The 133,581-nt window shown below is 52.1% G+C and overlaps 11 protein-coding genes, 1 non-coding gene and 2 pseudogenes across 20 annotated transcripts in view; 4 read left to right on the forward strand and 10 right to left on the reverse strand.

The window, feature by feature from the left end:
• The window catches only part of Atf6b (activating transcription factor 6 beta), an 11,849-nt gene extending 111 nt beyond the window's left edge, over positions 1-11,738 (reverse strand). Inside the window, exons 1-18 of one of the 3 annotated variants that reach the window (XM_045157526.1) lie at positions 11,634-11,738; positions 11,242-11,321; positions 11,012-11,090; positions 10,388-10,479; positions 8,905-9,040; positions 4,296-4,381; positions 4,061-4,196; positions 3,832-3,963; positions 3,549-3,682; positions 2,941-3,126; positions 2,746-2,837; positions 2,484-2,663; positions 2,217-2,324; positions 1,953-2,034; positions 1,685-1,752; positions 1,427-1,538; positions 1,225-1,309; positions 1-551 (exon numbers count right to left, since the gene is read on the reverse strand). The exon at positions 1-551 is cut by the window's left edge and continues 111 nt beyond it. In XM_045157526.1, the coding sequence (XP_045013461.1) occupies positions 322-551; positions 1,225-1,309; positions 1,427-1,538; positions 1,685-1,752; positions 1,953-2,034; positions 2,217-2,324; positions 2,484-2,663; positions 2,746-2,837; positions 2,941-3,126; positions 3,549-3,682; positions 3,832-3,963; positions 4,061-4,196; positions 4,296-4,381; positions 8,905-9,040; positions 10,388-10,479; positions 11,012-11,090; positions 11,242-11,321; positions 11,634-11,715 (2,100 nt within the window). In that variant the 5' untranslated portion in view covers positions 11,716-11,738 and the 3' untranslated portion in view covers positions 1-321. Of the gene's footprint in view, positions 552-1,204; positions 1,310-1,426; positions 1,539-1,684; positions 1,756-1,952; positions 2,035-2,216; positions 2,325-2,483; positions 2,664-2,745; positions 2,838-2,940; positions 3,127-3,548; positions 3,683-3,831; positions 3,964-4,060; positions 4,197-4,295; positions 4,382-8,904; positions 9,041-10,387; positions 10,480-11,011; positions 11,091-11,241; positions 11,322-11,633 lie in introns of all 3 variants that reach the window. The other 2 variants (XM_004671934.2, XM_045157527.1) reach the window with 2 other exon arrangements.
• A 938-nt stretch (positions 11,739-12,676) lies between these two features.
• On the reverse strand, positions 12,677-14,365 carry Fkbpl (FKBP prolyl isomerase like). Its single transcript, XM_045156978.1, has 2 exons — positions 14,188-14,365; positions 12,677-13,802 (listed from the first exon to the last, which is right to left on the reverse strand). Exon 2 carries the CDS (start codon positions 13,726-13,728, stop codon positions 12,694-12,696), a length of 1,035 nt encoding a protein of 344 aa, XP_045012913.1. The 5' UTR covers positions 13,729-13,802; positions 14,188-14,365; the 3' UTR covers positions 12,677-12,693.
• A 5,672-nt stretch (positions 14,366-20,037) lies between these two features.
• Positions 20,038-20,142, reverse strand: LOC123463086. Its single transcript, XR_006638698.1, has one exon. It is a non-coding gene; the product is annotated as a U6 spliceosomal RNA (small nuclear RNA).
• Positions 20,143-26,987: 6,845 nt separating this feature from the next.
• Ppt2 (palmitoyl-protein thioesterase 2) lies at positions 26,988-54,109 on the forward strand. Of its 4 annotated transcripts, XM_045157142.1 has the most exons (10): positions 36,693-37,012; positions 37,373-37,872; positions 38,977-39,158; positions 39,588-39,741; positions 40,140-40,235; positions 40,324-40,431; positions 41,779-41,862; positions 41,962-42,046; positions 53,092-53,146; positions 53,304-54,109. In XM_045157142.1, exons 3-10 carry the CDS (start codon positions 38,985-38,987, stop codon positions 53,445-53,447), a joined length of 900 nt encoding a protein of 299 aa, XP_045013077.1. In that variant the 5' UTR covers positions 36,693-37,012; positions 37,373-37,872; positions 38,977-38,984; the 3' UTR covers positions 53,448-54,109. The 4 variants fall into 4 exon arrangements, with proteins under 4 accessions (XP_045013076.1, XP_045013077.1, XP_045013075.1 ...); XM_045157141.1 differs by lacking the exons at positions 36,693-37,012; positions 37,373-37,872 and adding an exon at positions 26,988-27,054; XM_045157140.1 differs by lacking the exons at positions 36,693-37,012; positions 37,373-37,872 and adding an exon at positions 38,385-38,680.
• Positions 33,215-36,680, reverse strand: Prrt1 (proline rich transmembrane protein 1). The gene is made up of 4 exons (XM_004671937.2): positions 36,372-36,680; positions 34,901-35,439; positions 33,747-33,932; positions 33,215-33,516 (listed from the first exon to the last, which is right to left on the reverse strand). The coding sequence occupies exons 1-4, from the start codon at positions 36,388-36,390 to the stop codon at positions 33,340-33,342; spliced, it is 921 nt and encodes a 306-aa protein (XP_004671994.1). The 5' UTR covers positions 36,391-36,680; the 3' UTR covers positions 33,215-33,339.
• Positions 54,110-55,015: 906 nt separating the features above from the next.
• Egfl8 (EGF like domain multiple 8) lies at positions 55,016-57,746 on the forward strand. Its single transcript, XM_045156159.1, has 9 exons — positions 55,016-55,066; positions 55,802-55,917; positions 56,103-56,225; positions 56,311-56,420; positions 56,539-56,634; positions 56,726-56,896; positions 56,979-57,055; positions 57,146-57,299; positions 57,456-57,746. The coding sequence occupies exons 2-9, from the start codon at positions 55,817-55,819 to the stop codon at positions 57,506-57,508; spliced, it is 885 nt and encodes a 294-aa protein (XP_045012094.1). The 5' UTR covers positions 55,016-55,066; positions 55,802-55,816; the 3' UTR covers positions 57,509-57,746.
• On the reverse strand, positions 57,678-68,882 carry Agpat1 (1-acylglycerol-3-phosphate O-acyltransferase 1). Of its 2 annotated transcripts, none has more exons than XM_045156157.1 (7): positions 68,680-68,882; positions 60,375-60,577; positions 60,033-60,166; positions 59,595-59,770; positions 59,363-59,458; positions 59,182-59,254; positions 57,678-58,794 (listed from the first exon to the last, which is right to left on the reverse strand). In XM_045156157.1, exons 2-7 carry the CDS (start codon positions 60,566-60,568, stop codon positions 58,610-58,612), a joined length of 858 nt encoding a protein of 285 aa, XP_045012092.1. In that variant the 5' UTR covers positions 60,569-60,577; positions 68,680-68,882; the 3' UTR covers positions 57,678-58,609. The 2 variants fall into 2 exon arrangements, with proteins under 2 accessions (XP_045012092.1, XP_045012091.1); XM_045156156.1 differs by lacking the exon at positions 68,680-68,882 and adding an exon at positions 66,486-66,729.
• A 674-nt stretch (positions 68,883-69,556) lies between these two features.
• On the forward strand, positions 69,557-71,845 carry Rnf5 (ring finger protein 5). The gene is made up of 6 exons (XM_004671939.2): positions 69,557-69,845; positions 70,572-70,590; positions 70,681-70,793; positions 70,895-70,949; positions 71,025-71,142; positions 71,269-71,845. The coding sequence occupies exons 1-6, from the start codon at positions 69,706-69,708 to the stop codon at positions 71,364-71,366; spliced, it is 543 nt and encodes a 180-aa protein (XP_004671996.1). The 5' UTR covers positions 69,557-69,705; the 3' UTR covers positions 71,367-71,845.
• Positions 71,846-72,020: 175 nt separating this feature from the next.
• Ager (advanced glycosylation end-product specific receptor) lies at positions 72,021-75,054 on the reverse strand. The gene is made up of 11 exons (XM_004671941.2): positions 74,767-75,054; positions 74,470-74,576; positions 74,181-74,373; positions 73,944-74,008; positions 73,750-73,837; positions 73,452-73,634; positions 73,197-73,312; positions 72,887-73,028; positions 72,569-72,595; positions 72,327-72,453; positions 72,021-72,229 (listed from the first exon to the last, which is right to left on the reverse strand). The coding sequence occupies exons 1-11, from the start codon at positions 74,816-74,818 to the stop codon at positions 72,133-72,135; spliced, it is 1,197 nt and encodes a 398-aa protein (XP_004671998.1). The 5' UTR covers positions 74,819-75,054; the 3' UTR covers positions 72,021-72,132.
• A 264-nt stretch (positions 75,055-75,318) lies between these two features.
• Positions 75,319-80,292, reverse strand: Pbx2 (PBX homeobox 2). Its single transcript, XM_004673258.2, has 9 exons — positions 80,069-80,292; positions 78,973-79,046; positions 78,518-78,765; positions 78,232-78,422; positions 77,968-78,103; positions 77,722-77,875; positions 77,275-77,363; positions 77,064-77,150; positions 75,319-76,931 (listed from the first exon to the last, which is right to left on the reverse strand). Exons 1-9 carry the CDS (start codon positions 80,290-80,292, stop codon positions 76,839-76,841), a joined length of 1,296 nt encoding a protein of 431 aa, XP_004673315.2. The 3' UTR covers positions 75,319-76,838.
• Positions 80,293-81,060: 768 nt separating this feature from the next.
• Positions 81,061-83,102, reverse strand: Gpsm3 (G protein signaling modulator 3). The gene is made up of 4 exons (XM_004671945.2): positions 82,704-83,102; positions 82,426-82,537; positions 82,038-82,237; positions 81,061-81,711 (listed from the first exon to the last, which is right to left on the reverse strand). Exons 1-4 carry the CDS (start codon positions 83,100-83,102, stop codon positions 81,574-81,576), a joined length of 849 nt encoding a protein of 282 aa, XP_004672002.2. The 3' UTR covers positions 81,061-81,573.
• A 99-nt stretch (positions 83,103-83,201) lies between these two features.
• Notch4 (notch receptor 4) lies at positions 83,202-112,858 on the reverse strand. 3 transcript variants are annotated; one of them, XM_045156393.1, is made up of 31 exons: positions 112,684-112,858; positions 111,902-111,983; positions 111,503-111,798; positions 109,699-110,046; positions 109,493-109,615; positions 109,172-109,408; positions 108,912-109,067; positions 107,222-107,416; positions 106,186-106,299; positions 104,748-104,861; positions 104,556-104,678; positions 100,523-100,682; positions 99,511-99,656; positions 98,515-98,667; positions 98,225-98,342; positions 97,956-98,043; positions 96,640-96,793; positions 96,080-96,264; positions 93,130-93,382; positions 92,784-92,896; positions 90,861-91,384; positions 89,901-90,284; positions 89,617-89,792; positions 89,003-89,222; positions 87,907-87,979; positions 87,678-87,816; positions 86,978-87,273; positions 86,607-86,754; positions 86,066-86,163; positions 85,329-85,925; positions 83,202-83,385 (listed from the first exon to the last, which is right to left on the reverse strand). In XM_045156393.1, the coding sequence occupies exons 1-31, from the start codon at positions 112,739-112,741 to the stop codon at positions 83,215-83,217; spliced, it is 6,042 nt and encodes a 2,013-aa protein (XP_045012328.1). In that variant the 5' UTR covers positions 112,742-112,858; the 3' UTR covers positions 83,202-83,214. The 3 variants fall into 3 exon arrangements, with proteins under 3 accessions (XP_045012328.1, XP_045012330.1, XP_045012329.1); XM_045156395.1 differs by lacking the exon at positions 83,202-83,385 and adding an exon at positions 83,887-84,517; XM_045156394.1 differs by lacking the exon at positions 83,202-83,385 and having other exon boundaries at positions 84,684-85,925.
• A 7,223-nt stretch (positions 112,859-120,081) lies between these two features.
• Positions 120,082-121,009, forward strand: LOC101600318 (annotated as a pseudogene).
• A 12,081-nt stretch (positions 121,010-133,090) lies between these two features.
• LOC101600617 overlaps positions 133,091-133,581 on the reverse strand; it is a 3,908-nt pseudogene continuing 3,417 nt past the window's right edge.

Below are 133,581 nucleotides of genomic sequence, written 5' to 3' on the forward strand. Positions count from 1 at the left end.
GTTCCTTGTCCCACCTGGGGACTAAATTCCCACCTCTACCCTCAAACAGAAACAAAGGAATAAAGAGGATGTGGGAGACTCTACCCTAACGCTGAGCCTCATTCCACACTCTGAGAAAAAGAACAGGACAGGCTTACAGGGGCGCGAAAGGCCCTGTATTCTGAAGAGGTGGACCACCCACCCTGCTTTAGTAAGTGCTTAACCCAACACCCTGCTTTTCCTTTACCAATTGCCCAAGCCCAGGGATCAGGGAAGTTTGACACAGTTCCACTTGGTCACTCGGCACCCCCCACCCAGGTTTAAGCTGCTGTGAGCTGCAGGTCAGGGATGGTTGAGGTAGAGGGGTTGATGGGAGGCTGGGTGGGCTTGGCTGGCGGCAGAAGCTGACAAGGGGCCACCTGTGGTATTGCCTGGGGATGGGGACGGCTGCTTCCGGAGTGAGGGGGGCACCGTGGAGGTCTTGATGTGAATCACCCTGGTGTCCATGACCTCACATTCAATCTGCATCATCTCCTCGTAGTCCCCCGGGGCACCCCGGCCTGACAGGGTCTCTGTGAGAAGAAGACAGTTAGAGACGGGGAGAGGGCAAATGGAGATGATGTCAGAAAGTGGTGGTGAGTAGGGAGGACAGAAGCAAGCAGGGAGGCCCACGGGGAGTTAAGTGGACACAGGAGTAGAGTTCAGAGCAGGGGAAGACAGGATTAAGACATCGATAACAGAGGAGGCAAAAAAGAAAAGGGAAGTAAGTAGTTATGCCCTCTCTCTGCCCAGCCACTTCTAGTACCTACACCTGCAGGTTTTTGTTTTGTTTTGTTTTTCGAGGTAGGGTCTCACCCTAGTTCAGGCTGACCTGGAATTTACTCTGTAATCTCAGAGTGGTTGCGAACTCCTACCTCTGCCTCCCAGGAGCTGGGATTAAAGGTGTGCACCACCATGTCCGGCTCTTGTTTTTGGTTTTGAGACAAGGACTCAGTATGTAGTCCAGGTTGGCTTCAAACCATCCATCTTCCTGTCATAGACTCCTGAGCCCTCAGTGCTGGGTTTCTGGTGTTAGCCACTTCTCAAACACTCATCCCGCCCCCTTCCACACACACATAGTTTCCCCTCCCTTCCCAGCTTGGTGGTGCCACTGAGCCTCCTCTCTCTAGCGCCCCCTGCCGGATCCACCGATGGGAACTTCACCCTTCAGTGTGAGAACCCTCACCAAGGCAGAGGAAGAGTTACCATTGGGGGCCATGGCCGGCATCACTAGGGACATCTTGGGCCGGGAGGTCTTGTTGTGGCTGATGGCAGGGAGCAGCAAGTGGTCCTGGGGAGCAGAGGGACCTCAGGGTGGAGGGAAAGATACCCGCAGGCCCTGCGGCCCCACTCTGCCTACCACCGACGAGGCTAACAGTGACAGGGAGGCCCAGGAGGAAGAACTCACCCTTCGGAAAGAGACAACATAAAATGTGTCTTCCCGACGGTCGATTGCATCCAGAAACTCGGGTTGGGACCGGTCTGGGTGGCGGTACAGCTGTAGTTGGCCCACAGAATCCCTACGCAGGCGGAGCACAGGATTTGGAAGGAGCTAAGCAAGCCCAAGGCCCAGTTCCCAGTGAGAGGAGAGACAGGTTGGATGGGGGAGAAGTTCCTGGGGCACAGCTCCTTAGAGACCTCCCGTAATAAATAATCCAACACTCACTTTTCAGGGAGTCCTGGGGGTTGGGTGGGGACGGCCTTCACTGGAGGTGACTTCTTCCATAGCAGAGACTTCTAGAAGGAGAAGTATCTAAGGCTTTGGGGTGGGTGAAGGGAAAAGGCAAAGAGAAGGCAGTCCCTGGAAGCTGGTGACATCTCACACCCACTCCATGCCCCAGTCCCTGAAACCACCACCCTCTACCCACCTAAAGTCCCCAGGGTATTGGCCCTGTCTCCAGATCGCTTCCTTGAGCCAGCCCCATGGCTCCTACCTGTCTCTCCTGGGACTTCTGAGGTATCTTCCGCCGGCCCCTCTGGTGACGCTGAACCCAGCCACTTAGCTCATCAGCAAGCCTGGGGAAGCAGAGGAGGGTCACCATCCCAAGGACAGGCCAAAATGCTTCCCTGCCTGTGTGCCGCAGTGAGGAGAAAAGGCAGGAGAGCTGCACTTCAGCCAACAGGGGCAGCCAGGCTGTCTGTGGAAGACCTTGGAGGGCGAGGGCAGGGGCAGGGGCCCAGCCTTGACCCCAACGTACCTCAGAGACTCAGTTCTGTTGAAGTGCCGGCAGTCAGAGGAGAGGAAGAGCTGATCTAGGTCTCTCAGTAGTAGTTCCTTGGCATCCCCAGGAAAGGCAGTCAGGTTCCTGAGTGAGGCAGGAGGGGGCAAAAGTCAGAGGCTACCATCACTGGCATTACAAAGAAGGCACCATCAGCAAGAGCAGCTATGGCTCTGCTCTCAGGGGCCACTTTCAAGAAGATGACCTGCTCGTATCTCCAAGGAGAAGGACCCATTTACCCCTCACCTGAAACTGGGCTGGCCTGTTGGACTGGGTTGTGGCTCCTCGGAGCCCTGGGCGGCCCCTTGGAGGGGTTCGACCCCGTGATCAGGCTCTGGCTCTGAGAACTCCAGCAAGTGTCTCCGGGGTCGGGGCTCCTCCCTGCTCATCCGTGGAGAGACGGGGGCTGGAGGCGGCTCGCTGATGCTGGGGAGAAGCACAGGCAAGATGAAGCAGCCAGCTTTTCAGGTGTCTAGGAAGAAAGAGCAAGGGCTCCGGAGGGCCTCACCTGACAGGTCCAAAATTGAAGGCAATGAAGAGAAGGAAGACCACGATGCAGACCACCTTCCTGTTTCCAGACCCTAGCTTGAGCTCACTGTTCTAAGGTGCAGAGGAAGAGGAAGAGGAAGAGGAAGGGGAAGAGGCCGGGTGTCACACCCCGAGAAGCCTGTTCCCAGCCTTTCCAAGGACAGCCGGGCCCTACCTCGGCCAGCAGGGCCTCCAGCCGCCGGCGGAGGGCAGCGTTCTCCCTGCGCAGCTGCTGGTTGTCGGCCAGCACTGCCTGCAGCCTCGCCTCCAGCCCCTGCAGGTACTCCTTCTTCTTCCGGCGGGACTGGCAGGCCGACTCCCGGTTCTTGATCATTCGCTGCTGCCGCTTCAGCAGCTTTGCCTGGCCAGGACCAGAGGGTGAGAGACAGCTGGAGCCACCAAGCCAGGGGTCAGCTACCAAGCTCCCTTCCGACCAGGCCTGGTCCTGCTTTCAGAACCCAAGTTTAACCTTGCTGTAACGACGAACAATTTACCTGGCTTTTCCCCTACCCTTGACTTCCTGAGACCACCTTCCTCCATGGCAGTGAAAGAAAACCTAAGGCCCAAAGACCATGCTAGAATCAGGTCTATCCCTACTCTAGGGTCATCCCACAGGCCCTAGACTACACTATAGAACAGGATCTACCTTTGCCCTAGGGCTGTCCCTCAGTTCCTGTCCTCACTTCTTGTTCCTTGATCCCAAGTCCCTCTTCATCCCACAGCTGTCTCTATAATGGCCTTTTCTCCCCCGCATCAGGAGCTCTAACCCTCTTCTACACATACATCCACTTCAGGTGGGCAGGAGTTCCCAGGCATTGGAGCTGGAACGATGCTCTTCCTCTCAGGCCGTGGAACAGTGGGGGCTGGACCGTCAGGCTGGACCCGAATAGCACCTTGGATGAGGACCACTGGGGACACTGGAGCAGCAAGCAGAAGGAGGGCAGAGAGCTGTGTCAAGAGGGGTCCTGTGTTCATACTCACACCCAGGCACGCAAGGCTGGGGCTTCAGTGGCTGTGAGCTCACTGACGAGGACTGCAGCCCAGTCTTCCGCTCCCTCTTCTGTACCTGCAGGCTGCTGGACAAGGGGCTGCAGGAGGACGGTGGTGCTGGGAGGCACAGTTCTGGGGGGCATCTGGACAGTGGTTAGCACCACAGGTTTGGGCTGCAGTGGTGGCTTCCGCGTGGCTGAGGCTTTGCCTAAAGGAAGGAGAGGAAGGTGCAGAGGGAGAGAGGGAGGAATTTTGGAACTACAGCCCTCTTGCTAGGGAACCCAGGGGTTAGGAGGACCCATTACCTGAGGAATTGTCAGGGGATGGACCCATGCTGATCTGGACAGTCCCAAGGGAAGGGGTTGGGACATCCCACAGGAGGCATCCTGGAGGCGACGGGGACTCTGTCTTCACTTCCAGGACCTCTTCTCCTATAAAAGCCTACCCAGGGCAGTAGAGATGTTAGGAATGTCCAGTGAGGAGGAGGAGCTGACAAGACAGGGAGGAAGGGCTGGGGCACCAGAAGGGAAGACTGCTCACCTGGCTGGGGGAGTCGGCTGAGAGCAGAGATGCCTCAGAGTTGATAGAGGATGACGGAGAGACGGGTTCCACCTTGGTCTGGATGTCTGTGGGGTGGCGGGCAGAAAACAAGAGCCAAAATGAGGCACACACTGAAGAGGGCAAGCGCATCCAGAGGAAGAAAGGGGTCACTTTCCTTGCACCTGGACACAAAAGCACTGTGGCACAGGAGGCTGTGAGTTGTTGGTGTGTGAGCCTCCCACCGCTTGCCCTGGGACGGCACTGCTCTCAGTGCTCCGCACACTCAGCACAAGCCACTGCGCCTCCTCGAGGCTGCCCTGCCCTTCCGCTGCTCTTACTTCCTTCCCTCAGATCGTGCCCAGTGACCCAGAGGAGGCCTGAGCACAGGACTCGGCATCCATACCACCAAGTGTCATCTTGCTGGACTTATACCCCTGGCTGGCCCAACACACTTCCACGCTGACAACCACCAGGCCTACATCTCCGTGAAACTGGCCTGCCCCTCCTGACTCCCAACCCGCTTGCTGTCACCGCCGTTCTCATGGCCTCCATACACCAAACTCTGCTGGCCTAAGAGGGCTCACTGCTTCTCTTTCACACAGCTTCCCTTCTGATAGACATCAGCCAGCCTTCCAGGGCCACATCAAAAGGTTTCAGTCACCTCACAGAAACAAATGCTGGGCCCATACAAGTGCAACAAAACCCATCTGAGGCCAGGCATTGTGGCACACACCTTTAATTCCAGCACTCAGGAATCTGAGGTAGGAGGATTGCTGATTTGTGGCCAGTCTGAGACTATATAGTGAATTCCAAGTCAGCCTGGGCTAGAGTGAGACCCTACCTCAAAAAACCAAAAAACATCTGAGAGCTAGATTCAGTATAAAGAACAGTCCAAAAACCATCTGTTTGGATACTTAATTATATGATCACTAACATTGCTATTTTAAACACCAATCTGAGCTGGGCATGGTGGTGCACACCTTTAATCCTAGCACTTGTGAGGCAGAGGTAGGAGGATCACTGTGAGTGTGAGGCTACCCTGAGACTACAGAGTGAATTCCAAGTCAGCCTGAGCTAGAGTCAGACCCTACCTCAAAAAAAAAAAAAAAAAAAAAAGTAAACACCAATATGAGTCTGGCATGGTGGTACATGCCTTTAATGCCAGCACTAGGGAGGCAGAGGTAAGAGGAAAAGACAGAAGGATTGCTGTGAGTTCAAGGCCACCCTGAGACCACAAAGTAAATTCTAGGTCAGCCTGGGCTAGCCAGAGTGAGTGAGGCCCTACCTCCCAAAAAAAAAAAAAAAAATGGAACTGCAAATCTGGTTTCTGCTTGGGCTTGGGAAAGGCTGAGTCAGGACGCAAGTTCCAGAGGACAAAGGGAACCAGTGACACACGGTCACGCACAGCGCCTCCCTGGCTCTGATCACCAGCACTACTTGAGCACAAGGTACTGAAAAGCCACACGAAGCTCTGAGAGCAGGCCTTCATGCAGTATTGAAAAATAGAAGAGAACCACGGTTTAATAGCACTGCCCTTCACAAAGGCACCAGTAATCTTGCTGCCAAAGTGTTGCAATTTTCACTGTGTCCCCTTTGTAGCATCTGATTGTCTACTAGAAATGTTGATGTCTTCCACCCCCAACAGCCGCTCTTCACCCTTTCCTGCTAAGATTTGATAGTTAACTTCCCATCTTCCCTGTGGACTGGAGTTAAACAGAAATACACCTCTGGGTGTGTCTATGAGAGGGTTACGGAGGAGGAAGGACCATCCTGAATGTGGGTGGCACCATCCCATGGGGTAGGGTCTTGGACGGAGTAAAAAGGGGAAGCAGGCTGAATGCCAGCATCCATCTCCTGCTTCCTTACTGAGGATGAGCTGTGACCAGCTGCCTCATGTCCTGCTGCCATGGTGGACTGTACCTCCAAACTGTGCACCCTCCCTTCATTGAGTTGCTTTGATATGCCCTGCAGAGACCCAAGGAGAAAGCCTAGCTGGAAATCAGTGGGCTCCTGAGTAATCTGGCTTCTAGCGACTTCCACCAGTGACAGAGACACTTTGAAATCAACAAACATCATGCCCAACATTTAGCTTATCACCTCTCCTGACCAGAAATCTGCTTTTGCAGTGTCCAACCCATAAAAAGCAGCTGCCCTGGCCAGTAACCCTCACATCCTGTCTCCGAGTTCTCCTTGGCCTGGGAGGCCCTGTGCCTTTCTACGTTAGCTTAATTCTTTCTCAAGACCGTCTTCTCTGCACATGAGGGCTTCCCCTTAATGTCCTTTTGGCCTTATCAGTACTGCCTTTCTACAATCTATTCTTATTTTCTTTTTTTGGTTTTTTTTTTTTTTTTTTGTTTTTAATTTATTTGAGAGCGACAGACACAGAAAGACAGATAGAGGGAGAGAGAGAGATTAGGCGCGCCAGGGCCTCCAGCCTCTGCAAACGAACTCCAGACGCGTGCGCCCCCTTGTGCATCTGGCTAACGTGGGACCTGGGGAACCGAGCCTCGAACCGAGATCCTTAGGCTTCACAGGCAAGCACTTAACCGCTAAGCCATCTCTCCAGCCCGTCTTTTTTTGGTTTTTCAAGGTAGGGTCTCATTCTATCCCAGGCTTACCTGGGATTCATTACGTAGTCTCAGAGTGGCCTCAAACTCACAGTGATCTGCCTATCTCTGCCTCCTGAGTGCTGGGAGAAAAGGCTTGCTACACCACACCCAGCCTTTTTTTTTATTTTGAGGGAGGGTCTCTAGCCCAGGCTGACCTGGAATTCACTATGTAATGTCAGGGTGGCCTCAAACTCAGTGATCCTCCTACCTCTGCCTCCTGAGTGCTGGGATTAAAGGCCTGTGCCACCACGCCCAGACTGCTTAATTCTTTGAAGGTCCCAGCTGCCTCCAACTATGGAACAGAAGCTAGAAGGCCCAGTGCAGGGCCTGCCTGGCCAGACTCTAGTCTCTAATGTCTCACCATTCCCCACCTGCCTCACATCCACTCTGAAGAAATGCAAGGGCCTTGTCTACTTGCAGGTCACCCATCCCATACCCTCTCAGCTCAGCAGAGCAAGGTGGTGTATACACCTGTAACCCAGTACTCAGGAGGCAGTGGCCAAAGGATTGCTGCAAGTTCCAAGCCTGCTTCATCTGTACAGTGAGCGCCAGTCCAGCCAGAGCTCCACAGCAATACCCTATCACTACAAAAATAAAATCTGCCGTGTTTCCAACATATGTGAGTGACAGTGTTCCAGAAAATGGAAGTGATTATTACACAATGCGTACACATTACTGAATTATAATGCACACTTCATAACATATAGAAATCATAACCTTGACTTTAGAAATGCTCCTCCCTGGCTGGGCATGGTGGCACATGCTTTTAATCTCAGCACTTGAGAGGCAGAGATAGGAGGATCACCATGAGTTCAAGGCCAGCCTGAGACTACATAGTGAATTCCAGGCTAGTCAGAGCTAGAGTGAAACACCACCTCGAAAATCCAAAAGAAAAAAAAAAGAAATGCTTCTCCCTAGAACGAGTACCAGGTCCAGCCCAGCTCCAGGTGAGCTCCCGCTCTCGGGAGCTTTCCTAGCACTGTCAAATGAACCCTTTTGTCACATCTTTTCAGACAGGGTCTCACATACTTCAAGTTGGCCTCCTAACTTACCATGTAGCAAGGATGACCTTGAAAACCTGATCCTCCAGCCTCCACCTCCTGCGCATGGGGATTACAAGTGTGTACAACCATGACTGGCACCATCTAACAGAATGACCACACCCCTGTTCACTGGCACTGCTGCCTTTCTCCCTACATCCACACAGAAAGCTCAGCTTGGAGGTCACTTTCCATTCATCTTGCATTCCCAGCACCCTCTTTGGTAGCTGGCATGGAGTAGTGGGTCAATAAATAAATACTTGCTTTTTTTTTTTTCCGAAGCAGGGTCTCGCTGTAGCCCAAGCTGACCTGGAATTCACTATGTAGTCTCAAGGTGGCCTCAAACACACGGTGATCCACCTACCTCTGCCTCTCAAGTACTGGGATTAAAGGTGTGTGCCATCATACTCGGCTAATAATTATCTTTTGAATAAACATATGATCAAATAAACCCAAGAGCACAAAAAGAACACATATGGTATGAATCTTCTGTGGTATTCCAACCTTTCAGCATATGTGAAAAATTTTATAATAAAAATCAAAGCTGAGGCCAGGTGTGGTGGAGCATGCCTTTAATCCCAGCACTTGGGAGGCAGAGGTAGGAGGATCACTGTGAGTTCAAGGCCAGCTTGGAACTAGAGTGAGTTCCAGGTCAGCCTGGGAAAGAGTGAGACAAAAGGAAAGGTGTGTGTGGTAGAAAGGAAAGCACTAACAAATACGTCCTAAATTGTCCACAAGGGTTTCCTTATGCAAATGCTGAATGACACAGACGAACACCAGGAATAAGGGAGCCTCCTACTCCTTCGTGCTGCCTTTGCTTCAGTGCTAAGCTTCCTCCTTCCCAGCTTCTTCTCTGGCTGCCAGCACTGCATCCTCCCACCTCACCCTGCCTGTCCTCCACCTGCACAGAGACACTCTGCATTGGCCAAGCCCAAGAGGACAGGGCCAGGCTGTTATTACCTGAGGGCTCATCACAGGCAGGGCCCACAGTGATGTGGACAGTTTCAAATGGGGATGCTGGGTCATCTCCCAGGAGGCAGAGCGGAGGTGCTAAGGACTCTGTCTTCACAGGCAGCGCATCCCCTACTCCAGGAGCCTGGTGGGAGTGAGGGTGGGGCAGGGAAATAGGAAGGAGGAAGAAGACAAGGAGGAGATGCTGAGCACAGCAGCTGAGGGGCTCGCAGACCATCAGTTCCTGAGTTGAGGTCTCAGTGGTCCAAGCATCTCCCTGTTGTCCCTCTGGTCCCATTCTTTATCTCTACTCTACCCCTGGGAGAGCTCGCAAAGTGTCAGGGTCTCAAGTACCAACTTACACTGGGCAAAAACAGCTCCAGAATCCTCAGCAGTTAACAACTCCCTTCTTTCCAGCCCTACTGCTGCCACCTCTCTCCGTATAATAGAAAGACTTCATCTTGTATATCAGTCGGTAGGTAGACTGCTTGCCTAACAGGCATGCAGCCCTGGCTAAATCTCCAGAACCACATAAACCAGACATGGTGCAAATGGCTGGAAACCCAGTGCTTGGAAGATAAAGGCAAGAAGATCACAAGTTCAAGGTCATTCTAAGCTATATAGCTAGTTTCAGGCCAGCTTGAACTATATGATATGGTGCCTCAAAAAAAAGGGCTAGAAAACAGGGCATGATGGTGCACGCCTTTATTCCCAGCACTTGGGAGGCAGAGGTAGGAGGATCTCCATGAGTTTGAGGCCACTCTGAGACTACATAGTGAATTCCAGGTCAGCCTGGACCAGAGAGAGACCCTACCTCAAAAAGGGGGGGGGGGGGGGCTAGGGAGATGGCTTAGTGGCTATGGCACTTGCCTGCAAAGCCAAGGACCCAGGTTTGATTCCCCAGGACCTATGTAAGCCAGATGAAGAAGATAGTGAATGCATCATTCATTTGCAGTGGCTACAGGCCCTGGCACACCCATCCCCTCTCCTTCCCCCTCCCCCCAGATAAAATAAATAAATAGCCAGGTGTGGTGTCACACCTGGCAATTAATTAATTAAACCCAGAACTTGGGAGGCAAAGGTAGTAGGACCACTGTGAGTTTGAGGCCACCCTGAGCTAGAGTGAGACCCTACCTCAAAGAAAAAAAAAAAAAAAAGCCAGGTGTAGTGGTACACGCCTTTAATCCCAATACTCAGGAGGCTGAGGTAGGAGGATCACTGTGAGTTGAGTTGATTACATAGGGAATTCCAGGTTAGCCTGGCCTAAGACCCTACTTGGAAAAACAAAAGCAAAAGAGCTAAAAAAAAATCCAAAGGACCCATCTTCACTTGTAAGTGGCCAGAGAAGCATGGAAAGTGAGGGTATTATGGCAAAGGCAGAAACAGCCTCCACCTCATGACTCACAGCAGCAAATCCTTTCTTCAGTGTTTATGAGGAAGAGGATGGAGCAGAGCCCCCACCACGCAGCGCTGGAGGGAGAGGAGTGCTCACCTGGCTGGAGGGCTCTGCAGAAAGTTGTGATGATTCTGAGCTGAAAGAGGAGGACGAGCAGGGGGAGGACGGTTCAGATTTCACCTGAAGATCTGGAGGGGAGAAAAGTTGGAAAACACCCAGGAAGGGCATATTTAACTCCATGGTAAAGCACTGGCCTTGTATACATTAGGCCCTGGGTTCAACTACCAAGCCCTACAAAAACAACCAGGGAGGGCTGGAGAGAGCGCTTAGCCATGGCCCTTGCCTCCGAAGCCTAAGGACCTAAGTTCGACTCCCAAGAACCCACTTTAGGCCAGATGCACATGGTAGCACATGCATCTGGAGTTCGCCTGCAGTGGCAGGAGGCCCGAGTGCATCCCTTCTAAAAGGTAAATAAGAATATATTTTTTTTAAAGTAGCCAGGAAACACAGCCTGAAGAAGAGTCTAAAATGCATCTTGAGAAGGGTTCCCACCAGAATTAGGGATTGGAGGAGAAAACCACACTTCAGGGATGGAGTCGAGGGGTGCACAAACGTGTCCGCAGCGTGCATATGAGGACTCAGGTAAGGACAACAGATTCTAGGAGACAGGAGAAGGTAAGGGCTTCTGGAAAGACGAGGGAAACACAAAGGCTATCTTACCTGGGAAGATAGGCAGAGGGTCCCATGGCGGCTCGGGGGGACTGACATCCATCCCCACATCCAGAGAGCTGCTGTCAAACTAAACAGTGGAGGGTATGTCAAGAGGGCAGAAGTGAGAGAAGGCAGAAGTGAATCTCCGACGAGCTCGCGCTCGGCAATGAGTGCAGGCTTGGGGACCACCCGCACCCACGCATGGCCAAGGGGACCGCGACGGGGGCGGGTTACTGTACCGGGACATCGTGCTCCACGCAACGGAAGAGCTGCGTCGGCTCGTCGGACACCTCCTCCAGGCCCGCGTACAAGGTGCAGTCTGCGGGGCGGGCGGGCGGGCGGGGGCGGTCAGGAGGCCGCGGCCCGTCCCTCATTGGCTCGGCTCGGGCGGACCCACCGCCCGCCCACTCGAACCGCGAGGCTCCCGAAGAAACTGCCTCCCTCCCTCCCTCCCGACCCCGGAACTGCTCGGAGCTGGGGCCGGGAGCCCAGGTCTGCCGCAGAGCCGCGGCCGCCGGCCCGGCACCCCGAGCGAGCCATCGTCGGCACCCTGGGCCCGGCGACGCCAGGGCGCCGTGGCCGCCGCCGCCCCGGGGCCTCGTCCGCCCCGCACACCCCGCCCCGCACGCACCCCAGTCCTCCGGGCCGAGCAGGTTGTCGGTGAAGAACCGCGTCGGGTCGGCGATCTCGCTCAGGAGCATCAGCTCCGCCATCTTCCCCCCACCCCCTGACCCGCACGCCGCTCCCCGCCCCGCCCCGTCCGCCCGCAGCCAATCCGCGCGCCCCTCAAGGGAAAGAGAGCGTCCCGGAAGTGCCGGCCACCAGTCACGGACCTGGGTGCCGGGCACGCCGCCGCGGAAGAAATGACTGTACCGGAAGAGACCAATGAGAGTGCGGCGGCCGCGGGACTGCGCATGTGTCTAACAGCCCCATCGCCACCACCGCGCAAAGGAGCCTGGGAGATGTAGTTCGCAGGATTTGGAGGCCCGACATCTGCCCCAAGAGCTCCCGTTCCAGAAGATAGATAAACTCCCTTGAAAAGTGGCACGTGGAGGGGCTGGAGAGACGGCTCAGCGGTTAAAGGTGCTTCCTTACAAAGCCTAACGGCCTGGGTTCTATTCTGCAGTATCCATGTAAAGCCGGATGCACAAAGTGACCCATGCATCTGATGTTCCCTTACAGTGGCGGGAAGGCGTGGTGCACCCATACTCACTGGATCTATCCCAAATAAATAGGTAAATAAAAGTATTTAAAAGAAGGTGGGCGTAGTGGCCCCCGCCTTTAGTTCCACTACTCGGTAAGCAGAGTTAAGAGGATCACCAGGGACTACAGAATGAGAACCTACCTTGGAAAAAACACTTTTAAGTGGTACATTGAGTGCTGGACAGATGGTTTAGGGGTTAAAGCATCTGACCGCAACGTCTAACGACCCCAGTTTGACTCCCCAGTACCCACACAGATGCAGATGCACAAAGAGGTGCATGCATTTGGAGTTTGTTTGCAGCGGCTGGAGGCCCTGGTGTGCCCATTCTCACTGCTTGCCTCTCTTCTATCTCTCCTCATATATAGATAGATAGATAGATAGATCTATATTCTATGTGCACATATGGGCTGAAAACTTCTCTTTGGGTCCCTAAAAACCTCACGGCACAGACTACAATTCACAAGTTCCTGTCTCTTTTATGGTTTAATCATCTAAACATCTTGCGCAGACCCTGGGCCAGCCCTGCATCTTGTTTCTTCCCCTGAATGATCACCTTCCCCAACTCCTCCTGAGCTGCGCGGTTTTTGGGGTCTACCGCCAGGACCTTCTTGAAGTCAGCAGTGGCCTTTTCTAGGTTCCCAAGGGCAGCCTGGGCAACACCCCTCCGGTATAAGGCTTTCAAATGGCCAGGCTCCCGCTCCAGTACCCGATCACAGCTTTGGGCTGCCAGCTGGGGCTGCCCTAGCAGCAACTGGCAAGCTGCGAGGTTGGCGTGAAGGACGGCTCGCTCTGGAGGACCAGGCGGGGGTAGAGTCAGTAACAGTCTGAGAGCCCTTCCGTAGGAGCGGGCAGCCCCTTCGGGGTTTCCAGCTCGAAACAGCTCTGTGCCCCTGGCCTGTTCTTCCCTGGCCAGGGCTACCTTCTCACTCACCTCCAGCTCCCAGGAATCCCGACCCTGAGTAAATGAACTCAGCCTGACCCTGAATGGAGGTCCACTATGCCCAGGGACCCGAATCTCTGCTTCCTCCCCTTCACACATGGACTCCAAGCATTTTTCTAAGACTTCCCCCCAGGTCTCCTCTCTCCATGGACCTAAACCTATAGTGACTTCGGTGTTGCCCTCTGGCAGTCCGGAACCAAAAGGAAACCCCAAAGCCTGCACTTGGCAGCGAGAACCCAGCTTGGGTTTGTCCAGGCCATGGCCATAGGTGATAATCTTTTTGACAAAGCTGCCGTCTGGACAGTACCAGAGGTCAGAGGCCTCCAGAGTCTCCTCTGCCTCACTGGTTAACTCTTGAGATTGATCAGAGTCTCCTTCGAGTTCACCCAACAGTTTTTCAGGCCCTTGAGAAGTCCCTAGAATCTGACTGGCAGGGTCTGGCCTGGCTCCCAGCTCCGGGGCTGCAGCAAGAAGGCCATGGGGCTGCTGCCCACGCTGAGCCATCGGACCCAGGTTCTTTTCGCCTGGTGGTGCTTGCAAGGCAGCCTTCTCTGTCACTTGACTGGCAGGTGCCGTATCCATTTGGCTGCCTGGCCCCTCTCACCCAAGGAGATGGAACAGGGTTGGAAAGTGATTGATCAGGTTTAAGTCCACATCTGGAAAGAAAACAACAACGACAAAAAAAAAAAAATCATGCTAATCGCAGGATTCTTATTTAAGACTCCTACTGCTTCCCCATCCTTCTGAAACCCAGTCCTCTATAGTCCTGAAAACCTCTTTGTTATTTTCCTCCCCAAATTGGTCTACCTCCAAGTCTCGGTTCCACCCAGACCTAGTTTAAAACTATATATAGCCGGGCGTGGTGGCGCACGCCTTAAATCCCAGCACTCGGGAGGCAGAGGTAGGAGGATCACCACGAGTTCGAGGCCACCCTGAGACAACATAGTGAATTCCAGGTCAGCCTGGGCTAGACCAAGACCCTACCTTGAAAAGAAACCAAAACCCGAACAACTACAGACACCCGATGGAGTAAAAAAGTACCTGATAGACCAAAGAGGCTAGCATGGCGGCATCCATCACGTCTCGCCGAGGGCGAAGAACTCACTGAGTCTGGTCCCTGGTCTAAAAGAACCGCCACGGAGTCGGGAGAGACCGAGGAGATACTGACAACCGTCCCGGAGCCCGAGAACTGCGAAGAGCACCGAAAACCTGGCAGCCAATCGCGAGCAGGGAGCATCCTTTTGGCTCGCCTACTTTGCGTGATGTCATTTCCTCAGCAACCTTGACGCTCCGGGCCCTAGCAACCAAGCCAGGCCAGAGCAACAGACCTCCGAATCGAACCCAACCAGCCATGGCCGGACGGGTTTCAACGTGGGAAGTTCAGGACTGAGAAACCAAGGCCAATGAAGGCAGGGTGGTGGAGATGGAGCCCTTGCCTGGCATGCGTACAAGCCACGAGTTCGACCCTCAACACCAAATAAAACAAACAAACAGAAGCCTGGGGTGGCTGTAGCACCCTGGAGGTGGAGGCAGGTGGATCAAGGGTTGGTTCATGGTCAGGGCCTGGAAAGATGGCTCAGTGGTTAAGGCGCTGGCTTGCCAACAAAGACTAACGACCCGGGTTCGGTTACCTAGTACCCACGTTAAGCCAGATGCACACAGTGGCGCATGCATCTGAAGTACGCAGCCTCTAGAGACCTGGTGCGCCCATTTTCTCTCGTTCTCTCTGATTGCAAATAAATATTTGTTTATTTGAGAGAATGGGCGCACCAGGGCCTCTAGTGGTTGCAAACGAATTCCAGACACATGCACCACCATGTGCACCCGACTTACAAGGGTTCTGGGGAAATCTAACCTGGGTCCTTAGAATTTGCAGGCAAGTTCCTTAACTGCTAAGCCATCTCTCCAGGTTCACATTGCTGGTAGAAATCACACAACCAAGAGCAGCTTGTGGGAAAAAGAGGTTTATTTTGGCTTACAGACTCGAGGGGAAGCTCCATGATGGCAGGGGAAGATGGTGGCATGAGCAGAGGGTGGACATCACCCACTGGCCAACATCAGGTGGACCATAGCAACAGGAGAGCGAGCCAAACACTGGCAAGGGAAAACTGCTATAACATCCATAAGCTCGTACCCAACAATACACTAGCCTCCAGGAGGCGTTAATTCCCAAATCTCTATCACTGTGACCCTAACATTCAGAAAGTCTAAGATTATGGGGGACACCTGAATCAAACCACCACTACATATATTCAAGAAGAGAGCATAGGCTCTCTAGGGCCTTTGCCAATGCAAATGAACTCCAGATGCATGTACCACATTGTGCACCTGGCTTGTGTGGCATCTACCTGGGAATCTAACCCGGACCATCAGACTTTGCAAGCAAGTGCCTGTGGTCACTGACCCATCTCTCCAGCTCCCACTCTGATTATTTAATCCAAGGTTCCAAGAAAAACCCTTAGGATTTTTTCTCTCCAGCTGTCCTTTGAGGCCTCCTTCATCCAGATATCTTAGTGTTGTCTAAACTTTAATGTGCATACCGATCACCTGAATTTGGAAGGTGTGAGGTGGAGTCTGCGGCTTTGCATTCGGCAGTTTCTAGAACATGGCCTGTGCACCATACTGAGCCATGAGCCCTCACACACTGATTTACTAGTACAGCCGGCCCTGCTGGGTAAGGCTCCTCCCACAGGGTGGAGGTCTGTTTTCGTGGGTCAGCATTACAAGCTGGGCCAGGACTATTCTTGGGTGGGTGAAGGGTCTCTAAAGCAGGATAGAAAAGGCAGAAAAAATGATGGACACACGGAGAGAAGAAGGAGCCACAGGCTGGAGAGATGGTTTAGCGGTTAAGCCTGTGAAGCCTAAGGACCCCGGTTCGAGGGTCGATTCCCCAGAACCCACGTTAGCCAGATGCACATGGGGGCACTCGCGTCTACAGTGGCTGGAAGCCCTGGCACGCCCATTCTCTCTGTCTACCTTCCTATTTCTGTATCTCTCTCTCAAATAAATAAATAAAAATAAAAATATTTTAAAATATATATTTATCGAAAAAACTGAATACAAAGTGCTGTATCTGGTGTTCATTTGCATTGTTAAGAGACTGGTGATAAAAGAGAGACTGAGCGGGCGTGGAGGCGCACACCTTTAATCCCAGCACTCAGGAGGCAGAGGTAGGAGGATCGCCGTGAGTTCGAGGCCACCCTGAGACTACATAGTGAATTCCAGGTCAGCCTGAGCTACAGTGAGACCCTACCTCGAAAAACCATAAAAAAAAAAAAAAAAAAAAAAAAAGAGAGAGAGAGAGACTGATTGAGAAGGGGAGGATGATGGAGAATGGAGTTTCAGAGGGGAAAATGGGGGGAGGGAGAGCATTACCATGGGATATTGTTTACAATCATGGAAATTGTTGATAAAAAATAATAATAATAAAAGAGAGACTGGTGGGCCCATGTTCACGCATGCATGCATGCACGCATACATATAAATAGATTTTTTTTTAAGTTTCAGAAAAGGACTCGGACATCCCAGTAAGATATCTGTAGTCCACAGAGCCTCCCAGGCGTCCAGGCTTCAACTAAGAAAAGGCCACCACGTGAAGATGCAGAAACGGCTAAAGCTGAGGTATGTCATGAATGTTGACTGACTCCTATCACTTTCTCTCTTCCAGTTCCCTGTCCCTCGAGTTTCATTATGACAGCATTAAGGTTTCTGAGGTTGTCACTATGGAATCTGGACGAAGTAAAGAAATAAACTAAGTGGCTTGACATGGTGGCGCACACCTTTAATCCCAGCACTTGGTAGGTAGAGGTAGGAGAATTGCCATGAGTTCAATGCCACCCTGAGACTACATAGTGATTTCCAGGTCAGCCTGAGCTAGAGACCCAACCTTGAAAAACCAAAAAGAGAAAATAAGCAGGGGGGTGAGTAGGGGGGAAGAAAAGGAAATAAACCAAGTGAGTTTTATTCCTGAGTCTGGCTATATAATGTGGAAGCTGAGGACAACATAAAATATACAGCTGCTAGGCATGGTGGCTTGTGACTTAAATCCCAGCACTTTGGAGGCAGAGGCAGGAGGATCCCTGTGAGTAAGACCACCCTGAGACTACATGGTGAATTCCAGGTCAGCTGGGGCTAGAGTGAGAGACTCTACAATGAAAAACCAAAAAAAGAATTTTTAATTAAAAAGATTCAAGTGAAAAAAAAAAAACACTTGCCTATTGGGTGGAGGCTGGGCTGGGGAGTGGGGACACAAGAATGTACTCTGGTCTTTACCCTAAAGATCTGATAGTGTGGGGGGTTTGATCATGTGTACATGCAATCCCTGCTACTGGGGAGACAGGAGGTGTGGAGCCATGGCTTGAGTGCAGTAGCAAAATCTTATATTTCTGTTAAACATTTTGTGTATTTATTTAATCCCAGCATTCAGGAGGCAGAGGTAGGAGGACTGCTGTGAATTCAAGGCCAGCGTGAGACTACATAGTGAATTCTAGACCAGTTGAGCTAGAGTGTGACCCTTCCTTGGGGAGGAGGGGACCGAGCTACATTCCCAGTCCATAGACTTCTTTTCCTTTCTTTTCTTTTCTTTTCCTTATTTAAGGCAGAGAATGAAGCCAGGTATAGAAAGAGGCATATATATGTATGTATGTATGTATGTATGTATATATATATATATATATATATATATATATATATATATATATATATGGAGAGAGCGAGAGAGAGAGAAAGAGAGAGAGGGAAAATGGGCATGCTATGGCCTTTGGCCACTGTAAATGAACTCCAGATGCATGCACTACCTTGTGCATCTGGCTTATGTGGGTCCTGGGGAATCGAACCTGGGTCCTTTGGCTTTGCAGGCAAACGCCTTAACTGCTAAGCCAGCTCTCCAACCCTAGACTTTTCTTTTTTTCAATTATTTTTTTGACAACTTTCATAATTCTAAACAATATCCCATGGTAATTCCCTCCCTTCCCACCTCTCCCCTTTGAAAGTCCACTCTTCATCATATCCCCTCCCCCTCTCAATCCGTCTCTTTTGTTTTGATGTCATCATCTTTTCCTCCTATTATGATGGTCTTGTGTAGGTAGTGGCAGGTGCTGTGAGGTCAAGGATGTCCAGGCCATTTTGTGTCTGGAGGAGCACGTTGTACAGAGTCCTACTCTTCCTTTGGCTCTTACATTCTTTCTGCCACCTCGTCTGCAATAGATCCTGAGCCATGGAAGATATAGACTTCTTTTCTTATTCAGTGAATAATTCTTACTGAAGGCTGTGATGTACCTAACTGGTAGAGCATGTACTTAGTACGCAGCATGTGCTTATGAGGCAATCTCCAGTTCCCAGAATATCCTTAGTGAGTGTTCTGAGTTCATCAATGAAATATGAGGACAAATGCATCTCTACCAAAGAAAGGTAAAGTGTCACGTTACTAAATGCTTCCAATGTGAAGGAAAATGGGACCAGGGACATTATTTCCAACAAAGTATGGTCTGCAAAGGCTTCATGGATGGAAGGGTTTGGAGACTTGAACCTGGAAAGATGGCTGTTGTTTTCACACACAGAGACGCACATGTTTATTGCAGGGGGAGGAGTAAATTGCGCAGGCGGTTGAGGAGAAGAGAGGAAGCCTCCTTCTCACCCTGCGTGATGTCACTCACCTCCACTGTCAAGCCCAGCTGCCCCCTACCCCCCGAGGTACGGTCTCGCTCTAGCCCAGGCTGCCCTGAAATTCACTCTGTAGTCTCAGAGTGGCGTCGAACTCACAGCAATCCTCCATCCTCTGCCTCCAGAGTGCCAGGATTAAGGGTGTGCCCCACCATGCCCAGCTGATCCCAGCTTTTCCTGGTTCTCCCGCCATCAGTTCGTCCCACTCTGTCACAAGGCTTGAAGCCAGCTGGAGGTTTTCAGTGTCACATTCCGCTGCATGCCACGCTCACCGCGTGCAACCATGTGCCGCACTTTGCTCAGCCATGTGGCACCAGCACAAGACAGAAATTCTAGCATTGCAAAGGTTAAGCAGATGCCCCCTTCTGTTTCCTTTTGGTGGTTTCTGTGGTTTTCAGTTCTGCTAGAATCAGTGTTAAAATTGTTTCTCCTCCTGCCTTGCTCCCAAAGCATCTTGGCTGTGCTTCCCTTGCAGGCAGGGTTTCCCGGCAGTATCAGGCGGCAAAGGGTTCGGTAAGAGGTGCTCTTTAGGGCTGGAGAGATGGCTTAGCGGTTAAGCACTTGCCTGTGAAGCCTAAGGACCCTGGTTCGAGGCCCTGGCATGCCCATTATCTCTCTTTCTCTCTCTCTCTCCCTCTTTCTCTCTCTGTCTGTTGCTCTCAAATAAATAAATAAAAATTAAAAAAAATATTAAAAAAAAAGAGGTGCTCTTTAGCAAGCTTTTCTACAATGTGACTGCGACACCCTGCATCATGCTAAGGCTCTCACGTGCATCATCTCATTTGTCCTCACACAACTGTGAGGTATTTATTCAATTGTTTTTTTTCCCCTTGTGGTGCTGGGATCAAACTCAGCGGTTTGCATACACTAGGCATGCTCTCTACCACGAGGCCACACGCCCAGCCTCTGTTCAACTATTAATGGATGACATCTTTTGTGCCAAGCACGGTGCTAGGACCAGGGAATAAAGCAGTGAGGGGAGGGGCTTATCTCTCTCTCTCTCTCTCTCTCTCTCTCTCTCTCTTTGTTTATTTGTTTTGTTTTTCAAGGTAGGGTCACAGCTCTAGCCCAGGCTGACCTGGAACTCACTATGTAGTCCCAAAATGGCCTTGAACTCACAACAATCCTCCTACCTCTGCCTCATGCCTAGCAATAATATTTTAAAAAACAAAAGACAGGTTAATAAGAAAAGAGCATGACATTTTTTAAAAATGTACATTTCTTTAATTTAAAACTATGAAACGCTTCACGAACTTGCATGTCATCCTTGCACAGGGGCCATGCTAATCTTCTCTGTATTGTTCCAGTTTTAGTATATGTGCTGCTGAAGTGAACATGGCATTTTTTTTATATTGACAACTTCCATGATAGTAAACAATATCCCACAGCAATTCCCTCCCTCCCTGCCCTTTCCCCTTTGAAATTCCACTCTCCATCATATGCCCTCCCCTCTCAATCAGTCTCTTTTGTTTTGATGTCATGATCTTTTCCTCCTATTATGAGGGTCTTGTGTAGGTAGTGTCAGGCACTGTGAGGTCATGGATATCCAGGCCATTTTGTATCTGGAGGAGCACGTTGTAAGGAGTCCTACCCTTCTTTGGCTCTTACATTCTTCCTGCCACCTTGCCTGCAATGGACCCTAAGCCTTGCCAGGTGTGATTGAGATATTTCAGTGCTGAGCACTTCTGTCACTTTTTTTTCTCAATTTTTATTAACATTTTCCATGATTATAAAAAATATCCCATGGTAATACCCTCCTTCTGTCACTTTTTTTTTAGCACCATGGTGCTTTTGAGTCATCCCAAGGGCACTGCTATCTGAAAAGAGAAGCTTCTCTAACCAAAAGCGAAAGTAGCATTAATATATGGGTATGAACATGAAGAGAAGTGCTTACTGGGAAGTTTGGTGAGCATAGTACATACATTTAGCCAGACAGCAGCAGACATTACACCCCCAGGGCTCATGACTAGCCCTGCAGTAGGTTGTTTTTTAATTTGTTCATTTTTATTTATTTATTTGAGAGTGACAGACAGAGAGAGAAAGAGGCAAAGAGAGAGAGAGAGAGAAAATGGTCATGCCAGGGTTCCAGGCACTGCAAATGAACTCCAGATGTGTGCGCCCTCTTGTGCATCTGGCTAACGTGGGTCCTGGGCAATCAAGCCTCCAACCGGGGTTCTTTAGGCTTCACAGGCAAGTGCTTAACCTCTAAGCCATCTCTCCAGCCCTGTTGTAGGTTTTCAGTATCAGGAATGTATTCCCTCCCATAGAGCGGGCCTCCAGTCAAATTAGAGGGCAGCTGGTTTCCCCCATAATAGATGTGGCACTATTACACCCATTGGCTCATTTGTCCTGGCTGGCCAAATATAAAGCTTTCAGTGTCCACTGTTGAGTATATTCACTGGTGATTTCTCTCTCCCATTGAACTGCATGCAGTGTGGCATTATCCAGCTTTCTGTCAGCTGGTCTACATGAAGGAGGTTTTCAGCTCAGTTCCAGAAGGATTTCTCAGTGACTTTGCAGCCCAAGTACAGCATGACATTTATTTAATCAAAGTTTTCCTTGACACTGGAGTCTTCAGAAATTAAGGCCCTAGCCAGACCTGGTGGTGCACACCTTTAATCCTAGCACTCAGGAGGCAGAGGTAGGAGAATCACTGTGAGTTCAAGGCTACCCTGAGACTACACAGTGAGTTCCAGGTCAGCCTGAGCTAGAGTGAAACCGTACCTCAAAAAAAAAAAAAAAAAAAAAGAGGGCTGGAGAGATGGCTTAGGGGTTAATGTGTTTGCCTGCAAAGCCAAAAGACCCAGGTTCCATTCCCCAGGACCCACGTTAGCCAGATGCACAAGAGGGCACACGCAGCTGGAGTTTGTTTGCAGTGGCTAGAGGCCCTGGCATGACCATTTTCTCTCTCTCCCACTTTCTCTGTCAAATAAGTAAATAAAAATAAAATATTTACAAATAATAATAATAAAAGAAATGAAGGCCCAAAGACCAGAGGGAAATGTCTATTTGTCTGCTGAGGTCCCATGAAGAAAGAGCAGCAGGAGAAAATGTGAGTGGGTGTGCTTTAGGGGAACCAGATGGGCGGGGGGGGGGGCGGTGCTTGTCAAGGCACTGTTTGCATGGCCGTCCTTTCTCCCTCCTGGTATAGAGCAAGAACTCTTTTGTAATGAGATCTTGTGATCTGCTACCAGACACAAGGTACATCAGAGGATTTCTTGATGACAAAACCGTTCTTATGGCTCTGGGAAAGGATAATTCTAGTCTCTATAGTGTGGCTTGCAAGAGAATGGAGAGAAAGAAAGGGATTGGGGTATAGTGAAGTGTATAGAATGCCAGTCTGGTATGCACAAGGCCCTGGGTTTGATCCCAGTAACCAGGGAGCCAGGAGAAAAGCAGAAAAAAGGCCAGGAAGCTCTTGCTTCCTTGTGATGCCTGTAACCCTAACACGTGGGAGCCAGAGAAAGAAGATCGGGAATTCAGGGCCAGCCTTGGTGACATAGGAAGTATGGGGCCAACCTGGGCTCTGTAAGACCCTGTCTAAATTTAAAAAAAAAAAAAAATTAAAAGATCTTGCTTGAGTCAGGTGTGTTGGCACACACCTTTAATCTCAGGCAAAGGTAGGAATTTGAGACCATCTTGAGACTACAGAGTGAATTCCAGGTCAGCTTGGGCTAAAGTAAGATACTACCTTGAAAAAAAACAAACAAAAATAACAAATCAATAAAAGATCTTGCTTCAAAACTCCTTTCTTCCAGTTCAAAGTATACAAGCATGTCAGGGCATTCTAATCTGGGCTATTGTGTCTAAGCTGTATGCTTTTGAACAAGTGAATGATGTCATTGATAATTTTTTTTTCCCCCCCGAGGTAGGGTCTCACTGTAGCTCAGGCTGACATGGAATTCACTATGGAGTCTCAGGGTGTCCTCAAACTCATGGCGATTCTCCCACCTCTGCCTCCTGAGTGCTGGGATTAAAGGCGTGCATCACCTCGCCCGGCTCATCTGACACATTTTTAAAAATCCCTCTGGGGCTGGGGATACAGCTTAGTTGGCAGAGAACTTATCTGGCAGGCATGAGAGCCTGAGTTCAATCATCAGTACTGGAAAAAAAAAAAAACAACTTCTGGTTTCTACTTTTTTCTTAATTATTTAAGAGAAATAGAGAAAGAGGCATGGCAAACGAACTCCAGAAGCATGCACCACCTTGTGCAGCTGGCTCATGTGGGTCCTAGGGAATCGAACCTGGGTCCGTAGGTTTCGGAGGCAAGTACCTTAATTGCTAAACCATTTTTCTAGCCCTCTTCTGGTTTTTACATACTGGATAAACAATATCAGTCAAAAACAGGGGCAGGGGGTATGGTGGAACATGCCTTTAATCCCAGAACTTGGGAGACAGAGGTAGGAAGACAGCTGTGAGTTCAAAGCCACTCTGAGACTACATAATAAGTTCCAGGTTAGCCTGGGCTAGAGTGAGATCCTACCTTTGCAAACCACAAAAAAGGGCCGAGAGATGGCTTAGCGGTTAAGGCACATGCCTGCGAAGCCTAAGGATCCAGGTTAGATTCTCCAGGTCCCATGTAAGCCAGATGCACATGGTGGTGCATGCATCTGGAGTTTGCAGTGGCTAGAGGCCATGGCATGCCCATTTTCACTTTCTCTCTGTCTCTAATAAATAAAATAAATCTTAAAAAAATAAATTAGGGGCTGGGGAGATGGCTTAGTGGTTAAGCGCTTGCCTGTGAAGCCTAAGGACCCCAGTTCGAGGCTTGATTCCCCCGGACCCACATTAGCCAGATGCACAAGGGGGCGCATGCATCTGGAGTTTATTTGCAGTGGCTAGAGGACCTGGTGTGCCCATTTTCTCTCTCTCTGTCTGTCTCTCTCAAATAAACAAATAAAGCCGGGCGTGGTGGCGCACGCCTTTAATCCCAGCACTTGGGAGGCAGAGGTAGGAGGATCGCCGTGTGTTCGAGGCCACCCTGAGACTACTACACAGTGAATTCCAGGTCAGCCTGAGCCAGAGTGAGACCCTACCTCGAAAAACCAAAAATAAATAAATAAATAAATAAACAAATAAAAATGAAAATAAAATAAATAAATATATTAGGTTGGAGGGGTGGATTAGTGGTTAAAGCATTTGCCTGCAAAGCCAAAGGACCCAGATTTGATTCCCCAGGACCCACATTAGCCAGATGTACAAAGGGGCACATGCATCTGAAGTTCGTTTGCAGTGGCTGGAGGCTCTGGTATACCAATTCTCTCTCTCTCTCAAATAAATTAATAAAAATAAAAGAAGATAAATAAATTATTTTTAAAAACACAAAAAAGAAAGAAAGCAAGAAAAAGAAAATATTTGAGGGGCTGGAGAGATAGCTCAGCAATTAAGGTGCTTGCTTGCAAAGCCTTAAAACCTATGTTTTATTCCCTGTACCATGTAAAGCCAGAACAAAGTGGTGCATGCATCTGGAGTTTTTGTTTGCAGTGGCTGGAGGCCCTGGTGCACCCATTCTCTCTGTCTCTATCCTCTCACTCTTAAATAAATAAGTAAATAAATAAATAAAAATCTGTCAATAACTATTAAAAAAATTAAAATACCTCCCCCACAAAAGTACCTCACATAACTGGGTGAAGTGGAGCACACCTTTAACTCCAGCAGTCAGGAAGCAGAGGTAAAATATTGCCATGAGTTCAAGGCCAGTCTGGGACTACAGGCAAGCTCAAAAAAATAACAATAAATAAATAAATAAGAAGTTCAGCCTGGAGTAGGCCATGCTTGTGATTCTAGCACTTGGGAGGTAGAGGCAGAAGGATTGTGAGTTCAAAGGCAGCCTCAGCTACATAGAAGATTTGAGGTGACCAGTCTAGGCTACCTGAACCCTGTCTCGAGGAAAAAGGGTGGGGCGAAGGTGCTGAGCAGTTAAGTGCACTTCCTGGACACACATGAGGGCCTGAGACCCCAATTTGAAATCTGCAGATCCGTCCTAAAACAGCTGGGCATGGCCACAAGCCTTTTCCAGTCCTGCGGAGGAGCAGGGGCCGGAGCCTCCAGAGCCCTGGCAAGCTCCAGAATCAGTCAAAACAGAGTCTGACTCAAAACAAGGTCAGGCAGAGAGCAATGGGACAGAACTGCCGACATCCCACTGTGGCCACCACCCCTGCAGGTGAGTGACCCACACCACCGGAGCACCTATGAGGTGCCACAAGGGTACATACAGGTGCATGCCACACCCACCCACACCCACGGGCAAAAATAAAGTAATAATAAACAAAAAAGTCAAGTCTTTGGCAGAGCTGGGCATAGCAGCACAGACCTGTATTCAAGCACTTTGGAAGCTGAGGCAGGAGGATCAGGAGTTAAAGGCCAACGTGTGCTCTATAGCGAGGCCTTGTCTCAGAAGAGGAAGAGGAAGAGCATGAACCGCAGCAAGGCTGGCACTGTGTCTTTCTTTCTTTTTTTTTCGGGGGGGGGGGGTTCGAGGTCGGGTTTCACTCTAGCCCAGGCTGACCTGGAATTCACTCTGTATTTTCAGGGTGGCCTCGAACTCACGGTGATCCTCCTACCCCTGCCTCCCAAGTGCTGGAATTAAAGGCGTGCACCACCATGCCCGGCTAGGCACTGTGTCTTGATGAGAGTAATTGCTCAGCCCACGCACAGCCGGGGTTTGATTCCTTTTTCCTGTCAGAAGCAATCAGCACTCCCTTGCAGCTGCACACTAGGTAAGATTGAAAGTGTCCTGCTTGTACCACAGAGGTGGGTAGAAAGGAGGGCTTTTCTTTCCTTCTTATTTTATTTTAAAACTGTTTATTTGTTTATTTTATTTTATTTTTATTTTATTTATTTATTTATTTTTTGGTTTTTCGAGGTAGGGTCTCACTCTGGTCCAGGCTGACCTGGAATTAACTCTGTCATCTCAGGGTGGCCTTGAACTCATGGCAATCCTCCTACCTCTGCCTCCCGAGTGCTGGGATTAAAGGCGTGCGCCACCACGCCCAGCTTGTTTATTATTTTAATCTTTGTTTATTTTTATTTATTTGAGAATGACAGACAGACAGAGAAAGGGGCAGAGAGATAGAAAGAGAGAATGGGAGCATCAGGGCCAGATGTATATGCCACCTTGTGCATCTGGCTAACGTGGGTACTGGGGAATCTAGCCCCCAGCCTGGGTCCTTAGGCTTCACAGGCAAGCGCTAGCTGCTAAGCCATCTCTCCAGCCTTAGCAAGCAGAGAGAGGGATAGAGAGAAGAGAGAGAATTGGCATGCCAGGGTCTCTAGCCACTGCAAATGAATTCTAAACACAAGTGCCCCTGTGCATCTGGCTTACTTGGGTCTTGGGGAATTGAACCTGGGTCCTTTGGCTTTGCAGGCAAATGCCTTAACCGTTGAACCATATCTCCAGCCCCTTATTTTATTATTTATTAGAGACAGAGAAAGGCAGATATAGAGAGAATGGGCCTTCAGCCACTGCAAACAAATTCCAGACACATGTGCTACCTTGTGCAGCTGGCTTATATGGGTCCTGGGGAATTGAACCTGAGACCTTTGACTTTACAGGCAAGTGCCTTAACCTCTAAGCCATTTCTCCAGTTCCCCCTGCCTTTTTATTTCTTTCTTTTTTTTACATTTTCAAAGATAAGAGCCAGGTGGGTGGCACATGTCTTTAATACCAGCACTTGGGAGGCTGAGGTGGAAGCTCTCTGAGAGTTCAAGGCCAGCTTGGGGCTACAGTGAGATCCAGGTCAGCCTGGGTTAGGAACACAAGAACAACAAACAAGATAAGCTTTTTATCATGGTTGGCATGCTCTGTGAAGTGAGGGGGAGACAAGCATGGGGGTTCTGGCCCTGAGCAGGTGTCACGTTGTGGACTCCGGAGCACAGATGGGCCGGGCTGGAAGTGGCCAGCCTTCGTCCCCAGCAGGCTGGTGGGCCAGGAAACCACAAGGAAGGTCTCTCAACGGTTTTGTTTTCTCTATGACCTGGGAGGAATGTTGTCATCTTTTGAAATTGTGGTCACAGAGCAGGGAAGTTCAATCAGCTAGCGAAATTTGGGGTGGCAGGCCACACCTAGGGCTCCTAGGAAGTGGGCCCTTCACTATGACTGTGCATTTCCCATAGACGTGCCAGGGTGCTGGGTGCAGCGTAGGCAGAGTGGGACTGTGTGGAAAGCAGAGGGGCCAAGAGCTAGTGTGAGGGTTATGAGGCGCTCACAACAGTCAACTTCAGAAGCCAAATGGTTGAAGGAGGAAGGTAAGCTTCTCTTTTCTTTTTATTATTTATTTATTTATTTTGGTTTTTCAAGGCAGGGTCTTACTCTGGTCCAAGCTGACCTGGAATTCACTCTGTAGTCTCAGGGTGGCCTTGAACTCATGGTGATCCTCCTACCTCTGCCTCCCAAGTGCTGGGATTAAAGGTGTGCGCCACCACGCCGGCTTCTTTTCTTTTCTTTAAATTTTTTTTAAGGTAGGGTTTCCTTCTAGCCCTGGCTGACCTGGAATTCACTAAGCAGTCTCAGGCCAGCCTCAAGCTCGCAGTGATCCTCCTACCTCTGCCTCGCGAGTGCTGGTACTAAAGGCGTGTGTCACCACGCTCGGCTTCTTTTTCTTGTTTCTTTTTTGGTTTTTCGAGGTTGGGGCTCTAGCTCAGGTTGACCTGGAATTCACTATGCAGTCTCAGGGTGGCCTTGGACTCTCGGTGATCCTCCTACCTCTGTGTCCCGAGTGCTGGGATTAGGGTCTTGAGCTGAATCCCCAACACTACATAAAACTGGGTATGGTGGCACATATATCTGGAGTTCATTTGCAGTGGCAGGTGGCCCTGGATCACCTATAACCCATAAATTCTCCCTGTCTCTATTTTTCAAATAAATAAAAATATTAAAAAAAAAAAAAAGCAGAGAAGGCAGACCTACGAGGACCATCACGAGTTCAAGGCCACCCTGAGACTCCATAGTGAATCCCAGGTCAGCCTGGGCCAGAGCGAGACCCTATGTCAAAAACAAACAAAAAGCTGGGCATGGTGGTGTATGCCTTTAATCCCAGCACTCAGGAGGCAGAGGTAGGAGGATCACCATGAGTTCAAGGCCACCGTGAGACTACATAGTGAATTCCAGGTCAGCCTGTGCTAGAGTGAAACCCTACCTTGAAAAACCTAAAAAACAGAAAACAAAAATCACCTCCCCCCAGACACAAAAAGGCCTGGATATCCATGACCTCACAGTGCCTGACACTGCCTACACAAGACCATCATAATGGGAAGAAAAGATGATGACATCAAAATAAAAGAGAGACTGATTGAGAGGGGGAGGGGATATGATGGAGAATGGAGTTTCAAAGGGGAAAGGGGGGGGAGGGAGGACATTACCATAGGATATTTTTTATACTCATGGAAGTTGTTAATAAAAAAAACTTGAAAAGAAAAAAAAAAGCCCTGAAAAGCAAAAAACCCCACAAAGCAGTGTGGCTGGCATAAGCCTTTAATACAAGTTGACACACGCATCTGGAGTTCTTTTGCAGTGGCTGGAGGCCCTGGGGCACCCACTTTTTCTCTCTCTACCTGCCTCTTCCTCTCTCTCAGATAAACAAATAAATAAAATATGTAATCTCAGCTCTTGGGAGGCAGATGCTTTGAGTTAGAGGACACCTGGGACTACATAGTGAATTCCAGGTCAGCCTGGGCTAGAGTGAGACCCTACCTCGAAAAACCAAAACCACAGAGAAGCTAGGTGTGGCTTGGTCTCCAAGTAGCTCCCAGGGGAGGTGTGTATAGGAGAGGACAGGTGGGAAGGGGCAGGGGTGCAAGCGGGTGGGCTGCAGACCCGGATGTTTTTGCTAAAGAAAGTTGTCCTGATGGACACCACCTTTTGGCCTCTCCCGTCTTGGGTTGTCCCCGAGGTGACGCAAAGCCTGTGATTCCCTGCCGTGGCCACTCTTTGGAACCAACTAGGGATGCAACAAAACTTTGATGCCAGAGTTCCACCCCAGAGGTTCTAATTTAATTGGTTTAAAATATTTTTATTTCTTTATTTGCAAGCAGAGAGCAGAGACTGCGAGAGATAGAGAATGGGTGTACCGCTTGAACAAACTCCAAATGCAAATGCATGCACCAAGTGCATCTGGATTTATGGGGGTACTGGGGAATTGAACCTGGGTCTTCAGGCTTTTGCAGACAAGCTCCTTAACCACTGAGCAATCTCTCTAGTCCCCAATTTAATTGGCTTAGAGATGCAACCTGGGTCTTGGGATTTTAAATGTTCCCCAAGGACCTAGTGAGAAGTAGCCAGTGATGAGAGCCATTGCTCCAAGGAATGTCTAGGTTGTTTAGAAACCCACTGTTGTAACCCAACACAAAGGATGGAGAAAAAGTGAGCTTTTCATGGTGAGAATTGAATTGAGACAGGTGGAAGTTTTAGAAATGAGCAATCTTAAAAGCCCCTCCCCCAGATCTTTTCCCACCTGAGGTAGGGTCTCACTCTAGCCCAGGCTAACCTGGAATTTACTCTGCAGTCTCAAGCTGCCCTTGAACTTACAGTGATCCTCCTACCTCAGCCTCCCGAGTGCTGGGATTAAAGGCCTGGCCTGAAGAGTTTTTGAGTGTAAGAACTGGGTCTGTGGAGAGTATCTGGCAGCAGTGTAAGTGAGGCTTGGTGTAGGGAGAGTTAGGAGGTCTGGAGACCTGCTAGGGAAGCTGTTGCAATAATTCTAGTTGTGGTAATGGTTCTGGAAAGGCCTGGGGAAAGTTGCAGGCTCAAAACATTGTTGTGAAGCCAGGCATGGTGGTGCATCACAGAGAGTTGGGGGCAGAGGTAGGAGGATTGCCATGAGTTCAAGGCTACCCTGAGACTACATAGTGAATTCCAGGTCAGCCTGGGCTAGAGTGAGACTCTACCTCAAAAAAACAAAACAACAACAACAACAACAAAAAAGTTAAAAAAAAAAATAAGGGCTGGAGAGATGGCTTAGCAGTTAAGGTGCATACTTGCAAAGCCAAAAGACCACGTTTTGAGTCCCTAGGGCCCACGTAAGCCAGATGCACAAGGTGGTGCATGCATCTGGAGTTTGTTTACAGTGGCTGGAGGCCCAGGAGCATCCATTCTCTCTCCCTCTCTTTCTTTTTCTCTCTCTCTGCCTGTATCTTTCTCTCTCTCAAATAAATAAATAAAAATAAAATAAAATAAAAGAAGCCAGCCATGGTGGCTCATGCCTTTAATCCCAGCATTTAGGAGGCAGAAGTAGGAGGATTGCTATGAGTTCAAGGCCAGCCCAAGATTAAATAGTGAATTCCAGACCAACCTGAGCTACAGCGAGACTCTACCTCAAAAAAGAAAAAAAGAAAAAAGCCGGGCGTGGTGGCACGCACCTTTAATCCCAGCACTGGGGAGGCAGTGGTAGGAGGATTGCTGTGAGTTCGAGGCCACCCTAAAATACAGAGTGAATTCCAGGTCAGTCTGGACTAGAGTGAGACCTTACCTCGGAAAACCAAACAAACAAACAAACAAAAAAAACAAGAAAATGAATAGTAAATAAGGGAGGGGCACACAGGCAGACACAGACAAAATAGGCAACAGAGAGTTCAGAAGCGGAGTACTATGAAAATGCCACTGAGGTCATCTCTGGCCATTTGAGTGGTTTCAGCCATGTAGGGGATAATTTTAAGGAGTCAAAAAATAATTCAGCTGGAGAAATGGCTCAGTGGTTGCCTGCATGGTCTAACAACCCGAGTTCAATTTCCCAATACCCATGTAAATCCAGTTGCAAAAAAGAAAAAATGAAGTCAATTGCACAAAGAGGCACATGAAACTGGAATTTGTTTGCAGAGGCTGAAGGCCCTGGCGTGCCCATTCTCTCTTCTCTCTCTGCTTGCAAATAAATAAAAATGTTTAAACTAATAATAATAAAAAAGAAATAGTGGGCAAGAGGTACAGCCTAGTTGGTGGAGTGTCTGCCCAGTGTGTAATACACAGAGCCCAGCCCTGCGTGAACCGGGTGTGGTGCGTGCCTGTACTCTCAGGAGGCAGAGGCAGGAGGCTCAGAGGTCATCCCCCTAAACAACCAGTTCAAGGGCAGCCAGGCTACCTGATACATGTTAGGTGTCTGGGTTTCTAATGGAGGACCAAGTCCTTTTCTTTCTTTTCTTCCTGCCTCCCTCCTTCCTTCCTTCTTTCTTTTTTTAAAATTTTGTTTACTTTTATTTATTTATTTGAGAGTGACAGACAGAGGGAGAAAAAGGCAGAGAGAGACAGAGAGAGAATTGGTGCACCAGGGCCTCCAGCCACTGCAAATGAACTCCAGATGTGTGAGCCCTCTTGTGCATCTGGCTACCTTGGGTCCTGGGGAATCAAGCCTCGAACTGGAGCCCTTAGGCTTCACAGGCAAGCACTCTGCAGCCCTGTTTTTCCATACCCCCCCCCCAGGTTTATTTATTTATTTGAGAGAAAGAGAGCGAAGCAACGAGAAGGCACGCACCAGGCCTTCAGCCCTGCACACGAACTCCAGACGTATGTGCCACCTTGTGCATCTGGTTTATGTGGGTCCTGGGGATCGAACCTAGGTCCTTTGACTTCACAGGCAAGCACCTTAACCAGTAATTCATCTCTCCACACACACCCCTCTTTTTTTTTTTTTTTGAGGTAGGGTCTCACTCTGGCCCAGGCTGACCTGGAAGTCACTATGTAGTCTCAGAATGGCTTCGAACTCATGGCAATTACCTCTGCCTCCCGAGTGTTGGGATTAAAGGCATGCACCACCATGCCTATATTTTGTCTTTCTCTACTGGTCTGGGCATCTGTCTCCTTGCATTTTTCCTTTGTAAGCGCTGTCCCACTCCCTTGGAGGTCTAGGGGCTGCAGTCTTTGCAATTGTGGGTAATAAATGCGCTAGGTGCCAGGCGTGGTGGCACACACCTTTAATCCCAGCACTCGGGAGGCAGAGGTAGGAGGATCGCTGTGAGTTCAAGGCCACCCTGAGACTACAGAGTTAATTCCAGGTCAGCCTGGACCAGAGTGAGACCCTACCTCGAAAAACCAAAAAAAAAAAAAAAAAAAAAAAGCACTAGGTTTCAGTTTGTTTTTTTTTTAATTTTATTTTTTATTTGAGAGAGAGGGAAAGAGGCAGACACACACACACAGAGAATAGGTCTCTAGCCACTGTAAACAAACTCCAGATGCATGTGCCACCTTGTGCATCTGGCTTACGTGGGTCTTGGGGAATTGAACCTAGGTCCTTTGGCTTTGCAGGCAAATGCCTTAACCCAGCCCTTTTTAAAAATTATTATTTATTTATTTATTACAGACAGAGAGAAGGAGAAGAAGAGAGAGAGAGAGAAGGGGGGGGAGAGAGAATATGGGCACACTAGGGCCTCCAGCCACTGCAAATGAACTCCAGACACTTGTGCCACCTTGTGCACCTGGCTTACATGGGACCTGGAGAATTGACCTGGGTCCTTAGACTTCATAGGCAAGTGCCTTAACCGCTAAATCATCTCTCCTGCCCACCCCCCTTTTTAATTTGAGAGAAAGAGAAAGGGCACACCAGGGCCTTCAGTTGCTGCAAACAAACGCCAGACACGTGCGCCCCTCGTGCGTATGTGTGACATTGCACGCTTGTGTCACTGCGTCTGGCTGGTGGGACTTGGAGATTTGAACATGAGTTATTAGGCTTCACAGGCAAACGACTTAACCACTAAGCCATCTCTCCAGCCCTGCCCTAGTTCTCTTTAATGTCCTCTTTCAGAAGTACACACACACACACACACACACACACACACACACACACACACACGTATGCAGATCAGAACTAGGCTGGGACTTCCAAGGTGAGCGGGCTCCCTCTTAGGACTGGGGAGGTCTTCTATCCGCGGATTCCCTTTTGCCTAGGGGTTGGGACAGGTGGAAAGGGGTATTTACAGAGCACGGGACCCGTTTTCTTATTCCAGGGCGACAGAAACCTCCCAGCTCTCATACCATAAATAACAAAATGGGAGGTCTGTAGTTTGCAAGAAAGTAGGCAGAGACCCGGGTGGAGAAAGACGAAACAATACTGGCAAAAACCCGAGCGAGCGTGGGGGCCGGGAGGGTGTGGATACTCGGGGAGACAGGGGAAGAGTCTGTGGGTCTGGATGCCAGGGGGCTCAGCCACAAACCCAACAGAAGGCGGAGCCTGCCGACCTGGAGGCGGGGCTGGTGAGGGAAGGGATGTGGGCGTGGTCTTGAGGGGCGGGGCTTCAGGGCCGAGGGTCCCCCGGGGGCGCTGCGCAGTGACGGGGGAAGGGGATCCGAGCCAGTGAGGGCCTGGCTTTTGGCTTGGACCCCGGAAGCGGTGTCCCTGGGGATGAAGGTTTTGGAGGGGATCCCCGAGGAACCGCATTCGGAGGAGTGAGCTCGTCGGGCGAGAGGTTCCGCGGGGCGGAGCTTAGGATGCCTGCGAGTCCAGCGGCGCCAGAGGCGGGCGTGCGAAGCGCCCACGGGGTCAGCATCAGGACCGCAGGACGCGCCCGCGAGGTCCAGGGGCGCAGAGAGGGCCCGGGCCCGGGGCGATTTTAGGGATCCCAGTAATTCTCGTGGTGTTGCGCAGCGATGATGATGACGACGGTGAGGATGGTACAGAGCACCATGGCCGCGATGCCCACGGCCAGGGAGATGAAGGAGAAGTTCCGGGCCTCGCGTGAAGCGATCTCGGCGGACACCATGTCTCCGCGGGCCAAGGCCGTGCGCACCTGCCCGAGAGAGGGTGGCGGGGAGGAGGATTGGGGGGTGGGGTCAGAGCATGGGGACCTGTTTTCTTATTCCAGGGCCAGAAACCACCCAAACAAATCTCATCCCATAAATAACAAAATGGAGTGTGTGTGTAAGGGGGGGGGTCGCTTGTCTCAGCCTCCCCCTAAACATGCCTAGAACTCCCGGGCGTGGGGAAACCTTGCCCAGCCTGAACTCTTGCACCTCACACCTGCACTGCCTTGAAGATGGCGATGATGCCCGTAGGCCAAAAGCAGCAGATGGTAGTCAGCACTGCGATGGGCATGTAGTCGTGCGGCGGGCGCCTCGGCTCCAGCAGGGCCAGGCCTGGGCCCTGGGGCGGCGGGGGAAGAGTGGAGGGCACTCCCGGCCCCCCGGGGGTCCCGCCTGCATAAGGCTGTGAAAGGAAGGTGGAGGGGAGGGATGTTATCCTGACACTCTGGGATCTACAGGTGGTCTACTCCATGACAGCAAGGTTTTAAAAGCGTGATTATTTGCTTGTCAGAGGAACCGATAACCCACCATTCTACCCAGACACATTTAAATTAGTCCTAGGCCTTAAATATTTATTTGAGAGAGAGAATACGAATGGGCACGCCAGGGCGTCCGGCTACTTCGTACATCTGGCTTATTTGGGTACTGGGGAATAGAACCTGAGATATCAGACTTTGCAAGCAAGCGCCTTTAACCACAGAGCCATCTCCCCGGCCTAACTCCCACATTCTTTAGAATGTTTTTTTTTTTAATTTTTTTTTATTTTTGGGGTAGGGTCTCACCGGAGCCTAGGCTGACCTGGAGGTCACCAGCTTCTACATTCTTAAATGCGCCCACATTTTCCCACAGGGTACAGCCCCACCATTGTCCTCCCTTGCTACTTCCCTTTAGACACCTCCCTGGCAGCCAATACTGACCCGGGCCCAGGGTTTGGCTCCCTCCTACCCCTTGCTTACGAGGGGTTCCTTCCTCTCCCTCCAGGCAGTCTCCTTTCACACCTCAGGACCCTCCTCACATGGGCTGACCTCTGACACCTACTCCACCCCACAACTTTGTCTTGGTATTTCTCTTCTCCACTCTTCATATGTTTTTGTTTTTTGAGGTAGGGTCTCACTGTAGCCCAGGCTGACCTGGAATTCACTATGGCGTCTCAGGGTGGCCTTGAACTCACTGCAGTCCTCCTACCTCTGCCTCCCAAGTGCTGGGATTAAAGGCGTGCACCACCACGCCCGGCTCCTCTCCGCTCTTTTTTCCACTAGAGCACACTGCCTGGTCCCCTGGCCCAGTTACTCCTAGACCCCAGCCTCCAGGGCGTCTTCCTGTCAAATGCGGTTCCACCGTGCCCCCCTCCTCCGAGGTCCTTGCACTCACCGTGCCCACCGGGTAGACCGGCACGTAAGCAGTGCAGGGCTGCAACTGCAAGGGGTATCCTGGTGCCACGTAGCCTCCCAGCGGCAGAGTGCCCACGGTCCCCGCGTGCGTGGGTACCACGAAGCCTGGGGCCTGAGCCGCCGGGGCAGGCGCCGGTGGGGGTGGGGCGGCGGCTGCGGGCGGCGGTGGGGGCAGCGGGCCCTCGAAGCGGGTCTCCTGCAGGTAAGGGTCGGGTGGCATGCGGGGCAAGGTAGCGCAGCCGGGTGGGGGCCCCCCAGCAGCGGGGCCCGGCGGGGCGTGATGGGGAGGTCGTGGTAGTGTAGCGGAGGATGAGGGGCCACGCTGAGCTGCGGCCCCGGCAGAGGCCAGGCCGCCCGCCCCTAAGCGTGGGAGGGTGGCGGTGCCAGACTGGTGGTAGTGGTGGTGATGGTGATGGTGCAAGGAGGGGGCTGCCTGTGGGGGCGGGACCGGGGGCTCGGCGGGGGGCTGGGGGGCATTGTAGGGAGGCGGGGAAGTATGAGGAACTGAGTCTGCAAGGCCTGGGGCCCCATGACAATCGAGGAGAGGTAAGGGGAGAGAGGAGAGAGACAGGCAGCAAAAGATCAGAGACCAGACAGGGATGGAGAAGTAAACCGAGGTTGAGAAGCCAACTCTCATTTTGGGGGCAGGAGAGGGGATGTATCTAGGCCACCTGTCCCCCTCCTTTCACTCTAGTTTTGAGGCCACAACCCTCCCCGGCGCTCTTCCTTCTTTTTCTGCAGTCGGCCGCCCAACTCTGAGACCCAACACCCTATCTCACCAAGGCTGCCTTGGGGCCCTGTCTGAGCCACTCTTCGGGGTGTACATGTGGACATGCGGCACAGTTGATGTGCGTTCAGCTCAGCCGTGTTTGCGCCCACCCATGTGGGATGGCCACTCCACTGTTTCCCCTTCAGTGGGGCAGGGTGCCATGGCTTCTTCCACAGCCCATAATTATGCCTGTAACCCCAGCCCTTAGGAAGCAGAGGCAGGAGGTTGGGACCTAGCCAGACCCTGTCTCAAAACAAACAAACAAACAAAAAACCAACAAGAGCCTTCTGGATCTTACTTCCTTGACAACCCCCATCTGATCATGGCTCCATGTTTCCCTGCTGGGCGTCTCCATGCGAATGAGCCAGTAACTGTCCATCTGTCACCCCCCCAGGGATGTCCCTGGGGTACCTGGTGGTGCCTCTCTCTTGCCTTCTCAGCCGACCACCTCCCCACCATGTGGTTGGCAAGGGGTAGAGGCCAGTGGGGGTGGGGAGGAAGATAAGGGTGGGATGTAGAACGAGGAGGGAACGAGGGCAGTGACAGCCAGAGAGAGTAGGGGACTGGAACCGAACTACCTGCTTACCCAAGGAGGGTTAAGGAAGAAGGTTAGGGCCAGTGGAGGGGTGGGGAAGGAGTCCAGAAATGGTGGAGGGAGGGGGAGGTTTGTTATTGTTTTTACCTGACTTTTCCGAAGACATGCCTGCAGTCTTGATGGGACAGGGTCCCTGAAACCCGAGGTTAGGGGCCCCTAGCTGGCTTGGAAGTCTGGGTCCGGGATGGCGCAGCCGGCAGCGGCACAGAGATGGAGATGAAGACAGTGGGGGGGGGGGTGGAGAGAGGGGGGGAGCTTAAAGGGGCCGAGACGAAGGAGGGGGGGAGCTTCAGATGCCCCCCCCACTAGTCCGTCTCTCTTTGCTTTTGGACCACCTCTCTCCTCCTCTCACCCTGGCATTCAAGCCCCCAGTTTAGGCTCCCTTGGAGTTGTCATGGAAACAGGGAGGCAAGACCAGGCTAGGCGGGTGGGACTAAGAGAAGGAAGGAGGGAGAGAGAACTCTCTAGAGTCTCCCCTCTGTGACTCGCTGTAGCGATTATGTTGTGGGAGGGAGCCAGCAGGTGCTCAATGGATTCAGTAACCCCACTTCCCTCCAGACAAGGTTCGCCCACCCAGGTCTTTCTCTTTGCTCAGTTCTCAGAGTTCCTGCAAGGTACAGGGATCTCCCAAACCTGTGGCTCTAGGTTTCTCCCCTTTAGGAGAGACAACCAGGTGGGCGAGAATGCTGCAAAACGGACAGCTTGGAGGGTCTGAAGAGCCCCTCAGGGTACGTAGCCTGGGCCCACGAGCCTGACAGTCAGGCTGGACGCTGGGGTCTCATTTGAAGGTGGGCGAGGGAAGGGAGTGTGCTTGTGGGGTTACGCAGCCTGGCTTAACTGCTCACTTGTGGCAGGTGAGTAGGGAAATGCCTGCTAGCTGGGCGGCCGATTTGTTGGCGGGTCAGTATTCAGATCCATTCTCTCAGCCCCCCCCCCCACCTCCACCCCCGGAGTCAAACCGAGGCCCAGCGACTATGGCTGTTCTTTTATTTGCCTTCCACATCTCGGAAGGGCGTGGGTGGGAAGGTGGGGTGAGGATAGGCAATCTACAGAGATTACACCAGTTGGGCTTTTTTTTTCTTTTGCAGAAATACTGCCAGGGAATCGGTTACCCCCTCCCCCTCTGCTTCAGTAGTTCCCAACCCTCGCCGGAGGCTGTCGCTGTAGGGGGCCGAGTCCCTCCGGGTGGCGTCCTGAAAGAAAGCCGTCTGCAGGCCTTCGCTTGAGCCAGTCCTAGGCTTGAGACATTTTCCACCTCCATCACGGCCTGGTACCGGTGCTTCTAGTTTTTCAAGCATTCTCGTGATCCCTAAATCCATTCCAACCACAACATCCTCATTACACGCTTCTGGTTTTACTGGGAGAGGCCAGTTTAGACCGAGTAAAGACCCGGTGAACCGAGGGACTGAGGCTCAGGCATGCCCGGAAATTCTTTTTCTTGAATTGCTAAGTGAAAGCCCGGGTAGGTAGAGGCCTGCCCGGGGCACTCGGACAAGCGCCTGGAACTCGAAGTTTGGCTGCGGTCGCGGAGCGTGGGGACGGGATAGCCAGGGCCGCTCAGGTAGAAAGGCAGGTGCAAACCCCGCAGGTGAGTCAGCACAGCCCCGCGGGCCTCGGGCTCCAGTACGGTGGGTCAGGTGTGGGTAGGGCCAGAGAAACTGGGCCAAAGCAGCACTTCACTCGAGGGGCCTGGAGGGCTCTCGGCGTCTCCGGAGACACGGGTATGACACGCACTTCACCGTGGAGAGGTGTAAACCGCGCACGGGGCGGGAGGCCAGGCCGCGGCGGGCAGAGGGGCGCCCCGGCGGTCGCTCACCCGGCCACTTGCAGAGCCTGCCTTCCCCGTCCCCCTCCCCCCTCGGCCCCCGGGAACCCAGGCTTTCTTGTCCTGCTGGGAACGCCGAACCGCCTGGGTTGGAAAGTGCGGCGAAATCCAGGCGGAGAGGAAGTGGGACCCTCGGGTGGCTGCACGCGACGGAGTCCAGAGAAGGCTTCCTGAAGTTTCCCAGGAGCTTGTGTGTACATATATATATATACATATATATATATATATATATATATATATATATATAATTTTCGCGGCTGCCTCTCCCCGTCCGGCCGAATGTATCGCTCCGCCCGCTCCTCCCCAGCTCCTGGGGCACAATGGAATGTTCCATCGCCCCTCCGGTGCGCCGCGCGCGTTGCTGGGGACGCTGGCACGGTTACCAGGGAAAGCCCCGGACGTGACGGCTTCGCGCGACCCCAGCAATCCGTCCCCTCCGGCCCGCTCCCGTCCGTCATTCCCCTGCGCTGCCGGCTCACTCCTTCGCCTCCTCCCCCCCCACGCCGGGGCCTCCGGGCTGGGGAGAAGTCTGGGCACCGCGGGCCAAGCCAGGCCTCCGCACCCGGGCCAGGTGGGAGCTCAGGGGCTGCTGCCCCCGCCCCGGCTCTGCAGAACCTCGGGTTTGTGCTCAGCCGGGGTGACACTTAAGAAAGGCCTAGGGGACCAAAGTCCCTTGTGCGCCAAGTTGGAGGCGGGACTTAGGGAGGAGCGCGGTCGGAGCGTTGGAGAGGGTAGGGGGTGTGTTTGTAGGGAAGACTGCGCTGCTGGAGCAAGTGAAAAGTTGGGCTGCACTTGTGACAAGCAGGCCTGGTCGCAAGGGCCGGAGCCTGAGGGTTTGTGTTGTCCTCCTCACTGCCCCCTTCTCAGGTGGGAGCATGCAGGTGCTGAGGGTGCCGAGGGTCCCCTGCGCGTGGGTCTTGCTCCTGCCCTTCCTGCTGCTGATCGCTACCCCTGCAGCCCACGGGGCTTCCTACAAGCCGGTCATCGTGGTGCACGGGCTCTTTGACAGTTCATACAGCTTCCGCCACCTGCTGGAATACATCAATGAGGTCTGTCAGGGGCCGAGGGGTGGGGTCGGAGGGGCTGGGGAGGAAGCCTGGGCAGCTGAAAGTCACTTCTTAGCCCAGTTCCTTAGGCGGAGCTGTTATGAGCATGGGGAAGAGTTGGGATATGTAGTTCTGGGTGTTTTTCTTTTTTAAATTTGTGTTTTTGTTGTTGTTTGTTTGCTTGTTTTTCGAGGTAGGGTCTCACTCTGGCCCAGGCTGACCTGGAATTCACAATGGAGTCTCAGGGTGGCCTCAAACTCATGGCGATCCTCCTACCTCTGCCTCCCGAGTGCTGGGATTAAAGGCGTGCGCCACCACGCCGCCCCCCCCCCCCCGTGAGCTCTGGGTTTTAGCACTGCAGGCATGTGGACCCCTGAACCCACGGTGAGCTCCATATCCAACCGCAGTGTTTGCATTGCTCCCTTCCCACAGACACACCCCGGGACCGTGGTGACAGTGCTGGATCTCTTCGATGGCAGAGAGAGCTTGCGGCCCCTATGGGAACAGGTGCAAGGCTTCCAAGAGGCTGTGAAACCCATCATGGAGAAGGCCCCACAAGGGGTGCACCTCTTATGCTACTCTCAGGGTAGGCATTGCCTCCCTCTGAACTCCAAAGCCCTGCCTGAGCTAGATCCAGCCTGAGTCCTGGTTCTGCTCGTTTCCTCTGCGCCTGGGTCCTCTTCTTGTGTGTTGCTTGGGAGGGAGGCTCGCGGCACTGTTCTGTCCCCACCCCACCCCCATTTTCCCTCGTTACCTGTGATTCCTACAGGTAGGGATTTACGGAGCAGTTAAAAGCATCTCAGAGTTAGTCAGAGGCCTAGACGCTAATTCTGGCTCTGTCGCTTACATGACATCAGCTGTGGGTTTGTCTGCGTCCTCTGAGCCTCCAGGCTTCCTAGGCAGTGTCACGAGGGCTGTGAGCCCGGCTGTCGACCTGGCTGGCTGTCCTAAAGGCTCTTCCCAGTGTTGGTGTTCTGCCTACAGGGGGCCTCGTGTGCCGGGCTCTGCTCTCCGTCATGGAGGAGCACAACGTGGATTCATTCATCTCCCTCTCCTCTCCACAGATGGGGCAGTATGGAGGTGAGTGGGCACTGTGGGCTCCGTAGAAAGCCCCGAGTCTTGGGGCATAGCAGTTTTTGGCCACTTGCCACTGCCATTCTCTTGCCAGACACAGACTATTTGAAGTGGCTGTTTCCCACCTCCATGCGTTCAAACCTCTATCGGATCTGCTATAGTCCATGGGGCCAGGAATTCTCCATCTGCAACTACTGGCATGGTGAGTGGAAGATGCTGAGCTGGGCTTCCAGGACCCGGGCTCTGTGGAGGGCGGGGGTGGAGGGCCGGATCTGCTGCTCCCACCTCTTCGGGCAGGAAGTTCCGAGGACCACAGCCATGGGCCTCACTGAGTGCGGGCCCTTCCAGTGGGCGCAGTTCAGAAGGCTCCATGAAGCCTCTCTGTGAAGGGCTAGGTAGTAAATATTACAAGCTTTGTAGGCCATTCTCTCACAACTCCTCCCCTCTGCTGCTAAATTTTAAAAGCGTCATAGACCATGTAGAAATGAATGTTTGTGTTCCAATAAAATTTTATTTACAAAAACTGGAGATGGCCCGAGTCATCATTGGCCAACCTTTAGCATAGTGTAGTGTGTAACACCCGGATGCTGGGGTGGCTACTTGGGTTTAAAACCTGACCTTGCTGAGTAAGTTTAGGCAAGTTACTTTTAGGTTTTCTGAGATTCTTTTCCTCACCTATAAAGTAATTTTATTATTATTATTATTATTTGTCTATTGAGGTAAGGTCTTGCTGTAGCCTAGGCTGACCTGGAATTCACTATGTAGTCCTAGACTGGCCTTGAACAACTCACAGCAATTCTCATACCTCTGCCTCCCAAGTGCTGGCATTAAAGGTGTATGCCACTACACCCGGCTACATAATGTACTTAAAAAAAAAAAAAAATTTAAAGCCGGGCGTGGTGGCGCACGCCTTTAATCCCAGCACTTGGGAGGCAGAGGTAGGAGGATCACTGTGAGTTCGAGGCCACCCTGAGACTACATAGTGAATTCCAGGTCAGCCTGGGCCAGAGTGAGACCCTACCTCAAAAAATAAACCAAAAAAAAAAAAAAAATTTAGCCCAGGCTCACCTGGAACTCATTCTGTAGCTTCAGGAGGCTGGTCTTGAACTCATTCATGGCTATCCTACCTCTGCCTGAGATTAAAGGCATGTGCCACCACACCAGGCTGTAATATACTTTTAACATTACCTGGCTCCTATTGGGTGCTATATAGCAGTAGTTTCTTTTTTAACTATTTATTATTATTTGGGAGAGGGTAAGTATGAGTGTGCCAGGGCCTCCTGCAAATGAACTCCAGACCCCTGCACCTTTCACATGGGCACTGGGGAATTGAACACAGGCCATCAGTCTTTGCAAGCAAGCTGCCTTTGACCTCTGAGCCATCTCTCCAGCCTGGCAACTGCTTTCTCCCTTGGGTTTGGTGGTTGTTAGTGCCACTGTCCTCCTGCTGTCTCCTTGATGACTGCTGTAGCCTCCTGGCTGGAGCGGCCTCTCGTCCTCCTCCCGCTCTGCTCCCCTGACTGTCTGTCTCACTGCTCTTTGTGTGCAGACCCCCACCATGACGACTTGTACCTCAATGCCAGCAGCTTCCTGGCCTTGATCAACGGGGAAAGAGACCACCCCAACGCTACGGGTAAGACCCCCAACCCCGACCTGGGCCCCATTGCCTGCTCCCTCTCTAACCTGGCCCCTCCCCTTTGGCTGACCCCGTCTCTCTTCACCCATGCCGCAGCATGGCGGAAGAACTTTCTTCGGGTGGGCCATCTGGTGCTGATTGGGGGTCCTGATGACGGCGTGATTACACCCTGGCAGTCCAGGTAAATACGGGACTGGGTAGACAGCCCAAGTCCCCACCAGTCCTATCTCCTGCCTAGAACTGGCTTGGTTTTCTCAGGCACAGTTAGTGTCCCTCACACCTGCCCGTCACCTTGTCACTGTCCCCAAGAGGGAGATCTGCAGTCATAATTCCTGCAGCTGTTCACTCCCTCAGTCCTGCAGGCTCTCCTTTTTATCTGTCAGTCCCACTTTGTAGAAAAAAATTTGGGGGGGGTGAGTTTGGTTTTTTGTAGGGTTTCACTCTAGCTCAGGCTGGCTGACCTGGAATTCACTATGTATTCTCAGGGTGGACTCGAACTTACGGTGATCCTCCTACCTTTGCCTCCCAAGTGCTGGGATTAATGGTGTGCACCCTCACGCCTGGCTTTTTTTTTTTTTTTGAGGTAGAGTCCCACTCTAGCCCAGGCTGACCTGCAATTCACTTTTTAGTGTCAGACTGGCCTCAAACTCATGGTGATATTCCTACCTCTGCTTCCTGAGTGCTGGGACTAAAGGCAAGCACTATCATGCCTGGCATAAATAATTTTTTGCGGGGTGGGGTTTTTGAGGTAGGTCTCACTATAGGCCAGGCTGACCTGGAACTCACTCTGTAGTCTCAGGCTAGCCTCAAACTCAGCATTCCCTCTGCCACCCAATAAGTCATGATAATTCTCTCCTCCACCCCATTCTCCTTCTCTCAAACCCACCCTCCATTGAATCCCTTCTTTTCTTTTTTCTCTTTCTTGTTTTTATTTTTTTATTACAAATTTTTATTAGCATTTTCCATTATTATAAAAAAATCCCATGGAAATTCCCTCCCTCCCCCACACTTTCCCCTTTGAAATTCCATTCTCCATCGTATTACCTCCCCACCACAATCATTGTACTTATATATATACAATATCAACCTATTAAGTACCCTCCTCCCTTCCTTTCTCTTCCCTTTATGTCTCCTTTTTAACTTACTGGCCTCTGCTACCAAGTATTTTCCTTCTCATGCAGAAGCCCAATCATCTGTAGCTAGGATCCACATATGAGAGAGAACATGTGGCACTTGGCTTTCTGGGCCTGGGTTACCTCACTTAGTATAATCCTTTCCAGGTCCATCCATTTTTCTGCAAATTTCATAACTTCATTTTCTTTACCGCTGAGTAGAACTCCATTGTATAAATGTGCCACATCTTCATTATCCACTCATCAGTTGAGGGACATCTAGGCTGGTTCCATTTCCCAGCTATTATAAATTGAGCAGCAATAAACATGGTTGAGCACGTACTTCTAAGGAAATGAGTCCTTCAGATATATGCCTAGGAGTGTTATAGCTGGGTCATATGGTAGATCAATCTTTAGCTGTTTTAGGAACCTCCACACCGATTTCCACAATGGCTGGACCAGATTGCATTCCCACCAGCAGTGTAGAAGGGTTCCTCTTTTTCCACATCCCCACCAACATTTATGATCATTTGTTTTCATTGATGGTGGCCAATCTGACAGGAGTGAGATGGAATCTCAATGTAGTTTTAATCTGCATTTCCCTGATGGCTAATGACGTAGAACATTTTTTTAGATGCTTATATGCCATTTGTATTTCTTCCTTTGAGAATGCTCTATTTAGCTCCATAGCCCATATTTTGATTGGCTTGTTTGATTCCTTATTATTTAACTTTTTGAGTTCTTTGTATATCCTAGATATTAATCCTCTATCAGATATATATATAGCTGGTGAAGATTTTTTCCCATTCTGTAGGTTGCCTCTTTGCTTTAAAAAAATATTTTTAAAAAATTTTTGTTTATTTATTTATTTGAGAGCAACAGACACAGAGAGAAAGAGGCAGATAGAGAGAGAGAGAGAGAGAGAGAGAGAATGGGCGCACAGAGGCCTCCAGGCACTGCAAACGAACTCCAGACGCGTGCGCCCCTTGTGCATCTGGCTAACATGGGTCCTGGGGAATCGAGCCTCGAACCGGGGTCCTTCTGCTTCACAGGTTAAGCACTTAACTGCTACGCCATCTCTCCAGCCCAAGATTGGTATTTTCACAATATTGATTCTTCTGATCCAAGAACAAGGGATGTTTTTTCCATTTCCTAGTGTCTTCTGCAATTTCTCACTTGAGTGTTTAAAAGTTCGCATTGTAGAGATCATTCATTTCCTTGGGTAGGTTTTTCCAAGCTACTTTTTTTTTTGATGCAATTATAAATGGGAGTGATTCTCTGATTTCACCCTCTATGTGTTTGTTGTTAGCATATAGGAAGGCTACTGGTTTCTGTGTGTTTATGTGTATCCTGCTCCATGGCTGTAGGTGTTGATCAGCTCTCACAGTTTGCTGCTGGAGTCTTTAGAGTCCTTTATGCATAGAACCATATCATCTGCAAATAATAACTTAATAGCTTCCTTTCCAATTTGTATCCCTTTTATGTGTGTCTCTTGCCTTATTGCTATGGCTAAGTCTTCCAGTACTATATTAAATAAAAGTGGGGATAGTGGACACCCTTGTCTTGTTCCCAATTTTAGTGGAAAAGCTTCCAGTTTTTCCCCATTTAGTAATATGTTGGCTGTAGGCTTGTCATAAGTAGCCTTTATTATGTTGAAATATGTTCCTTCTATTCCCAGTCTCCATAGGACTTTTATCATGAAGGGATGTTGGATTTTGTCAAATGCTTTCTCTGCATCTAATGAGATGATCTTTGATTTTTGTCCTTCAGTCCATTTATATATTACATTTATCTATTTGTGTATGTTGAACCATCCCTGCATCTCTGTGATAAAGCCTACTTGGCTGGGGTGAATGATCTTTCTGATATATTCTTTTTTTTTTTTTAAATCTTTTTTTTTTTTTGGTTCATTTTTAATTTATTTATTTGAGAGCGACAGACATAGAGAGAAAGACACATAGAGGGAAAGAGAGAGAATGGGCGAGCCAGGGCTTCCAGCCACTGCAAACGAACTCCAGACGCGTGCACCCCCTTGTGCATCTGGCTAATGTGGGACCTGGGGAACCGAGCCTCGAACTGGGGTCCTTAGGCTTCACAGGCAAGCGCTTAACCACTAAGCCATCTCTCCAGCCCTCTGATATATTCTTGTATTCTGTTTGCCAATATTTTGTTGAGGAGGGCGGGGAGAGGGTATTGATATCGGATATTTTTTATAATCATGGAAATTGTTAATAAAATTTTGAAAAAAAGAAAAAATAATAACTCTACATCTTTGGTATATAGTCTACCTGGGTCTGCTACTATAAAATATCACCAATAAGTGGCTTCAATAATAAAAATTTGTTTTCTCAAGCTGGGCGTGGTGGCGCACGCCATTAATCCCAGCACTCGGGAGGCAGAGGTAGGAGGATCGCCGTGAGTTCGAGGCCACCCTGAGACTACATAGTGAATTCCAGGTCAGCCTGAGCCAGAGTGAGACCCTACCTCGAAAAACCAAAAAAAAAAAAAAATTTTTTTTTGTTTTCTCATAGTTTTGGAGGCTGAAAGTCTAAGGCCATGGTGCCAACAATTTAACATTTGTGGTGAGGACTCTTCATAGTTTACAAAAACTATGTTTTTGCAAAAAACAAGTTTCCCTTCTAAGTCCTCACATGGCCTTTCTTCCTTGTGCGTGCACATGCATATACATGGAAAAGAGAGCTCCACTATGTCTCCCTCTTCTCATGCGAGTATTAAAGTTCATGTCCCACCTTGATAATCTCATTTACTCTAGTTATCACTGTGAAGGGTCAAAATAAGCCGGATGTGGTGGTACACGCCTTTAATTCCAGCACTCAGGAGGCAGATTTAGGAGGATTGCCATGAGTTCAAGGCCACCCTGAGACTACAGAGTGAATTCCAGGTCAGCCTGGACCAGAGTGAGACCCTACCTCGAAAAAGCAAAAAAAAAAAAAAAAAAAAAAAACACAAAAAACAAAAATTGTATAGTGAGGGTTAGGGATTCAATTTATGAACTGTGGAGGGGGGGTACAACTCAGTTCCTAACATGTTGAGATATATATGGCATGCTTTTATGAAAAACTTATATTTTCCAAAAGAAAGAAATAAATCTAAAAAAAAATGAATAATATGGCAAGGAGAGGTTCTTTCCAGGTTTTGTCTGGTTGGTGTCCTAAAGAATTCCTGTATCTGCATTGGTTTGGGGGAAGTTTTCTTCTATAATTTTGTTGAAAACACGTATTATGCCTTTGGTGTGAAATTCTTCTCCTTCTACTATACCCTGAATTCTTACGTTTGATCTTTACATTGTGTCCCAAATATCTTTAAATTCCCATTCATACTTTCCTATTAGTCTTTTTTTGTTGTACTGTATTAGATCTGCCATCTGGTCTTCTAGTTTAGATATTCTGTCCTCTCCTTCATACATTCTACTGGTTAGGTTTTCTACAGAGTTTTTTTAATTTCATTAACTGTGTTCTTCATTGCTAATAATTCTGATTGGTTTTTCTTTGTTCTATTTCCTTATTTATGTCTTGTATTGACCTCTTTATTTCATTAAATTGGCTTCCTGTGTCTTCTTTGATTCCTTTGATTTCCTCTTTCCTTTGATTTAGTCTTTGACTTCTTTGAACATATTTACAGTCATTCTTTTGAAATCTTTCTCAGGCATTTCCTCTAACTCATTCTCACTGGAGGTTATTTCTGATGCATTAATACTTTTTGGTGGATTTATATTGTCTTGATTTTTGGTGTTTCTTGTGTTATCATGTATATATTTTTGCATGTTGGATTAAGTTAATGCTTAGATTTTCTAGTTAGTTGGGTATTATTAGATGTATCAATCAATCTGATGTTATAAATCTTCAGGGTAGGAGCTTAAGGTGCTAGGTGTGGCTCTTAAGACTCACAGAGTATCTACAAAAGTGACCCTAGGTATTAGGTTTGTCTGCTATGAGAATATTCAAGTAGACTGAATGAAACGAAATACAAACAGATTCTAAAATTTAACTAAACAATGTACACATTCGATGAAAAACAGCACAGAATATTTATGCAAGAGTAGGTATTGCGACAACCAGATCCTCTAACAAAGTCACTGTCCCTTAGGGTGTGTGTTGCCCTACACCCTTAATCCTGTCAACAAGGAGGTTAAGATTTTTGGTCTGTTGAGGGCTCCAAGTCAGCTTGTGACCAAGTGAGACCCTTCCCTGGTGTAATCCCACTTACCTTTTGGGATGATTTTGTTCTCAGTTATGCTACGCTCCTGCTTGGGTCCCTCTTTGGGGCACTGTGGATTCAAGTTGACTGGCTGGGTTGTTGGATCACTGCTCTGGTCCTGGTGCTGGGTGCTGTGATCTCCCTTTCTCAGGTCTCTGGTTCTTGCTGGCTCTTGGCTGGCGGTGGGGGAGGGGAGGCTGTGGATGGTGGCTCTAGTTCTCCCGCTGGTCCACGTGATCCTCTACCTCATGATCTGCTCCTCTGTTGCTCGCTGCTGTTTTCTCATCGCATTTCTTGAGTTTGCGAAGAGCTCCGGTGTGAGCGGTGAATGGTGTGAGTGGAACATCCCCTCACCTGGCTTCTCCTGCGGCTCAAGCTGAGCCTGGCAGCTGTGGTCCTGTGGACCTGCTGCCACCGCTGCTGGAGCCGCTTCTGCCAGCCTGGGTGGGCTCTGGATGCTCTGGGTCTCTCCGATTTCTCTGCTGCTGTTGGTACTTTCGTACATACCTCACTTTTTGGTAAAAGGGTGGTTTTTTTTTTTGGTTTTTTCTCCCTAGGCTGCTTTGGCGTGGTTCCTACACTGCCATCTTAACTGGAAGTCAAAAGCTTTTTTAAAAATTTTTTTAAAAATTTTATTAAGGGGCTGGAAAGATGGCTTAGCGGTTAAGCGCTTGCCTGTGAAGCCTAAGGACCCCGGTTCGAGGCTCGGTTCCCCAGGTCCCACGTTAGCCAGATGCACAACGGGGCGCACGCGTCTGGAGTTCGTTTGCAGAGGCTGGAAGCCCTGGCGCGCCCATTCTCTCTCTCTCCCTCTATCTGTCTTTCTCTCTGTGTCTGTCGCTCTCAAATAAATAAATAAATAAAATTAAAAAAAAAATTTTATTAAGGTTAGAGAGATGGCTTAGCCATTAAGGCACTTGCCTGTGAAGCCTAAGGACCCATGTTCGACTCTCCAGGTTCCACATAAGCCAGATACACAAAGTGACCCAAGTGTGTAGGGTCGCATATGTGGCACAAGATGGTGCATGTGTAGATTTGATTGTAGTGACTGGAGGCCCTGGTATGCCATCTTGCTCGCTTACTCACATCCTTGCATAAAACAACAACGAAAATAGCCAGTCTGTTGGATTTACCTCAAAAAAAAAAAAAAAAAGATTTTTATTTTGCAATAATCCTTGATTCATAAGTGGTTGCAAAGGTGCTTGTTCAGTTTCCCCATGGTTACATCTTACAGAATTAGAGCACACCTCAAAACCAGGGTCTCACTCTAGCCCAGGCTGACCTGGAATTCACTGTGTAGTCTCACAGTGGCCTTGAACTCATGGTGCTCCTACTTCTGCCTCCCGAGTGCTGGAGTCCTGCGTGTTGTAGTTGGGGAGAAGATAATGAACTATGTATACATATGTCAGGTTGCAATCAAAAAGGTGGGGAGGAATCAGGGAGTGGAGCTTTTTTTGTTGTTGTTGTTTTGGTATTTCAAGGTAGGGTCTCACTTTAGCACAGGCTGACCTGGAATTCACTATGTAGTCTCAGGGTAGCCAGGCCTCTGCCTTCTGAGTGCTGGGATTAAAGGCATGCACCATCATGGCTGGCTTGTTTTTCAGTTTTTTTTAATTTTTGTTTATTTATTTATTTGAGAGAGAGAGAGGGGCAGATACGTGTGTGTGAGAGAGAAAGAGAGAATGGGCATGCCAGGGCCTCCAGCCGCTGCAAACGAACTCCAGATGCATGTGCCATTTTCTGCATCTGGCTTACGTGGGTCTTGGGGAATTGAACCGTGTCCTTTGGCTCTGCAGGCAAATACCTTAACCACTAAGCCACTTCTCCAGCCCTGTTTTTCAGTTTTTTGAGGTAGGGTCTTGTCTAACCCTTTCTGACCTAGAATTCACCATGTAGTATTAGGCTGGCCTTGAGCTCACAGCAATCATCCTACCTCTGCCTCCTGAGTGCTGGGATTAAAGGTGTACACCACCACACTGGGCTAAAATATTATTTATTTATATGAGAGAGAGAGAGAGAGAATGGGCATGCCAGGGCCTCTTGCCACTGCAGAGGAACTCCAGATGCACGTATCACTTTGTGAATCTGGCTCTATGTGGGCTCTGGAGAATCAAACCATCAGGCTTTGCAACCAAGTGCTTTAACTGTTGAGCCATTTCTCTAGCCCTATTTTATTTTATTTTATTTTTTTTTTAGATTTTTATTTTTTTTATTTATTTGAGAGTGACAGAGAGAGAAAGAGGCAGATAGAGAATGAGAGAGAGAATGGGCGCGCCAGGGCTTCCAGCCACTGCAAACGAACTCCAGACGCGTGCGCCCCCTTGTGCATCTGGCTAACGTGGGTCCTGGGGAATTGAGCCTCGAACCGGGGCCCTTAGGCTTCACAGGTAAGCGCTTAACCGCTACGCCATCTCTCCAGCCCGCCCTATTTTATTTTTTTAACTGCCTTGAAATATATATGTATATGTATATGTATATTAAAGAGAAGGGAGAATTGGTGTTCCAGGTCCTCTTGTCACTGCAAACTCCAGATACATGTGCCATTTACTGCATCTGGCTTTATGTAGGTACTGGGGAATTGAATCCAGGTTGGTAGGCTTTGCAAGCAAGTGCCTTAAACCACTGAGCCACCTTGCCAGCCCCATGGAGCTATTCTACATAGTGGTCAGAGAAATCTTCCTGGAAGAGCTGTCATTTGTGCCAGACTGAAGGCAGTAAGGGAAGGAGTTGTGCCATAGTCCAGAGGAAGAAAACCAAGGAGTTCTTGCCGTGCCCTGTGGCCAGGGAGAGAGAAGACGCTGGGGGAGGGGGCAGAAAGAATGGCCAAGAGGTGGCAGGGGAGCAGCGACAGCTAACTGAACCTTTGCAGGCCAGAGTCGTGCCCTTCAGCCTTTGCTGGGTTTGTTGTTGTTGTTTATGGTTTTTTGAGGTAGGGTCTTGCTCTGGCCCAAGCTGGCCTGGAATTCAGTATGTAGTGTTACGATGCCCTCGAACTCACAGTGATCCTCCTACCTCTGCCTCCCAAGTGCTGGGATTAAAGGTGTGCGCCACTATGCCTGGTGCTGTTTTTGTTTTTTTTTTAAACATTTTATTTATTTCTTTCAGAGGGTGAGACAGAGAGAGAGAATGGGCACACCAGGGCCTCTAGCCACTGCAAACAAACTCCAGACACAGGCACCACCATGTGCATCTGGCTTACTTACCTGGAGAATCAAACCTGGGTCCTTAGGTTTCGCAGACAAGTGCCTTAACCACTAAGCCATCTCTCCAGTTCAGCTTCTGCTTTTGTATGGTGATAAACTGTAGCTGGGTGGAGCATGCTGTAATCCCAGCACCTGGGGGACAGAGGTAGAAGGATCTTAAATTTGAGGCCAGCCATGGCTATATATAGAGACCCTGTCTCAAAAAAGAAAAAAAAAAAAAAAAAAAAGAAAGAAAGAAAAAAAAAAAAAGGCTGGAGAGATGGCTTAGTGGTTAAGGTATTTGCCTTCAAAGTCAAAAGACCTAGGTTCCCCAGGACCTACATAAGCCAGATGCACAAGGTGGCATATGCATCTGGAGTTTGCAGTGTCTGAGGCCCTAGAGCACCCATTCTCTCTCTGTCTCACTCTGTCTACTTATCATCTATCTACCTACCTACCTTTCTTTCTCACTCAAATAAATAAAGTTAAAAAAATAAAAATAAGGGTCGGGTGTGGTGGCACATGCCTTTAATTTCAACATTTGGGAGGCAGAGGTAGGAGGATCACTGAATTCAAGGCCAGCCTGAGTCTACATAGTGAGATCCAGGTCAGCCTGGGCTAGAGTGAAACCCTACCTCAGAAAAACTAAAAAAAAGAAAGAAAGAAAAGAAAAGAAAGAGATGGGCCTGGGTGTAACTCAGTAGAGAATCTAGCATGGTATCCTAGGTTTGATCCCCAGCACCAGGGAAAACCCTATACATATATGTTACATAACAAAAAATATAATTCTAGGCTGGGCATGATGGCACACACCTTTAATCTCAGCATTCAGGAGTCAGCGGTAGGAGGACTGCTATGAGTTGAAGGCCACCCTGAGACTACATAGTGAATTCTGGGTCAGCCTGGCAAGAGGGAGTTTCTACCTCAAAGCAGCAACAACAACAACAAAAAAAAAACCAAACAAAAACAACAACAACAAAACCTAGCTAGGTGTTATGGCACACACCTTTAGTCCTAGCACTCAGGAGACAGAGGTAGGTTCACCGTGAGTTTAAGGCCACCCAGAGACTCCACAGTGAATTCCAGGTCAGCTTGGACTAGAATAAAACCCTACCTTGAAAAATCAAAACAAACAAACAACCAACCCAACAAAATCCTTGGGCTGGAGAGATAGATGGCTTAGCATGCTTAAGGCACTTGTCTGCAAAGCCCAAGGACCTCGGTTTGATTCCCCAGGACCCACATAAGCCAGATGTAAAAGGTGGCATATGCAGCTGGAGTTTGTTTGCAGTGGCTGGAAGCCCTGTAGTGCCCATTCTCATTTTTTCTTTCAAAAAAAAACAAAACACACACACACACTCTAGTGAGGGTTAGAGAGATGGTTTAGTGGTTAAGGTGTTTGCCTGCAAAGCCAAAGGACCCAGGTTCAATTCCCCATGACCCACATAATCCAGATGCACAAGGTGGAGCATATGTCTGGAGTTCATTAGCAATGGCTAGAGGCCCTGGTTTGCCCATTCTCTCTCTGTCTTCTTCTTTCCAAATAAATAAAAAGAAAAGAAAAGAAAAAGAAAACCCCAAACCTCTCCCTCCGTGTAAGTTCCTTCTTTTTTTTTTTTTCAAGGTAGGGTCTCACTATAGCCCAGGCTGACCTGGAATTCATTTTGTAGTCTCAGGGTGGCCTGGAACTCTTGGCGATCCTCCTTCCTCTGCCTCCAGAGTGCTGGGATTAAAGGCGTGCACCACCACACCTGGCTTGTTCCTGTCTTTTTAATTTCTCTATTTTGAGACAGGGTCTCACATAGCCCTGGCTGGCCTTGAACTCGCTGTGTGGTCAAGGCTGATCCTGAACTTCTGATCCTCCTGCCTCCACCTCTCAAGTGATAGGTTTACAGGTATTTGCCACCATGACCATTTTTTTTAAAAAAATACAGATTAAAAAAAAATGTTTATTTGAAGCCAGGTATGGTGGCACATGCTTTTAATCCCAGCACTCAGGAGACAGAGGTAGGAGGATCACTGTGAGTTCGAGGTCACCCTGAGACTACATAGTGAATTCCAGGTCAGCCTGGACTACAGTGAGACCCTACCTTGAAAAAACAAAACAAACAAATATATATTTATTTATTTGCAAGCAGAGAGAATAAAGAATGGGTGTGCCAAGGCTTCCTATTGCAAATGAACTCCAGACACATGTGCCACAGTGTGCATCTGGCTTTATGTGCATGCTGGGAAATTAAATACAGGCCCTCTGGCTTTGCAAGCAAGTGCTTTTAACCACTGAGCCATCTCCCCAGCCCCAACCAATTTTATTTTAGTCAGGAGTTGTTCATCAGCCTTTGTCCATGACATTGATTTTGAAGCACATAGCCTAGCTTTTTTTTTTTTTTTTTTTTTTGAGACAAGGTCTCATAGTGTAGACCAGGCTGACCTAAAAGTCGTGATCCTTTTTCTTCTGTGTCCTGAGGGCTGGATCACAAATGTCTGCCCCCTGCTTGGACCAGCTGCTTGGTAGACTTCCTTTCAGCTTGGGCTTGCTGGCTGTTTTCTTATGACAAGGTCCAGTCTGTTATCCTGGTGTCTCTTCCTGAGGCATGTTATGGTCACCTGCCTAGTCTGCACATCCCACCATGGGAGTTCCTGAGGCCCTGGCCATAACTCACTTTGATTCCCCTGGCCCTCCCAGTAAGCCCCCTCCCCCATTCTCTTTGTAGCTTTTTTGGTTTCTATGATGCCAACGAGACAGTCCTGGAGATGGAGGAACAGCTGGTAAGCCCCTGGGAATTATTCCCCCTCATTCTGGAGCCCATTCTACCATTGAGCTCCAAGCTGAAGGGTCCGCCCTGTGGGTGAGGGGCTTGGACATCAAACACCAACTCACTTTGTCTCTCTGTCTTTCTTCCATGCCCCACTGCCCATCGCAAAGGTTTACCTGCGAGACTCTTTCGGATTGAAGACACTCTTGGCCCGAGGGGCCATCGTGAGGTGTCCAATGGCTGGGATCTCCCATACCAACTGGCACTCAAACCGCACCCTCTATGACACTTGCATCGAACCTTGGCTCTCCTGAGGACGCTCTTAGGGGTCACAGGGACGTTCCCAGCCCAGAGACCAAGTGGTGGCCTTGGAAAACAGGTGCCAGGTTGTGGCATGCCTGTGACCACCTCATTGCTCCCACACTGCCCCCCCCCACCAACCAGGGCTCCCAGAACCCCTTTGGCTCCGTGAATGATAGGTCCTGGCTCCCCTACCTCACATCCTCCTTTGGGGGTGGCTCCATGCCCTCCCTTTCTTCCGAGGCTGAGGTCAAGAGGTGAGGACCAGGTTTGTAACTGGCTTCTCTGCTGCTGCTGCTCCATGTCTGGCTGTGCTGGAGGAGAATCCAGCTCCCGCCCATCACAGGGATCTCCTTGCAGGCCACTCAGGACATTTTTAGCTTCTCTTCCCTCTTCCTCAACTTCCCTGTCCCTCAGTTCTCCCTATCCCCAAGAGGGACACCCATGAGAGTGGGGTTCCAGGCTCCCCTATGGGGACAGTTCCGTTTTTGAAGCGTCAGCGTTGGGGAAATATCTGTGGCCCGTGAGGCCCATCTCAGGTTTGGGGACCCCCCAGTCCCTATGATCAGTATTGGGGTAACCCTGGGAGCCTAGTTTCTATGAGGCCCCAGCCCCTCTTTTAACTGCCCTTGAATGGGTGTTCCCTGTATTTATGAAATAAAGTTCCATTTCCTCAGTGTAGCTTGGATTACTTCCAGGTGAAGGGGACCCCGGGCTCCCCAAGGAGGGGTGGGATGGAGGGCCAGGGTGCCCGGATGCTTGGTCTGGGGTGGGGACCCCCTTGGTGCTTCCGTCTTCTCAATGCCCATTCTGTGTGGGTTCCTGGTTCTCTGCGGGCTCTTTCCTGCTGAAGACAATTCTCTTCCTGTCCTAGCCCAGCATTCGGGGAGAGCGCAGGCTCCGTGGTTTGGGCCTCAGCCTCATGGGTGGGATTGGCCTGCAACCCCCAGGCTAGACGAGGGGGCTGAGGGTCAGCTCAGGGCGCGCATGTATCATACCCCATATTGACTCTGTAGGCTGGAGCTGGGTGAGGGGCTGTACAATGAGCCTCCTTCTGCCTGAAAGGAGGAATTCTGACTGAAACAATAGAGCCCTGTCTGCTGGGCATGGGGGCTGACTCAACTTGGTGCCCCCCAAGCCCTAACAAATGTCACCAAGAGATGAGAGCACTTTCCCCTGGTGCCTAGGGCTGTCCCCCTGCCCTTTCGTGACGACTTGCTTGTCTTTCTTTCCTCAGCGGATCTTGCCTCTTCTGCCATGACCTGACCCTTGCTTTGTTCCCCACCACCCAGGGCACTCTCCCAGCCCCTCATTCTCCCACAGACTGTCTACGGTTGAGGGGGGCCAGTATGCTGGCTGCTGTTACAGCCAGGAAATTGTGTTCGTTTGGGGGCCGTGTTTTGGGGGTGCACAGAGGGTTGGGAATATTCTAGGCAGAGCTTGCCTGGAGAGGGGTTGAGAGGAGTGTGGCCACGGAGCCCACTGAGCTAGGACTGAGGAGGAAGGTTGTGGGAGGGGGCAGGAATGGGAGGCCTCTGTGTGGCCCGCCCCGCAGCTGGCCCACCAACTAGTGTGAGCCACTGCCGCTGAGGCTGGACTGGCCAAAGCCTTCCTGGATAGAAAGGGAAGCCAGGTGAGTGAACAGGGTGGGGGGAGAGAAAGTCAATGGGGAAAGACATGCAGGGCTTTTGGGTGTGTGAGGTGGGCAGTTGAGGAGGGTGCATGTGTGGGGTGTACATGCTGTTGTGGGAATGTGGGGGTACTATACACATGTATAAAATGCTTGTAAGTTGTGAGGGTGTCTGTCTAGGGTTTTGAAGGTGTAAAGATGAAGTTATGGGAGGGTATGTTAAAGGTTGCATTGGTCAGCAGTGGTGGTACACACCTTTAATCCCGGTGCTCAGAAGGCTGAGGCGGGAGGATCACTTCCTGAGTTCGAGGCCAGCTGGGACTACAGGGTAAGTTCCAGGTCAGCCTGATCTAGGGTGAGACCAAAAAAAAAAAAAAAAAAAAAACCAACCAAAAAACCTACAAAAATCAAAAAGGAGCACAGCACATGCCCACCCTGACCCTCAGCCCCTGCCAAGCCTGAGGGTGCTAGGGTGAGCAGACCCCTTTCCAGGTTGAGAGGGGAGTGGTGTGGGGTGAGTGTGCAGGGACGAGCCTGGATGGTAACAAATGGATGTTGACATGCTAACACCATGGGACAGGGCCCGTTCAGTGGACACCCAGCTGCAGACTGTTCTACGTTGTGCATAAAAGTGGATGCCCTCACCCTCTGGTGGTACAGGTAGATTGCTACAGGAGGGTTCATGCTGGGGAAGTGCTGGAAGAGGGAAAGACTTGCATTATTTCTTCTTGCCTGCAGCCCGGAGTGGAAGTCATGTGGTCCAGGGTTAAGCTGGGCATCTTCCTAAACAGACTTTCACTCCTTCTGCTACTGATGGCAGCGGAGGAGGCCAAAGCTGGATCCCTCAAAGAGAGGTGACCACAGAAGGGGTGGGACCAGGGTGAAGTCTGTGGGGAGGGTGAGGGGGCTTCAGACATATTTTAGAATGAGGTGAGAGGCTGTGATCTGGTCCTCAATAGCTGCCTGAGGGAGGAGGGATTCGGGGTCCCCCAGGGCCTGGCACACTCAACATCTCCCACCTCCTCTGGCCTGGTCGCAGTCAGGGGGTCTGCTCCAAGCAGACGCTGCTGGTCCCGCTTCGCTACAACGAGTCCTACAGTCAGCCAGTTTACAAGCCCTATTTGACCCTGTGCGCTGGGAGGCGCACCTGCAGCACCTACAGGTGAGACGGGGGAGCCTCTCAAAGGGATCCCAGGAACTGGGAGTGCGAAACTGAGCCCAGAACCCTGGGCCTGGCGCTGTTCCAGGACCACGTACCGCGTGGCGTGGCGTGAGGTGAGGCGGGAAGTGCTGCAGACCCACACCGTATGCTGCCAGGGCTGGAAGAAGCGACACCCCGGGGCGCTCACCTGTGAAGGTGAGGCTGGGCATTCTAGGCCTTTCCGTAGGCGTGCCTGGTGACGCTGGGGAGCTGGGCCTTGTGTCTGGGTCTGAACCCGCTCTTCCTCTCCACCACGCTCGCACATGTCCCCCAGCCATCTGCTCCAAGCCTTGTCTCCACCGAGGCGTCTGCATTGGGCCCGAGCAGTGCCAGTGCGCCCCTGGCTGGGGGGGGAAGCGCTGCCACGTGGGTGAGTTGGCTGTCCTCGTCCGGGGCGCGGGCTGGGCTGGGGCGCCCCCCGCCACCCTCCCGCAGCACCCCCTCTTCTTCCCGCTAACTAGACGTGGATGAGTGCAGGACCAGCGCTCCCCTCTGCTCCCACCTCTGCCTCAACACTGCGGGCAGCTTCGCCTGCCGCTGCCCCCGTGGCCTGCAGCTGGGAGCCGACGGGCGCACGTGCGCCGAGGGGTCCTCGGAGCCCCCGACCGGCGCCGGCGTGCTCAGCGTGGCGGGTGGGTACGGGCGGCCCGTGGGGAGGCCGGGGAGGAGGGAGGGCCGCAGGGCGGAGCGGTCACCCTGTGGCTTCGGTCCTAGTTCGGGAAGCGGAGCCCGCGCGCGCTCTGCGGCGGGACGTGGAGGAGCTGCGCGCGCGCCTGGAGCGGCTGGAGCAGGCGAGCGGGCCGGCGCCGCGGCGGGGCGGGCGGGCGGGCGGGCGGGGCGGCCCAGAGGGCGGCGGCGCTGAGCTCCCGCTGCCTCCGCAGTGGGCCGCGCGGGCCGGGGCCTGGGTGCGAGCCGTGCTGCCCGTCCCGCCCGAGGAGCTGCAGCCCGAGCAGGTGGCGGAGCTGTGGGGTCGCGGGGACAGGATCGAGTCGCTCAGCGAGCAGGTGCTGCTGCTGGAGGAAAGGCTGGGCGCCTGTGAGTCTGGCCCGGCCCCTCGCGAGGACCCCTCCGCGGCCCTCCCCGGAAGCCCGCCCCCAGCACCCCCGGCCGCGCTCAGAGGTGGGTGAGCGGCGGCGCCGCCCCCGGGGCCCCGTCCGACCTCGCCCGCTCTGCCTGCCCGTCCCCGACCAGGTTCCCGGGAGGACAACCGCCTGGGCGCCGGCCTCGCCCGCCCCTTCCCCTAAATTATACACGAGCCCCGGGGCCGGCCCGCTGGAAGCCGCCCCGAGCGAGGACGAGGACCGTGGAGACCCGAGGCCGGGGGTGGGGGCTGCGGCCCGCCCGGTACTGCGGCCGGATGAGCAGCCCTGGCGACGGACTGTCTTCGGCCCACGACACAAAAACGCACCCACATCTCTCTTTCTCTTTATTCTCATTTGTTTGCTGATATCCAGGTAATTAATAAAAACCAACCACACGAAACTGGTCCCACTCTCCTGCTCCCAGCCCACACCCCACGTGGAAGGAATGGGTCTGGAGTGGGAGGCAGGGGGCCGGCAATGCCACTGGAGGAAATGAAAATCGGCTGAGGGCGGGCGGCACCTCAAAATCAAGAGAAATAAATTAAGAGCCCCGCCTCCGGCCGGGGTGGAGCTCCTCTCCCCCAGGTCCGGGGAGCTGCGGGGCTGCTGCTCCGGTCTGCTTGGATGGCGAGGGCCTGGAGGGCAGGACCACAAAGAACTGAACCAGGGACCGGGGAAGCAGACGTTGGCATCTGGAGTGTGCTGGGCCCTGGGCAAGGGCAGGGATGAGACCTCTGAGTTAGAAGTTGCCCACCCGCCGAGGGCCTGGGAAAGGGCGAGGTGCCCAGGCAAGCTCGCAGAGGAGCCCAGGAGTGTTCGCACTCCGCTTCCAGCCACAGGATGAGGAGTCCTTGCAAACGGATGAGCCCACAAAATCTGCGGACGTGGGGCAGGGGGAGGTGGATTGTTCCACAGAACGGATGAGTCCACTGGCCAATGTGGGGTGGAGAGGGAGAGAAGACTGGAAAGGAAAAGCCCGCGGGGGCTGTGTCCCCCACGCTCCTGCGGGATGGGAGGCAACTGTCCCACAGACAAGACAGCGGGCGGGGATGGGAGTGGACACTGCACCCACGCAGGAGAGTCCATGGGTGGGGGGCGGAAAAGGGCAAGGAGCGAGCGACGCTGTATCCACATTCACTTCAGAAGTTGAAGATTCCAAAGGGGAGAGTAGGTGGGGATGGGGACTTAGGGAGAGGGCGTGGCTCTGCTTCAGGGCCACTGGGTTGGTAGGAATGGAGAGGAAGATGGGGTGGCTGGGAGAGCTCAGAGCCGGGCCTCGCCCACCCCCCCAGGCTTCTTCACAAAGTCACCACCACCCAGGCCATCGGTGGAGATCTCCCGGAAGACGGTGAGCATGGAGTGCCGGACTCTGTCAGCTAGAGCAGGGACATCGTCTGGTGTCAGGCCTTCTGTGGACACTGGGGGCAGCACCCTCACCTGACATCGCCCTGGTGGGGTGAGGAACAGTGTCAAGGCGCCGCTCTCAGCTCGGCCCAGCGCAGACCTCTCAACCTTAGGGATGCTCCCCTGAGCCTGGGTGACCATGCCTCTGCCTGTCTGCTGCCAACCACAGTCCACCCCAAACCCCAGTCCAGATCAGTCCCGGGACAGTATTAACTGGCCTCAGCTTTCTTGCCCACTGAAGAGCCCAGGGACCACCCACCTGGCAGTGTCCAGTGTGTGCTTAAGAGGTACCCAGGGTCTGACAGGGGGTGTGGATCATGTGCATGTCTCAGGGCTCTGGCATGGAAAGGTCCCCCTGCCTCACAGGACCTCTCTCAGCCTCCCAGGGGCTTTCTGGTCACTCTTTCCCCAGACCTGCTCAGAGCCCTCACCCGAGGTGAAGCGGCGCTCCTTCTTGCAGTAGAAGTCTTGATAGGAGGACATGACTATGGGGACGATGGGGACCTGGGAGAGAGGCAGACAACATCAGTCTACAGGACCCCTTGGAGGGAGGCTTCGGCCCAGGTGGGAGGGAGGCCCAGGCCCGTCAGCACAAGGGTGAGCACTGATCACCTGGGCCTGTACTGCGAGATGGAAGGCGCCGCGTTTAAAGGGCAGCATGGAGCCATTGTGGTTTCTTGTTCCCTCAGGAAAAACCCAGACTCTCACCTGTGGGAAAAGGAGGTTGGGAAGACACACACAGAGGGGACAGAGTGAGGCTCGCAAGCTCTGGGTATTGGTTCATTTGCAGCTGGCCCACTCCCTAGCTCCCAAGTCCCCATCTCATCTTTGTAGAGTGACTCACATCTTGGGTGAGCAGGGTCTGGGCCACTTCAGACATGACACTGATGGCATCCCCCGTGCGCTTCCGGTCAATGAAGATGACGCCTGCCAGCCAGCAAGCCAGTCCTGCCGAGCCGGCCCACAGCAGCTCACGCTTGGCAATGGGCACACAGCGGCTAGGCAGCACCTCCATCATCCCTTGAGCAGGGGTGGGGGTGGGGAATGATCAGGGTACAGTGTGGCAGCAGACTGCCCACCCAACACAGGTCAGCACTCACGCAAACGTACTGGGGACTGGCAGTAAGTGGAGGTGACTGGGGTGGAGAAGGGCAGGTGGACCCCAGGGAAAGAGGGCCTTGGTGGGGTGGGGGGAGCCAAGGCCTTTATGGGAGCAGGTTCTGGGAAGAAGCTGTAAGGGCAGGCTAGCGGAAGGTGCATGCCCTGGGGGGGGGGGGCTCACCAAGCAGGTCGAGGGAGCTCTGGTGGTTGGAGACCACGACGTAGGGCTGCACGGGAGGGAAGTGGTGAGTGCCTCGTACCTCCACTCGGATCCCGTACAGGTATTTGAGGTGCAGCAGCATCAGCCGTAAGATCCTGCGGGGCGGTCACAGAAAGGGGGCCCAGTAGGACCCACTGATGTCCACCTGCATTCCTCAGAGCCCCCTCCCTCCTGACTTCCTGTCCATCTTTCCAGTCCTTTCTCCTCTGCCCGGGTTTGCTTGGTGTCTTCCACTCCCTAGCGCAGCTACGCTCCCTTCTCGCCCTGGCATTCCCTCGCCATCCGCCACCCCTCGCCCCTCACTTCATGTTCTCAACGTTGCGTCCTCGCACGGCACACACGGGGATGGCAAGCACAGCCAGGAAGAGGATCCAGCCATTGTAGAAGGCCATCTTGAAGAAGTACTTGGCACTGGGACTGCAGACCCACAGGGTGGGCAGGAGCAGCAGCAGCAGCAGCAGCAGCACAGCCGTCCAGGCCCCAGGCCACAGCTCCATTCTGGCCACCTGCAGGGGACAGGCAAAGGACCTGGTTTCTGAAGAGGAGGCGGCCAGGGAGCAAGGCACAGAAGGTGGGACCTGGAGGTGGTCTACGGACATAGGAAGGGTGGGGACTGAGCTCCCCTGAAGCCCCCAGGAAGCCTGTGTAGGACCTGGAGCTCAGAACCCAGGTCCCCCACAACCCCAAGGGCTCTGGGTACACTCAGGCAGACAAGAGCCTCAAGACATGGGAAAATCAGTGACAATACCAAGTAGTAACGCTGACAGCTGCCGAGGGCCCTGAGACCATTCACACCTGCGCCGCCCACACAGCAGCCACTCATGGCTGCTGACCACTGGAAACGTGGCAGTCTGAGTTGAGAGGTGCTGGACATATTAAATATACATCTGACTCTGAAGATTTTGGGTAAAAAACAAAAATGAAAAAATATCCTATTGTTGTTTCTTCCTCAGAGCTGGTGGCAAGTGAACCACATCCTCAGTCCAATAATCTTTGTTTTTCTTTTTAATTTAAATTTATTTTCACTTATTCATTTGAGAGGGACAGAAAGAGGCAGATATATATAGAGAGAATGGGTACACTAGGATCTTTGGCTGCTACAAACGTACAGACACAAGTGCCACCTTGTGTATCTGGTTTACATGGATCCTAGGGAATCAAACTGGGGTTCTTTGGCTTTGTAGGCAAGTGCCTTAATCACTAAGTCATCTCTCCAGCCCTTGTTTTTTTTTTTTTTTTAAATTTTATTTATTTATTTACTTATTTGAGAGCGACAGACACAGAGAGAAAGACAGATAGAGGGAGAGAGAGAGAATGGGCGCGCCAGGGCTTCCAGCCTCTGCAAACGAACTCCAGACGCCTGCGCCCCCTTGTGCATCTGGCTAACGTGGGACCTGGGGAACCGAGCCTGTTTTTTGAGGCAGGTGTCCATCTAGCCCAGGCTGACCTGTAATTCACTACATAGTCTGAGCATAACCTTGAACTCACAGTGACTCCTACCTCAGCATCCCAGTGTGCCACCATGCCAGGCCGATGCATTAAAAAAAAGTTCAGGGGGGCTGGAGAGATGGCTTAGCGGTTAAGCACTTGCCTGTGAAGCCTAAGGACCCCGGTTCAAGGCTCAGTTCCCCAGGACCCACATTAGCCAGATGCACAAGGGGGCGCACGCATCTGGAGTTTGTTTGCAGTGGCTGGAGGCCCTGGCGCGCCCACTCTCCTCTCTCTCTCTCTGCCTCTTTCTCTCTCTGTCTGTGACTCTCAAATAAATAAGTAAAAAAAAAAAAAAAAAAAGTTCAGGGGGGCTGGAGAGATGGCTTTAGCAGTTAAGACATTTGCCTGCAAAGCCAAAGGACCTTGGATGGATCCCCCAAGATGAAAGTAAGCCAGGTACACAAGGTGGCACATACTTCTGGAGATCATTTGCAGCGGCTGGAGGCCCTGGGGTGCCCTCCTTCCCTCTCTCTCTGTCCTCCTCTTTCCCTCTCAAATAAATAAATTAAAAAATAAAAATAAATAACTTTCAGGGGCTGGGGAGATTGCTCAGTGGTTAAGGTGCTTGCTTGCAAAGTCTGATGATCCTGGTTCAATTCTCCAGCACTCACATAAAGCCAGATCCACACACAGAGTTCATTTGCAGTGGCAGGAGGCCCTGCCACATCCATCTCTGTCTCTTTCTGTATCTCTCACAAATAAATAAATAAATAATAAATAAATAAATAAAAACTAATTTCAGTTTCATGTCATCTTTCTTACTGTGGTTATCAGAAAACTAAAAATGATACACAGGTCTCCACTATATAGATATATTTGTTATAATTTTATACTCCATTATATTTTTGTTTGACAGTGCTGATCTCTACAATACATTAAGCCCTTACATGAACCACATAGCCAAGCACAGGGGCTCACTCTTGTAATCCCACCACTCAGGAAGGTGAGGTAGGAGGAGTGCTGTGAATTTGAGGCTACAGAGTGAGCTCCAGATTAGCCTGCACTAGAGAGAGCCTCTGCTCAGGAAAAACAAAACAGAGGCCGGTGTGGTGGTGCACGCCTTTGATCCCAGGCAGAAGTAGGAGGATCACTGTGAGTCTGAGGCCACCCTGAGACTATAGAGTGAATTTTAAGTCAGCGTGGACTAGAGTGAGACCCTACCTCGAAAAGCCAGAACAAAACAAAAACCCAGAAAACAAACAGAAAAACACAAGCCACCTAAGGTACAAAGCACCATTATTATTTACAGGCTATAGGAAATAAATGCAGGGAGGTTAAAGCGCTTACCTTAGCTCACAGCTCCTTAGCGGCAGTTTCTAAATTAACTCTCTACGCCCATGCTCCTGAATACTCAGTTACACTGTCATCGTATGTGTACACACACGCATACGCGTGCAGACAGGTGACAGTGAGTGACAAACACCACAATCACTGTGGGGCAAGACTAAAGGCTCATGTCACTGAAGCAGAAAAGTCACAAAGGCTGACATGTTCACACACATACACAACTTTACACCTAGTGACATAAAGGAATGGAAACGTATGCCTAGAAAGATCTCTTCTCCGGGGCAGCCTCTATCTCCAGATACACCCAACATACCAATGCTGCTTCCACAAACAGGCAAACAAGTGCCATTACCGGCTTCCCTCGTCGGGCCACATGGAGGCAATATGGGAGGCAGGGGCTACGAAGGCCACAGCAGAGAACAAGAGGTCTCATGCCACCTGCCCCAGGAGAGGAAGGGGCTCAAACACAAGGGTACAGGCATGTAGAACCTGTCCTCTAGGTCCTTCCTCCTTCCTGCACTCTGCCCGGTGTCCTAGTTGGCAAGGAGAGTGTTCAGATACCTGTTACTCCCTGCAGGCCAAAGGCACACCCTTCCTAGAACAGGAAGGACTGTGCTGGAGACCACGGAAACAAGGACGCTGCCACAAAGCTGGAAGCAGTGAACTCAGGCTGCATCCAATGCTCCCCCCCCCCCCACCCGGAGTTCAGACCCACCTCTCTTCTCCCCTGGCCCATCTGCTGCAGGCTGTGAATGCTCCTCCTCCACTCATCTTCCACAGCCTGAGAAGCTGCCCCAGCACAGCCACGGTTTTCCCTGTCTTGCCTCAAGACCCTTTGTGACAGCTGACTTCCACTTGCTTCTGTGACCACTCCCACACAGCATTATTATGATTGCTGCAAACTAGCTCCCTCCATTTCCTTTCCTCAGGTGCTGCAGGGTCTTTCAGCTCCATGCCTTGAACATGCCACTCCCCTTGGCAGGGATGCCATCTCCTCTAGTCTCACATTGCCCAGTGCCACCTTCTGAACCTTCTAGGCCTGTGCTTTCTTTTGCTTTTTTTTTTTTTTTTGTTTTGTTTTTTCAAGATAGGGTCTTACTCTAGCTTAGGCTGACCTGGAATTCACTTTGTAGTCTCAGGGTGGCCTTGAACTCACAGTGATCCTCCTACCTCTGCCTCCCAAGTACTGGGATTAAAGGTGAGCGCCACCACACCTGGCAAGGCCTGTGTTTTCGTAATAGCATATATATTTTCTTGGTCAGTTTTTTGTTTAAGACAGGGTCTTGCATTCACTTGTGGCAATCGTTTGGGCGCTGGGATTAAAGGTGTATGTCAGAATGCCTGGTTCTCAAAGTGTCGAAATACACACTGTTGGGCCTCACCCCAGATACCATGAATCCGGGGCACTGGGCCAATGTAGAGTTTGATGTGTCTCAGGTGGGTCTGATGTGCATTGTCTAGAAAACCACTGATGATTAATTACGCTACAGTGTGTAAGCATTCACTGGCATTTTCTTTCCTTTTTGGGGCAGTGTATTTTTTTGTTTGTTTGTTTTTGAGGTAGGGTCTCACTCTAGCTCAGGCTAACCTAGAACTATGTAGTCTCAGGGTGGCCTCGGACTCAAGGCAATCCTCCTCCTCCCTCTGCCTCCCAAGCGCTGGGATTAAAGAAGTGAGCCACCACGCCTGGCTTGGGTGGGGGTGTATTATTTTTGGAGGCAGTGTCTCACTCTAACCCAGGCTGACCTGGTACTCACTGTAACCCCAGGCTGTCCTTGAGCTCACCATGATCCTCCTACCTCTGCCTCCTGAGTGCTGGGATTAGAGGCATGCGACACTGTGACTGGCTTTTGATATTTTCTTTTGCCTCCTAGATCATTAGAAACTTGAAGACAGGGGCTCTGTTATCTCCAATGCCAAAACAGAAGGGGGCACAGTGGGTGCTCAAGACATACTTGCTGAAGAGATTGTAAGGCCGTACATGCGTGCACAATTAGACATATATGAGGAGGTTCTTGTCCTTTCTTTTTGCAAGTGCTGGGGACAGAGCCCAGGGATTTGCACATGCTAGGTAGGAGCTCACTACTGAAACACACCTCCAGTCCAAGCCTGTGCTCTGACACATACCTACTCTCGCAGGAAAAATCTGCTATGGAAAGTCACCAAAACTTTTGAACCAAGACAAGCTAGCTGAACAACCACCTAATTCAAATACACATGTACAGTCTGAAGCGAGACCATGCTGAGTGCACCTAGCTCATCTAAATACTCATGGGCAGCACCATGCTCGACTGAAGGCAGAGTCACTTCCATGAGGATGTCGTCTATGGGGCTCACAGCACGGCAGACTCAAACACACATTCAGCCCATGGCCGACTATATACACAGCTAACAGAGAGGTGATGGATGTGAAGAGACAGGCCAGAGAGGTCGGCAAGGGCACAGTGACCGCCTGTAACTCAGCATTCATGAGGTGGAGGGAGGAGGATCAGTTCCAGACCAGCCTCAGCTGCACACAGTTCAAGGCCAGCCTGGGCTATATATAAGATCCTGATGCCCCCAAACCCCCCAAAACACAAAAGAATGTACCTTTGGAGACCAAGAAAGCTGTAATACTTGTCATGATCATCTCTAGACAGAAATGTCCAAAGACTTTATGACACCTCGGGACACAGCTCACAAATCACACCGACAAGGAACTGAGGAACGTAGGCATGAAGCGGAGGCGCACACCGTGGAGTGAGTGCCCCTGGGAGCGCCCCAGAAAGGGGCGTGTCCAGGTGTGAGCGCCACATCTCAGGAAGCAGACTCCTCTGGTGGCAACCTGAGTGTGTGCTACTCTGCAAAGCCCGACGAGCTCATGCATGAAGACCCCTGTCCAGGGCAGGACCGGCGGCCTAGCCTGTGCGCCCACACAAAACAAGGTATGCAACCTTCCCATGCTAAACATGCAAAAACATGAGACAAGTAGGTCACAGGAAACCACCTAATAGGTGCAGTATACAAAAGCCTCACACACATGTGCTACCTGAACACGTCATAGGGATGAGGCATGGACACAAAATAGGAGAGGGCCATTCTGCTGGAAAACCAAGCATTTCCCTACGGCCTATGGAGCACAGGGACAAGCCAGCTGCACACACGTCGAAGTAGGAGCAGGGTCGCGGAAGTGCGGCCCCCACACTGCACGGTCAGCAGGGGTCTAGCACAGTGTGGAAGCCCACGGGGGGGGGGGAGAGGGAACGGGGCTCTGCAGGGAAACCCACCTCAGTGAACCCTAGGAAGCAACCTTCCTGGACTCCTCACTCCCCCCAAGTCATGTGGGGCCCAGAAGCAGGAAGAGGAATTGGGGAACCTGAAGGGAATTCCCTCTCCAAGACTCCCTGTCCACACCCCTGTCCCAAATCCAGAGTTCTCATCTCTCCTCCCACCCACCTCTTCATTCTCGCAAGCGAGCGCTCAAGCCCCAGCCCCGAGCCGGCTTCCCCGCCGGGCCTGGTCCCTGGCATTCTTCCGCTCAGGCCTCTCTCCTCTCCCCAGCAACCCTCTCCCCAGGCGGCCCTCCCGCCCCCCATCTCTCCTCGTCCCGATCCTGGCGCCCCCCTCCTCCTCCTCCCAGCCCTTTCCCGCCCACACCTCAATGGGGCGGGGGGCCTGGGGGACGGGCCCCCTCCCCAGCCAGGCTGCGGCAGCGGTGGTGGCGGCTTGGCAGTGTCTCTGTCTCGGTGTCGGTGCCAAGGGGGGGCGACGGGATATGGGGGGGTTGTCCTAGCCCCGGCCGATGGAGGGGTGGTGGGAGTGGGAGGTTGGGCCCATAGCGGTCGGAATGGTGGGGGGTGGTCCCCCCGACACCCTCCCTCCCGCCCAGCTGTCTCGGAGGGCTGGGCTGCCGCCGCCGCTATCTCCCCCACCCCTCCCCACGCCCGCCGGTTTCCGGGGCCGGCCAGGAAGTGTGGGGCGGTGACGGGCGGCGGCCTTTGCCAATCCCTTCACCGGAGACCCGGGCATCTCCTCTTCCCCGCGAGCTCCGCCCCCGGGGCGCTCCGGGCCGGCCCAGGCCGTCCGCAAGCTCTGCTCCGCTCCCGTGGCACCCTGGCTCCGCAATCCTCCCCCACCCGCTCCTGACACCCCCTACTTGGTCTCTTTCTACATGCCCCCACCACTGGAATTAAAACTCCAATATCTGTGCCTGGCCTTTTTTTTTCTTTTTGGTTTATAGAGGCAGGGTCTCCCTCTACCCCAGGCTGACCTGGAATTCACTAGGTAGTCTCAGGTGAGCCTCGAACTCATGACAATCTTCCTACCTCTGCTGGAATTAAAAGGCATGCGCCATCACGCCTGGCCTGGTTCCTTTTAATTCATAATCCTCCTAAAGACCTATCCCCTGACCACCCTTCGAGTACAAACGTTTATCAAGCACCTACTATATTCCAAGCACTAAATTCACCTTTTTCTCCTCAGGGCTCCATGTACCTTTACCTAGCTCTCCAGCTTTTTTTTTTTTTTTTTTTTGGTACTTTCTTACCCGCACGCCCCCTCCTCCGTTCCTTTCCTTTTTTGAGGCAGTCTGCCCTGGAACCCACTACAGGCTGGCCTCGAACTCGTAAGAATCCTCCTACCTCAGCTTGCAGAATGCTGGGGTTACAGACTTGAGTCACCACACCCGACTAGGCCTTCAGCTTTCTACTTGCCCTTTGTGCCCCCTCTCCCAACAGTCCAGCTCCCTCCTCCACCCTCTCTCTTTGGCCTTTCAAGGGTCCACTGCTCTTCCATGCATGTTTGCCTCAGCACTTCTAGTTCCTCCTTACTCACCCACGCTGAGCCAGCCTCTCGCAGCAACATAGGATGTAAGTGCAGAGAGGTGGCGCACGCTTATAACACCAGCACACGGTTGGCTGTGGCCGGATAATCTCGATTCGAGACCAGCCTAAGCTACACAGTGAATTCCAGGTTAGTGTGGACTAGAGTGAAAGCTTGTTAAAAAAAACCCAAACAAACAAACACCACCAAACCCACAGTATCTGGATGCGGTCTTTCTTCCGCTGGCATTTGGGCATTAAGGCACTGCTAAGAGAGTGGAGGGGGCGAAGAAGAATTCGTGTTCCCCGGGACGAGCCGCTACCGTAATCCTGCAGTTTGGTGGCCCTTCCCGCTTCCTCATTCAGAATACTCCATCACTCCACCCTCCACGTTCTCCACCTGTCCATTATCTTTTTTTTTGGGGGGGGGAATCAAAGTAGGTGCCACTCTAGCCCAGGCTGACCTGGAATTTACCCTGTAGTCGTCTCAGGCTGGCCTCGAACTCACGGCGATCCTCCTACCTCTGCCTCCCGAGAGCTGGGATGAAAGGCGGGCGCCACCACGCCGGCTTGCCCATTACCTCCTCCCCTTAACCGCCCGAACCCTTCTTTCCCCGACTTCTCTCACTTTTCCTTATGCCCGGGGTCATGGGGCCTTTTCATCGCCACGTGTGAGCCTCCCGCCCGCAGACACACCTTCGCCCCGCATGGTGAGGAGGCCGAGGGGCAAGGGTGGCCGGGATGACTGTGAGCTAACTCTGCACCGAGGGCCACGGGGAGGGACACCGACTGCGACCTGTCAGGAGCCCCGGGTCACCGGCAGTTCAGCCAAGACGACTCCCAGGTCTGCAGGGCACATGAGATGGCAGGGGCGGGCCCGTCCGCACGCGGCGGCGGCGGAGGAAGCGCCCTGCCCTGCCCTGCCCTGCCCTGCCCTGCGCTAGGTGTCAGGGGAGTCGGCCCTGTCCATCATTCACATGACCCAGGGCCCGCTGGGCCTGGGCTCGGGTCCGCTCGCTGCGGCGAGTCACCTAGAGCGGGGCGGCCTGAGTCTTCCAGCCGAGGGAGTTGGGTCAACACCAGCAGCGCGGGCCGAGGTTCGCACCATGCAAACGACGGGCAAACCCCACTTCTGCGCCCTTCTTCGCTGAGACGGAGGGGTGGACCCAGCTCCTGCCTCCTACGTCACCCAGCGGGGGCGAAGCCATCTTGAACCCTGCGACCCTACTATGTTGTGTTTTTTTTTTTTTGGCCCTGCTTTCGGAGCTCCGGCGCAGTCTTTCCCGGACTCAGCCAATCAGCGGCGGAACAAGCGGTCCAATCACGGGCCGAGGCCGTCCAAATCCCGCCCTCTCCAAGGCCCCGGATGTTGAGGCCGCATCAAAGCCTTTGAACTGTGAACCGCGCCAATGGCAGAGCGGTCACCATGACAACAATATGGAGAGGTGAAGGGGCGGGACTAGAGCCCGCACAGCCTTCCGCCTGCTGCGTAATGCGCAGGCGCGTTTCACTTAGCCCACCATTTTTCTGTGGCCTTCCAGCCAGCCACTTGCTTCAGAACCAGAGTCTAATGAGAACCCGGACGTTCTTCGAAAGAGGAAGTGGAGGAAAAAAAGAGGCTTATACTGGGCACGTTCTATGGAGCCGAACCAATTGCTTCTGGCCTCTGGTTATGACTGGCAGCCACTCAACGAATAAAACCCTCGCTGGCGGGGCGACAACACTAGGTCTAGCAAGTTGTTTCCAATCCCTTGGCAGCGCATAGCAATGCGAGCGCATCAGCCAATCACCTTCGCGCAAGGGCAGGACCGCGGAAACCTTTTCCCGCCTCCAACCCTATGGGCCAATCCCTTCCTTCGAATCCTCTGTGATTGGCAGGCACCTAGACCAATAGCGATTAGAAAACCTTGAAACCTGCCCAACGATCGTAGGCAGGAGGCGGTTTCTTGTTTGTTGGGGCGTGAGTAATTGAGTGTGTGTGTGTGTGTGTTTGTGTGTGTGTCTGTGTATTTGAAGGTACTGAAGGGGTCCGTGGGGGGCGCGAAACAGAATCGACCATGGCAGCAGCGGAAGAAGAGGACGGGGGCCCCGAAGGGCCAAACCGCGAGCGGGGCGGGGCGGGCGCGACCTTCGAATGTAATATATGCCTGGAGACCGCTCGGGAGGCTGTGGTCAGTGTGTGTGGCCACCTGTATTGGTGAGAATCTGAGTCCCGGGAGAAGGGGGCAGGGCTCACCTTTGTGCTGCGCGGGTCGGGAGCTGGGGACCATACAGTCACACAGATGTTGGGAGGGCACTTCCCATAGGTGGGGCCTCTGGGTGGGAGGGCCGCGGAGAGGAAGAGGAATGGGGGAGCGCTGCACATCTGTACAGGTGAGCCTCGAGCCACCGTACCCTTTATAGTTGTCCAGGGAGACACGGATCAGACTAAGGTTCTGGGAGGCACACATTAGTTGAATAGGTAAATACTCAGGGAAGATGGGCCCTTATTCAGGTGAACTGTGGGAAGGGGTAGTGTGACAAACACGGGGACAAGGGCATTGTGGAGGGGCAGGGTTAAGAGGTTCAAGGGTCGTGTAGATAAGGACTTTAATGAGGTTGGAGTGAGAAGAAACCGAGCACGGTATGGGGGGGGCGTGGATGTGTTAGTGAAGAGGGTCTGGAGGGATGGGGGCAAGAAGTGTTGGGGCTGAAAGGAAACCTGCAGAAGGATGTGCTGAAAGAATTGGAAATTAAGTAGAAAGGCATAGCCGCCGGTTGAGGCGGCAGGGAGGATGGGTCTGCTTGTGCTGAGGATGGAAGGAGGTTTAGGTTTAGGAAGATGTGATAAGCTGGAAAGCCGAGTTAGCTGGCATGGTAGAGACTGCAGAAAATATGTGTTTGATTTTTTTTTTTTTTAACTTTTTTCCCCTTCCCTATCCAGTTGGCCCTGTCTCCATCAGGTGCGTACTCACGAGGTGAACAGGGAAATGGGGAGGGCCAAAATTGCTCAAAGACTCTGTGTACCTGAAGCCATTATTTTTTCTCCACAGTGGCTAGAGACCCGACCAGACCGACAAGAGTGTCCAGTTTGCAAAGCTGGCATTAGCAGAGAGAAGGTTGTCCCTCTTTATGGGCGAGGGAGTCAGAAGCCCCAGGATCCCAGGTGAGAGACCAGGGTGGTGCTGAGGGAAGGTTGGAGGGTTCTGTACTGGAAGAAAGGTGCAAGAGCAGAGTTCTCCCTGTTCAACCTCTTCTCCCTCTCAGATTGAAAACTCCACCCCGCCCCCAGGGCCAGCGACCAGCTCCTGAGAGCCGAGGGGTGAGTCTTTGTCCCACTATGTCTGTCCCCTGTCAAAGATGTGTGGATTCCCCTTGACTTCTTCTGTCTTCTTAGGGGTTCCAGCCGTTTGGTGACACCGGGGGCTTTCACTTCTCCTTTGGCGTCGGTGCCTTTCCCTTTGGTTTTTTCACGACTGTCTTCAATACCCATGAGCCTTTGCGCAGGGGCGCAGGTAAGAGATTTCCCTTGGCTCCTGTCAGGGTACTCATTCCCCAAAGACACCTTTCAGTCCGCTCAGACGCCATCCCCTCTCCCCACACCTACAAGCATGCTTTTTCAGTTTTCCTTTCTCCTGCAGGTGTGGATCTGGGACAGGGTCACCCGGCCTCCAGCTGGCAAGATTCCCTCTTCCTCTTCCTCGCCATCTTTTTCTTTTTCTGGCTGCTCAGTATTTGAGCTGTGTCTCTTTCCTGCCCACCTCCAGCCAGAGGAGAATCAGTATTGGGGGTCTCTGATGACCCTTCCCTACTTCTGGACTTGCCCCTCCACAATACCTCCATTTCTGTTGGCTAAGCCAGCCCTGCCACCCCTCCGGAGGGAGGGTGTGGGGGAGGAGTGACAACTGTGCTTAGTACTGCCCTGCTCAGTACTGCTTGCTCCATACCATGTTAACTCCCAGTCCTAGGAGAGATGGGTAGAGTGAAGACAAATGATGTCCCCTTCTCCTTTCTCCCTGTTTTCCCTGCGTTTCTTGATTTGATGTTGAAAGGTGGGCTAGGCTCCCTCTGACTCTTCCCTTACTCCTTTGTTGATTTAATTTAATTTTTCTCTCCCCAGTGTCTAATATGAATTCTGACTTTAAATGCTCCCCATCCACCCCTCACTACCTCCTTTATTACAAACTCAATAAAAAAGGTGAAGTATACTGATGGTAAGTCTTCCCAGGCTCCTCTTCCTTCTGTCCAGGGTGGGAGCCTCTTCTGCCTGCTGTGGTGTGGGAAGCGTGCGGTCAAGCCCTCTTGGCTCTTGGCAGCGTAGGAGTGAGGTTACATCTCACACGCACACAGACAACGCGCACAGGCAACATGTGTCAAGTATTTACTCAGCACAGTTCGTGGGGGGGGCACTGATTGTGGAAGAAGGTGTGGCGAGATGGGAAAGAGATTGTATAGGGGTGAGTACAGCTCAAGGGAGCTGACGGATGGGGTCTGTCCAAAGTCCCTTAAGGCCCTCCTGCGCTGTTCTCTGCTGCCTCAGGCTCCTCTGACTGATTCAGCTCTGCGTGCTCCTCCTCATCCTCCTGGTTTTCTGGTACCTTCCTGAGGAGGAGAATTCTAGACACTATTGTCCTACCTCAACAGCCCTTATGTGCTGCTTACACTCCCCATGTCAGTCAGGTGTCTGCCCTTGACTCACCTCTCCTCTCCTCTGTGTTGTCGTCTTCGCCACATTAAGACTCCAATGAGAAGGGCGGCTACACCCAGGCCTCCTAGTATTCCCAGGGTCAGGGCTAGGGTTCCCAGCCCTGACCCACTCACAGAGCCTGTAGAGACATAGGGGGCAATGAGGGTACAGCCCCCACACACCTTCCTTGTTGACTACCCCCTGTCACACATGGTGAGGCCATCTGCTTCTCTTTGATTAGTCCAGTCCCTCACCTGCAGTTGACCCCTCTTCGCCTGTTTCTGGAAGACAAAGTCATAGCAAGTCAGAAGGGAAGACTTCAGAGCAAGGACTGCTGGGTGGGACACCAGTGGACAGGCTGGACTGCTCTGGTTAGGGTTTGTGTGAGGCTGAAGGTACTTGGGTTGGGTGCATTGAGGGAGGGATGGGATAGCTCCTGGGAGATCATACCAAAATTGGGGAGCAAGTTGGAGTCTGCTGGGTGCCCCTGGCCCCAGCCCTGGCATTTGGGAGGGAGTTGGAGTCTGCTGGGTGCCCCTGGCCCCAGCCCTAGCAATTGGGTGTCGTCTCACCTGTGATACTGATGCTGACGGCTCGGCTTTCCTGAGTCCCGTGGCTGGGGTGGGTGACAACACAGCGGTAGGTACCTTCATCCTGAGGACCTACTTCAGGGAGGTGTAGCACCGGGCTTGGGGGGAAGGGCAGGGGCATGCCCTGGTGGGACAAGGGCCAGGAAGCTCTTATGAAACCACTTGTCTGCATATCCCGTACCCTTGTCTTCATTTCCACATTTTCCGTCTTGGATCCTAGCCTGCCTCTCTCCACAGCCCTCTGCCCTACTAACAGGTGCCTGGAATGGTCCCCTGCCCCCAGGTCACTCACATCCTTTATCCAGTGAATATGAGGAAGGGGCTGGGCAGAGACTTCACAGGTCATGGTCACAGTCCCGCCAGTAGCTACTGCTCCACCTTCTGGCTCTACCACCAACTGGACACCCTCTGGGTGGGGACAGGTGTAAGGTTAACAGTACCACTGGGAGTGAGCCCAGTAGCCGTGGGCCTGACCTCACCTCCCAGAGCGTTGTACTTTGGGAATGTGTTCATCAGAGTGGGGTGCCCTCCCCACCTCTGTGCTCACCCCTGACGGTGGGCTGGATGGGGGCTGTGTTCAAGGCTCGGCGCCTGGGAAGGCTTGCGCTGAAGCTACAGGAGAAGGTGGGATGGGCAGGTCCGCCCTGGGCCGGGGTCACGGTCAGCTCCGACTGGAGTGTAAAGAGCCCTGTCCCAGGGTGTCTCCTGCTCTCTTCCTTTACAGTTGCTCCTATGAGGTGGTGTGTATGTGTGGGGCGGGGGGGGGGGAGGCGGGGAGGGAGGACAAAGTCAGACACCCAGATGGGTGTGAGAGTAGTGTGGCTGGGGGACACCCTGGGACTCGCCTTTTCCATCAGGAATCAGGGGTTTCCCATCCAAGTGCCAGCTAAGGGTCCCTGCAGGATAGCCTCCTTCAGACACACATGTCCCCACCTGGGGAAAAGAGTGGTGTGACCTCACCCTCTGAATACACAGAAACTGTAAGAGCACCCAGCTACACTCAAGGAACCCTTTCTGCTGTCCCACTTGCTTCTGTTACCTTACTGGGGACACCAACTGTGAGTTCAGAGGCAGGATCCACAATTTCTGGCTTCCCAGGAAATTCTGGGGGAGAAAAACAAGCTGCAGCTCTGAAGTGTGGGAGCAAGAGGGACAGCAGCGGAAGTCAGAGGTCCTCACGCACTAGGGCCAAGGGTCAAGAGCTAGGGCACAGGCTTAGGAAGGAAGGCTTTCTCAGATGAAAGGCGGGCCTTGGCCGACGCCCTGGATCCCTTACGGTAGACGCGGACTCGGTAGTTGGACTTGACTTCCTTTCCATGCCTGTTTGTTGCCCGGCACCGGAAAGTCCCCTCATCTTGGATCCCAATAGTGGGAAGCAGGAGGGAGCCGTTGGGGAGGATTCGAGCCACACTGTCCCAGGGGTCTCCCTGGGGAGACAGGACCTTCCAAGCTTCAGTTCGGCCTGTGTTCTAGAAACAGACGGTCTGAGGGCAGTGCAGGTCCTGTGGGAAGGACTGACAGGGTGGGGTGGTGGAGGTGGGCTACCGGACAAGCGCACTGCTTACCAGCTTCCATTCCAGCTGCTGCAGTGGTTTCTTGGGAGCCCCCTTACAGCTCAGCATCAGTGGCTCCCCGATCCGGGCTGTGATATTTTGGCCACCTACTACTGCCCCTGAGAGACAGTGTGTGGTAGAGGGGCAGTAGGAGAAAGTGGGACTTGTGGCCTTAGAATAGGGTGGGTGGGGAGCCTGCAAAGTGGGGCCCAGGTTCTAGTTAGATTTAAGGGAGGACGGGGTGCCCAGGGAGATGGAGGCAGAGTGCTTTTCTGCAGGGGAGGGCTAATAGGGCGGGGAGTGGCTCACCCCACAAAATGAGGACCAGCACCCAGGCTCCAGCTGCTGTCTCTGCTGCCATCCTGCCTCCTTCCCGGGCTCCTGGCTCTGTCTGCCCCCTTCCCTGCTGTGGCCACGGCCCTAGGTGGGGCTTGCACACTCTCCCCTGCCCCCATCTCCATCACAGAGAATGCCAAGAATTCATGCTCCCTTGGACAAGAGTCCTTCAGGTGCTCCAAGCAGCAGCCTCACCCCAACCCTGGGCACTGCCAGCCTCTGGACATAACCTGTTCCCTGGGGGTGGGGAGCACACCTCCTAGGGTGGCATTCCCTCTAGCCCCCTGCCATATCCCATCAGCCCCACACTGAGGGCTGCCTGGACCTCCATCTTGACTAGGCAGGGTTGCTAGGCAACAGGGTTCAGGCTGATCTGTTGTCACCAGAGGTGGACATGGGGGTCTTTGTTTTGAGATCAAGGCTGGGGACAGGGCAGAAACCTGTTGGGGTTTTGTGAGAGACATTCCTTTCTAGGTAGAGCTTTTTATATTTTATGGGGGAAAAAAATCTCAACTAAACCCAGGGAAAGAAGAAATTTCTTTATTTAAAATTGATTTTTTTTTTTTTCCGTGAAACTACAAGTTTACAAGTGAGGAGAGAACTGCCCTTGGCCCACCTCCCACCACCCACACCCATCATACCCCCGACCTGCCCCAGTCCTGCCCAGGTCTTTGATGGGAGGGGTTCCCACTCAGTCTTGTAATATCCTGAGGATGTTTTAGGGGATCAGAAGGGTTCAGGGCTGAGGATGGAACAGTGTCATTACTTTTCCCCCAAACCTGGCTTTTTGTGATCTCCCTCCTCACCTCACCCCGATTTTGGCATGAGGAGAAAAAGATACCTTATTTCTGGGGACACTGAGGGAGATACATATCAAAGCCCTCGGCCCGTATTTGGCAAGAACCCCTCATCATTCTTCTCCAATCTGCAAACTTTTTAAAATTAACATGTCACACATGGTAGCATCTTTGATTCTCTCAAAATTATCAAGGGTGGTGTGAATTGTTCAAGAGTTGAGGGGAGAGGGGATCAGACATGAGGTCAGCAAGGCAAGCCCCTCAGGCCTCCATGTCAAATACAGCAGACACTTGGTTGCACAAGATAAGAAACCCAAGCAACTCTGAGGGGGGAGGGCTTGGCACCCCACAAAATTCACTTCCCAATGGGCAGGCCTACAGCCAGGTGCCCTTCACCTGTTCGGTTTGTCCCATTCTCTTACCAGGACCCCTTTGGCCATCACCTCTAACATGGGACAGCCAAGAAATAAAAGAAGAAACCTGTATGCTTACTTAAAAAATAAAAACAACCCACCTACTTCCCAAAACTAAATTAAAAGTTGGGAACCAACAACAAAATCCCCCAAAATACAGATGGGTCCCAGGGTTTCTGTTCTTTAAAAAAAAAAAAAAAAAAAAAAGTTAAACCCTAAAACCCAGTCAACAATTCCCTAAAGTAGCAGAAACTCCCTCCGAGGTAGATATCTGAGTCAGACACTCTCGTCCACCGAGCAATTCTATTGGTTTAAGATGAGCTGCGTATGAGGTAATAAAGCCGTCTGGAGGGGCGGGGAGTGGGGATGCACAGGGGCGTGGCCCATGTCCTCTGTCCAGGAGTCCCCATTTTTGGCATCTCTGGGTCGGGCAGGGCTGACGTCTCCAGATTCCAGAGCATATAAGTGGGGTGGGGAAGGGAAAGTTGGGGGAGGGCAGGGAGCCCAGAGAGACAAACAGAATAGTTGTATGTGGGTGTGTATATGAGAGAGGAAGAGAGGATTCTAAAATAGTTATCTTCTGTGTAAGACAAGGGAGAAGAGAAAGACCGGAAAAAGGAAAGTAAAGGGGAGACAGACCCCACTCTTCCCTTAGGAGCCCCATTCTCCCTGCCACGTAGTCAGCACCCCAGCACTGCAGTCTAGTCAGGGAGGGCACAACCCCATTTGCCCTTCTGTTTTGTGCTTCTGTTTGGGGTTTGTCCTCTAGATGCCTGTGTCCTCTTCAAGAGTGGTCTTGTGGGAGCGCCCACTCCTAAGACCCTGAGGGGTGGTATTAGTTGGAGGTGTCAGAATGAACACTTCCTGGTCCCTCTGTTGGGGATGTCACTGAGGATGGGGTCACAGCTTCCTGCCAGCCACCATTGGCCTGGAAAAAGAGAGGGACAGTGGAATTAGGGGGCAATGAAACCCTGTGTCGGGACCACAGTGCCAGGACGGAGCCCTGCAGTTCTGGTGAGAGCTGGAGACAAGGGCCAGACGCATATGCCAATCCACTCACCCGCATCTCCCGAGGACTGTACATCTGGCCTCCCCCAAGGCTATCCCCGTAGCTCCCCGGCCCCATGGAGTGTCGGAGTGATTCCACCTGTAGGCCGCAGAGGAAGGTGTGACACAGTGAGGAAGTCTCAGGAAAGGAGGTTTTATATGCTAAGAGTTGGGGGTGTGTGTGGCTGGGGTAAGCCCTATGCAAGAGGATGTGGGATCCTGACCTGGGAAGTAGAATAGGAGTCTCCATTGAGGCCAGGCATTCCCAGAAACATGTCTCCGGATCCTGAGAGATTGAAAGAGCCGCCAGAGCCTTGAGAGAGCACAGAGGGAATTAGGGAAAAATACAAGGGGCCCTGAGATGGCAGATAAGAGAAGCTCCAGAAAGCCCTCTAAGCTAGTTCTCTGGGGACGTACATGGATTACATACAAACTACCCACAGAACAGTCCCACCCTGGGAAAGAGCAGTTTATTCCCGAGCCTGCCCTAGCCACTCACTGGCAGGCAGAGCAACTTGGAGAGCCCTCAATCCCTGACATCATCACCCCCATCTTAGCTTGGTCCCTTTCACCCCTAAAAGTTCTCTCTGCCATAATCCTGCCTAGACAGGAAGTGGGAACAAAAGCAGGAAGCGTGAAAAACAGTTAGCCAGGGTGGCAGTCGGCTCCACCTGCAGAGGAAGGGGGTGTAGGGGAACTGGTGCGGCTGTGGCCTCCCTGGGCGACTGACACGGCCGTCTTCACAGCATAGATATTTGCCTCCTCCTGGAACTTTCCAATGTTTTTCTTATAGCGAATCCGCTTGTTGCCAAACCAGTTGGAGACCTGTGGGCAGAGAGGGTCACCCCTGGAGTCCCTCACCCAGCATCACTGGAGAGCACTTGAACCCCAAATTCCTTGTCCCCAGGCCCAGGTACCTGAGAGACGGTGATGCCACACTTCTTGGCGAGCTCTTCCTTAGCCTCCTCACTGGGGTATGGGTTACTCAGGTGGGAGTAGAAATATTCGTTCAGGACCTCAGTGGCCTGTTTGCTGAAGTTCCGGCGTTTCCGTCTAAGAGGGAGAAAGGTGTTGAGGGTGCTCTGTTAATTCCAGGTGCCCCATGGTGCAACAGGATGGCCCAGGGTCTTGGAGAGGAATGGGAAGGAACTGGGGGTGTGGTCTGGGTCCCCAAACCCCACCTGGCATCCAGGAAGCGGGAGCGCAGGATCATGACAGCCTCGCAGGTGCTCTGCTTGAGCTGCATCTGGATGGCGCTGAACTTGCGATGGATGATGCTCACCATTCGCTCCATCTCCTTGGGGGCCACGGGCCTGGTGCGGCTCTGCTCCCTCAGCAGGTTCATGACATGGGTTGTGAACTCGTTACATGCCTGTCGTTGGGGCAAGGTGGGCTGCCTGAGGGGCCCTGTGGGCTGGGGATTCCCTCCACACAGCCTCTCTGCTCGCCTCCACCTCCCAGTCTCACCTGCTCATACTTCTCCAGCTCCGAGTGGTAGATGTGGCGGATCTGGGCAAGCTTGCTGCGGTAGTCCGAGTGTTCAATGGAGTTGTCAGGGGACACGCCACCCCCAGAGGCTGCAGCGGCTGCAGCTGCTGCTGCGGAGCCCCCCCCTTTTTCAGGCCCAGCCACACCCTCTGCCAGAAGCATGTTGTCCAAGCGCATCAGCTGCGGGTCCACCGGCTCCTCCTCCTGGGAGCTTCGAATGCTGAGGCCTAGCATGCAGGCAAGTGGACTTAGGGCCCCAGGGACCCCTCACCCAGTGCTCCGATCTCCTGGTGCCTCCTGAAGACCCAAGTTTCCAGACTTTGGTTCCTTCCCCAGTCCCTCTTAGCAACCCTTCCCCCTCCCACTTTCCTCAGGGCCTCAAGTTGCCAAACTCTTAGCCCTAGAGCTGAGGAATCAGAGGGGGACCCACATACCGGTTTTCTCTTTGATTTCACACAGGACACTAAAGAGAGCAGGCTTCATTCGGTGGCAGTTTAGAGCATGTTTCCTTGGGAGGAATGGGAATGGGGAAAGAAAAGTTCAGGGAAGCCGGGCGTGGTGGCACAACGCCTTTTAATCCCAGCAGAAGTAAGAGGATCGCCATGAGTTCAAGGCCACCCAGTGACCACATAATGCAGCCTGTGCTAGAGTGAGACTATTTAAAAAAAAAAAAAAGTTCAGGGGCCAGGGGCTACATACAGAAACACAAGTAAGGGTGGGGGGAATGTCAGGAGGGTGTGAGAAGGGAGCCTGGAAACAAAGAGGGGGAAAGCACGGATATGGGTAGGCAGAGGCTGGGGGTGTTCTTAGGAACTGATCTGCTCCCATCACGTGAGGAAGCTGCTTGGCTCTAGGAAGCAGAAGGAAGGGGCCGGGGGCAGGCTACAGCTCCATGGGTGGGCTGGGCCTTTGGGAGATGGTCCAGAAAAGGGATGGAGGAAAGATCTGGGGTGACTGGAGGATGAGGGCGACTAGGTAGATCTCAGAAGAGAGGTGGAGGCTGACATGGAGGAAACTCCAGGAGTTTGAGGTGTCAGAGAGCCTGGGGATGCAGGGCTAAGTAGGGAGTTCGGTACAGTGTGTGAGTGGTGAGACCGAGCCGTGGGAAGGGTGTGCGGGGACCCCTGGAGGCCCGGGGCTTTGGTAGCAAAGTAGTGCGAGAAGCTCTGGGCAGGGGTGTGGTGGAGACCCCGACCTGCAGAGAATGCGGTGGTGGGCTGGGAGGAGAGTCAGGGAAGACGGCACCCTCCAAGAACAGTTTCTAAGTCCGGAAGCCAGACGGGAGCTCAGGAGATGGGGCCGGCCCAGGAAAGTGTAGGGGTCAGCAAAAGGTTAGAAGGGGAGCGAGACCATCTGGGGTTCCCCTCGGTGGAGGCTTCAGGGCCTGGGGGAGTGAAGGGAGATTTGAGAGGGGACCACTACCGCTAAGGAGAGAGAGTTGTAGGATCTCGAGAGGGCCCTGGAGGAGGGAGGGGGCCTTCCAGAGGACTCAAGAGCTTGTGAGCGGGGTCCCGGGGCGGGGGCACTCACTTGGCCTGGGCCTCATCCAGGCTCTGGTCGGTGATGGTCATTATCTGCTGTAGAATGTCCCCGATGTCTTGCTTCCCTCGGCCCCCCGGGACCCCCCCGTTTCCCCCACCGGGGTCTCCTCCGCCACCGGGAGGCTCTCCAGGTCCCCCCGGCTCGCCACCCACCAACCCCAGGCTTCCCCGGCCCCCGCCTGGAGGGGGCGGCCCCAGCAGCCGCTCGTCCATAGCTGGGGGGGGCCCTGAGGCCCCCTCCCCGCTCCGCCCCTCCCCCGCCCGGTGACTTCCCTCCCTCCCTCTCCCCCCCCACCAAACTCGCCGGGGCCGCTGTTCCCTCCGCCCCAACCCCCGCCTCCCGGCTCTCCCTGCCCGGGGTTCACCCCCGGCACTGAAGGGAGACCTGGGGTACCGGCTGGGCCCCCACAGGAGACCCCGGCCCCCGGCGGCGGAGAAAATGGAGCCGAAGAGAGAGGAGGCCCAGGCGGGGGTGTGTGTGCGAGAGGGAGGAGGGAGGAGTGGGGGAGGGGAGCGGGAGGAAGAGGAGGGGAGAGGCTGGGAGAAACGGGGCGGAGCCGGGGGCGGGCACGCTCCGCGAGCGGAGGCGGGGAGAGGGACGCTGCGGGCCCGGCCTGGGGTTGGGCCCGGTGCGGCCCGGGACGGGACGAGCCGGCGTTGATGGGGGGGTGGGGGGGCGTGCATCCGCCACCGGGGTGCCGAGTTCCGGATCTCCGATGTGCACCCCGGTCGCCAGCATGTGCACAGCGCACTTCATATTTTTTGTTCTAATGACTCCCCTCCCTGTTCGACTTAATTAAAACCAGGCGAGGGGGGTTGGGGGAGATGATTAGGGAGGTCTCCAGCCGCAGCTTAATGAGCCAGTAATTAAGCAGCCAGGGAGGGGAGTTGGCCTCTGGCCAGACCTGGGAGAGAGAGAGGCGCCCTCTGGTCTAACCTTTCTACCCTCCAGCCTTGCGCCCCAGATATCAGTCTTCAGTCCAAAGGGAAATTACATTTATTCATACGGCCAAAACATGAGACAGATTCAGAACAACGGTGAGCAGGGCTAAAGGTGCCTTTACAGCCTTTAGACCCCCCCCCTCCCTCCCACCCCGGCCTTGGGGCTGGGGGTTGGAGAACAGTCTTCTTCTCTCTTCCTTCCTTCTTACTGGGAAAGAGGATGTGGGTGTTTCGGGTCCTAACCTGAGATTTGTCTTTGTGTGCCCACCCAGGGCATGCCAGAGCCCTCACATCCTTTCAGGTCGGTGGACAGCTCAGGACAGACTCCCAGCCACTCCCTACAACCTCAGTCCAGCACCCTTGATGAGGGACTAAAGCGACTGTCCTTTGGCTATTCCCAGGGTTTGCGCACGTGAAGACGCTGAGGGTGGTGAATGCTGCCGTATCTTCTCGGTCGTCCCTCCCTGGTACCCCTGTCAAGCAGGGTTGAGGCATGCAGTAGGCGGCCCAGCTCAGAGCCCCAAGAAAGAGGGGCTCGTGTGGGCTCAGGTCTCAGCAGGTGTGCGTCGGGGGTCTGGATCTTTGCTCCTCCATTCGGCCCCCACCCTGAACCCTCAGTAGCAACTCCAAGAGCTCCTGTCCCCCTGGGGGTAGCGGAGGCTCTGATCGCTGGGCTTCCATTCTCTGGCACTGGAGGAGTGGAGGAAGAGGGGGCCATTGGTAAAGCTAGAGTGCAGGTGAGGATGAGAGGAGCCAGATGTGTGGGGGCAGACAGGAAACCTGTGAGGGGGATGGGGGTGCCTAGGGGCTGGAAAAGTGGCATATGCCTAGAGAAAAAAGTAGCCGGGTGTGGTGGCGCACACCTTTAGTCCCAGCACTCGGGGGACAGTGGCAGGAGGGTCGCAGTGAGTTGCAGACCAGCCTGGGCTAGAGTGAGACCCTACCTCGAAGAAACAACAAAAAGTTCAGAGAACAGGAACTTAGGTCTTTCATGTGTAGGAGAGGGTCTGTCTTACCTGGTGGCTAAGGATGGTGGTGTAAAGCTGTTCTTTTTCCTCAAGAGGTCGGGGTAGGGCTGGGGCTAGGTTCTTGGGGACCTGGAGGGTGTGGAAGGTGGCCCTCTGCTCCTCTAAGCGGCGGGACTGGGCCTCAGCCACCAGGTCCAGAAGGAGCTCTGTCTGCAGGGAGAGCAGGGAGGCCGAAAGGGGCCCCAGAACTGGGGAGAGGAGGGAGGGGGACTCAGAGACCCCAAGGAGGTGGCAGACAGGAGCAGTGAGGGATGGGGACAGGGTGAGCTCATCAGAGACTACGGGTTAAGGCCAAGCAGGTGTCACGGATGGTTGTGGGCCCACACTGGGGCAGGCTTGGTAGCGGGATCAGGGGTTCCGTGGTTCTGTGAGGTACCTGTGTGACGGGCTCCTGGTGGAGGGGACGGAGGAGCAGATCGCCAAGGCCGAGTGGTGGGGGAGTTCACAGGGGGCCAGCCGTGCTCATCCAGCCCATCTGGCCGGGGTCCCTGTTGTGGAGATAGCCATCCAGTTAAGCCAGGGAGGGGTGGGCAGAGTGCTAGACCCACTTCCTCTGTTCCTGTTCCTGCCTTTGGTATGTCCAAGCCCCTGTGTCCATCACCACACCTCCCTTCTCTCTGTGCGAGCCTCCCCACGCAGTAGTGCCCAGCTCACCTGCTCACCGTCGTCTTCTTCCGTGGGTCTTTCAGCCTCCATCCTCCAGCGGAGAGAAACTTTGGGGTAGGGGTGGCTGGGATTTGGGAGGAGGGCTGGAACCTTGGGTTTCTGAGGGGGTGGGGGTGAGCTGGGGGATGGATGCCTGGGTTCTAAGCAGGAAGCTAGGTTCCTGGTCAGCCCCCCCACCGTGGGCCCGCCCATCCCTGTCAACTTCCTCCATTCTCTCTTCCACCCCAGCAGCTTGTTTGACCTCTCTCCCCCCAGGGGAGACCGGAGGACTGGGAAAATCTCCTGCAGCTGCACGAGTGGAAGGAGAGGCCTGTGGATTCGGAACAAATTCCAGCCTTCCCATCTCCAGTCTGTTGGTCCTCCAGCCCCAGGCTGTGCTCCCTCCATCCCGCCTCCCCTTCAGCGCGGTAACTAGCTACACAGGAAGTGGTTTCGCTCTCCATGAGGCTCCTCCCCCAGACCAAGACGCCCTGAGGGGTCTTGTTGTAAGATTTGGCCCTCAGAGAAGCTTCTCCGACTCAGTGGCACCGCGAGGGCCGTGGTTCCAGTGAGCAGACAGACCGACGACAGCTTGGTCTCCACATATATTCCCCAGCACTGAGTCACACACGTCGCAAATATTCAGGAACTGTGAGTTGATAATTACCACTGCCCTCAAGTGGCTTGCAGTCTAGGGGATAAGAAATGCAGCACTGTGGCAATTTAGCTTACTGCCCACAAGAGACAGGGAACGTTTGGTCATGAACGTGGGTACAGAAATAGAAGACTACTCGCCTTGCTTGATCTTTTTCAACTTTTTTTTTTTTTTTTTTCCCTGAGCTAGGGTCTTGCTCTAGCCCAGGCTGGCCTGCAATTCACTATATATTTTCAGGGTGGCCTCGAATTCACGGTGATCCTCCTGCCTCTGCCTCCTGAGAGCTTCACCACACCGGACCAGAATTCCCCCACTCCCCACCCCAAGGTAGGGTCTCACTCTAGCTCAGGCTGACCTGGAAGTCACTATGTAGTTCCAGGCTGGTCTCCAATTCAGTGATCTTCCTACCTCTGCCTCTATAGTGCTGGGATTAAAGGCATGAGTCACCGCACTAAGCTTTTTTCATTTTTTTTTTTCTGTTTTTCTAAGTAGGGTCTCACTGTAGCCCAGGCTGACCTCGAATTCACTATGTAGTCTTAGGGTGGTGTCAAATTCATGGTGATCCTCCTACCTCTGCCTCCCAAATGCTGGGATTAAAGTCATGGGCCACCAAGCCTGGCTGTGGCTTGATCTTTGACTGATGTTAAGTCAGGATGGTCGGCACTAAGGGAACAAACATTTGGGGTCTTTCCATAGCCACACACTTTGTGAAGGGAATCATAGCTAAGTGGTTTGGAGCATGGAAGGGTGATGGAGATCCGGTTTTAACACTTAACGCCTTGCAGTCTTAAGCAAATAAAATCTTCATGACCGTTTTCAAAGTCACCTTTTTAAAAAAAAATTTACTCATTTGCATGTTATATGTGTAGTCTCAGCAACTGGCTTTAAATGGATGCTGGAGCATGTTGAACCCTGGGCTGGCAGTCTTTGCAAGCAAGCACCTTTTAACTGCTGGGCCATCTCCATAGTCCTTTAACTGGGTTTTAATAGCACCCACCTTACAAGGGTTGAATTCTTAATACACGTAAGTTATTAGTTTTCAGAACGTCCCATGGTTCCACACCTCAGGCCCATTACCGGCACTCATGAGGCTGAAAGGCGAGGGGTTTCAGGTGTGCCGTCTTCTTCTTCTCGAGGCCTCAGGAATCTCCTGCTATCTCTAAATGCCCTTGGATGAGGGACATCTGTATCACCTGGGCGACTAGGGACTCGAGCTTTCAGGTGATACCCCAAATGAACATGGGACCCCCCCAAGATCTACTTACATCTGTCCTCACCTAAACCCCCCATGCTTCCTCACTTCACTCCTCCAACCCATCCAAAAAGAAAAAAGCGACACTTCAGATCAGCTTTATTACTGGTGACAGTTCTTAAATAAGAGATGGCAGTGGGCTAAAGGGTGGTGTTTCATCCCTGAACCCGTTTCCTTGCTGGGGACAGGCAGGGCCAGGGCCGTCAGCTGGGCCACATTTCAGCAGCTACACAGCCCTTGGCACATAGTTGGCGCTCGATAAATACTTGTCAGCTATTTGTGGGCCAAGGATGATACGGGCTCCCTTGGGGAGCCATCTAGGAGAAAGAACATTTTACATCCTAGCTGCCCTTAGTTCTTGAAAGCTCCAGGTGAGGGGTGCTTCGCACTCCACCTAGTCCTGAAGCCTCCCTTATTCTCTAGCAAAGGCCAGGGCCGGCCCCATCCCAGCAGCCCAAGCCCTCTTCCCAGTGCTGCGGCTGTTCTACGTGGAAGACCAGGACGGTTCTGGTGGTCCTACGCACTTTGGGAGAAAGACTACTCAAGACCCTCCTCCCCCCACGCCATCATGGGGCTTAATCTTAAAAGTCTGGGGAGCCTCCCAGACTGCCTGTTATCTGCATGGGCTTTTAGACTTCCTCCCCGCCTCCCTCGTAGCGCCCTATCTCTGACTTCCTCCGCCCGGGTTTACGGCTCTTTCTTGGTGGACGGGAAGACCCCAAACAACCTGAGGAGATACGCGGTCCGGGGAGGGGGTCAGGCAAGGGGGCGGGACGCAGGCTCCCCAATCCCGGGCGCCGTCATCCTCCGCGGCCATGCCCCCGCGCCCGGCTCCCGCCCCGGCTCTCCCGCGCGCCATCGCCGGGCTGGGCCGAGGCCCGCGCGAGCCTGCGGAGAACCTGCGGGCGCGGGACGGCGGAGGCGCGGCGCCTGCAGACGGGCCCCGGGCGTGAGCGTAGGCCCCGCCCCCCCGCGCGCCCAAGTCCAGCGACCGGGCCCGCGCGTGCACGCAGGCCCCGCCCCCCCGCGCGCGCGCCCCGGCCGACGGCGTCCCGCAGCCGCGCGGCGTGGCCCCGCCCCCCGACGCGGCGCGCGTGCGCGGAAGGGCCCCGGCCCGGCGGCCCGGCTGCGCTTTGTGCCGCGCCTCGCACGGCGCCGTGCCTTCCAGGAGCGTCAGCAGGTCCCAGTGGTTGCGCTGGCGGGCGACGTCGCCGGGGGCCAGTCCGGCCTGGTCCCGCAAGCCTCGGGCCGCCCCCAGGCCTATCAGCAGCTGGGCCACCTCCACGGCGCCCTCGCGGGCCGCCAGGAACAGGGGTGTCTGCTCCTGCGGAGTTGGGGGGGGGGCGTCATGAGACCACGCCCACACGGACAGTGGCCCCGCCCCTCCGGGTTTGCGGGATTCCCGCGCGTTTTAAAAAAAATTTATATTTTTGTGGGTGGGGGGAAGCGTGCCGGGGCTCTCACCCTGCCGTCCTGGGCGTCTTTGTCGGCTCCAGCCTGGAGAAGGGAGCGGGCGGCCCGGGCGTTGTTCACGGCAGCGGCCCAGTGCAAGGCGGTCTTTCCTAGGAGTGGGGGCGGCAATGGGGAGTTACCCCCACGGCCCGGGGTTTCCCAGGGATTCTGACCTTGTCTGGGGGGTGTGTATGTCGGGGAAGGTGGTGAATCAGGGCCACTTGTGTTCCTCAAAGGCGGGAAACGTTTCCCTGGTGACCCGCAGCCTTCCGGAAGCGTTGCCTAGGTGACGTCACGGGCGCGCGGGAGTGACAATGGGCATTGTTCTGGGTCGGTGGGACCGAGGACTCCCCGCCCCTCCTCCCTCTGCCCGCAGTCACACGCCTTCTGGGTTCTCAGTAGACCAGGGCAAGGGGTGTGTTGTTGAGAAAGATGGAGGGGTCTCGCGGGCCTTGCTTGACAGGGAGGGAATGCCCCAGCCTCCCATAGGTCCCTTTGCGGAGCCTACATTTTGCCCCTCATCTTACACTTCTCAGCATCTCCTCATCCATACCCCTTTTATCTCTGGCGCCCACGTCTGCTCGGGCCGCAATCAGTTCTTCGACCAGGTCCTCCACTGCCAGCCTGGCAGCCAGCATCAACGGTGTGGTCCCGTCTTCAGTGCGTGCGTCCACGGCAGTCTGTCTGCTGGCCAGCAGCAGCTGGGTCGGGGGAGAGCGGGGACACAAAGGACCGTGACCCCCTGTACTGCTAGATCGGGCCCCTCTCACTGTCAGCTGCCTTCTCACGACTAGCCACCTTCCTCTTTCAGTGCTTCCTATATCCTTCCCTTTCCTCTTCTTCAAACCCCAGGGGAGACCTCTGCTTAGTTTTACTTGTAAGCTCGATCCTGTTCCCTTCAGGGACCCCGTGAGGCTTGCTAACCTGGCAGACCTCCCGCGCATCAGCAGCCACAGCAGCGTGAAGTGGAGTGCGCCCTGCCCGATCTGGCTGGTTGGGGTTGGCTCCAGCCTCAAGGAGGCGGTAGGCAGCAGTTGGCCTGGAGAATCGAGCAGCCAGGTGCAGGGGAGTCTCTCCAGTGCCCATGGTGTTAGCCTGGGGGTAGGCTTCTCCATCCGGTAGTGGTTCACAGGGGTGGGGACTTCTCAGCCACGGTCCCTGGATGGTCTTGGGCTCCACTTTCCCACAGCACATTGCTGACATCAGGGGGGTTACCCCATCTGTGGGTGAAAATGAGTTAATAGGTCAATCGAAAGGACCTACGAGGGAAAGGAGACCGTGGAGGCTCAGGGACAACCAGAGCCTAGATGTAGTGTCTTTGAAGTGACAGTAAAAGAAATACGAAGGCCTTGTTTGCTAACATTGTCAGGCAGTGGCTGTCCCACTTGAGTCTGGGTCACACTTGCGTAGAGGGCTGGATGAAACTGCTCAACATCTCAAGTTCCTGAGCTAGTGGTGGAGCCAGGACTGGCATCCCTACAGGTGATGGCGGCCTGCTGTCTGAGGGTCGGCTGTGCGAAGGCATCCACTCTAATGTTAGTTCCTTCAGTTCTGACACTAAAGGACTTTCTGCTTCCTACAGGGCTGCCCTGGCCCTTTTCTCAGTTTCAGTTGGCTCGTTTACCAGGTCCACAGGTGTCCGCGTCAGGAGCCTCCATCTCGGACTCCTGAGGTGGTGTCAGCATGGCAACCTGTGGGAGCTCTCCACAGCTTCCACTCAGCGGCCAGGGCTGGCACTTGGAGGGTGGGGCCAGGTCTTCAACCTTGGGGCAGGAGCAGGGAGCAGTGATGGCCCCTGATGTGTGCATGCACCTCCGTACCATGCCCGCCCCTGGCCTTTTTGCCCGGCCCACCTCCTCGCCTTCCTCGGGGCCGGAGCACATCATCACGCCGTCCTCATCAACTTCTGCCTCTGGCTTCAGCACCCTGGAAGAGGGTTTAGGTTCCACAGGTGAGGATCAGTCAGAACCTCCAGGACTTCCAGCAACCTTCCTACCCCTCAATGGCTGTAGTAGCTTTTCTCCCCCCCCCCCAATATGTGCACAGCTACACATGAGTGCACGTGAATGTGGAGGCCAAAGAACAACCCTGGATGTTGATCCTTAGAAACTCCATCCAGGGCTGGAGGGATGGCTTAGCGGTTAAGGCGTTTGCCTGCAAAGCCAAAGGTCCGGGTTCAACTCTCCAGGACCTATGTAAGCCAGATGCGCAAGGTGGAGCATGCATCTGAAGTTCATTTGCAGTGGCTGGAGGCCCTGCTGTACCCATTCTCTCTCAAGTAAATAAAATATATTTAAAAAGATGACTTACATTAATGTCAGTTCATTATTATTATTATTATTATTATTATTATTTTTTGAGGTAGGGTCTTATTCTAGCTCAGGCTGACCTGGAATTCACTATGTAGTCTCAGGGTGACCTTGAACTCATGGCGATCCTCCTACCTCTGCCTTCTGAGTGCTGGGATTAAAGGCATGTGCCACTGGCCCTGGCTCTCTATTTTTATTTATTTTCTTTTTGGTTTTTCAAGGTAGGGTCTCACTCTGGCCCAGGCTGACCTGGAATTCATTATGTAGTTTCAAGCTGGCCTTGAACAGTGATCCTACCTCTGACTCCCTGGGATTAAAGTGCTGGCATTAAAGACATGTACCACCATGTCTGGCCAAGACAAGATCTTTCTTTGCCCATAATTCCCTAACTAGACTAGACTGGCCAGTGACCTCCAGGGATACACCTATCCTCCTCAGTGCTGTGATTACAGTATGTCACGACCCCAGCATTTTTATGTGGGTCCTGGGGCTGAAACTCAGGACCTCATGCTTAGCAGGAATCATTTTACTGACATGAGCTATCTCCCTGGCTCTACAATAGCTTTTTTTTTTTTTTAATTACCACTTTTGATCATAATATCTCCACAAGACAGACTCCCCAGGCCCTCCTCACTCTCACTTGAGGCGGATGCTGTCCTGGCCCAGGGGGGGCCTGCGGCGGCGGGAACCCTGCTGCGTCTGAGGCTTTCGAGTGAAACCGGGTGGCAGCCATAGTGCCCCATGCTCTCGGCGACGCCTCCGGATGAGCTGGAGGACAAGAAGAGCCCCGAGGCCCAGGAGAAGGACCCCAGCCACTGGGGAGCACAGTATAGGCCAGGGAAGCTGGTTGGCAGGAGGCCCTGGTGGGAGAGAGACAGTCACAGAGAGAAGCCATTCCTAGACAGACACCTCTGCCTCAGTTTCCTCATCTGCGAAGTGGGGATAATACCTGCCTGATGTAGTTTAATGCATTAGGGGCAAAATGTTTTGAGCAAAGCCACAGGAAGCACAATATGAAAGTGATTGTCGGATAGTTGCTATTCTTTCATAAGCTAGAACCCAACGTTGGTTAGATGTCAGAGGTTAGCACAAAGTACTTGGGGAAATAAGCGAAGAACTAATAGCTGAGGTGAGGACCCAGTCTGAGGAAGAGGTAGTGGGAGGCGAAGTTTCCACAAAGAAATTTTGGGTCTTTGCTGCCTTGTTTCATCTTTACGTGAAATGGCGTGAGAGCGAAGGGCAGGGGTCACCTACCAGAGCCTGCCTGAGGGTGAGCAGCCAGCAGGGGTCCCGGCAGCAGGGGCTCCAGGGCTCCCACCGCAGCCATCGCGGCAAGAAAGCGGAGCAGGAACCCCGAGTCCCAGGGACAGCGGGGCGCTGGGTGGTCAGGGCCACAGCGGGATAGATCCACACCCATCACCACCACAAACCTGTGGGAAAGGGGCATCCCAGGGACCTCAGGTTAGTCCCTGGCTCCCTTCCCTCTTCCGTTCAAAGAACTCGACTATGTGGCCTCCCTCCCTGCTGTCACCGCTCACCCAGCACCAAGGGAGTCTGTCTCCTTGCCCAGGGGCTGGGTGTGAGAGGCTGCCGTCTCCTGACGAGAAGGGTCCCGAGTTCCTCCGAGCTCCTCTTCGGCCCGGGCCCCCGGGTAGGAGAACACCATGCTGCTGCCACCGCCCTCCTTCCGCACCCAGAGCCCGACTCGCAGAGTCAGGGATAGCACTCGGGCCAGCGTAAGCAGCTGCTGCTCCAGGGCCTGGGGGTTCAGGACCACCAGCAAGGCGAGGGAGGGCCCCCACTCCGGGTCTCTGTCCTGGGGCCTGCAGTCACCCCCGTCCCAGCCGCATTCGGGGCTGTTGCAGCCTTTCTCACAGTGCCCGTTGTGGAAGTGGTCCTGGCAGTACTGGTCATAGGCAGGGCTGCGGGTTGAGGACAGGTGGACTCAGGACTTCTCCAAAGTCACCTCCCTTCTTCAGGGAGAATCCCTTCCATGGCCCCTAGGACACCGGTTGCTAAGTGGGGCAGCAACACAGCTGAGGATGAGGGCCCGACACCCTGATGTCACAGGTTTCCCAGGGCCAGCCTTTCTCCTCCCCAGCTCTCTTCTCTCCCTGAAAGAGGGTTCAAGACCCTTCATCCTCAGGGGTGCTGGGTATAAGGGGATATATTCCATGACAATTGGGCTGAGGGAAGTAAGTTTGAGGCTCGAGTCCCCAGAACTCTGAGAGGAGACCAGAGAGAGGCTATGCCCTACATAATGTCATTGTTACCCCATTCTCCTGGGTTGGAAGTCTCATCTTCTATGCTTAGCAGTGGTTATTAGGGTGGGAACTCCCTAGAATCTAGGCTGTGGCCATTCTGAAACCCAGGCATCTACGTAGCCCCCCACTCCCACTCCCACCCCATCCCTCAGCCCCGGTGGGCGCCAGGCTCACATTAACTCAGGCATCCGTGTCCCCCCACCATGACCCCAGCCCCATTAGGCTCAAGCTCACGTGCAGGCTGGGGGTGTCTCACAGTCGTAGCCATCAAAGAGACACTCTTCAGAGTTGCATTGTGGGTGGCACTGCCCATCCCGGAAGAGAAGCCAGCACTGAGAGTGGGAGGGACAGCCCTTCCAAGGGTCTGGGACCCCCAGGGAGCAGTCCCCCCCATCCCAACGTCCCCCTGGCCCACTGCAGCCAGCGTCGCAGGCCCCGTCACCACCTCGGCCTTCACAGCCCTGGGCTCTTGGCCCTTGGCACCGGGGCCCCAGAAAGTCGGGAGGGCAGGAGCATCGGAAGCCTGGGCTGCCCGACCCAGGGGTCTCTGAACAGCTGCCATTGTGTAGACAGGGGGAGGGTGGACCGCAACCTTTCTGAGCTGGGGGGGTCAGGCAGTCAGGGTCCTCAAAGCCACGGAGGCAGGCACAGCGGGGAGGGAAGCCCGCCCGAGGGGAGGGCAGACACAGGCCTCCGTGGTGGCAGTGATGGCGGCCGCAGGAAGGAGCTCTGTGGCTGCAGGTAGGTCCTTCAAAACCCTGTGGCAGGAAGGACAGAGCGTGGGAAGGACTTGGTCATTCTTCCCTCTCCCCTCCAGCATCCAGTGTTAACATGGCACAGAGGGTTCCACATTGTCGCGTCTAAATGTGGCCTTGGGGAACATTAAACTACTCATGGCATAGATATCAAAACTATGCCTTGTGCTAATGTCACATACTGTTGTGTTACATTTGGTGACTGAACCACAGCTGTGTGCAGCAACCTGGGAAAAGTGTGGCTTTTGGGTTTTTTGTTTGTTTGCTTTTGAGGTAGGGTCTCACTCTAGCCCAGGTTGACCTCAAACTCAGCAATTCTCCTACTTCTGCTGGGACTAAAAGCATGTGCTACCACACCCTGCTAACATTGTAATGCCTGGGTTGGGTTCATAGATGTTGTGAGGCTAATGACAGAAAGTGGGGCACAGTCCCAAGCCTCCCGGTTTAATCCATGCATCTGAGCCCACCCACATCTACACCCTTTACCTCCCCTCTCCCTCCCCTCTGCTTCCTTTCTCTGTCTTTAAAAAAATATTTATATTGCTGGGCGTGGTGGCACACAACTTTAATCCCAGCACTTGGGAGGCAGAGGTAGGAGGATCACCATGAGTTCAAGGCCACCCTGAGACTACATGGTGAATTCCAGGTCAACCTGAGCTAGAGAGAGACCCTACCTCGGAAAACACACACACACACACACACACACACACACACACACACACACACACACACTTATTTGGAGAGAGAGAAAGGGAGAGAGGGAGGGAGGGAATGGGCACACCAGGCCTCTTGCCATTGCAGACGAACTTCAAACACATGCCATTTTGTGCATTTGGCTTTATGTGAGTACTGAGGCATCAAACCCTAGGCATCAGGTTTTGCTAGCAAGCACCTTTAATTTTTGAGCCATCTCTCCAGCCCCTCATCTCTCTCTCTCCCTCCCAGATGCTTTTACTTATGGAGGGGTGGCGAGGAGAATGGGCACAGCAGGCCCTCTTGCCACTGCAGACTAACTCTAGACCATGAGCCGTCTTGCACATCTGGTTTTATGTGGGTACCGGGGAATCAAACCCAGGCCGGCAGATTTTGTAAGCAAGCACCCTTAACCGCTGAGCCATCTCTCCAACCCCTCTCTCAGCTCTTGACAATGACTTACTGTTAAGTCCTGGCTGGCCTGGAACTTGCTATGTAGACCAGGCTGGCCATCTTACTACCCCTCACTTGAAAGTGCTCTCCCCTGGGCGAGTCTGAGAGCCACTCACCAGTCTAAACGTGGAGTGGCTGTCCAGTAATTTCCACTGCAGTGCCCTACCCCCTGCTTCCCTTTAGACCTCTGGCTCCTGCATTCTCATCGTTCATTGGTGTGGGGGACAAGACAGAAGCCAGCTGTGCATATACTTACCATGAGGCAGTGGCAGGTGAAACCAGGTGGTGGTCCTGCTGTGGCCTCACAGGACCCTCCATGGGAGCAAGGCTGACTCTGGCAAGGGTCTATCTCCACCTCACACCGCTGGCCTGTGGTGGGGGTGAGATTAAACACCACATGGCTTCAGTCCTGACCCGCTCAGGGGAGTCGGCCCCGCATTAGGTCTGCGGGCACAGGGTCCTTACTGACTCCTCTGGGGTGGGGTGTGGAAATAGGGGGTGGATGGGAGGATGAGGCTGTTTCATAGGTAGGGGACTATTTGGGTCTCTCTGGCAGGCTTTGAGGTACCCCGGAAGTACCTGTGCTCCCATCCCAACCTCACCTGTGTGTCCAGGCAGACACTGGCAGTAGAAGGCGTTGGCGAGAGAGTGGCAGGCCGCAGTGCCTGTGGGGTGGCAGGGCCGGTCCAGACACTCGTCCACATCCCCCTCACAGCGTAGCCCCACGAAGCCCGGAGGGCAGGCACAGTGGAAGCCTCCAGGTTTTGGGGTACAGGTTCCATGGTTGTGACAAGGTTGGGACAGACAAGCATCGAGTTCTTTTGAGCAGTTCTGTCCGTCGTAGCCTGGGGCGCACTGCAGGGACAGAGGGCCCGAGGGACCAGTGGGTGACCTGAGCTCGCGGTCCTCTGCCGGCCCGCTCCTTCTGACTCAACAGAGGCGCTGCAGTCGCCGTCCTCCCCGCCCCACGCAGCTCCATCCTGTGCCCTTCCACGCGCCGCGCCGCTGTTAGTCACACACTGCTGAGCCGCCCCAGGCGCAAGCAGTGTGGCGTACTGCCAGTAAGCAGAGCCTGGGTTCTGGTAAAACCTCTTTGCCCTGCCAACACGCCCTCCAGGCTCTCTCAGACTTTATAAACCAATCCTCAAGCACGTACTGGGTGGATGCGCGCTTTGTGTGCCAAGCACAGTTTGGGGCACTAAGGAGTCAGGGAGCTCTCAGGCTGCAAGAGCGGTTCGGCTAGCGTTTTTGTATTTATTTGTGTGTGTCCTTATGAAACCCAACAGCCGGCTGCAAGGGTTATCTCATCTGATCACCTGGAAAGGGTGAAGTGACTTGCACAAGCCACACAAGGCTCTAAGTGTCACCCCTGGACTTCAAGGCAAATCTGTCACTCTGCCCTTCACCATGAGCTGACTGCTCCATGCCGCTCTGCTTGTGAAAGAGAGGTCACGGACAAGCTCTGGACGCCCTCGTGATCCCCAGGGGGACAGCATCCCAGACAGAAGGCTTTGGGGACTTGGGAAGAGTTCCACAGAGAGCGCGAGGAAAAAACAGCCCGAGGGGCGTAGGAGTGAGCGCAGGGCGGCTGGAAGCTCTGAGGTGGGACTTTCATGAAAGAGGAGGCGAGGCTGACCGAAGAGTTCGCTGATCAGCCGCTGCTCTCTCGGTGTCTGAGGTGACCAGAGCTGCTCTGCTGCCTGTGAGCCCAGCTTCACAAAGACAAAGGCAGAAGGCCTTGGGAGGCAGTCTGGGCTACACAGTAAGATCCCTGCTTCAAAACAGGAGTTTCATAAAAGGTTAAAGAGTGGGGGGCCTGGGGAGAAGGCTCCCTGAGCGAAGGTACGTGCTGGCAAAGCCTGTGGGCACCAGGTTCAGTTCCCAAAAAGTGGTGCAAGAGTCTGGTGTTCTTTTTGTAGAGGCAACAGGCCTTGGTATGCATGCACGTGTGCACACACACACACAGAGTATTTTTTTTTTTTTTTTTGAAGTAGGAGCTCACTCTAGCCCAGGCTGACCTGGAACTCACTCTGTAGTCCCAACCTGGCCTTGAACTCACGGTGCTCCTCCTGCCTCTGCCTCCTGAGTGCTGGGATTAAAGGTGTGTGCTTCTCTACCTGGATAATTATTTTTTTAAAGATTTAAAAAAGAGGGGCTGGGAAGATGGCTCAGTGGGTAAAACGCTTACCACACAAGCATGAGGACTGAGTTCAAATCCCCAGCACCCATGTAGAAGTCAGCATGGCAGAGCACACCTTTAATCCCAGTGCTGGAGAGGCAGAGATGGGGAAATCCCTAGCGCTTGCTGGTTACAGTGTAGCTAAATGAAGGAGCTCCAGGTTCAAGGAGTGAGGTCTCTAGATAAATACCTACAGAATGACTGAGAAAGACACCTAGTATTGACCTCTGTCTACACAGGTGCATATACACACACACGTGTGCCCCTTACACGTGTGACCACACATGGACACAGATACACACACAGCACACACATATATGCAAAAAACATAGAAGTTTAAAAAATGAAATTAAGCCGGGTGTGGTGGCGCACGCCTTTAATCCCAGCACTCGGGAGGCAGAGGTAGGAGGATTGCCATGGGTTCGAGGCCACCCTGAGACTCCATAGTGAATTCCAGGTCAGCCTGGGCTGGAGTAAGACCCTACCTTGAAAAACCAAAAAAAAAAAAAAAAAAAAGAGAGAAATTAAAAGGGGAGGCTAAGGGTGGTCTAGGGGATCTGCCTTTGGTCAAAAATTGTGGTTCTGGGGCTAGAGAGATGGCTCAGAGTTTAAGGGCACTTGCTTTCAAAGCCTGATGACCTGGGTTTGATTCCCCAGTACCCGTATAAAGCTGGATGCAGAGTGGTACATGCGATCTGGAGTTCACTGTGGCGGAGGCCCTGGTGCATCCATACTATCTCTCTGTGTCTTTCTACCTCTCTCAAATCAATCAGTCAATCAAGAGTTGTGATTCTGAGTGCCGATGTCAAGCTGCTTGACCCTCAGTCCCAGTTTAGCCTCTCCTGGAAAGCAGGTGACTTCAGGTCACCACCCAGTGGCAGAGGGTGAGGCAGGCTGGTGTAGGCAGAGGCAGCAGCAGGGACTGGGCTGAGGCAACATCGCTGGGGACGTGGAGGAAAGCCTTGGGATGGGCCAGATGAGGCCTGAGAGAATACATGGCGCAGGTCCCGGGAGGAGAAGGAGGAGGAGAAGGAGGAGGAGGAGGAGGAGGAGGAGGACATAGGCATCCCTGGTGGGTATGAGTCTGGGCAGTGGGCACGATTCTCGGCAGTGTTCCCTGTGTGTGGGGAAAAGACTAAACAACGACCAGTGTGAGGCGAGGCTGGAGGTAGGAGGCAGGTTGAGGTGTCTATCTGCATCAGAGGCTTGGGCCAGGCAGTCGAAGGGCAAAGGGGAAACGACGCATTGAGAAACCCTGCGGGGTACAGCGGCCTGCGGTGTGCTGGTTGGGCACGCCAGATGAAGGAAAAGGAGGGCTGGACACGGAGTTCCTACCTACCCCTGTCTTCTCACCATCTCTTTAGGGCTCTTACCTGGCAGAGATACCCACTGGGCTGGACCACGCAGGTGGCCCCATGCTGGCAAGGTCTGGATTCACAGGGGTTCACTTTATCCTGGCATAACTTGCCTTGGAATCCAGGGGTGCAGTGACAGAAGTAGGAGGAGCCCCTGTCCACGCAGAGACCTCCATTCTGGCACAGGGCAGAGATCTCTATGCCTGAGGGTTGGGGGGAGACAGACAGGAAGAGGTTAAGCTGAGTGGGTGGAAGGATGGTCAAGGGTCCAGACGTGGCATCCTTCTACCACCAGGTCAGTGTAACCTCAGAGGGTGTGGGCAGGGCGAAGCGTGCGTGCGGCTGGGTCAGTCACCATTCACTGTGGCTGAGTGTCAACTGTGACAGAGTTCAGTGGCTCCAATTGGATCATGTCCCTGGTGGCCAAAGCTGGGTGCTAACAGTGTTAGGCTGCGCTGACCATGGACCCGGTCACGGTACCTTAGTTGCTCTGGGTAACTTTGGTTCTCACGGGCTGTGGTGGCCCTGTGGATGGGGGCAGGGAGGACTCTGCTCTCTGGTCAGTTCTGGGTGGGTACCTTGGCTCTGTGCAGCCCTCTGGCAGGAGGACAGCGGGAGGTTGCAGAGAGGCCCCGTCCATCCCTGGAGGCACAGGCACTGGAAGGAGGGCCCATTCTGGAGGCACTGGGCATTGTGTGGACAGGGCTTTCGGGCACACAAGTCCATCAGAGTCTGAAGGTTGGGAAGAAGCATGAAGTGGGCAGAGCTTCAGTTTCTCAGCCCTTAAATGAGGACCAATCCCATTTCCTCCAAGCCCCTTACCTCGCTCGCTACTCCTGTACTCAATTGTTAATGTTCTAGACCAGGCGACCTTTCTGGCTTCCTTTTATCTTTATATCCCAGGATTTCCGAGGATATATTTCCGAGGATCAGAAATCCCTCTCTTTTCCTCCCTTCCCTACTCTTCCTTCCTTTCTTTGCTTTTTTGAGGCAGAGTCTCACTCTAGACCAGGCTGACCTGGAACTCTGTTCTTATTTATTTATTTGAAAATGACAGGCAGGCAGAGAGAGAGAGTCAGAGAGAGGGTGGGGGGGGGGGGAGAGAGAGGGAAAATGGGCACACCAGGGCTTCCAACCACTGCAAAGAAACTCCAGATGCATGTGCCACCTTATACATCTGGCTTACGAGGGTCCTGGGGAATCGAGCCTCGAACCAGGGTCGTTAGGCTTCACAAGCAAGTGCTTAACTGCTAAGCCATCTCTCCAGCCCTGGAACTCTGTTTTTCCAGGCTGGTTTCAAACACATAGCAATCATATTAAAAAAAAATTAATTTAATTTAATTTATTTATTTGAGAGAGGGAAAGGGGAAGGGGGGAATGAATGGGCATTCCAGGGCTTCCAGTCACTGCAAACAAACTCTAGATGCATGTGCCACCTTGTGCATCTGGCTTACATGGGTACTGGGGAATTGAACCTGGGTCCTTAGGCTTTGTGTCTTAACTGCTAAGCCATCTCTCCAGCCTATCATAGCAATCATCTTACTTCTGCCTCCCAAGTGCTAGGATTAAAGGTATGTACCACCATACCCAGCTAGAGGATTTTGGTTTTTTTTTTTTTTTGAAACAGGGTCTACATGTAGCCCAGGTTGGCTTCAGACTTGCTGTGTAGCTGAGGATAACCTTGAACTCCTGATCCTCCTGCCTCTACCTCCCTAGTGTTGGGATTACCAGGGTACACCACCATGCCCAGGCACCCCCATGTCCTCTGTCACACCAGACAAACCCTAATTCCTAGACTTCCCTACCTTCTCCCAAGCGCCACCCCTGCTCACCTTTAAGCCCCTGAGAGTCTAGTCCCTCCCTCCTTGGCACATCTGACTCACCCACACCTCACCTGGCAGTGGACTCCTGTGTAGCCAGTGGGGCAGAGGCAGGTGGGACCCTGAGGGCCATCCTGGCAGGTCGCCCCATTCCTACAGGGACTGGGCAAGACAGAGACAAGGGACAGTGGGACAACTGTCAGGGAGACGAGTGGGTGAGGGTGTGTCACATGGGGCGCAGTAGGGAGATGGCTGGTAGAGGGAGGCAGCCTGGAGTCTGGGAGAGCAGGAGAGGAAGGGAGAAGGCCGAGGGTCCCCCCTGGGGTCCCAGCACCCTGCTCACCTGTCTGCACAAGGGAGGCGGATCTTCCCCTCACAGCGAGGGCCCTGGAAGCCGGGGGCACAGAGGCAGGAGGAAGTGCCCGGCCTGGTCACACAGGTAGCCCCGTTGAGGCACGGGGCTGGAGAGAGGAGGCTGTGAGGGTTGGTTGGGTTCCTTGCCTATCACCTGGCTTGTAACCATCACGCGGGCACACAGGAAGTACACCTCCCATCAAAACATCCGCCCGCATCCTGCCTGACCCCTGACCCCCGCACTCACTGATACAGTCCCAGGACACGGGCAGTACTCACCAGACACACAGTGGTCAGTGACAGTTTGGCAGCGGGGCCCTGTGTGGCTTGGAGGGCAGGTGCAGGAGTAGCCCCCGGGGCTGGTGTTGCAGGAGCCACCATTGAGACATGGACCTGAATGACAAGCTGTCACCTTCTCACTACAGGTGAGTCCTGAGGAAGCAGGTGAGGTCTGAACAAATGTGACCCTCTTTCTTTCTCTCTCCCTCCACCTTCTTCCTTTGACCTTTCCCTTCCCTTCCTCATCCCCCTGCCATTATCCCTATTCCACCCAGTCTCTTTTCTTTCTTTTTTTTAAAATATTTTTTGGTTATTATTTGTTTAATTATTTGAGACTGACAGAGAGAGAAAGAGGCAGAGAGAAAGGGCGCTCCAGGGCCTCCAGCCACTGCAAACAAATTCTAGACGTCTGTGCCCCCTTGTGCATCTGGCTAACATGGGTCCTGGGGAGCTGAGTCTTGAACCGGGCTCCTTAGGCTTCACAGGCAAGTGCGTAACTGCTAAGCCATCTCTCCAGCCCTCTTTCTTTCTTTTTAAACTTTCAGTTTTTTTTTTTAAATTTATTTATTTATTTATTTGAGACAGACACAGAGAGAAAGACAGATAGAGGGGGAGAGAGAGAATGGGCGCGCCAGGGCTTCCAGCCTCTGCAAACGAACTCCAGACGCGTGCGCCCCCTTGTGCATCTGGCTAACGTGGGACCTGGGGAACTGAGCCTCGAACTGCGGTCCTTAGGCTTCACAGGCAAGCGCTTAACCGCTAAGCCATCTCTCCAGCCCAAAACTTTCAGTTTATTTTGAGGCAAGCCCAACAGACTTTCTTTTTCATGCGAGAGAACAAAAGCGAGAATGAGCTAGATATAGAGACAGAGAGAGAGAGAGAGAGAAAGAGAGAGAGAGAGAGAGAGAATTGGCATGCCAGACCCTCAGCCGCTTTAAGCTGCACCCCTTGTTTTGGAGCTGATAGGCTGGGGGTGCAGTGTAGGGTGGGGCTCACCTGTGTAGCCTGTGGGGCAGGTACAGTTGTAGCCATAGGGCTGGGGGTGGCAGGTCCCTCCATGGGCACATGGTGTGGAGATGCAGCCCCCCAGCTCTGCCTCACATTCTGGCCCTGTCCAACCCACATCACACACACATGAGGATCTGCTCACGGAGAGAGAGGGGAGGGGTTTTCTTTCTCTCCCTTCCTCTTGGCTGGGCCACCATTATGTCCACTGTTTTTTGGCCTCCAAATTAACTCCCCCCTTTCCTCCTTCCCTCCTCAGTTATTTCCTTCCTTCTTCCCTTTCTTTCTTTTTTAGATAGAGCATGTATCCCAGGCTGGCCTGGAACTCATTATGTATCTGAGGATGACCTTGAACTTGTAAGCCTCTACCTCAGCCTCCTGGTGCATTGGTAGTATAGATGTATGCTTGGTTTTATGTGGTACTGGGGACTGAACCCAGGGTCTCATGCATGCACACTACGAACTGGTCTACATCCCTAACCCCCAGTTTTTATTTATTTATTTTGTTTTAGTTGGAGGAGAATAGTGTCATATAGTCCAGGCTAGCCTTGCAAGTAAGTGATTTTAAGTGCTGAGTCATCTCCTCCACCCCCAGGTTAGCTGGGAACCTGTCACATAGCCAAGGCTGGCCTGGAGCTCCTAGTCTTCCTGCTTCCGCCTCCCACTTGCTGGGGTTACAGGTGTGTGCCTCCAAGCCCCGAGTCCCCCCTGCACTTTCCCCAGTGCCTGGAACGGCTCCCATGAAAAGTCACTTAGCAGCTATTTATCTCCTGTGAGATACAGTAGCTCTGGGATTTATACTCTGTTCTGACCTCTCTGACACCTTGTGAGGTGCAAACTCTCCCCTCCTTGCCTAACACTGATCAACTGAGCCTCCCTTTGGCTGGCCCTAAGCACCTTGCCATCTCCTGCCCATTTCTATTGGTCATATTCTTCTTATTTCTTGCCTCACCTGCTGTCTTCTCCTGCCCTCCTGAGGTGGCCCCAGACCTGGGAGGTTTACCTCTGGCAATGCCCATGGTGGCAGGTGCAATTGTCCTCAGTGGAGGCACAGCCAGGGCTCCCATCAGGGCAGAGGCAGCGGGCTTTGCTTTCCTGATCTTGGCATTTCTGCTTAGGATGGCACAGGTTGGGGGCACACAACGGAACGTCACAGAGCTGGCCTGTTGGGGGCAGGCAGAGACAAGTCTGAGAGAAAACCAAGTCCCAGGCCACTTGTTAGGTATGATTTGTTCACTCCTCAAGAACCTGTCCTTCAGCGGTCCCTTTTGCTGTCAGAACACTGCCTAGCTTCCTGTCACATGAGACCCTGTGCGACATGATCTTCCTGCAACTGCCACGTTTCTCATTACAAAAATAATTTTTTTTTGGTTTTTCAAGATAGGGTCTCACTCTAGCCCAGGCTGACCTGGAACTCACTATGTAGCCCAGGCTGGCCTTCAACTCACAGTGATCCTCCTACCTCTGCTTCTCGAGTGCTGGGATTAAGGCATGCACCATATAAATATTTTTAAAAAAATATTTATATTTTCAAGAAGAGAGAGAGAGAGAGAATGTTGCTCCAGGACTCTAGCTGCTGCAAATGAACTCTAGATGTACACACAACTTTATATATCTGGCTTTACATGGATACTGGGGAATTGAACCCCGATCATTAGGCTTTGCAGGCAAGAGCCTAAACTGCTGATCCATCTCTGCAGCCCACAATTCCTATTTTTGCCTGGTGATGCCCTATGCTCTGGCTCTTCTGCAGTTTCTCTGTTAGTGGACTTTTCCTCCTGCAGGTTTTCCGCACACACAGCGCTCTTCTCTCTGCTTGCTGGGCGCTGCCGCCTCTGCTCTGGCGCACCTGCTCAGCTCTCAGCCCGCAGCGCCTCCTTGCGCTCTTCTCTCCTTTGGACACAGGGCCCGTGCAGCTGACGTGTGTGTGTGTGTGGGGGGGGGTGCACTCACAAGAAACTTAGCAACAACAAGTTTTCTGAACACGCAATGAGCAAAATATTAATTTGTGATCAGACCTGTAACGGGTCTGTGGTGTGCAAACAGTTGTGCGGCACGGCCCTCTGCAGCCCGGCTCTGCGCACACAGCACAGGCACGGCGCACGCTGCTCACCACACAGCCCGACAAAGGCTGCCTGACGCATCTTGGCTCAGTTAGGAGACTGCTATAGTTACAGTTTTTTATATTTAATCATTGTTTTTTTTTTGTTTGTTTTTTTGAGGTAGAGTCTCACTCTGGTCCAGGCTGACCTGGAATTAACTCTGTAGTCTCAGGGTGGCCTTGAACTCATGGCGATCCTCCTACCTCCGCCTCCCAAGTGCTGGGATTAAAGGCGTGCGCCACCACGCCTGGCTTAATCATTATTTTTATTTATTTATAAGAGAAAGAGAGAGAGACCTCTAGCCCCTGCAAATGAACTCTAAACACATGCACCACCTTGTGTATCTGGCTTACATGGGTCCTGGGGAATTGAACCTGTGTTCTTTGGCTTTGCAGGCATCTTTCCAGTTCCCAAGAACTGCAGTTTTGTGGGGGTTTTTTGTTTGTTTGTTTGTTTTGTTTGTTTTTATGGTTTTCTGAGGTAGGGTCTCACTCTAGTCCAGGATGACCGGGAGTTCACAATGGAGTTTCAGGGTGTTCTCCAACTTATGGTGATTCTCCTACCTCTGCCTCCTGAATGATTAAATTTAAATGACTAAAGGCGTGCACCACCACGCCCAGCTGCAGAGGTGAAGTTTTTACTGTTCAGTCTTCCGCTCTTAGAGAAACATGATGGTTTAAGGATGGGGCGCAAATGCTTTTAGCATTTTCCTGCTGGCATTCTTCAGCATGTGTCACATGAGTGTGTCTTTGGATTGTGTTATACTATACCAACAAGGACATTCATCTCATTAGTATGCAAAATTATTTTTGTCATTAGTAAATGGCAAAGTTACATGTACTCCAAATAACTATTTGAAAATAAATTTGTGATTGTCAGTAAATGTTTGCATTGTATACCTGTTATAAATACTTAAATACTTAAGGTTAATAACAACTTGCCAGAACTGGGCGTGGTGGCACACACCTTTAATCCCAGCATTCAGGAGGCAGAGGTAGGAGGATTGCTGTGAGTTCGAGGCCACCCTGAGACTACAGAGTGAACTCCAGGTCAGCCTGATGAGCTTGTGACCCTACCTTGGAAAACCAAAACAAAACCAAACAAAACCAGCACCCCCCCACCAAAAAATCTTGTCAGGGTTGGGGGTTGGGGTGATGGCTCAGCAGTTAAAGGTGCTTGCTTGCAAAGCTTGCTAACCCAGGGTTGATTCTCCTGGACCTATGTAAAACCAGGAGCAAAAAGTGGTACATGTGTCTGATGATCATTTGCAGTGGCAACACACACACACACACACACACACACACACACACACGCACGCACGCATGCATGCAAAAATAAAAATATTTTTAGATCAGGGCTGCAGAGATTGCTTAGTGGTTAAGACACTTGCCCATGAAGTCTAAGGCTACCTAGGTTCGATTCTCCAGGTCCCACGCAAGCCAGATGCACATGGTGGTACATGTGTCTGGAGTTTGTTTGTAGTGCTTAGAGGCCCTGGTGTGCTCATTCTTTCCTTCTCACTCTTTCTCTTCCTCACTCTGTCTCTAATAAATAGATAAAAATAAATCTTAAAAGAAGTTATTTAATCAAAGTTGGGCATGGTGTCGCACGCCTTTAATCCCAGCACTCGGGAAGCAGAGGTAGGAGGATTTCTGTGAGTTCGAGGCCAGCCTGAGACTACATAGTGAATTCCAGGTCAGTCTGGGCTGGAGTGAGACCCTACCTCAAAAGACCAAAAAAAAAAAAAAAAAGTTCCTTGATCAAAGACGGGAGAGATGGCTCAGCAGTTAAGGCACTTGTCTGTGAAACTTAAGGACCCAGGTTTGATTCCCCAGCACCCATGTAAGCCAGATGAACATGGTGGCACATGTGTCTGGAGTTTGCAGTGGCTGGAGGCTCTGGCGCACCCATTATTATCTCTCTTAAATAAATAAATAAGTAAATAAAATATTGTTTTAAAAGTTCCTTGATCAAAAAGAGACCATAGGGCTGGAGAGATGGCTTAGCAGTTAAGGTGCTTGCCTGTGAAGCCTAAGGACCCGTGTTTGACTCCCCAGATCCCACATAAGCCAGATGCACAAAGGTGAGGCAAGCGCAAGGTCGCACATGTGCAAAAGGCAGCGCGCATGTCTGGAGTGCAATTTCAGTGGCTGAGGCCCTGGTGTGCCAATTCTCTTTCTCTCTCTCATAAAAAAAAATTAGGGGCTGGAGAGATGGCTTAGTGGTTAAGGCACTTGCCTGTGAAACCAAAGGACCCAGGTTTGATTCCCCAGGACCCACGTAAGCCAGATGCACAAGGGGCACATGCATCTGGAGTTCGTTTGCAGTGGCAACAGGCCCTGGCGTGCCCATTCTCTCTCTGCTTGCAAATAAATAAATAAAATTAAAAAAAAAAATAAAAGAGAGAGAGACCATAAGAGGAAAAGCTTTAAGAGGCCCTGGCCTCTAGGACCCTGGGCATTCCTCTCCCAGGGCCACTGTCATCAGGGGGCAGGTTGGTCTCTGCGTTTGACTTAAAGCAGCGCCCTTCTCAGCCCTGCGTCTGAGCCTGGCGCAGAGGACACCAGCCACTCTAGTCACCCACCGCCCTCATTTACACGTACCTGCTTTTGCAACCCAGCGACTCCGCTTGTTAGCCAAGCACTTTACGAGGAAGCCACGTCCCCAGCTCTCTTAGAAGGTGTCTTATCCGTGCCTGTTTCGTAAGCACTGCGTGGCTTTCCGTTGAGCCCACTTCTCGAGTCCTTAGCCCATCACATGCATTCATATTGGGCCCACTGGGGGCCTCACAATGACGCCTGTCCTAGGCCACCCCGCGCTGGCTGCACAATGGTGTAGGCCTTGCGCCGCCTACCTTTGAGATGCTCTCAAACACCCACCCATGACCCAAACGGACTCACATATCTTTCCAGTTCTCAAATCTCCTTTTCTGACCTGTGAAGCCAGTGGGGCAGAGGCAAAAGAAGGCTCCTGGGAGATCAAGACAGCTGGCTCCAGTGGGACAGGGACCACTCAGACAGTTGTCCACCTCCGTTTCACAGCGTGGTCCTTCAAAGCCTGTGGTCCAGGGAAGGGTCAGGGGCTGTGCAGATGCCCGCCTCACCCACCATCTGAGCCCCAGGGTACCTGGCAGACACTCGCAGTGGAAGGCTCCGGGCTGGTCCAAGCAGTGCCCTCCATTGGCGCAGGGGGAACTCCTGCACTCATCCACATCTTCCTCACAGTGGGTGCCAGCGAATCCTGGTGGGGGGCGGGGGGGGGAGAAGGGAGGCCCACGTCATCCAGGGAGCACACCAGAGCTGTGTCTCTTACAAGGAGGGTGCTCCTCCAGGGCTTCCGTGAGGAGTCACGGGCACTTGGGCGTGGGGGTAGGAGAGTGATGTGGAAAGACCGGTGCTCAGACCTGCCGATGGTGGCCGATGGGCTGAAGCTCGGTGGTGCGGCCTTAGCCTACTCTATGTGGGGCCCTTGCTTCCCTCCCTAGCACTGAGGAAAAATAACAGAAAACAAGGCCCAGAACCCACTTCCTGTCACCACTGAAAGGACTAAATGACACAATGCCTAAAAAGCACGAAGCCAAGTGCCTGCCCTGGAGTGAATATAAATGTAGTTGGACAGGGGAGATGCTTGAGTGGTTAGGGCACTTGCCTGAAAAGTCTGATGGCCTGGGTTCGATTCCCCAGCACCCATATAAAGCCAGATGCACAAAGTGGTGCATGCCTCTGGAGTTCATTTGCAGTGAAGCCCTGGCACATGTATTCTTTCTTAACCTCTGTCCTTGCAAATAAGTAAGTAAATAAATAAAAATATTTTTTATTTTATTTATTTACTTATGAGAGAGAGAGAGAGAGAAAGAGAGAGAGAATGGGTGCTCTAGGATCTCTAGCTACCCCAAATGAACTCCAGATGCATGCACCACCTTGTGCATCCAGCTTATGTAGGTCCTGGGGAATCGAACTTTGATCCTTAGGCTTCTCAGGCAAGCACCTTAACCACTAAGCCATCTCTCCAGCCCAGCAAAGATATTTTTTTTTTAAAGATATTTATTTATTAGAAAGAGAGAGGCAGATAGAGAGAGAGAATGGGTATGCAGGGTCTCTGGCCACTGCAAACAATGACATCTGGCTTTATGTGGTTACTGGAGAATTGAACTTGGGTCCTTTGGCTTTGCAGGCAAGTGCCTTAACCACTAAGCCATCTCTCCAGCCCCCAGCAAAGATATTTAAATAAATGTTGTCATTTCCCTAGTGTAGAGCAGAGGTGTGTCTAATGAAGATGGAGAAGGACCAGGCAGCATTTCCTGTGGCCACACCAGGGACAGCCTGGGACCCAGCATGATGGCAGCAGATGACAGGAGGGATCTGAGGGTGCTCTGTCAGGACAGACATGAAGGGGGACTGAGCAGAGGAAGATTTGGGGATGAGGCAAAAGAGAGTCTGGGGAGCTGAGGAGGAACTGGAGAAACAGGGAGCTCTTTGTTCAGGCTGGAGGGGAGCTCTGAGAAGGCTGGACTTTGCAGGTTCTCTGGGGACGGAGGGTGGCTGGGATCGGAATCTGTACCCACCAGGCAGGCACACACACAGGAAGCCATTGAGCAGGTCGTGGCAGCCAGCTTGGTTCAAGCAAGGGCTGGAGGCGCACTCGTTGGTCTCCACCTCGCAGAGCCGCCCTTCTAAGCCTGGGGACACAGACGTGGTGAGGGGCTCGGCCCAGGGGCCACAGGCAGAGGGGCCCTGGGCCTGGGAGAGGTGGCCCACCCTGCCCTCCCTTGTGCTGTCTGTCCAGGCTGGGACTGAGGAACCCTAAGCCAGCTGCTCTGCCCCCACAGGTGTGGAGGTTCAGGGAGCAGGGTTCCTGCTGGCACCTGTGGAAGGGTGGAGAGACAGTGTTTTGGGGACCATTTCTGTGTACTTAGAGGTGGGGCTCACTTGCCCAGCCTGGAGGGGAGGAAATCCTTGAGGTACAAATGAGACTAGTGGGATCTCTACCTGGAGGGTGATTGACTTTTCTCTTTCTGAAATTGTTATATATTATTCATTTATTTATTTAGAGAATATGAATATAGCATGCCAAGGCCTCTTGCTTCTGTAAATGAACTTTTCTCATGCGCTACTTTGTGCAGCTGGCCTTACGTGGATCCTGGGATATTGAGCCCAGGTCAGCAGGCTTTGTAAGCATGTGCCTGTAACCCCTGAGCCACCCTTCAGTCTTCTTTCTTTCATCCATACAGCCTCCCTCCCTCACGCCCTCCTTCCCTTCCTTCCTTCTTTCCTTCCTCTTCTCTCCCTTCCTCCCTCCCTCCCTCCCTCCCTTCCTCCCTTCCTTCCTTCTTTCCTTCCTTCCTTCCTCCGTCCCTTCCCTTCTATCTGTCGCCCGGCCAATCCGAACAACCGGCCAGACTGCGCTCTATGAGGGCCATGCCACACAGGGAGGCCCGCAGCCCTGCTGCTCCTGGAGGCCATGGTGTCTCTGTGTTCACCGGGTGGGGGCAGGGAGAGGAGAAGTGTGCCATGCGCTTGTCCCCAATCGGCCTGTGGATAAGCAACTCTTCTTGGGTCCAGGGTTAATTCTCCCCCTCTCCCCAGCTAGCTCTACCATACCTGGTGGGCACAGGCAGTGGAAGGCTGCAAGTAGATCCAGGCAGGTGCTGCCCGGGTGGCAGGGCTGGGACAGGCACTCATTGTGATCGGCCTCGCAGCGAGAGCCCGTGTAGCCAGGAGGGCAGAGGCAGTGGAAGGAACCAGGGGTGTTGAGGCAGGAGCCGCCGTGTTCACAGGGACTGGGGCCTTGCTGGGCTGGGGAGAGAAGAGCTGGGGGTACATAGGGGCTGGGGTGGGGGGAGCTGGGCACCCATAGGGATGGGGAGGGGTGGGGAGAGCTGGGCACCCGTAGGGATGGGGAGGGGTGGGGAGAGCTGGGCACCCATAGGGACGGGGAGGGGTCGGGAGAGCTGGGCACCCATAGGGACGGGGAGGGGTGGGGAGAGCTGGGCACCCATAGGGACGGGGAGGGGTGGGGAGAGCTGGGCACCCATAGGGACGGGGAGGGGGAGGGAGAGCTGGGACCCGTAGGGATGAGGAGGGGTGGGGAGAGCTGGGCACCCGTAGGGACGGGGAGGGGTGGGGAGAGCTGGGCACCCATAGGGACGGGGAGGGGTGGGGAGAGCTGGGCACCCATAGGGACAGGGAGGGGTCGGGAGAGCTAAGCACACAGGGCAGATAAGGAGGGGCCTGCTTGTGATAGACTGGGGAGAAGACCAAACTGGTGAGGGGCTTGAGTCTTTACAATGGGGTGAAGGGGCCTGGAGGACTGAGTACTGGGCAGAGGGGCTGTGTAGGGAAGAGATACCAGGCCTGGATCCATTCAGTGAAAGGGATGGTTGGTGTTTTTCCTCCCTCCCTCCCTCCCTTCCTTCATTCCTTCTTTCTTTCTCTCTCTCTCTCTTTTTGAGATTGGGTCTCATGTGTCCTAGGCTGTCTTCAAACTCACTATATAGCTAAGAATGACTTTGGGGGCTGAAGAGATGGTTTAGCACTTAAGGCATTTGCTTGAAAAGCCAAAGGATCCAGGTTCAATTCCCCAAGACCCATGTAAGCCAGATGCACAAGGTGGTGCATGGGTATGGAGATTGTTTGCAGCAGCTGGAGGCTCTGGCGTGCCCATTCATTCATTCATTCATTAATTTTCTGTCTCTGTCTCTTTGTCTCTTTCTCTCTCAAATCAATAAATAAATAAAATTAGAAATAATTTAAAAAAGAATGATGTTGAACTTCTGATCCTCCTGCCTCTACTTCCCCAGTGCTGCACCAGCATGCCAGGCACATGCGCGTGCACTTATGCAGAATTACGCAGTGAACACGGGCCTTGTGCATGCTAGCTAAGCACTCTACCAATTGCAATATATACCTAGCCGCCCCACCCTCTTTAATTGATTTTGTTTCCCCAGGTAGAGTCTCACTCTAGCTCAGCTGACCTGGAATTCACTATGTAGTCTCAGGGTGGCCTTGATCTCTTGGCAATCCTCCTACCTCTGCCTCCCGAGTGCTGAGATTAAAGGCGTGTGCTACCATGCCCAACTGATTTTTTTGTTTTTTTGAGAATGGATCTCATGTAAGCCAGGCTGGCCTCAAACCCCCTATGTAACGGAGGATGGCCTTGAACTCCCGATCCCCCACATCCTGGGTGCTGGGATTACAGGCATGCACTACCATGTCTGACTTGGGTTTTCAATTTGAAAGACCATCTGCCCTATTCTCTGTTGGCCTCTGAGGCTCTGCTGGGGTGCCTTACCCATCTGACACTCGTCCAAGTCCTCATGGCAGGTGGGTCCTGAGTAGCCTGGCTGGCACAGGCACAGTGTAGAACCCGTTAGTGGGTTGGTGCTGCACTGGGCATCCCCATGGCATGGCTGGCTCAGGCACATGTCTTCCAGGTGGCACAGGAGGCCTGCAGAGGCCCAAAGAAGCAGGGTTCCTCGTGGCTGTCCCGGAACTTCTCTCGCCCTTCACCTCTTACGCCCCCCCAGCCCCCCTAAAACCCTATGCCCGCACCTGTGCGTCCAGGTGGGCAGAGGCAGGTAAAGGAGCCCACACGGTCAATGCAGGTAGATCCCGGGGCACAGGTGGCGGCCGCGCAGTCGTCCAAGTTCTCTTCACAGCCCGTACCCCCCCAGCCGCTCACACACACGCAGTGGAAGCCACCAGCCGAGTTCTGGCAGGTACCCCCATTTCTGCAGCGAGGAGGGCCCTGAACCTCACATTCGTTCACATCTTCAGAGCAATCCCAGCCTGTAGGGGAGGAGGAAGAGGAGCAGGGCCGGAGCTGGGAGCCTTGTGAAGTGGGGAGTCTGGATGCAGGTGGTACCTACTCACCTGTCCAGGCTGTCGGGCAGAGGCAGGTGTAGGTGGCCAGTCCATCTTGACATGTGGCCCCGTTCTGGCACTGGTGCCCCACACAGTCATCTGGGTTCACCTCGCAGTCCAGGCCTGTGAAACCTGACGGGCCGTGGCCTGAGCCGTGTAAGGGAATGCACCCAACGAAGCCCCTCCCTGCCCAGAAAGCCCCTGGAAGAACGCACCTGTGGGGCACAGGCAGAGGTGGAAGGTGGTGTCTCCTTCTGGCACCAGCTGGCAGGTGCCCCCATTTAAACAGCTCTCAGGGGGACAGAGTCCCCTCCGTAGCTGGCAGCGTGGACCCTCCTGCCCCACAGGGCAGAGACACTGGTATGACCCCAGGGTGTTATGACAGGAAGTGCCTTCTGGGCAGGGCCCTGGGTCCTTGAAGCACTCGTTCACATCGTGTTCACAGGTGTGACCCTCGAAGCCAGGTGGGCAGCGGCACTGAATCTGGGGGTACGTAGTCAGGCATAGGCCACCGTTGGCGCAGGGGTTGGCTGAGCAGAAGTCCCGGAGCTGGCACTGGCCGCCTGCGGCAGGGGATGGGAGACAGGGTCGGAGGGGACCGGGGTTCCCAGCCCTGAAAGGATCAGCGTATGTGAGGTCTCCTTGCTGTGACACCTTGTGGCATCTTGTCATACTTCTTTTTTTAGTTTTTTAAGTATTTCTTTTTATTAATTATTTGAAAGAGGAGAGGGAGAATGGGTGCACCAGGGCCTCCAGCTGCTGGAAACTAGGAAAACTAGGAAACTCTAGGCACATGTGCCACCTTGTGCATCTGGCTTACATGGGTCCTGGGGACTCAAACCTAGGTCCTTTGGCTTTGCAAGCAAGCGTCTTAACAGCTAAGCCATCTCTTCAGCCCTCATAGTTTTCTCTTTTTTTAAAACTTATTATTTTTTTATTGATAGCTTCCATACTTACAGACAATAAACCATGATAATTCCTTCTCTCACTTTCTCCTTCACAAATTCACACTCCATCATATCCCTTCCCTCTCTCCATTAGTCTCTCTTTTATCTATTTATTTTATTTGTTTGGTTTTTCAAGGTAGCATTTCACTCTAGCCCAGGCTGGCCTGGAATTCACTATGGAGTCTCAGGGTGGCCTCGAACTCACGGTGATCCTCCTACCTCTACCTTCCAAGTGCTGGGATTAAAGGCATGCGCCACTGCGCCTGGCTAGTCTCTCTTTTATTTTGATGTCATCATTTTTCCTCTTATTATGAGGGTCTTGTGAAGGTAGCGCGAGGGCATGGATCTCGAGGCCAATTTCCGTCTGGATGATCGCATTGTAAGCAGTCCTACCCTTCCTCCGGCTCTACATTCTTCCCACCTCTTCTGTAATGGACCCTGAGCCTTGGGAGGTGCGATGGAGACGCTTTAGTCCTGTCTTTATTCCCGTCCCCTCGGCCCTGCTTCACCCCCGTCCCCTGCTTAGTCTTGCTCTGCCGTGGGAAGGGATTCTGTGAACTGTCCAGTTTCTACACTGAAAGTCACACATGTGCTCAGTTGGTCCTACCTAGGGACATGTGGGACTCGGAGTCTGCCCCAGTGTTGCACCCTCCTTGGTGGGAGGAGCCCCTCTCCTCTCCTGGCTCAGCGAGCTCAGCACTGTGGTCCTTCCAGGAGTTGCTGGGGGCACCTGGCCCTCAGAACAGTGGGATGGGGCAGGGCAACTACCCAGAATGCAGCCTGGAGCCTCCTCTGGTGACACAGGCCATGGCCCTCCAGCTGGCAGGTCAAAGTGCACCAGAGGGAGCCAGCAGTGGCATCAGGATGGTGAGCTAAGGTGGCCCACGGGACACTTAGTTTGGAAGTATTCCAGCATTCTGGTAATGTGGTGGATGTTAAGCTTTAAGGAAGTTAGTCCGGGGTGGCTCGTTTCAAGGCCTTTGTCTCCGAAAGAATCCAGTTCCTTCTTTCCTGCTCCTCCCAGCAGGCTGACTCGCCCTGTCCCCTCCTGGTCATCCCCTCCAGCACTCACCTGTCCACCCAGGCATGCAGGAGCACCGTGGGAGGCCAGATGCCTGGAGGTGGCAGCGGCCCCTTTTGGAACAGAAGAAAGGAGGGCAGTGGTCTTCTAGTTGGGTCTGGCACCTGTCACCAGTGAAGCCAGCTGGGCACGTGCAGAGGAAGCTGGGAGCCAGTGGAGAAGAGGGGCCAGGGGAGCCTGGGAGTGCGGGAAGCGCGGCTTGGCAGCTGCCTCCATTCTGACAGGGCTGTGTGTTCCAGCAGGGGTCAGGAACCTGGCACGTGTCACCCAGAAAGCCTGGGGCGCACCTGGGCAGGGGGCAGAGGGACATTCCAGGTGGGGCCCTTCTTTTCTTTGTTCTCCTTTCTCCCCATTCCTCACCTCTCCCCCCCCCTTTCTCCGCACACTCACTCGCAGGCCCCCTGTCCCTGAGACAGCTGCAGGCAGGTGCCTCCGTTGGCGCAGGGTTCTGGGGAATCTCCACACAGCAGCTCTGGGGAGGGACAGGAGGGTGAGACGGAGCCCAAGGGACCTGTGGCTTTCCTCAACACCTGTTCCCAGGCCTCCCTCCAACTCCACTCGCCATCCACCCACTCGCAGGCCTCATGGGGTCCCCACACTCAGTGTCTTCCACTCCAGACTTCTAGTTTCTGCCCTCCTCCCTCTTCCTGTTGATTCTCTGGGCTCTCAGTGGAGCCTGGCTCCGTCCCAGGGAAGCAGGACAACAGGGATCGGAGGGGGGGTCAGGGGCTCCTGGGAGGTGAATGGCTGAGGCACTGAAGGGATTTCCTCCCGGAAGGGCCCAGCATGGAGCTGTTGGGGGGGGGGCAGCTGCACTGGAAAGAGCCTGGTGGGCCCTTGACCTGTGTCTCTATCTGTACCCGCTCATCTCTTCCCAGAGCAGGTGGCCCACATGTTCCCTTGTGTGAGACCCCTCGGCCTCCGCTCCAGGGCCAGCTGGGGTCTCCCATCCCCAGCAGCAGTCACCACTCACAGGGGGGTCGGGGCAGCCCCCTTAGCTGTTGGTTCTCTCAGTGGGTCATTCCCATGGCCGGGGGGCAGGGGGACAGGATCTCCTCCATCAAGCGTCCTTGGAAAACCTGGGGTTTGGTCCTCTTCCCCAACCCCACCGGACATCCTCCTGAGGGAAGTGACCCCTCCATCTATCTCCTGTACCTCCGGCCATGCCTCACCTCTGGTCAGGACACTTGGGAGCAGCAGCGGCCACAGCAGCAGGGGACGGGGCTGCATTCCAGAGCGCTCCTCCCAGGCCCAGGTCCCTTCTCCCTCTCCACACAGGGACCCTGGAGCCCCCGGAGCACGCAGGGCCACCTCCTCGGCTTCCACCGCCCCTTCCTCCTCCTGGGGCTGTTGCACGCTGCAGTCTGAGCTGTTTCCTGAGTCACACAATGTCCTGGACACCCTAGTGATGGGGGGGGGGTGATGTGGAGGAACATTGAGGGGGATGAGGGAGGGGCCTCCTCTGTCCCTGAACACCCCGGGGGAGGCCGGGCAGTGTGGTGGAGGGCTGGTGAGAGCAGGGGCGAGCTCTTGGCTCCTGGGGTCTGGGGGCAGTCCTAGCCCTTTGATTTGTGGATATGGTTTCTGCTTTCTAGAGATGGGAGGGGGCAGGGCCTGGAAGCAGAGGTGTGAGCTGTGATCCCTTCTGGGCCAGCACAGGTACCCCTCCAGCCACTCACCCCGGCACAGGGAACCTGGGGGATTTCCAGGTTTACCTTGGCTCTTTTTCTTCTTCTGGGGAATGGGCAAGATGGTGCGCTGCTCTTCGGGCGGGGGGTGTTTTGGTCTTCTTTTAGGGAGGACTGTATTTATCAGTGATAAACGGACAGTCTACTCCACCCCTTGCTGCTTTTCTCCCTGTAAAGGATGCAGGGCATAGGGGTGTCAGGAAAGAGTCACACAAGGGATTCATTGCTCATTCTACCTTCTGTTAATTTTACCTTAAAAAGTTATACAGTCCAAAAATGTTAGTTTTTACATAGGGTCTTTCTCAGTAGCCTAGGATTGCCTGGAGCTCACTATGTAGCCCAGGATAGCCTCAAACACACGGGATTCTCTGCCTTAGCCTCCTAAGTGCTTGAATTACAGGTGTGAGGCCCTATTCCTGGCTAGCTTCATTTCTCACCCCCCCTTTTTTGAGGTAAGGTCTTACTCCCTCATTTTTATTTATTTGACAGAGAGAGAGAGAGAGAGAGAGGAGAGAGAAGGGGCACACCAGGATCTCTTGCCACTGCAAAGGAATTTCAGATGCATGAGCCACTTTGTGCACCTACCTTTATGTAAGTACTTGGCAATCACACCCAGGCCATCAGGCTTTGCAAGCAAGTCTGTAAATCACTGAGCTATCTCCAGCCCCCTATCTCCCTTGTTGAGTCAACTCGGCACAACTTGGGGGCCAGCCACACTGAGTCTCTTCAGTAGCACTGGGGACTGAACCCAGTGTAGTAGAGGTGTCTGGGCAGCTAAGCTTAGTCAGACATCCTACACACAGCCTAGAATCCCAGTAACTGCCCTGTGGCGGTAAGCGTCTGTAATACCAGCACTTGGGAGGCTGAGGCAGAGGGGGCAGGAGTTCAAGGCTAGCCTGGACTATATAGTGAGACACTGTGCAAAGAAACAGTTCGTTTAACAATAAACAACCCCACAGCATTTTCTTGTAATTCACATGATTTTTGTGCGTATAACGATTGTTCACGTTTCTTTTGTGCTGTGTCTGTGCCTTTAGCCTGTAGTCCTCTTGGTGGTGTCTCCCCCCCCCCCCGCACTCTTGTGGAGGAGGTAGCTGAGGGTTCCGCGACCTGACCCGGGAAGATCTAGTGGTCTGAGGGCTTTGGTGCAGGTGAGTGGCTTAGGAAAGTAGGAAGAGACAGTTGGCTTCGTGTGGGACCACGAAGGACAGGGTGGAGAGACTGGTCTATGTTGCCAACTTTGCATCATTGAGAAGAGGAGACTGGGGCCTGTGGCTGGAGCTTGGGAGAAAGAAGAAATGACAATGGAGACAGAGCAGTGGTTAGATGGAAGAGGAACCAGGGGTGCTGGGATGCCCAATGTCAGGAGGGTACCAGGCCACTTCTTGCCTTATCCTGCCCAAGGCAAGAGGGTGCACCTGCTTGGGCCACCTATGCCATTCCTGGGTCCATGGCAACCTCCGTGACCTGAAGGACTTTGCAACTCAAAAGACCATTAATGACCCCCTAAGAGCCTGCTGCCCAGTGATGTCGCGGCTGTTGGAACCATCGACATGGCAGTGAGCTGCAGCATTTTGGGGACATGGGGTGTAAAGGACACCGTTCTTACAATACCCCATCGAAGAGAGCTTCGTTTGCTCAACTGACTCTTCCACATCCCAGGAGGGAGAAGGCTGAATCTGCCAATCATTCACACTTCAGTTATGGGAACTTACTACCTAAAGAGGCGCCGGCTTTGTGTTTGCTCTTCCTGCTGGGAGGACCTCTTCCTCCCTGGGCGGTTATTCACTGCGAGGCCTGGCTTATTCATCAGGCCGAGGCTCTCTCCTCAAAAGACGGCTTCTCCTTAAGGCCTTCCTTCAATACCCCATTCCAGAACTGGAAACCCTCCCCCAAGCTCCCGTCCCCCATGGATTTTCTTCTTACTGTGATATTTATTTATTTATTTATTTATTTATTTATTTATTTATTATGAGAGAGAGAGAGAGAGAAAGAATGGGCACGCCAGGGCCTCCAGCCACTGCAAATGAACTCCACAGATGCATCTGGCTTTGCATGAGTCCTGGGGAATTGAACCTGGGTTCTTTGACTTTGGAAGCAAGTGTTTTGGCCACTAAGCCATCTCTCCATCCCTGTGATTTTATTTTTGTCCTCCCCTCATCCCCAGGTAGGGTCTTGCTGTAGCCTAAGCTGACCTAGAACTTACTATGTAGTCCCAGGTTGGCCTTGAACTCACAGCAATCCTCCTACCTCCATAGTTGTGGGATTATTTTTAACCATTTAATTCACACTGTGCATTTCATTTTGCTTTTATTTCTAAATTTTTATTTATTTATTAGAGAGAGAGAAAGAGGCAGAGAGAAGGAGAGAGAGATTGAGAATGGGTGCACCAGGGCCTCTAGCCCACTGCAAACAAACTCCAGACGCATGCACCACCTTGTGCCTCTGGCTGTATGTGGGTGCTAGGAAATTGAACCTGGGTCTTTGCCAGAAGCAACTTAACCGCCGAGCCATGTCTCAGCTCAGCCCCTTTGGCCTTTCTCATAGACGGATCGGCAGCCCCATGGTCAGCTTTGCCTCTGAGGAAAGCATTTGGTTAGGAGGAAGGAGAAGGCATGGAAGGAAGGGCAGCTGGGTCTGTTCTGGACATGCTGAGTTTAAGGTACTTGACAGGAATCTGTGTGTCTTGTTAGCTTGTTATTATTGATTATGTATTTTTGTTTGTTTGTTTTAGGCAGGGTCTCTAGCCCAGGCTGACCTGGAGGAACCCATTCTGTAGCCCCAGGCTGGCTTGGAGCTCAGGTTGATATTCCTACCTTGGCCTCCACAGATGAGCCCCGAGATTAAAGGTGCACATCCACAAATGTGGCAAGAGAGCTTTTCTCAGGAGTTAGGGTGCCAGGTGTTCACGGCCACCCCAAACTGCCACCGAGTCACTGGCCTCCAGGTTCTTGTCTTATGAATTCCAGTGAGTGAGATCCACAGACCATGGAGGGTGACGTTTAGAAAGATTTTATTACAGAGTTTAAGTAAAGGAAAATAAGGCAGAGCTCCTGCAGAGCAGGAGAGGTTCCCAGAAATGGGAAATCCCACTTGGAGACCCTGATTAGTTTTTTATTAAATCTTTTTTCAAGATAGGGTCTCACTGTAGCCCAGGCTGACCTGGAATTCACTATGTAGTCTCTGGGTGACCTCGAATTTACGGTGATCCTCCTACCTCTGCCTCCTGAGTGCTGGGATTAAAGGCGTGCGTGACCACACCCAGCTTCTGATTGTTTTCTTTTCTCCTTCCTTCTTCCCTTTCTTCCATTCTTTCCTCCCTCCCTCCTCTTCCTCTTCTTCTTTCTTTCTTTTAAAAACTTTATTTTTATTTATTTACTTATTTCAGAGAGAGAGAGAAAAAGGGGGAGAGAGAGACAGAGAATGGGGGGGAGAGAGAGAGAGAGAGAGAGAGAATGGGTTCGTCAGGGCTTCCAGACACTGCAAACGAACTCCAGACACGTGCGCCCCCTTGTGCATCTGGCTTATGTGTGTCCTGGGGAGTTGAACTGATGTCCTTTGGCTTTGCAGGCAATTGTCTTAACCACTAAGCCATCTCTCCAGCCCCTTATTTCTTTTTTAAAAATTTAAATATTTAATCTTTATTTTAATTTATTTGAGAGAGTGAGAAAGAGAGAATGAATGGGCATTCCAGGGCCTCCAGCCACTGCAAACGAACTCCAGAGTGTGTGCCCCCTTGTGCTTATGACTAATGTGGGTCTTGGTTTGTGCTTTGAAATCAGAGTTGCCATGGTTTGAATGAGCTAAGGCTGTGTGGGTTGGGTCTGCAGGAAATAGACTTTTGGGGTTTAATCTGGACTTGGGCTGGCCTTTCAGAGCTGACCTGAATCAATCGGGGTGAGAACCAGGTCCCAGCACCCCAAACAGTCTTAAGTCGTGAGGTGAGTTCCCCCTACAGAGACTGCTGTAGGAGAGGCAGTTATCATTAGTCTGCAGAGAGGCCAGCTGCTGAGGACTGCCTTCCAGGAGAGAGCTGGGGCAAAACCACAAATAAACCGAACTGGCATCTATCAAGCACTTTTATAAAGTAGCAAAAAACAACACTAGTTTTTTTGAGGTAGGGTCTCACTCTAGCCCAGGCTGACCTGGAATTCCCTATGTAGTCTCAGGTTGCCTTGAACTCACAGTGATCCTTCTACTTCTGCCTCCTGAGTGCTGGGATTAAAGGCATGCACCACCATGCCCGGCAATACTTTTTTTTTTTTCTGATTTATTTATTTGAGACAGAGATAGGGAGGGAGGGAGGGAGGGAGAGAGAGAGAGAGAGAGAGAGAGAGTGAGAATGGGTACACCAGGGCCTCTGTGTGCATCTGGCTTACGTGGGACCTGGAGAATTGAACCTGGGTCTTTAGGCTTCACAGGCAAGTGCCTTAACCACTAAGCCATCTCTCCAGCCCAATGACACACTTATTTTTAAGTGCACATGGAACATTCTACAGGGTAGAACACACTAGGTCATAAATAGGGCTCAGTAGCTTTATCTTGCATACAGGTGTATGTTTGTGTGCCGTGCATACATGTATGGTGCTGGTGTGTGTGGGCAGATGTGTGTGTGTGTGGGCGTGAGTACACACGTGTGTGTGGAAGTCAGAAGTCAGTGTTGGAAGTCTTTCTCAGTTGCTCTCCACCTTTATTTTTTGAGACAGGATCGCTTTTTAGAAAAATTTTATTTTATTGACAGCTTCCATACTTATAGACAATAAACCATGACAATTCCCTCCCCTCTCCCACTTTCCCCTTTACAAATCCACACTCCATCATATCCCCTCCCTTTTAGCCTCCCTTTTATTTCGATGTCATCATCCTTTCTTCCTCTTCTGAGGGTCTTGTGAAGGTAGTGCCAGGCACTGCGAGGGCGTGGACGTCAAGGCCAGTTTCTGTCTGGAAGGTTGCATTGTAAGCAGTCCTACCCTGCCTTCGACTCTGACATTCTTTCTGCCACCTCTTCCACAATGGACCCTGAGCCTTGGGAGGTGTGGTAGAGATGTCTCAGGGCTGGAACACTCCTCTGTCACTTCTTCTCAGCACTATGGGGCCTTTTGGGTCATCCCAGTCGTCACTGCCATCTGAAAAGAGAAGCTTCTCTAACCAGAAGTGAGAGTAGCATTAATATATGGGTACGAACAATAGGTAAAGTGCTTATCGGGCAGTTTGGTGAGCATAATATGTGCATTTAGCCAGACAAGAGCAGATGTTACCCCCTAGGGCTCATGACCTCCCCCACCATAGGCTTTTGATTAGGTTTTCAGTACCAGGCACATATTCCCTTCCATAGAGCGGGTTTCCAGTCCAGTATAGACCAGTTGGTTTCCCCCAGAACAGACACGTGGCACCCATTGGCTCATGGTCTGGCCATACTTGAGGCTTGCAGCATCCACTGCTTTCACCACTGATGGCTTCAAGACAGGATTTCTTGCTGAAATAGGGCCAGACTAGGTAGTCAGCAAGCCCCAGGGACCCTCCTGTCTCAACCTCCCCAGCACTGGGATTGCAGGCACACGCTGCTGTACCAGGCACTGTGAGGTCATGGATACCCAGGCCATTTTGTATCTGCAAGAGTGCATTGTAAGGAGTCCTACCCTTCCTTTGGTTCTTATATTCTTTCTTCCACAATGGACCCTGAGCTTTGGGAGGTGTGACTGAGATATTTCAGTGCTGAGCACTCCTCTGTCACTTCTCAGCATTGTGGTGCCTTCTGAATCATCCCAAGGTCACTGCTATTGGAAAGGAGAAGCTTCTCTAACCAAAAGTGAGAGTAGCATTAATATATGGGTATGAACATTAAGAAAAGTGCTTATTGAAGGCTGTTTGGTGAGCATAATATATACATTTAACCAGATACCAGCAGGAGTCATGACTTCCCTGGTGATAGGTTTTCAGTATCAGGGATGTATTCCCTCCCATGGAGTGGGCCTCCTGTCCAATCAGCGAGCAGCTGTTTTCCTCCATAATATACATGCCACTGTTGCACCTGTTGGTTTGTTTGGCCTAGCTGCCCAAACCTAAGGCTTGCAGTGCCCACTGTTGTTTATCTCCACTGATGACTTGTCTTTCACATAGGGCTGCATGCAGCATGGCTCCTCCCAGCTTTCTGTCAGCTGGTCCACATGGAGGAGGTTTTCAGCTCAGCCCCAGCTTGATTTCTCAGTGACCTGCAGTCCAGGCAAGTAGAGTCTTCAGCAATAGGGTGTTGCAGTCAGGTTCGCATTGCTGGTAGAAATCACCCAACTAAGAGCAGCTTGTGGGAAAAAGACGTTTATTTTGGCTTATAGGCCTGAGGGAGAAGCTCTATGATGGCAGGGAAAATGATGGCATGAGCAGAGAGTGGACATCACCCCCTGGCCAACATAAATTAGATCATAGCAACAGGAGTGTGTACCAAACACTGGCATTGGGAAACTGGCTATAACACCCATAAGCCCGCCCCCAATAATACACTGCCTCCAGGAGGCTTTAATTTCCAATTGCCATCAGCTAGGGAATCTAGCATCCAGATACCTAGGTTTATCAGGGACACCTGAATCAAGCTACCACATTCTGCCCCTGGCCTCCACCAACTATTAACCACCTATGATGTAAGATGCATTGAATTTGGTCCAACTTTCAAAGTCCCCATAGTTTTGTTTTTTTTTTTATCAATTCCAATGATGTTCATACATCCCCATAGTCCAAAATCTGTTAAATGAGCCATAATACCAAAGAATCCTCCCCCAAAACCCATAATGACACAGAATAAATATTCACACAGCAAAAGATGGCATTGGGCATAGCAAAGAAACGTTCAACCAACACAAGATTTAAGTAGGGCAGACAGCTTCTTCCTCGGGAAAACACCAAATGGCGGATGACGCCGGTGCAGCGGGAGGGCCTGGAGGACCCGGGGCCCCAGGCCTGGGAGGCTGCGGCGGCTTCCGTGGAGGTTTCGGCAGCGGTCTCCGGGGTCGCGGTCGTGGGCATGGCCGTGGTCGGGGCTGAGGCCACGGGGCTCATGGAGGCAAAGCCGAAGACAAGGAGTGGATCCCCGTGACCAAGCTGGGACACCTGGTCAAAGACATGAAGATCAAGTCCCTGGAGGAGATCTATATGTTCTCCCTGTCCATCAAGGAGTCTGAGATTATTGACTTCTTCTTGGGCGCGTCCCTTAAGGATGAAGTTTTGAAGATCATGCCAGTGCAAAAGCAGACTCGTGCTGGTCAGCATACCAGGTTCAAGGCTTTTGTCGCCATTGGGGACTACAACGGTCACGTCGGCCTGGGTGTCAAGGGCTCTAAGGAGGTAGCCACTGCCATCTGAGGGGCCATCATCTTGGCCAAGCTCTCCATTGTGCCTGTCCGGAGAGGCTACTGGGGGAACAAGATGGGCAAGCCCCACACAGTCCTCTGTAAAGTGACAGGCCACTGTGGCTCTGTGCTGGTGCACCTTATCCATGCCCCTAGGGGCACTGGCATTGTCTCTGCCCCCATGTCCAAGAAGCTGCTGCTGCTGGCTGGTATTGATGACTGCTACACTTCAGCCAGGGGCTGCACTGCCACCCTGGGCAACTTTGCTAAGGCCACTTTTGACGCCATCTCTAAGACCTACAGCTCTCTGACCCCCGACCTCTGGAAAGAGACTGTGTTCACCAAGTCTCCCTACCAGGAATTCACTGACCATCTTGTGAAAACCCACACCAGAGTCACAGTGCAGAGGACCCAGGCTCCAGCTGTGGCTACCACATAAGGGTTTTATACAGAAAAAAAAAAAAAAAAAGTGGATTAGGCTTGCAAAAAAAAAAAAAAAAAAGTAGGGCAGACATCAAACTCTGTAAGTTCAAGTTAAACAACTCTAGCCAGTGACAAATCTCCAAATCCAATAATTCTAACCAGCAATAAGTCTCTGGAGTTCCAGTTCTGCCCCTCCAGCTAGGCTACTCACAGTCCTGGAAAACGTCATCCAGGGCTGGCAGCTTTCCTTAGCAGCCATCTCGTGGTCCTGGCATCTCCACTGGGTCTCCACTGCAATCCACAGTTCATCCTCATGGCCCCATGGGGTCTCCATGCAGGCGTCCTGTAAATCTGCTTCACATTGCCCATAGCCATTTCCAAAACAGAAGACCACGTTGCAAACTCAATGACACTCTGTGGTGGTTTGATTCAGGTGTCCCCCATAAACTTAGTTGTTCTGAATGTTAGGTCCCCAGTTGATGGAGATTTGGGAATTAATGCCTACTGGAGGGAGTGTATTGTTGGGGGTGGGCTTATGGGTGTTATAGCCAGTTTCCCCTTGCCAGTGTTTAGCACACCCTCCTGTTGCTATGATCCAACTTAATGTTGGCCAGGGGGTGATGTCCACCCTCTGCTCATGCCATTGTTTTCCCTGCCATCATAGAGCTTCCCCCTCCAGCTTGTAAGCCAAAATAAACCTCTTTTTCCCACAAGCTGCTCCTGGTTGGGTGATTTCTACCAGCAATGTGAACCGGACTGCAACAGTAAAATGGTACCAAGGGGTGGGGTTGCTGCTAGACACCTGACTGTGTGGCTTTGGCCTTTTGGAGCTGATTTTCAAGAGGAATGTGGAAGGATTTGAAACCTTGGCCTAAGAGATGCCTTGCAGTGCTGTAAGTACAGCTTGATGGACTATTCTGGTCAGATTGAAAGACCCGAATGCAGTAAGAACTATGGACTGTGAGGTTTGGCTTATGAGGGTGAAAAAGAGCTTTGCCTGGACTGGGCTAGCAGTTTGTGTGAGAAGCTTGCTGTTATGCCCGTGTCCTGAGAAGTCGTGCAGGGTTGCACTGTGTAGAAATGAACTGGTGTGTGCAGAGGGATATGGCACAGAAAGAAAAATCTTTGGGTGAACTGCTGCCCATTCAGCTGCAATTGAGAGATTACAACCTTTGAGACTGGGCCAGCTGACCTGCACTGGGGCAACAGGAAGAATGTTGACTCTTTTGGAGGAGCCTGAGTGCTCAAGAAGTGTCCTGTTCTTCAAAGTCTGCTTTATTCCCCCCTGGATTAACAAATTGGCACCCTACCCGGTATTGTGGAGTTAAGAAATGCAGGAAAGAGAGGGTCATTGAGTTTGCAACACAGTCTTGTGTTTTGGAAATGGCCATGGGCAAGGTGAAGCAGGTTTGCTGGATGCCTGCATGGAGACCCCATGGGGCCATGAGGATGAACTGTGGATTGCAGTGGAGACCCAGTGGAGATGCTGGGACCATGAGATGGCTGCTAAGGAAAGCTGCCAGCCCTGGATGAAGTTTCCCATGACTGTGAGTAGCCTAGCTGGAGAGGCAGAATTGGAATGCCAGAGACTTATTGCTGGTTAGAATTATTGGACTTGGAGATTTGTCACTGGCTAGAGTTGCTGGACTTGAAGCTACAGAGTTTGATGATTGCCCTGGTTGTTTTAAATCTTGTATTGGTTGAATGTTTCTTTGCTACGCCCAGTGCCATCTTTTGCAGTTTATTCTGTGCTATTATGTTTTTTTTTTTTTGTATTACGGCTCAGTTAAAAGATCTTGAACTATGGGGATGTATGAACATCATTGGAATTGATAAAAACTACGGGGACTTTCAAAGTTGTACTGAATGCATTGTATTTTATATTATGTATGGATATCAGTTTATAGGGGCCAGGGGCAGAATGTGGTGCTTTGATTCAGGTGTCCCCCATAAACTTAGGCATTCTGAATGCCTGGTTTCCAGCTGATAGAGATTTTGGAATTAATGCCTCCTGGAGGGAGTGTTTTGTTGGGAGCAGGCTAATGGGTGTTACAGCCAGTTTCCCCCTGCCAGTGTTTGGCACACTCTCCTGTTGGTACAGCACACCTTATGTTGGCCACAGGGTGATGTCCACCCTCTGCTCATGCCATTGTTTCCCCTGCCATCATGGAGTTTCCCCCTCGAGCCTGTAAACCAAAATAAACCTCTTTTTCCCACAAGCTGCTCTTGGTTGGGTGATTTCTACCAGCAATGCGCACCTGACTGCAACACCCTTTCTTTCCTGCATTTCTTATACTTCACAATACCAGGTAGGGTGCCAATTTGTTAATCCAGGGGGGAATATAGCAGACTTTGGAGAACAGGACACTCCTTGAGCACTCAGGCCCCTCCAAAAGAGTCTACCTTCTTCCTGTTGCCCCAGTGCAGGTCAGGTGGCCCAATCTCACAGGTTGTAATTTCTCAATTGCAGATGAATGGGCAACAGTTCACCCAAAGTTTTTTCTTTCTGTGCCATATCCCTCTGCACACACCCATTCATTTCTATGCAAAGCAACCCTGCACAACTTCTCAGGACATGGGCATAACAGCAAGCTTCCAACACAAACTGCTAGCCCAGTCCAAGCAAAGCTCTTTCTCACCCTCATAAGGTAAACATCATAGTCCACAGTTTTTACTGCATTCAGGTCTTCCAGCTCTGACCAGATTAGTCCATCAAGCTGTACTTACAGCACTCCAAGGTATCTCTTAGGCCAAGGTTTCAAATCCTTCCACATTTCTCTTGAAAATCAGCTCCAAAAGGCCAAAGCCACATAGTCAGGTGTCTAGCAGCAATCCCACTCCTCAGTACCACTTTACTGTTGCAGTCCGGTTCGCATTGCTGATAGAAATCACCCAACCAAGAGCAGCTTGTGGGAAAAAGAAGTTTATTTTGGCTTATAGGCTGGGGGGGGGGGAACCTCCACGATGGTAGGGGAATGACAACATGAGCAGAGGGTGGATATCACCCCCTGGCCAACATAAGGTGGACCATAACAACAGGAGAGTGTGCCAAACACTGACATGGGGAAACTGGCTATAACACCCATAAGTCTGCCCCCAACAATACACTGCTTCCAGGAGGCTTTGATTTCCAATTACCATCAGCTAGGGAACCTAGCATCCAGAACACCTAAGTTTACGGGGACACCTGAATCAAACTACCACAAGGGTCTTACTACCTGTTTCAGGTGGTAAATCAAGACTCTCAGCAATGGCCTGTAATATTTTGGGGACATCAGGGACCTCCTTGGCCAACAACTCACTGGAAGGTATTCCATCCCTGGCACTGAAATTTTTCTAATAACAATCTATGATTTCTGGGTGTACCATTGTCCCCAAAAATAGGTTTTCATATGGCTTATTTATACCCTCTTAAATCTTGATTAACCTTCCCCCTACCCTTCCTTTATTCAGTCTCTTCCCCTGACCCCACTTAGGCCATTCCATCCCCAGTAATCTGTTCATCTACTTACATATATACAATACCATCTCCTTAAGCCCTCCCCTCTCCTCCCTCCCCTATATCCCCTTTCTAGCTTACTGGCCTCTGCTACTGATTTTTGTCTCAACTCATATAAAAGTCCAAACATTTGTAGCTAGGATCCACATATATGAGAGAACATATGGCACTTGGCTCTCTGGGCCTGGGTTACATCACTTAGTGTAATCCTTTTTAGATTCATCCATTTCCCTGCAAATTTCATAATTTCATTTTTCTTTAGCGCTGAATAGAACTCCATTGTATAAATGTACCACATCTTCATTATCTATTTATTCATCAGTTGAGGGACATCTAGGCTGGTTCCATTTCCTAGCTATTGTGAACAAAGCCCTAATAAACATGGATGTGCAAGCATCTCTAAGGTAGTGAGAAGAGTCCTTAGGATACATGCCTAGGAGTGCTATAGATGAATCTTATGGTAGATCTATTTTTGCCTGTCTCAGAAACCTCCACACTGATTTCCACAATGGCTATAAGAGTTTATATTCCCATCAATAGTGTAGAAGGGTTCCTCTTTTTCTGCATCCTCACCAGCATTTATTGTCATTTTTTTTTTCTTGATGATAGTCATTCTGACAGGAGTGAGATGGAATCTCAAAGTTGTTTTACTTTTCATTTCCCTGATGACTAAGGATGAAGAACATTTTTTTTTTTATGGTGTTGGTGGTTATTTCTGTTTTATTGTCAAGTAGGTTTTGTTTTATGAACTGTGGTGCCCTGTGTTTGGTGCATACAGATTTATGATTGTAATATCCTCCTGATGGATTGTTCCCTTGATAAGTAGGAAGTAGCCTTCTTTGTCTTTTTGATTATTTTTGGTTTGAAGTCTATTTTATCAGATAATAATATAGGTACGCCTGCTTGTTTCCTATTCCCATTTGCTTGGAATATTGTTTTCCACATTTTCACCCTGAGGTGTCTGTCTTTAGTGCTGAGGTGGGTTTCTTGAAGACAACAGATTGAGGGGTCTAATTTTTTGATCCATCCTGTTAGTTTGTGTCTCTTTATGGGTGAATTAAGGCCATTAATATTTAGGGTAATGACTGTGAGTTTTGATTTGATCCCTGCCATATTGTGATGGTATATGTGGTTTGGTGTTTCCATGGACTTGGAAGATTTTGTGCCTATTCTGAGTTTGGTTATTGTGATCTGCTTCTTGTAGGCATTTGAATTTGGTTATTTGTTTCTTCTCTGTGGAGAATTTCTACTCTCTGTAGGTTTGGTTTTGTGTTCATATAATTGTAAAGCTGAGTTTTGTCATGGAAAGTTTTTCTTTCACCATCTATTATGAGGGATACTTTTGCTGGGTAGAGTAGTTTGATTGGAAGCCATATGTTCTTAGACTTTGCAGTGTTTCATTCCAGGCCCTTCTATCTTTCAGTGTTTCCATTGAGAAGTCTGATGTAATTCTGATGGGGTTACCTTTGAATGTGGTGTGCTGTTTTTCCCTTAGCTGCTTTTAAGATTTTCTCTTTGGTGTCAATGTTTAGAGTCTTAATGACAATATGTCTTGAAGAGTTTCTGCTTTGGTCCAGTCTGTTTGGAGTTCTGTTTTGTTGAAGAACATTTTTAAAGATGTTTATAGGCAATCTGTATTTCTTTTCTTTTTTGGTTTTTCAAGGTAGAGTTTCACTCTAGCCTAGGCTGACCTGGAATTCAATATGTAGTCTCAGGATAGCCTTGAACTCACAGTGATCCTCCAATCTCTGCCTCCTGAATCCTAGGATTAAAGGTGCGTGCCACCATGTCCAGCTCTATCTGTATTTCTTTCTTTGAAAAATTTCTATTTAGTTCCATAGCCCATTTTTTAATAAGGTTGTTTGATTTCTTATTATTTAGTTTAGTTTTTTTTTTTTTTTTTGAGGTAGGGTTTCACTCTAGCCTAGGCTGACCTGGAATTCAGTATAGAGACTCAGGGTGGCCTTGAACTCATGGTGATCCTCCTACCTGTGCCTCTTAAGGGCTGAGATTAAAGGTGTGTGCCACCATGCTTGGCTTTACTTAGTTATTTGAGTTCTTTATAGATCCTGGATATTAATCCTATGTCAGATATATAGCTGGCAAAGATTTTCTCCCATTCTGTAGTTGTCTCTTTGCTCTATTTACAGTATCCTTTGCTGCACAAAAACTGTAATTTCATGAGGTCCCTGTGGTTGATTGGTGGTTTTATTTCCTGAGCAACTGGGGTTATATTCAGAAAGTCATTTCCTATGCCAATATATTGAAGGGCTTCCCCCACTTTTTCCTCTAGCAGTTTCAGGGTTTCAGGTCAGATATTAAAGTCTTTGATCCATTTGGACTTGATTCTTGTGCATGGAAAGAGATAAGAATCTATTTTCATCCTTCTACATATAGATATCCAGTTTTCTAAGCACCATTTGCTGAAAAGGCTGTCTTTTCTCCAGTGAGTATTTTTTGGTTTTCGAGGTAGGGTCTCACTCTAGCCCAGGCTAACCTGGAATTCACTATGGAGTCTCAGGGTGGCCTCGAACTCACAGTAATCCTCCTACCTCTGCCTCCCGAGTGCTGGGATTAAAGGTGTGCGCCACCACGCCCAGCCAGTGAGTATTTTTGACATCTTTGTCGAAAATCAAATGGCTGTAGCTTCCTGTACTTACATCTGTGTTTTGTATTCTGTTCCATTAATCTACGTGTCTGTCTTTGTGCCAGTACCATGCTGGTTTTGTTACTGTGGCTCTGTAATATAGCTTAGAATTGGGTATGGTGATACCACCAGTCTCATTTTTGGTGCTCAAAATTGTTTTGTCTATTTGAGGCTTTTTGTGCTTCCAAATGAATTTTAGGAGGTTTTTTTCTATTTCCATGAATATTGCTATTGGAATTTTGGTGGGGATTGCATCAAATGTGTAGGCTGCTTTTGGTAACATTGACATTTTCACATTGATTCTTCCAATCCAAGAACATGGGATGTCTTTCCATTTCCTAGTGTCTTCTGAAATTTCTGTCTTGAGTGTTTTAAAGTTCTCAGTGTAGAGACCCTTCACTTCTTTGGCTAGGTTCATTCCAAGGTACTTATTTATTTATTTTTTTTTTTGAGGCAATTGTGAATGGGAGTGAGTCCCTGATTTCATCTTAGCATGTGTATTGTTAGTATATAGGAAGGCTACTGATTTCTTTACAGCATCATTTTAAACACCTAATGAATCAAAGAAGAAATCACAAGGAAAATTAGAAAATATTTTGAACCCATTATTTTAGAAAAATATTTTATTTATTTGTTTGCAAGCAGAAAGGTAGAGTAAGGGGGTGGGAATGGGAAAGCCAGGGCCTCCTGCCTCTGCAAAGGAACCCCAGATGCGTGAGCCACTCTGAACCTCTGGCTTTACTTGAACCCTGGGGACTGGAGCCCAGCTCGTCAGACTTTGTGCGCCAGCACCTTTAATTACTGAGCCAGCTCTCCAGCTCTCAAATTTGATTTTTGTTGTTAATAATTGACATGAAAGCCAGGCATTGTGGCTCATGCCTGCAATGCAGCATTTGGGAAGCTAAAGCAAGTGATTGGCATGGGTTCAAGCCCAGCCTAAGGATTCATGGTGAAACCATATCTCAACGAGACAAAATCCATGAACATGTGTCACTTTTTTTTTGAGGTAAGGTCTCACTCTGGCCCAGGCTGACCTGGAATTTACTATGCAGTCTCAGGGTGGCCTTGAACTCACAGTGATCCTCTTACCTCTGCCTCCTGAGTGCTGGGATGAAAGGCGTGTGCCACCACGCCTGGCATGTGTCACTTTTGATTTTGCCAACCTCAACCCTTGGTTTGCTTCTGCCCAGCCTCGTGGGGAAGGTGTTGAGCCTATCCTCACACTTTGAGCCCCCCCTTGAAATAGGGGTTCCTTCCTGCCAAAGCAAGTTTGCTTGGCAAGGCTCCCCGCCCTGCCCCAGGCTCCTCCCTCCTGTGTTCTGGACTTCTGTTGGAGTCCTTTCAGTGCCTCAGGCTTCTATCAGGCCTTTGTGAAGGGCCATTCAATTTTGCTGCAAGCAGAAAAGGAAGTGGCAATGAAAAAAAAAAAAAAAAACCCACAACAAAATAACAATTCCCTTTACTTGTTTCCCACAGGAATCCTGAGGTCCTCACCACCACCCGCTTGATGGCATGGGAATGTTTCCTGTCTGGTGCCTTCTGACTGAGGAACTGCAGTTATTTTTATTTATTTGTTTGTTTGGTTGCTTATTTATATGAGAGAGAGAGAGAGATAGGGAGAATGGGTGCACCAGGGCCTCTAGCCACTGCAAATGAACTCCAGATGTGTGCACCACCTTGTGCATCTGGCTAACGTGGGCACTGGGGAATTGAACCTGGGTTGTTAGACTTTGCAGGCAAGAGCCTTAACCACTAAGCAATCCCTCCAGTATTGATTTTTATTTATTTATTTATTTATTTTTGGTTTTTCAAGGTAGGGTCTTGCTCTAGCCCAGGTTGACCTGGAATTCAGTATGTAGTCTCAGGCTGGCCTTGAACTCACAGCTATCCTCCTACCTCTGCCTCCCGAGTGCTGGGATTAAAGGCATGTGGCACTATACCTGGCTCCTGGTTATTTACTTATTTATGTGGTTTTTCAAGGTAGGGGCTCACTCTAGCTCAGGCTGACCTGGAATTCCCTATGGAGTCTCAGGGTGGCCTCAAACTCACAGCAATCCTCCTCCCTCTGCCTCCCGAGTGCTGGGATTAAAGGCGTGTGCCACCATGCCTGGCTTGAATTATTTTCTTTTAATGCTGGGGATAGAGTCCACTGCCTCATGTGTGATAAGTAAATGCTCTACGACTGGGCTGCACACAGCCCCTCATTTTATTTGTTTTAGTGAATTTTGGGAGCATGGTTTAGCTAACTCTGGATCTTCTTCTCCTTGGGGCGGAGAAGGCTTGCGGCAGGCCTGTCTCAGCATCCCCGAAGCTCAGCGCGTGTGCATCTGGCTTACTTGCGTTCTGCACCTTAACCGCTGAGCAATCCCTCCAGCCCTCACGGTGGGCTCTAGAGGTCAGATCAATCCTGGGGTGACCTGTTTTCTGCCTCCTGGTCATCAGTGTGAGGAGCAGCAGTTTCTTGTTTCCACCACGGAGCTGTTCCGCCACAACTCCCCTGCCAGCTGGGATTGCACCTCTGAGAGCACGAGCCTAATGAACCTTCTTCCCTTAAGCTGCTTCTGCTAGGTTTTCTGTCGCAGTGATGAGAAAAGTCACTATACAGGGAGCTCCTTGGGGGGGGGGGGGCTCATCAGGAGGGGTCGAGGGTAAAGGGACTGGAGAGGTACAAAGTGTATGAACGTGTGACGATGTCACAATGAAGCCCACTGTATTTCGTATGCCAATTTAAAAAGCTTGTTAAAACCCTGGGTTGTGCAAGCATGATGACCAGAGTTCAGGACTCCAGAACCCGTGTAAACTGGATGCAGCAGTGAGTGTCTGTATTCCCAGCTCTGCTGTGGAGAGATGGGAGGCGGAGACAGGAGAGTCCTGAGAGCTCTCAGGCAGCAAACAACAAAAACTGCCCCAGGGCTGGAGACATGGCTTAGTGGTTGACGTACTGCAAAGTCACAGCCAGGTTCGATTCCCCAGAACCACGTAAGCCAGATGCACAAGGTGGCACATGCCCAAGGCGGCACATGGCACCTTTCTGTCTCTCTCTCAGCCTAGTTCTCTCTCAAATAAATGAATAAATAAATGAAAAAACAATAAAACGCCTCTGCCACAAACAAGATGCAAGGTGAGAATAGACATGAGAATGGACATCCGGAATTGTACTCTGACTACCACACACACACACACACACACTTACATAAAAACTCAGCTTTTAGACAACATAGTGAGTTCCAGGTCAGCCTGGACTAGAGTGAGACCCTACCTTGAAAAACAAAAAAAGCAAACAAACAAAACAAAACAAAAATCCCTCAGCCTAATTTAATATACAGCAGAGTGTCTATAATTAATAATACTGCATTATATTCCTACTCATATACCCAGAGGGTAGATTTATGGTGAAGGTTCTTGTCACACTTATACAAATAATAATAAACAAAGGGGTGAGAGGTGGGCAACTAAGGCTCTTAGGATGAGGGTCTCTATGGGAAAAAGCTTATCAGGTCATCACAGATGCTAACTGGGAAAGCTCCAGGTTCTGTGGCCAGTCGGGCAGCGTCCAGCAGCAGCAGGGTGAGGTATGGGTTGGACAGTGTCCTCCTGACTAAAGCTCCAAGGGTATTTGTATAATGAAAACTTAGGGAATTGTTCCTTTTGAACCTACGGTGGCCATGGGTGGGAGGACAGGTCAGTGGTGAGAGAGGGAAGTTGGGGGACAGGCCCATCCAGGAGGAGGGGGACTCGTGTGGCTTGTTGGGGTTGGTGGCCAGGAAGGTTTCGTTGAATCGGGAGATGGTGGCACCTGAGGTTGGCCTCCAGGGCCTTCAAGTCCAGCCTTCAACACACACTTAGTAATGTGGTATTGTGTTCTGCTGATTTTAGCTTTAATTTTTCTTTTACTTTTTGAAATGGGGTCTTTTGTGTAAACTTGGCTGGCCACAAACTCTTGATTTTTCTTTTCTGTTTTATTTTTGGTATTTCAAGATAGGGTCTCACTCTAGCCTATGTAGTCTCAGAGTGGCCTAGAACTCATGGGCATCCTCCTACTGGGATTAAAGGTGTGCACCGCCACCCCTGACTTTCTTTTCTTTTTTAAACAAATATTTTATTTATTTATTTGAGAGAGAGAGAGAGAAAGAGAGAGGCAGAGAGTGTGTATGGGTGTGCCAGGGCCTTCTACACTGCAAACAAACTCCAGATGCATGGCCGTCTGGTTTCACATGCGTGCTGGGAAATGGAACCCGAGCTGTCAGGCTTGCAAGTTAAGTGCCTTTAACCGCTGAGCCATGTCTCCAGCCCAGATCTTTGATTTTGTCTTTTTTCCCCCCCTGCGACGACTTTTGAGGTGCTGGAGTTAGAGGTGTGAGCTGTCCAGCCCTGCACACAGTACGAGTGCCCTGGTCTCCAGTGCCCGTCTGGATGAGCCGTTATTTTGCACACCTGGGCAGCCATCCTCACGTGAAGATGTGGCACATCTGATTCAGAATGCTCCCTGCTGTCCCATGTTGTCCTAAGCACCCTGTCTGATGGCAGGAAACTCCTCAGCTGACCTGTCACCTCGGTTTCTAGCATCCAATCCTGAACCTCCTCCCTTTGTGTCTTACCACTCAGGATTTCTTGGTCTGCCGCATGCTGGCCACAAGGGGTCAGCAGAGGCCGAGGGAATCCCACGGTATTGCCTGCAGGGGGCGCTTTTCCTTGGCCTAGTTACTCCCCCATGAAGCTGCCTCCTTGTGGGGCGTCCCAGGCTTTGGCCCCGTCCAAGACATACTATGCCCGCCCGTTGTGTAGGTAAGGAACTGAGGATCAGCAGGTCACGTCCATAGTGGCTTTGCCTGGGGGACAGCCCAGAGGCCACCGGTAGAGCTTGTCCTTCCCAGGCCCTTAGGCTACTAACTCCAGACTCCTTACAGACAGCAGTGGTTTGGGGCCAAGGAGGAGGGCGGTGGAAAGTCTTGGAGGCTTTGTCTCCATCCAACTAGGGTCTCTTATCTCTCAGAGATCTTTATCAGACAGAGATCAGGCACCTAGCCTGGGGGTTGTGTGAGGCACCTGCTGAGGGCAGGGTCAGGTCCTGAGCCCATAGCAGGGGTTGAAGTTGAGTTCAAGTTTAGCTGATTTTTTTTGTTTGTTTTTCAAGGTACTGTTTCACTCTAGCCCAGGCTGACCTGGAATTAACTATGTAGTTTCAGGGTGGCCTTGAACTCACAGCAATCTTCCTACCTCTGTCTCCCCAGTGCTGGGATTAAAGGTGTATGCCACCATGCCAAGTTTAGCTGATTTTACAGCAACGACAAAGATGAAATAAATAAATAAATAAATAAAATAAAAGAACAAGATGCTTAGTGCCTGTGATGGTCACCACAGCCTCCCTGGGGATGTGCCTGTCCCTGATGCTGTCCATGTGATGTCCGGTCACAACCGTGAGCTTGCAGAGCAGACTGCATATTCTGCCTGGCGGGGCTGGGGGAGGGCTGCCTGTTCTGGGGTCACAGACTGCGTATTCCTTCTGGGGGCCTGGGTATGGGTTCTGTGTTCTGGGGCATCACAGGCTGTAGGCAGACAATGGAGAATGTCAGAGGTTAGGGTTTGAATCCCAGGACTGAGACCACATCTTTTTTTTCTTGGGAATAGGGAGTTTGTTTATAATTCCTGGCCCAGAGCAAGAGTTTGAGGAAAAGGAGGCAGGGCAAGGCACTGGGAGAATTGATGGTGGATTAGCAGGGAAGGGCAGTTGGGTGTGAGCCAGGAAGTGAGGGGAAAGAGAGAATGAGAGAGAGAGAGAGAGAGGGAGAGAGAGAGAGGGAGAGAGGGAGGTACCTTGGGCTTTTGTGCCCATGCCCTTGAGGTATGCTGACTTGCCCAGTGGAAGGGAAGAGCCTGGGTGACGTGATCCTTCTCATGGTCTTTTGTTTTTTTGTTTCTTTTTTTGAAGGACAGTGTTTATTATCATCTGTATGTACAGAAAGCTCAGTACAGCTTGTACACTCAGCCCAGCTTGGTGGCCAGTTCTTTGGCCTTTGCCTTTTCCAGCTTGGCAATGCAAGCCACAGGTTCTGGACCCAGGACATCGCCTCCCCAGTGGCGACGAATCTCGTTGTATCTGTCACTGTAGCTGGTCCTGATGCTTCCACCAGGTTAGCCAGGGCTCCTTTTCTTCCGAGTTGACCTGTGTGAAGGCAATGGTTGTGCATGTCTTCCTGTGGACCAGGCGCCCTAGCCTGGCCTTCCCTGTGGCGATGCAGCATGGGACCCCCATCTTGTGACACAAGGCAGGCAGGATGCTACCAGCTCAATGGGATCCGCGTCAATCACCACCAGGTGAGCATTCTTGTTCTCCACCAAAGTCACGACGGTGTTGACCCCGCTCAAAGGACTGGGGGGTCGCTTAGTCGGGACGTCCCCTTTGCCAGCAGCTTTTTTCTCTGCTTCTTCTCCTGCTTAGTCCTTGGCCTGTACCTGTGGGCAGGCTTTGGCAG

This window comes from Jaculus jaculus, chromosome 8 (assembly GCF_020740685.1).
Source record: "Jaculus jaculus isolate mJacJac1 chromosome 8, mJacJac1.mat.Y.cur, whole genome shotgun sequence".
Lineage (NCBI taxonomy): Eukaryota > Metazoa > Chordata > Mammalia > Rodentia > Dipodidae > Jaculus > Jaculus jaculus.

What these genes read in the sequence shown, in the direction of transcription:
- Ppt2 (XM_045157139.1), top strand. Translation starts at nt 38,435, where the DNA reads ATGTTCCATCGCCCCTCCGGTGCGCCGCGCGCGTTGCTGGGGACGCTG. An exon ending in CCTCTTATGCTACTCTCAGG is followed by an intron (nt 39,742 to 40,139) that starts GTAGGCATTGCC and finishes TTCTGCCTACAG; the next exon opens with GGGGCCTCGTGTGCCGGGCT. An exon ending in ATTACACCCTGGCAGTCCAG is followed by an intron (nt 42,047 to 53,091) that starts GTAAATACGGGA and finishes TTCTCTTTGTAG; the next exon opens with CTTTTTTGGTTTCTATGATG.
- Prrt1 (XM_004671937.2), bottom strand. An exon ending in CGGTCTACCCGGTGGGCACG is followed by an intron (nt 33,933 to 34,900) that starts GTGAGTGCAAGG and finishes TTCCTTTCACAG; the next exon opens with CCTTATGCAGGCGGGACCCC. An exon ending in CCATCTTCAAGGCAGTGCAG is followed by an intron (nt 33,517 to 33,746) that starts GTGTGAGGTGCA and finishes TCTCTCGGGCAG; the next exon opens with GTGCGCACGGCCTTGGCCCG.
- Agpat1 (XM_045156157.1), bottom strand. Translation starts at nt 60,568, where the DNA reads ATGGAGCTGTGGCCTGGGGCCTGGACGGCTGTGCTGCTGCTGCTGCTG. An exon ending in CGCAACGTTGAGAACATGAA is followed by an intron (nt 60,167 to 60,374) that starts GTGAGGGGCGAG and finishes ACCGCCCCGCAG; the next exon opens with GATCTTACGGCTGATGCTGC. An exon ending in GAGCTCCCTCGACCTGCTTG is followed by an intron (nt 59,771 to 60,032) that starts GTGAGCCCCCCC and finishes CCCCTGCTCAAG; the next exon opens with GGATGATGGAGGTGCTGCCT.
- Notch4 (XM_045156393.1), bottom strand. Translation starts at nt 112,741, where the DNA reads ATGCAGCCCCGTCCCCTGCTGCTGTGGCCGCTGCTGCTCCCAAGTGTC. An exon ending in CAGGGACAGGGGGCCTGCGA is followed by an intron (nt 111,799 to 111,901) that starts GTGAGTGTGCGG and finishes CCCCCTGCCCAG; the next exon opens with GTGCGCCCCAGGCTTTCTGG. An exon ending in CGCCTCCCTTGTGCAGACAG is followed by an intron (nt 98,044 to 98,224) that starts GTGAGCAGGGTG and finishes TGTCTTGCCCAG; the next exon opens with TCCCTGTAGGAATGGGGCGA.
- Rnf5 (XM_004671939.2), top strand. Translation starts at nt 69,706, where the DNA reads ATGGCAGCAGCGGAAGAAGAGGACGGGGGCCCCGAAGGGCCAAACCGC. An exon ending in CAGAAGCCCCAGGATCCCAG is followed by an intron (nt 70,794 to 70,894) that starts GTGAGAGACCAG and finishes TCTCCCTCTCAG; the next exon opens with ATTGAAAACTCCACCCCGCC. An exon ending in CAGCTCCTGAGAGCCGAGGG is followed by an intron (nt 70,950 to 71,024) that starts GTGAGTCTTTGT and finishes CTGTCTTCTTAG; the next exon opens with GGGTTCCAGCCGTTTGGTGA.
- Ager (XM_004671941.2), bottom strand. Translation starts at nt 74,818, where the DNA reads ATGGCAGCAGAGACAGCAGCTGGAGCCTGGGTGCTGGTCCTCATTTTG. An exon ending in CTACCGAGTCCGCGTCTACC is followed by an intron (nt 74,009 to 74,180) that starts GTAAGGGATCCA and finishes TTTCTCCCCCAG; the next exon opens with AATTTCCTGGGAAGCCAGAA. An exon ending in ATATTCACTGGATAAAGGAT is followed by an intron (nt 73,029 to 73,196) that starts GTGAGTGACCTG and finishes TTGTCCCACCAG; the next exon opens with GGCATGCCCCTGCCCTTCCC.
- Fkbpl (XM_045156978.1), bottom strand. Translation starts at nt 13,728, where the DNA reads ATGGATACGGCACCTGCCAGTCAAGTGACAGAGAAGGCTGCCTTGCAA.
- Gpsm3 (XM_004671945.2), bottom strand. Translation starts at nt 83,102, where the DNA reads ATGGAGGGAGCACAGCCTGGGGCTGGAGGACCAACAGACTGGAGATGG. An exon ending in AAGAAGACGACGGTGAGCAG is followed by an intron (nt 82,538 to 82,703) that starts GTGAGCTGGGCA and finishes TCTCCACAACAG; the next exon opens with GGACCCCGGCCAGATGGGCT. An exon ending in ACCAGGAGCCCGTCACACAG is followed by an intron (nt 82,238 to 82,425) that starts GTACCTCACAGA and finishes TCCTCTCCCCAG; the next exon opens with TTCTGGGGCCCCTTTCGGCC.
- Pbx2 (XM_004673258.2), bottom strand. Translation starts at nt 80,292, where the DNA reads ATGGACGAGCGGCTGCTGGGGCCGCCCCCTCCAGGCGGGGGCCGGGGA. An exon ending in TGAAATCAAAGAGAAAACCG is followed by an intron (nt 78,766 to 78,972) that starts GTATGTGGGTCC and finishes CCTGCATGCTAG; the next exon opens with GCCTCAGCATTCGAAGCTCC. An exon ending in GTGGCATCACCGTCTCTCAG is followed by an intron (nt 77,876 to 77,967) that starts GTACCTGGGCCT and finishes CTCTGCCCACAG; the next exon opens with GTCTCCAACTGGTTTGGCAA.
- Egfl8 (XM_045156159.1), top strand. Translation starts at nt 55,817, where the DNA reads ATGTGGTCCAGGGTTAAGCTGGGCATCTTCCTAAACAGACTTTCACTC. An exon ending in GCTGGATCCCTCAAAGAGAG is followed by an intron (nt 55,918 to 56,102) that starts GTGACCACAGAA and finishes GCCTGGTCGCAG; the next exon opens with TCAGGGGGTCTGCTCCAAGC. An exon ending in CGGGGCGCTCACCTGTGAAG is followed by an intron (nt 56,421 to 56,538) that starts GTGAGGCTGGGC and finishes CATGTCCCCCAG; the next exon opens with CCATCTGCTCCAAGCCTTGT.